Source organism: Nomascus leucogenys, chromosome 15 (genome assembly GCF_006542625.1).
Source record: "Nomascus leucogenys isolate Asia chromosome 15, Asia_NLE_v1, whole genome shotgun sequence".
Taxonomy (NCBI): domain Eukaryota; kingdom Metazoa; phylum Chordata; class Mammalia; order Primates; family Hylobatidae; genus Nomascus; species Nomascus leucogenys.
The window spans coordinates 45165466-45309644 of NC_044395.1; the positions used below are offsets into that span (position 1 = coordinate 45165466).

General features: G+C 44.6%; 3 pseudogenes; 2 read left to right on the forward strand and 1 right to left on the reverse strand.

Moving 5' to 3' along the window:
- Positions 1-9198: 9198 nt before the first annotated feature.
- On the reverse strand, positions 9199-10788 carry LOC100579637 (annotated as a pseudogene).
- Positions 10789-34581: 23793 nt separating this feature from the next.
- LOC100579294 lies at positions 34582-91968 on the forward strand (annotated as a pseudogene).
- A 3122-nt stretch (positions 91969-95090) lies between these two features.
- Positions 95091-105131, forward strand: LOC105739143 (annotated as a pseudogene).
- Positions 105132-144179: the final 39048 nt, after the last annotated feature.

Below are 144179 nucleotides of genomic sequence, written 5' to 3' on the forward strand. Positions count from 1 at the left end.
TTTTTTTTTTTTTTTTGAGATAGAGTCTTGCTCTGTCATCCAGGCTGGAGTGCAGTGGTGCAATCTTGGCTCACTGCAACCTCCACCCCCCGGGTTCAAGCGATTCTCCTGCCTCAGCCTCCTGAGTAGCTGGGATTACAGGTGTGCACCACGATACTCAGCTAATTTTTGTATTTTTAGTAGAGACGTGGTTTCACCACGTTGGCCAGGCTGTTCTCGAACTCCAGACATCAAGTGATCCACCCGCCTCAGCCTCCCAAAGTGCTGGGATTACAGGCGTGAGCCACTGCGCCCAGCCTGGTTCCTTAAGATTTTCATCACTTGGTGATTCTTAGTGAAGTTGTTTTGTGTGGTTGAAGGCAGACACCCCGCACGCAGCATCCCTCGGTACAGGGTGTTGATGGAAGGAACTCTGGTGACCTGCGGTTCATTCTCTTCACACTTTTTCTCTGTGTCTCAGGTTCCTTAGGATACAGCGACTGTTGCCGCCAGTTCCACAGATCAAAGACAAACTGAATGATAACCATGAGGTGGAAGACGAGGTAAGTAGAGATGGGTGGAGCGGTGACCTGGGATGGAAAGCGGGTAGTGGGGAGCGTGGGACACGGCCTCTGAGTGTCGACTGTCTTGCTTCTCCACCAGCTGCGACCGCAGTGTCGCCATGGATGTGGCTGGAATCTGTATCCCTCTCCTGGGTCTTCTCCCAGGTTGGGGTCAGGGTTGTCTCTGTGAGCTCCATCAGGAGAAATTGAGGCAGGGTAGTGGTCAAAAAAAGGAGGAGAAGATGGCAGAGAGGGCCAGGCACGGTGGCTCACGCCCGTCATCCCAGCACTTTGGGAGGTGGAGGCAGATGGATCACGTGAGGTCAGAAGTTCGAGACCAGCCTGGCCAACATGGTGAAACCCCATCTCTGCTAAAAATACAAAAAATTAGCCGGGTGTGGTGGTGTACGCCTGTAATCCCAGTTACTAGGGAGGCTGGGGTGGGAGAATGGCTTGAACCCAGGGGGCAGAGGTTGCAGTGAGCCGAGATCGCACCACTGCACTCCAGCCTGGGTGACAGAGTGAGACTCCATCTCAAAAGAAAAAAATGAAGGTAGAGAGGAGAGGCAGAAATAAGGAGACAAGAAACAGAGGCGGAGAAAGATGGAGGGAGAGAGATGGAGGAGAGAGCGAGGAACATAGGAGATAATGAGAAGGAGACACAAGAGAGAGGGAAACAGGCAGACAGACTGACAGAAACAAAGGCAGACACACAGACAGAAAGAAACAGAGAAAGGGAGGGAGAAAAGGGAGAAGGAAAGAGAGAGAAAGACAGACAGGAAGACAGACACATACGGAGAGAAAAAGACAGAGAGACAGAGATGGAGAAACAGAGACAGACAAACAACAAACATAAAGACCCAGGTGGAGGCTGGGCGCGGTGGCTCACACCTGTCATCCCAGCACTTTGGGAGGCTGAGGCGGGTGGATCACTTGAGGTTGGGAGTTCGAGACCAGCCTGACCAACATGGAGAAACCTTGTCTCTATTAAAATTACAAAAATTAGCCAGGTGTAGTGGCGCACGCATGTAATCCCACCTACTCTGGAGGCTGAGGCAGGAGAATCACTAGAACCCAGGAGGCAGAGGTTGCAGTGAGCCGAGACAGTGCCATTGCACTCTAACCTGGGCAACAAGAGCAAAACTCTCTATCAAAAACAAAACAAAACAAAACAAGACAAAAAACAACCGCAGCAGGGAGAGGAGAGAGACAAAGAACAGAAGCACAGAGAGGTGAGAGAGGCAAAGACAGAGAGACACAGAGACAGAAAGAGAGAGAGAGATGGAGAAGGAGAAATACAGACAGGGACAAAGAGAAAAAGACAGAGAGATAGAGGGAGAAACAGAGAGACATAGGTGGACACGGAGAGGGGAGAGAGAGAGAGAGAGACAGAAAGAGAAAGAGACCAAGGGATGGGAGTGGAAGAGAGAGACAGAAGGAGGAAAGAGACAGAGTGGGAGGCAGAGAAGAGACACAGAGACACCGAGAGAGACAGGGAAGACAGAGGAGTGAGACTTAGTGTCAGCAACAGCCCAGAGAAGGTGAACAAGGGCGAGGAACCATGTGACCTGCACCCTGAGACCCCATTGGTGCTCATCTCCCACCCACCTCTCTCCGGCTCTGGGATTGCATCTTATGTTGCAGTAGGCTGGCAGGCTGGAAAGTCAGGTCAGGGCTGATGCTGCATCCCAGAGGCAGAACCGTCCTGCGTTCTCAGAGTAGGAGATGAAATTTTTAAAAAGGAAATAAAACTCTTGTCTGGGGAACCTCAGCTTTTATCCTTTAGACCTTCGACTGATTAAATGAGGCCCACCCTTCTCCTTTAGACCTTCAACTGATTAGATGAGGCCCACCCTTCCCGTATATACCTTCAACTGATTAGATGAGGCCCATCCTTTCCCCTTTAGACCTTCAGCTTATTAATTAGATAAGGCCCACCCTTACCCTTTAGACTTTCAACTGATTAAATGAGGCCCACTCTCCTTGTTTAGACCTTTGACTGATTAGATGAAGCCCACCATTCTCCTTATACCTTTGACTGATTAGATGAGGCCCATGCTTGTCCTTTGGACCTTCAGCTGATTAGATGAGGCCCACCCTTCCCCTTCAGTCCTTCAACTGATTAGATGAGGCCTACCCTCCCCTTCATACCTTCGACTGATTGGGTGAGGCCCATCCTTCCCCTTTAGATCTTCAACTGATTAGACGAGGCCCACCTTTCCCCCTATATACCTTTGACTCATTAGATGAAGCCCACCTTTCCCTTTTTAGACCTTTGACTGATTAGATGAGACCCACCCTTCTCATTTAGACCTTCAACTCATTAGATGAAGCCCACCCTTCCCCCCTTCCCCTTTAGACCTTCAGCTTATTAATTAGACGAGGCCCACCCCCTTTAGACCTTCGACTGATTAGATGAGGCCCACCCCTCTTTAGACCTTCAACTGATTAGATGAGGCCCACCCCCTTTAGACTTTTGACTGATTAGATAAGGCCCACCCACATTCTCGAGTCCAGTCTCTTTTCCTGGAAATCATCTGATTGTGAACTTGACATCTACAAAGCACCTTCATAGCAGCCCCTGAGTCATGGCTTGATTCAATAACTGGGGATTGTAGCCTAGTCACAGGGACACATCATTGGTGCCAGGTATCCAAGGCATCATTGGTGCCAGGTATCCGAAACAGAGACCAAGAGATGAAAGAGAAACAGAGAGACTGAACCCGAAAGAGGTAGACACACAGGAAGACGGAGATAGAGAGAGACCCAGAGATGGAGGTGGAAGACAGTGAGAGGGGGAGGAAAGAGAGACAGAGAGAGAGAGAGACAGAGAAAAGAGGCAGAGAGACCGAGAGAGAGGCTCAACAGCAAGACCCCAGAGAGGGTGACTAAGGGTGAGGGATCTGTGTGATCCGCATCCTCCTGGCTGCCACTTGCACACCCCCATCCTAGACCTGGCCATCTGTCATTCCGTTACCTTCCACCCCCACGCCAGCCTCCTCCTTGGCCCCTGCTTTCCACTGGCCCCTGGGGTCCCCCACATCGAAGTGCCAGGATGACGGCTTCAGGCTTCAACCTTCCCTTCTCTGAGCTCCGTCAGCCCCAGGGGCTTAGTGTCTGCTGTACCCTGCCCAGGTTTCACACTCACAAGCTCTTCCAAAGGCCACCCTGTTCATCGTCAACTATGAGGCCACATGGGTGGATCTGTCTCAGATCTTTACCCCAGGAAAAACCCCTGGCCAGGTGCAGTGGCTCATGCCTGTCATCCCAGCACTTTGGAGGCCGAGGAGAGTGGATCACCTCGAGGTCAGGAGTTCGAGACGAGCCTGGCCAACATGGTGAAACCCCATCTCTACTGAAAATACAAAATTTAGCCAGTGGCAGCTAAAGGGGGAAGGGTGGGCCTCATCTAATCAGTTGAAGGTATATAGGGGGAAGGGTGGGCCTCATCTAATCAGTCAAAAGTCTAAAGGGGGAAGGGTGGGCCTCATCTAATCAGTCGAAGGTAAATAGGGGGAAGGGTGGGCCTCATCTAATCAGTCAAAGGTCTAAAGGGGGAAGAGTGGGTCTCCTCTAATCAGCTGGAGGTCTAAAGGAGAAGGGTGGGCCTCATCTAATCAGTCAAATTTGTGGTGGTGGGCACCTGTAATCCCAGCTACTCGGGAGGCTGAGGCAGGAGAATCGCTTCAACCCAGGAGGCCGAGGTTGCAGTGAGCTGAGATCACACCACTGCACTCCAGCCTGGGCAACAGGGTGAGACTCTGTTTCGAGGGAGGAAAATAAAATAAACACAGCCCACTAAGTCCCAGGCTGAGCTCGTGAAGATCTGACAGCCTGAATCCTCCTTTTTCTCAGATCATCTGGGAGGAATTCACCCCAGAGGAAGGGAAAGACTACTGCGAAGAGGTCTTGACCGTGAAGGAAATTACCTGAGACCCAGAGGGTGTAGGAATGGCGTGGACATCTCCGCCTCTGCGACATTGGGGAACTATTTTCTTGATGATGCTGTGAGCCTTTATATAATTTTCTATGTTTTTATTTAAAAACATGATATTTGGGGCCAGGCGCGGTGGCGCACGCCTGTAATCCCAGCACTTTGGGAGGCCAAGGCGGGCAGATCACCTGAGGTCAAAAATTCAAGACCAGCCTGCCCAACATGGTAAAACCCCATCTGGACTAAAAATGCAGGAACTTACCCAGGCGGACGCCCATCAACCCAGCTGCTCGGGAGGCTGAGGAAGGAAAATCGCTTGAACCCAGGAGGCAGAGGTTGCAGTGAGCCGAGATCATGCCATTGCACGCCAACCTGGGCAACAGAGCAAGATTGCATCTCAAAGCAAATAATAATAATAAATAATAAAAACCTGATATTTGGCTAGGTGCTGTGGCTCATTCCTGTAATCCTAACACTTTGGAGTATTGCTTGAGACAGGAGTTTAAGACCAGTCTGAGCAACATAGCAAGACCCTTTCTCTACAAAAAAATGCAAAAATTAGCTGCGCATGGTGGCTTGTGCCTGTAGTCCCAGGTATCTGGGAGGCTGAGGTGGGAGATCACTTGAGTTCAAGCTGACAGTAAGCTATGATTGCACCCCTGCACTCCAGCCTGGGTAACAAACTAAGACCCCATCTCTCTGTCTCAAAAAAAGTGATATTTCACAAAGATGCTTAGACTCCAAGAAACTTTTGCATCTTCTTCCAACCCAACCACTGAGGCACTGTCTAGCCTCCTCCTTAAATAACTGACCTGGTGAGCTGAGATTGCACAATTGCAATCCAGCCTGGGCCACAAGAGTGAAACTCCATCTCATTAAAAAAAAAAAAAAAATTCATAGCCAGGTGCGGTGGCTCACACCTGTAATCCCAGCACTTTGGGAGGCCGAGGCAGGTGGATCACGAGGTCAGGAGATTGAGAGCATCCTGACTAACATGGTGAAACCCCATCTCTACTAAAAATACAAAAAATTAGCCGAGCGTGGTAGCAGGCACCTGTAGTCCCAGCTACTCGGGAGGCTGAGGCAGGAGAATGGCGTGAACCCAGGAGGCGGAGGTTGCAGTGAGCCTAGATCACACCACCGCACTCCAGCCTGGGAGACATAGTGAGACTCCATCTCAAAAAAAAAAAAAAATTTAATTTATTATTGTACAGTGCCAGGCCTCCCTGGGTTGAAAATCCAGTTTTTAGTAGGTCTGGTTCCTTCTGGAGGACAAAGTGATGATATAGTTTGGTTGTTTGTCCCTTGCAAATCTCGCTTTGAAATTTGGTTCTCCGGGTTGGAGGTGGGATCTGGCAGGAGGTGTTTGAATCAAGGGGGGCAGACTCCTTATAAATGGCTTGGTGCCTTTCTTGTAGCAATGAGTGAGTTCTTTCTCTCTTTGTTCCTGAAAGAGCTGGTTATGAAAAAGAGGCTGGTGGCTGGGCACGGTGGCTCACACCTGTAATCCAAGCACTTTGGGAGGCTGAGGTGGGTGGATTGCCTGAGCTCGGGAGTTCGAGACCAGCCTGGGCAACACCGTGAAACCTGTCTGTACTAAAATACAAAAAATTAGCCGAGCGTGGTGGCATGCACCTGTAGTCCCAGGTACTCAGGAGGCTGAGGCAGCAGAATCGCTTGAACCTGGGAGGTGGAGGTTGCAGTGAGCCAAGATCATGCCATTGCGCTCCAGCCTGGGCAACAGAGTGAGACTCTGTCTCCAAAAAAAAAAAAAAAGTAGAAACAAAAAGAGGCTGGTACCTCCTTCCCTGCCTCTTGCCACCTCTCCCACCATGTAACACCAGATCCCCTTCCTCTCCCACCAGGAGTGGAAGTTGCTGAGGTTTTCACCTGCAGCAGATGCTGAAGGCATGATTCTTGTACAGTCTGCAGAATCATGAGCCAAATAAACCTTTTTTTTTTTTTTTTTGAGATGGAGTCTCGCTTTGTCACCAGGCTGGAGTGCAGTGGCACAATCTCGGCTCACTGCAACCTCCGCCTCCCCGGTTCAAGCAGTTCCCCTGCCTCAGCCTCCCAAGTGGCTGGGAATACAGGCGCCAGCCACCACACCCAGCTAATTTTGTATTTTGTTTTGTATTTTTAGTAGAGACAGTGTTTCACTATGTTGGTCAGGCTGGTCTCGAACTCCTGACCTCGTGATCTGACCCCCTTGGCCTCTCAAAGTGCTGGGATGACAGGCGTGAGCCACCACCTCTGACAAAATAAACCTCTTTTTAAAATACATTATCCAGCCTGGGGAATTCCTTTGTAGCAACACAAAACTGACTAAGACAAGATGGAAACTCATTTCCCTCCATTTCCCACATCTAGAAAAGGTTGACTTTCTTCATTGGTGGTTGCTGTCACTCAGGCCTGCTCTTGCCTCCTCATATCTCACTAGACTGTGACTCTCCTGCCTCCCTCTTATAAGGACAATTATTATTATTATTATTAATTATTATTATTATTTGAGATGGAGTCTCACTCTGTCACTCAGGCTGGAATGCAGTGGCATGATCTTAGCTCACTACAACCTCTGCCTCCCAGGTTCAGGCAATTCTCATGCCTCATCCTCTTCAGTAGCTGGGATGACAGGCGCCTGCCACCACACCTGGCTAATTTTTGTATTTTTAGTAGAGATGTGGTTTCACCATGTTGACCTGACCGCACGTGATCCACCTGCCTCAACCTCTCAAAGTGCTGGGATTACAGGCATGAACCACCGCACCTGGCCCTTATAAGGACAATTATAATTACATGTCAGGCCCACGTGGACAGTCCAGAATCATCTCTCCATGGCAATATCCCTGGAATAAAAGTCCTCCTTCCATAGAGAGTATTCTGTAACATGTCGACAGGATGCTTATCCAGGTAAGAACATGCTGGGGGCTGCTGTTCTGTGTAACACATGGGAATTAGGATGTGGACATCTTTGGGACCATTATTCATTCTGTCTACCACATGGGATTAAGATGTGGCCATATTTGGGGACAATATTCTGTCTCCCACATGGAATTAGGACGTGGCCATCTTTGGGGCCATTATTCTGTCTCCCACATGGGATTAGGACATGGACATCTTTGGGGCCATCATTCTGTCTCCCACATGAGGATTAGGATGTGGCCATCTTTGGGGCCATTATTCTGTCTGCCACATGGGATTAGGACATGGCCATATTTACGGGACATTATTTTGCCTCCCACTATCAGTGATTGATTCACTTGCCACAGATGTGAGATGGTGGCTGACAGGTGGTCTAGAGCCTATAGGGGACTTCAGGGCTTGGAGCCAAGAGAGAGCTGAGCTTGGGATGGATCTGATGATGAGATGGCAGCTCTTTCCTCCCTCATGGGCATTCCACTTCCCTCCTGCAAACCCCAGCCAGCCCCTTGCTTCCGAGTTTCAGGGGAGATTTGATGATGGAGCAGAGGCAGCCTTCCAGAACCTTCTACCCCTGACCTTTTGATTCACAAGTCAAAGCTTGGGGAGGAGATGGGGCCAGGCTTTTGTTGGGGAGAAGCGTCTAAAACACAGCACGGAAGAAAAAGTGTGGAATCGCCTGGGCCCGCTAGAAGTGAGAGGAGGAGACCCTCACGGAGTGCCCCAGGAAGCAGGTCCACCACCACATCCCTGGGAAGGAACCTGTGGGTTTCAGAGACCTCAGGCCCCATTTAGCTCAGAAGCATTAACTCATCATTTAGCATTAGGTATATCTCCTAATGCTATCCCTCCCCCCTCCCCCTGGTTGTTTAACATTTTTATTTGATCCTTTTATTATTTAATATTATTATTTAATATTTAAATTTTGATTGATGATTAAAATGAGAGCAAGAAATACCCAATTGAGTAGTAAATTGAAAACCGCCTAATCTAACCCCACTGCACCTGCCTAACCGCACTGCACCTGCTCAACGGCACTGCAGCTGTCCAACCGCACTGCACCTGCCCAACGGCACTGCAGGTGCCCAACCCCACTGCACCTGCCCAACCCCACTGTGCCTGCCAAACCCCACTGCATCTGCCCAATTCCACTGATTTTGACAAGTAGTTTTCAAACTCATTTTGGGGGTTTGATGGAATCCCAAATGGGAAAATAACAATTTTACTATTAAAAAGTGTTAACATTATTTTGGCTATAGACTCCAATTTTGGTTAACAAAATAATTGTCATAATTATTTCATTACAATTTTAATATAAGAAGAGATATAACTATCCTTTTACTCAGCATTTTTTTTTTTTTTTTGAGACAGGGTCTTGCTCTGTCACCCAGACTGGAGTGCAGTGGCAGGATCACGGCTCATTGCAGTCTCCACCTCCTGGGCTGAAGCTATCCTCCCACCTCAGCCCCCCAGGTAGCTGGGACTACAAGGTACATGCCACCACACCTGGCTAATTTTTTGATTTTTTTTTATGTTATTATACTCTAAGTTTTAGGGCACATGTGCACAATGTGCAGGTTTGTTACATATGTATCCATGTGCCATGTTGGTGTACTGCACCGATTAACTCATCATTTAGCATTAGGTGTATCTCCTAATGCTATCCCTCCCCCCTTCCCCTGGTTGTTTAGCATTTTTATTTGATCCTTTTATTATTTAATATTATTATTTAATATTTAAATTTTGATTGATGATTAAAATGAGAGCAAGAAATACCCAATTGAGTAGTAAAGTGAAAACCGCCTAATCTTCCAATGACTCTACGATTTCTTTGTACTTGTCAAGTATCATTGCATCTTGAGTAGGTGTCTTAACAGAGTCATAAGTCCATCCTTTCCTGGCAAACAGCCTTTCAAGGATTCCAGGCATTTCATAGCCCTTGCTTAAGAATGAAATCCTTAAAGGCAATTGGTCCATAAAGACCATCAAGAACGTCAGGTTCATCAGGTTTTTAAGTAAGAGCTTGGGGTCAATCAAAGGTTCATCACTTCTTTGCTTTTTCCACAACTTAGGCTTGAGGTACCATGCTCCATACTTCATCTTCATACGCTGTGCGGTATAAGAATTCGATGGCCTGTGGAATTTCCTGCCCCAGTATTTTTCCTGTGAGAAGAATTTGTCCTCACACTTTTCAACTAGCTCCATGCTGTACTTCAGCTCTGAGGAACACTCCTTTACTTTCTTAAATTTTGGTCCTCATGGGTTGCGCTGTACTTGGGAGTAAAGTCAAACAGATTCCAGATTGTTTCTTTATCAACTCCCAGGTCTGCAGCCCACTTGAAGAATTCACGGAGTTTTTCTGATGTGTATCTATATTGAAGAGGGTCAGATACGCACTCTTTTGTGCTTGGTGTATCTTCCTGAAGCAGTTCTTTCATGTAGGATGCTCGAATCTTGGGAGGCTCCGAGAATTGATGGGACTCTGGAGATTTGGGAGGCTCCAGGCGGAGACTGGACACGCGATGAGTCTTGGGAGGCTCTGGGTGGAGACTGGACCCCCGAGGAGTCTTGGGAGGCTCCAGGTGGAGATGGGACACTCCAGTCTCAGGAGATTCTGAGTGGAGACTGGACACCAGAGTCATGGGAGGCTCCGGGCTTAGATGGGACACTCCAGTCTAGGAAGCTCCGGGCGGAGACTGGACCCCCGAGGAGTCTTGGGAGGCTGCGGGTGGAGATGGGACACTCCAGTCTCAGAAGGCTCCAGGCTTAGATGGGACACTCCAGTCTCAGGAGGCTGCAGGCAGAATTCCCCACAAGGATGCTGACCAGGCTCGGTGGGTACCTCGGTTGTCTTCTCCCAGGCCTCACAACGAGCCCAAGCATCCTCCAGCTTCCTCTCCGCATCCAGCTGTTCGAGCACCTGCAGTAGGAGATCTGCAGGCAGATCTTCTCTCAGATTGGGGTACATGGTCAAGGGATGCTTGGCCATTAGCTGGGCTTCCACTTGCTCGACAAATGCCTTCTGTGCTAGCTGCACTGGAGAGAGCTTGGAAAATAGGGCCGCTTTCTTGAGCAGCTTTCTTGGAGTCCGCTTGGGGACCTCTGAGAGATATTTTGGGGAGTAAAAATTCATCACAGCGGCAAACGAGCCTATCTTTGGGAGATGGACAGCCGTAGCGGAAGTCTTCCAGGCCCTCCCTCACAAATATCCGGTTCTGGATGTCCATTGGTGGGAACCTCAGGCACCCGTGCTTGCCCTTCGCAAAGCACTTGGAAGGAGGTTGGTTACAGTACTGGGGCTTGGAGTCCATGCCCGGGGACCTCAGCCGGTCCTGCGGCCTCTGGTCCCCCATGGTGGCTCTCGCTGGGGTGCCAAGTCTCCAGCTTCTGTGGTTCCTGATCCCTGCCACTCTAGTCGCTAGAAGACCGCCAGCCAGGTGCAGCCCAGGTTCCTTCCTGGAGTCGGAGCAGCGCTGACGCCACAAGCACAGCCCAGGTTCTAACAGGTGCGTAGTGGAATCTCATTGTGGGTTTCATGTGCTTTTCCTAATGACTACTGCTATTGAACATCTCTATATTTGCTTATTTGCCATCCTTATCTCTCCTTGATTGAAGTTTCTGTGGATTTTTTCCCCACTTTTAAATTGTGTTGCTGGGTATCATATTTATTTTTGAGAATCCTTGCTGTGTTCTAGGTGTAAATGGGTTATCAGATATATGATTTGCGAATTTTTCACTTCATCCTTGGCTTTTCCCTTTCATTGTCTTAACAGTGTCAAAGAGAAGTTTTTTAATTCGATGAGGTCCAATTGATCAATTTGTTCTTTTATGGATTGTGCTTCTTTTGATGTATCTATGAAAACTTGTCCTATCCAAAGGGCAAGGTTTAATTTTTGTAAACAGCACAAGATATAGATCAAAGTTTTTATTTAAAACTGGACCTATTGCTTACATATATCTGATGATTTTAGAACTATTTTTGTAAAGACTAAATTTTCTCCATTGAATGACATTTGGAAATTGGTAGAATATGAGCTGTGTATATTTTTTGAAGGTCAATTTCTGGACACTCTTTTCTCTTCCATTGATTTTTCTCTCACACAAATTTCACACTCTGCTGGTTATTTTAGCTTTATAATAAATCTAGAGATTAGGCTGTATTAGTCCTTTAACAATGTTCTTTTACAAAGTTAGTTCTTCCTAGGTCCTTTGAATTTCTATAGAAATCTTAAAGTCAGTTTGTCAATGTCACAAAAAGAAAGTCCTGTTGGGAATTTGATTAGGATTCTGTTGAATCTATAGATCAATTTGAGGATAATTGGCATGTTAACAATAGGAACTCTGACCACTGAGAAATCTACAGCTTTCTATTTGTTTATGTGATTTTTCATTTTCTCAGGAATATTGTGTGTTTTTTAGTGTATGTGCCTTTCACATCTTTTTCTCTCCAGATTTTTCCTAAATATTGTTTTTCATACTATTATATGTAGCATTTTTTAGTCGCAATTTCCAGTTTTTTGTTGTTAGCAAATGTAAATATTGATGTTTGTATATCCATTGGTATCATACAATCTTGGAAAACTCACTCATTATGTTCAGAAGCATTTTTGTATATTTCATTGAATTTTCTACATATATGATAGTGTCATCTGTGAATAAAGACAGTTTCCCTTCTTCCTTTCCAATCTGAATATCGTTATACCCCCACCAGTCCAGTTGCATTCCTTCATTTTCCTTTAAATAATATCAATTAAATTTTTATCTCTCTTATAGTGCTTAAAACAACACTATGAAAAGCATTTTTATAAAAAATTTTAATTATAGACAAATTCAGCCTGCATTATTCCTTAAGCATATCATTTTCTCATCACATAATAATTTTTTCTGTATATTCTTACTCATTTTTTAAAAGAAAGTTTCTTACTTCCATTGTTAGGTGCAGCTGAACAATGAGCATTGGGCCATCATCAATTGCCTCTTATCCTCAGACAGCGATGTCTACCATTACCCATGTTTTCTACCATTACAAGCAGGTATACCTTAGTTCCTCCTTTCTTTTTAAATTTATTATTATTATATTATATTATTTTATTTAAAAGAGGCCTGAAAGTTCATTCTGGGCTGGGCGCCTGTAGTCCAAGCTACCAATCGTCTCAAGCCCAGAGGCACAGAGCTGGTGAAGATTGAGGCCTCTGGAGCTGGCCTGGGGGGCTGTGAACCCAGTTTCTGTCCTTGCTGACTCTTCCCAGGCCTCTGTGTCCTTGTCTGTAGCATGGGTGAATGATAGTACTGACTTCAAGGGCAGATCTGAGGCCTCATGAACTCACCTCCCAGCCACCAGCATCCCCAGGTGCACATAGATCAAGGGAATGAGCCTGCCACCACTCCTGGCTAATTTTTTGTATTTTTAGTAGAGAAGGGGTTTCACTGTGTTAGCCAGGATGGTGTCGATCTCCTGACCTCGTGATCTGCCCACCTCGGCCTCCCAAAGTGTTGGGATTACTGGCGTGAGTCACCGTGCCTGGCCCAGTGTTAAATTCTTTACACACATTAACTCAGAAGGCGCAGTTTCGGCTGGGTGCGGTGGCTCAGGCCTGTAACCTCAGCACTTGGGGAGGCAGAGACAGGCAGATCACTTGAGTTCAGCCTGGCCAACATGGTGAAACCCTGTCTCTACTAAAAATACAAAAATTAGCTGGGCGTGGTGGCGTACGTCTCTAATCTCAGCTGCTTGGGAGGCTGAGGCAGCAGAATTGTTTGAACCTGGGAGGCAGAGGTTGCAGTGAATGCCACTGCACTCCAGCCTGGGCGACAGAGTGACTCCATCTCAAAAACAAAACAAAACAAAACAAAACCAACAAGGGGCAGTTTTGTTAAAGTAGCATAACACTTTTGAAGGGGCAAAGCAAGCTGATAGCTAAGAGCCTGGTGTCTGTGGAATCAGATGGCCAAGAGTGAAATCCCATATCACTGTTTACTAGCAGTGTGATCCCAGGCAAGTCACTGTACCACTCTATGCCTCAGCGACCTCATCAGTAAAATGGGCATTATAGTGGTCCACCTCAAAAGGCTTTTATAAGGGATTAAATGAATAAAGGATTTAGCACAATGCCTAGTATGTAATAAACACTTGGTAAATATTGGCTGCTCTTACTGTTATTAATATGATCATTACTAGTAATTATTTAACACTGTTGAGCCTGGTACAGTATAGATCCAGGTTTACCCAGCTGAATGTTTCAGCCGATGGGCATGCTCAGATTGAAGGAGTTGTATCATTTCCATTGATAAACAATTTTTAGCTGCCATGATGGTGCTTCTCATTCATAGATTTGGTATTTGGTCTGGCTGGAAAGCTATTTTCTAGCTGCTTCAGTTATCTAACCACCCCAAAACTCAATGGCTTAAACCAACAGCATTTGATTTCCCACAAATCTCTGAGTAGACTGGGTGGTGCTTCTGCTTAATGTGGTTTCAGTTGGGGAAGTCCGAAATGATGTCACTTATGTGGGTGGCATAGGTCCTGGCTGTTGGCTAGGAGATCTGCCAGGACTATTGGCCAGGACTTCAGTTCTCCGCGAGGTGCCCTTTCCACTTGGCTAGGTCAGCCTTCTCACAGTATAGTGGCCACAGCGTAGTTGCACCTCTTTTCTGACGGCTACTCTCCTTCAGTCCTTTTTCGCCTATGTATGTACAAAAAAGGAAGTAAGGAATTATATAGGAAAAAATTATGATCTTACTTTGGACAAATATTTGAACAAATGTTAGGTGTTTGAGACTTGTGATTAAAAAGACTTAAGTACTCTTTAGCAGACAGCTGAAGACTTGCCCCAATGAGGAAGGAAACCACCATTATGGCTCTGAACGTAACCACACCTTGGGTAGGACAACTCTGGCAGCCTCTTGGGGGCTTCCTGTTTGGGCAAGGGTAGGAGCTGTGGAATGCTCTACCTTAGGAGTTTATAACATAATTGATCTGTTCTGGAGGGAATGCTCATTCGTGTCGCCCTGCTTCTACCCCTACACCTCCCCATGGTAGTATTAGGAGGTATTATCATACCATTATTGGCAGAAAGAACCCTGAAGTTTTCTCCTCTACATCCTGGCTCTCTCACACCTGTAACTGTGTTACGTTGGGTGGACCACTCACCCATTCTGTTGAATTCTTTGGAAAATGGCATAAGAAGGGGAGCTGCCTCATAAGACTGGTGTGAGGGTTAGATGGATAGCCAGAAAACATTCTAGTCTAGTGCTTTGTAAAGTATTCAGTGATTTTATCATCATCATCATCTTTGCTGGATTTTTATGTAAGAGCTTATGATTCAGTGCTAACAGCTGCTACTCTGTGAGGTAGGTGGGATTATTCCTCTTAACAGATAAGAAAACTGAGAATCAGGTTGAATAACTTATCCATTGTGGCACAGCTCCTGAATGGTGGAATTCACAGTCAAACGTGGTTCCTTATGCTTTTTTTTTGAGATGGTGTCTTGCTCTGTCGCCCAGGCTGGAGTGCAGTGGCGCGATCTCAGCTCACTGCAAGCTCCGCCTCCTGGGTTCACGCCATTCTCCTGCCTCAGCCTCCCGAGTAGCTGGGACTACAGGCACCCACTACCATGCCCGGCTAAATTTTTGTATTTTTAGTAGAGATGGGGTTTCACCGTGTTAGCCAGGATGGTCTCAATCTCCTGACCTCGTGATCCACCTGCCTCAGCCTGCCAAAGCACTGGGATTACAGGCGTGAGCCACCGTGCCTGGCCTGCTCTTTTCTTTTTATTCCACCACATGGATCAACCTCATAAATATTCTTAACCTAGGGGATAGGAGATGGATGTCAGTTTGGGTGGTACTGTGACTGTTGTCCTCCTTGAGCATTTGTGTCTAAATGATGCAATGCCTCTCTGTTTAGACTGTAGGTCCCTCAGGGTAGGGACACAGGCCATACTTTGTATAATCCAATGTCTCACATGATCTAGGTGCTCAATTAATGTTGTTAATGTTAACGCTAATGGAGTCCGAGGCTTTTATCTGATTTACTTTGTGATTCTTGATTATGTTTGGCTAATTTCAAAAGGGAGCCATAATGAATGGATGTCTTGTTTTTTAAATCATTCAGAGTCTTCAGGCCATTGCAGCATAGAAGAGATTTAATTTCAGAGAATTGGCTTGCTGAAGCAATCTAAATTTCTTCCCTTGAAAGAAGAATGTATGTGGGATGGCCTGGCATATTGGTTTTCATGTTGAATTGCACATGGAAGGTGGAGCTGTATGTCTATGCCTAAGCATCTACAGGCCTATGAATGTCTAGTTTTGCTTATAGCATATGGAGGCTGAAGAGACGTTATTGTTGATAAGGTTTGCTTGGCCAATTAGAACTTAATTGTGTGTCAGGGATGGGTGAGTAAAAAATGAGGGGAGCCTATTGCAGATATAAAGAGACCTAAGAGACCTATCAACATAAGACAACATATGGTCATATTTGGATCTTTAGTTGAACAAATCAACTATAAAAATACATTATTGAGACAGGGAAAATTGAGTTGGACTGGGTATTAGATAATATTAATAATTATTTTGTTGGATGTGGTAATAGTGTCATGGTTTTGTTCGAAGGAAAAGGGCCTCATCTAACAGAAACAAGCATTCGTGGGTGAAATCATTTGATGTGTGAAATCTGCTATCAAATACTGCAACAAACAGTAAATAAAAAGGCAGGAGAGGGATAGATGGAAAGATAAATGGCAGAATGTTGATACTTGTTGAAGTTCGTTGCTGGGGACTAGTCTCTCTATTTTTGTATATGTTTGAAAATTTCCATAGTAAAAGGTTTACAGGAGTGAGATGAAAGTGTCACATATGATCAAACATCTATAGGAAGAGTTGGAAGGCTGGATTCCAATTCTGAAGTCACTGCAGAGTTCTTGTAAGATACATTTAGCTTCAAAAGACTGACTCATAAAATATGTTAGTGTTTGGAGGGCAGTGTATTTCTTTTCAAATATTTAGTTTGCAAGAAGTATCTATGAAAGAGCTTGGAAGACGATATACTTCTATTTATGGGAAAAGCCAGGTTCTAACAAATGATATCTGGACCTTTGGTGAAAACAGGATTAGCTAAGCCAATGGAATATAGAGAGAATCTTGAAATCTTAATGCTAGAAGGAGCAATATATGTTCAACCTTGAATAAAAGACATTTTCCAGAGCAAAAAGCATTCCATGTCATCTGCCCACTTTGTTTTATATTTGTAAAAATCTCCTCAAGGACAACAACCAAGCCCCCAAAGCAGAGGAATGATATTAATCTGAGTCCTAAACCAAACCATTGAACTTTCTCTCTGAACTATGATATACACTTGAATCAATCGTAAACCTAACCATTGAACTTTTTCTCTGACCTATGATATACACTTGAACCAAAGATTTTCAGTTTTTTAAAATAAAAATCTCCCTGTCAACTGAAATAATTTGAACAGCAATATCTAATACTTGGAAAATAGAACAAAACCCAGAGATCAAACTATTCTCTAAATCAGAGATTGGCAATTTTTTCTGGAAAGGGTCAGATATTTTAGGGCTTGCTGGCTAGAAGGTCTCTGCTCTGCTATTGTAGCCTGAAAGCAGCCATAAATAGCACATAAATGAGTAGGCATGGGTGTGTCCTAATAAAAATTTATTTACAAATACAAGTGGTGGGCTGAATTTGGCCTAGGGAAGGTGGTTTGCTGACTCCTTCTCTAGCTCAGAGTTGATTTTATTCCATTAGAGCCCCTAGGTCTGTGGATTAGCTGAGCCAGCCAGATCAGTATCTTTCCTACTAGGTTTAGTTAGAAGAGCTGAGATTTGTTGAAAAACTTCTGTTGAATAACCCTTGACAAGTTGCTCAGAATTCATGTCTCATTTTTCCCATTTGTGTATGAGAATGGCAAGGAACAAGAGTCAGAGTGGTGGAAGCGGATCCACCTTGCTTCCCTTCCCATCGTTGTAATACATTCTACTTTAGTTGCTCTGTATTTTCTATTTCCTGTGAGGCAAACAGATGAACATCAGCAATTCCCACAAATTGTCTGTTTAAAAAGAAGAGTTTTAAATGGCTTTCTTCATCACAAAATAAGCTCTTGTAAACAAATTTTGCAACAAAACCTAGCTAACAAAAGGGAAAGTAGTTTTGACCTTGAAAATACCAAATAGTTTAACCCTGATGGGAAAAAAATAAGAGGTGAGGGCAGGTATTAGTTTCCATGCTTGGAAAGTCATTCATGCACATAATGTGTTTCTCTACATCTTCCAAGGTATCAGCCTTCCCAAAAGCATTGGGGATAGAGTTGTGGGGAAGCCTGGGGCTCAGCTCCAGACACACCCACAGCCTGGCAGGGAGGTGCCTGCAGTGTCTCAAGGGCCTAGGCAGAAGAGGGAACACAGATCTGGGCCAGTAAGAAGACAGGGCAATGCTGGGTGTGGTGGCTCAAGTCTGTAATCGCAGCACCTTGGGAGGCCAAGGTGGGCAGATAACATGGGGTCAAGAGTTTGAGACTAGCCTGGCCAACATGGTGAAACCCCGTCTCCACTAAAAATACAAAAACTAGCCAAGTGTGGTGGCATGCACTTGTAATCCCAGCTACTAGGGAGGCTGAGGTGGGAAGATTGCTTGAAACTGGGAGATGGAGGCTGCAGTGAGCCAAGATTGTGCCACTGCACTCCAGCCTGGGCAACAGAGCGAGACTCTGTCTCAAAAAAAAGAAGACAGGGCAGGGGTAGGAGGGGAAGGCTTCTGAGGGGAGGTGGCATTTAAGTTGGGGCAGGCGGAGGAAGGTGATGGGCATTTGGGCGGTGTGTACAAAGGCAGAGTGTTGCATGATCCTGGTCTACTGGGGACCCGGTAAGAAAGAAGGGTGGAGACTTGGGAACAAGGGCTGTGTGTGAGGGAGGAAGTGGGAGAGGCTGGGAGATAGCACTGGGGGCTGTCAGTGAAGAATCTGCTTTACCAGCCCAGGGTTTAGGCTTAACCTAGGAGGCAGTAGGGCATCCCTAAACATTGTGGTCAGGTTTCTGTCTTAGGAATGCAACCCAAGCGGTGGTACAAACACTGCTGCTTACTTAGGACTAAGAGCGTGTCAAGCTCTGCTGTGACACGTTATTGTTGTAACAAAAGCCCACAGGCCAGGTGTTTTTAATCCCATTTTATTATTGCAAGGCTCACAGCGGGCACAGAAAGGCTAAGTAACTTGCCCAAAGTAACACAGCTAGTAAGTGACAGGGGTGGAATTTAAACCAGGAGGTCAGGCTGCAGAATTTATCTTAACCACTATCCTTTGGAGGACTCATCATTCACTGTTATGTTCATTCATTCATTCATTCATTCAACTGATATTTATTAAGGGCCTATTAAGTCTCAGGCACTATGTTAGGCATTGTGGACATAGAAGTGAATAAAGCAAACCCAGTTTTTGCTCATATGAAACTTTCAGTCCAGCAGCAGAAACAAGACAGTGAAGAGGTAAACAGAAGGAAGTATAGCAGGTGAGTGTGACTGAAGGTGCCAGCACAGTGTGGTTGCATGCATACAGGTGCTGCTAACGTCAAGTGGCCAGAGAAGGCATCTCCAGAGCCGTGAGAGGTGCTTCTGAGTTGAGGTTTGAGTAACAAGCTGGAGACACTCGCATGAAGAGCCAGAGAAAGCCTCCTGCATATAGCTCTTCCTTGTCAAGGACTAGCAGGAAGGCCAGTGTGTCTGGAACAGTGAATATCAGACACAGGAGGTGAGAGGAGGAGGTGGGGGCTAGGCTGTGCATAGCCCTTAAGTCCATTGTAAGGTAAAGTGTTGGCCTTTTATCCATGGAGTCATGGGAGCCACTGGAGAATCTGAACCAGGGAGTGACTAGAGCTGCTCTGTGCTTTAAAGAAAGGAAAGACTGGTAGAGGAAAAGCTGGGGTGGGATGCCCAGTGTGTTCCTGTGGTTCAGGCAAAGGGAGTGGGGTCTCAATCAAGGAGATGAGCCTGGGAGTGGGGAATAGGGTTGACAGTTCCGGTGGTGAGGGAAGGGTCAACTCAGAGACAGGGTCTCATGGAGAAGTTTTCTGACATCTCCATTCCCTTCCACCCAGACTGGGCTAGGCGCTCCTTCTTTGTGTTTCCTGAGCCCTGTATTTTCCTGTGGCAGTATTTGCTAATTTACTAATAGCATTGACCATTAGAATGGGTCTTATCCTTCTTTGGGTCCCTGTGGTCTAACATAGTGAACGGCACTGGACAGCACATGAGAAGCAATGACACAGATCCTGGTGGCATTGTTGAGGACACCAGAAAGCCCCCTTGTAGGATTCTGTAGCAGAGTTAGGACTGGAGAGGAGATGTGAAAGTCATTAGTGGTGAGTGGTAGCTGGAGCAGGATGAGAGGTAATGTTGGAGAAGAAGGTGAAGGGGTACTCCCTGGGCAGCAGAGGCTTCTAGAAATTAGCCATGAAGGTAAGAAACCAGGAGACCCTTGGAGCCAGGGTTTTGATTGGATAATCATTTATTTATGTCACTTGCCCCAGAAGGGTCAGGTGAGATGAGGATTGAAGACAGGCCATGGAATTTGGCAGTTAGAGGGTCTTCACTCACCTCAGTGAGTAGTTCAGCACAGCCAAGAAGTGGAAGCCAGATTGGAGTTAATTGGGAAGGTTTTGGAAGTTGAGGCAGTGTGGTCTGGAATCCAGTAGCTCAGTGGTCAAAGTGTCCCATGCCTTGTAGCCAAGGCGAGGAATACAGCAGGCTATGGCTAGGCACTGGGCACTTTGAGGAGTGGTCACTGTGTTTGGGGCTTTTGGGGCTCACAGCCCAGCAGGAGAAAGCACAGCCTTTCAAGAAGCAGCTGGAGGGCTTCAAGGGGCTTTTCATCAGGGATGGAAGATTCCAGCACAGATTTGCATGATTTACATGTACTCTGAAAACCTTAAAAAAAGAATTTGAATAACCCACCAATTCTCCTGGTTATATGCCCAACAAAACATAGACATATATTCTCAAAAACATGTTCATAGTCGCACGATTCTCTCATTTTTTTTTGAGATGGAGTCTCGCTCTGTCACCAGGCTGGAGTGCAGTGGCGTGATCTTGGCTTACTGACCTCCTGGGTTTAAGCGATTCTCCTGCCTCAGCCTCCTAAGTAGCTGGGACTACAGGCACGTGCCACCAGGTCCAGCTAATTTTTGTACTTTTAGTACCATGGGGGTTTCACCATGTTGGCCAGGATGGTCTCGATCTCTTGACCTCATGATCTGCCTGCCTCGGCCTCCCAAAATGCTGGGATTTCAGGCATGAGCCACCATGCCCAGCCAGTTGCATGATTCTTAAGTCAGAAACTGCAATCTACTCAAATATTTATCATGAATACAAAGGATTAAAAATTCTGGTATGTTCACACAATGGAAAATCATGCAGCTGTAAGAATGAATGATCTATAGCTTTAATCAGTAATATGGATAATTTCACAAACATCTGAAAAGCCAGACACAAAAGGGTACACACTACATGGTTCTATTTGTACAAACTATAAAACCATGCAAAGCAAATCTAGGCTGTTAGAAGGCAGGAGAGTTGTTACCCATTGTGGAAGGTGGTAAGTGGAATGGAGCAAGAGGTGGTTTTGGAGATGCTGGTAAAGTTATCTTGCATGGTCTGAGTGCATCGCTTGATTGTTTTAACTATTTTGAACAGTACGAAAATAGAGGACCCTATACCCCAACACTCATCCCAAAGATTTTGACTGTCTTCTGTAACCATTTTATTTTGCATCTACCTCAAGTCTGACTAGAGAATTCATTGCATTTGTAAGTAATATTGTTCCATTCATTCATTCATTAATGCCATGTAGACTTTACCACCCTCATCTTCTCCAACTCCCTCCCTCAAGTGGGCGAGGTGGCAGGAGAATGGAGATGGGTAACATTAAAATGGAGCATATGAACTGCTTTGAGCTGCAGAGTTCTTTCCTATCAGGTAACCTGTTTCCCATTGACAGTCAACTTAAAAGTCAGAGTCGGCGGGGCATGGTGCCTCACGCCTGTAATTCCAGCACTTGGAGGCCAAGGCAGGTGGATCACCTGAGGTCAGGAGTTCGTGACCAGCCTGGCCAACATGGTTAAACCCTGTCTCTACTAAAATTACAAAAAAAAAAAAAATTAGCCGGGCATGCTGGTGCATGCCTGTAATTCCAGCTACTCAGGAGGCTGAGGCAGGGGAGTCGCTTGAACCTGGGAGGCGGAGGTTGCAGTGAGCCGAGATCACGCCATTGCACTCCAGCCTGGGCAACAAGAGCAAAACTCCATCTCAAAATAAAAGTGAATAAAGGAGTCATAAATAATGATGGGTTTTGTAAGCCATGATTAAAGCCACAAATCGAAGAGGAATATCCTTGTCTGCATGGCATAGAAAGGATGGCTGCTCACGAATTAGGCTGGTGTTTCCAGCTACCCCATTGCATAGTGCTAGTAATAACCATCAGTAGCCCTCAAAGATTTGCAACATAAAACATTATGCATTGGATGGAACTGCTCATATGAGAGCTAATAAATCAGTGTGGGTCTTGTTAGAGAATGACGTTTATATAGAGAAAGTTTGCTTGCACAACTTGCCATTTGAATTTAGTTAAGTTAACGAGGACCTGAGGTGTGCAGGGGTCACTTCTCACCAAAAGCTGGTGAAGAATCAAGAGTATTCTTTATTTGTTAGATGGATCAAGCTTGTCTAGTCTCGCTATTAGAAATAGTCCCAATTCAGGCATCTGCATTAGTACTTACATGCCTGTTAGTGAGAAGAGCAAAACTACTTTAAATAACACATTACGGGAGTGGTGTATTCTAGTTCCCCCCAAATCACCTAAGGCCTTGCAAAGATTTAGTTGTTAATTGAAGAGTGGCTAATGTGACCCTCTAAAAAATTAATTTTTATTTATATAAGTTCTACATGAATACATTCCACATTCTAAGTACAAATTTTGCAGATAAGGCTTAAACTCCTTGGCCACCATCAACCAATCTTCTAATATTTTGAGTCAAACATGGACATAGTGGACCACGTCTATCATGTTCCCTGTTCAGTGTCCCCTAGTGGTATGTCAGAAACAGAATATTGGATTGTACGGATAATTGGTCTGGCTCAGGGTGGCATATATCATGTGGAGTTATAATGATAGGGTGACATGTTGAATGGAGAATCATAAATATTGGGAATGGTTGGAGAGCAGACTCTGAGTGAAAATGCTTGCTGGGGTAGACGTGACATAACATTCTGCCTCCAGCTCCAGCTCTGCTTATGTCTGGGCAAATAAAGGGATCTCATTTGGTATGTTTTATTTTGTTTATTTTTTCCCCCTTTTCCACTTAAAGCTGATTATGGTGTGGCTACTCAGGGCTTGGTGGCTTTGTGTGAAATGGCTCAGTGTCCCTGAACCACTTGAAGGTGGCAGACAGTGTACCTTTCTGTGCTTGCCCCTTCATCTGGAATGTTCTTTTTCCCTTTCCTAGATTCTCACTCTCTTCCCATGTGGCACATTTCTGTTCAACCTTCAAGGCCCAAATCACATACCACCTGTGTTCTAGGGAAGCTGTCTCTCATCTCTTTACTCTCTTCCAAGTGGAGTTGTGTCCCTCCTGTTTGTCTGTGCTTATGTCCCATGGTGCTTGCCACCATAGCATTGTGGGTGGTGATGTACATGATATCTTTTTTCCTGTGGGGGCTTACGGTGTCCAGGGACCACTACTCTGTCGAATTAGGTTTGCTGTTGTTGCCTGCTGTGAACCATGAGGGAGGAGGGGATGTTCAAGGTCAGTCTGCTGTCAGCATGCTTTCTGTTTCTGTACTGATCTTCCAATCCTTTTTTTTTTTTTTTTGCTGTAAAATGACCTGTAAAGTTTCTTTTCTATTTATTAGATTATATCTGCTATAGTCGAACCTGCAATGCACATTCACCTAATGTTATGCTTAATGTATTAATTCATACATGGCCTGCTTTAGGACAGATTGCTGTCTGCTGAAAAACATTGACACACAGGTGAGGACTCAGGAGTCCGTGGTGTGCTTCACTACAGCATCCTCATCTGATTTCCTTTATGCCCCAACATATGTTAAGTGATAGAGATACTGACAGGGTTTGATAACCCTTGAGTAACTAGTTAACATAGAGGAGAGTAAATCCTTTTTTCTCAATGTTGTAGTTTCCAGAAATATTTTTCTCTGGTGGGCCTTTTAGTCAGAGAAGGGTTCCTTTTTTTTTTTTTTTTTTTTTTAAATGTAGTCACCTAACTTCGGGGCAAGGGATAATAAACCCTGTTATTCTTTGCAAAGTGTTCAGGACCTTCCTGAAGAGGAACTGATCTTGTTTTAGGTTGTGTGAGCTCAGATCCACCCTGGCCAACTTAGCAGTGGCTGGAAATGTAAATTCTAGACAATTATTATTATTATTCTTGAGACAGGGTCTCACTCTGTCTCCCAGGCTGGAGAGAAGTGGCACAATCAGCTCACTGCAGCTTCAACCTCCCAGGCTCAAGTGATCCTCCCACCTCAGCCTCCCTGATAGCTGAGGCTATCTGTAGAGGTGAGCTGTCTGTGTCTTAGCTATTGAAGTGGATGGTAGAGGTAAGCTATGTCCTAGCTTTTGAAGTGGTTTGGATGGTAGAGGTGAGCTGTCTATGTCTTAGCTATTAAAGTGGATTTTTAAACTGTACATCTCCCTGGAGGGCCAGGAGCAGCCACAGCTGCTGCCTGTGGTGTAACAGAGCTGCAGGTGTGTTGGGCACATGGTTCAAGGTGGCTTGTGTATGCAGAGCCAGGGGATGGGGGCTGAGCATATGGGATGGTAGGAGAGGCCACTGACCCCTGTGAATCACCATGGCCCTTCTCCAAGCCCTTTTCCTACTGTGCATTGCTAGCTTTAAATATTAATCATTTTTGTTAGAGTCAGTAGTGTCCTGTGTCAACTTGTCAGTAAACCTGGAAATTTAGAAAGTGGCAGAAACGTAGAAAGCAGCTGCTGCTTAAAAGCTTATTATAGTGTAGATGACAAATGAAGTCAAAACATGATCAACACTGGTTTATTTCATATTTTACACTGGGCCAAGACAACTTGAAGTTATTATTAGAAACTGTTTTGTTCAGAAAGCTTTGTTTTTCTGCATCATGTGAAGCTTTCATAAATGGAGTTAGTGGCTTTTTTGTTTTTCAAATGTAAAAAAATACAGTGAAAAAAATTTGAACTAGGAATTATTTATGTGCTACTTCATATTTCATTTCCAACTTGAATGCTTAAGATTCTTGATGTTTATGTGTGGTCTGGACTTGTTGGGTCCCAGAGTAATTGTTTGTAATATTGCCTTGTAGACCATAGCCCCTTGTTTCTATCAGCATTTGCCAGACAACATGCCAACTTAGCAATGGCTAGAAATGTGAAATTTTTTTTTTTTGAGAGAGTCTTGTTCTGTTGCCCAGGCTGGAGTGCAGTGGCATGATCTTGGTTCAGGTAATTCTCCTGCCTCATCCTCCTGAGTAGCTGGCATTACAAGCATGTACCACCATGCCGGGCTAATTTGTATTTTTAGTAGAGACGAGGTTTCACCATGTTGGCCAGGCGGGTCTCGAATTTCTGACCTCAAGTAATCCATCTGCCTCGGCCTACCAAAGTGCTGGGATTACAGGGGTGAGCCACTGCACCTGTCCTTAGAAATGTAAATTCTAGAAAATTATTATTTTTTTGAGACAGGGTCTTACCCTGTTTCCCAGGCTGGAGTGCAGTTGCACAGTCATAGCTCACTGCAGCCTTGACCTTCCAGGCTCAGGTGATCCTCCAATCTTAGCCTCCCCGCTAGCTGAGACTACAAGTGCTCACCAACATGCCCTGCTAATTTTTTATACCTTTTGTTGAGATGGGGTCTTCTTACGTTGTCCAGGCTGGTCTCAAACATCCTACCTTGGCCTTCTAAAGTGCTGAGATTATAGGCATGAGCCACCACACTGGCCTCTGGAACATTCTTTTTGAGAAAAAGGATCATTTTATGTGCTAATCCCATTGTTAAGGGACACAGCAAACTAGCTTGGTGGATCTTTACCATGCATGCATTCTTTCATTCAGAAACTTTTATTGAATGCTTGAGGTGGCCTAGACATATCAATGAGTCCATCAAAGATTCTTACCCTAAGGGTAGGAGTGGGAGGAGTGGACGCAGCTGACAAGCAGTAAACCCAGGAAGTAAATATTTTGTGTGTTCAAAGGCAGGGGGTTCTCTGGAAAAACAGGAAAGTAGATCAGGATAAGGGGGCTATAGATAGGGGACTTGGAATTTTAAAATAAGGTAGTCAGGGAAGACCTCATTGAGAGGATGATGAATGAGCAAAGATTTTTAAGAGGAGAAGAAATTCTTTGTAGAGGGATCAACCAGTGAAAAGGCCCTCTGCCAAGGGACTGAGCATCTGGGAAATAGCCACGAGGCCTGTGGCTGGAGGCAGAGAAGGAGAGAAGTGGGAGATGAAGCAAAGAAGTAAGGGTGGGCCAGATCTTTTCCACTGACCGGACAACCCGCCGGTAACACTGCCTGCCCTGTCTTTGTCTTTTACAGTGTTTCTTAACTGGGGTGATTTTGTCTTGCTTCCCCCCACCCCCAGGGGACATCTGACGATGGCTGGACATGGTTTTGATCATCACAACCTGGGGAGGGAGTGCTCTGGCACGTAGTGGGTAGAGGCCAGGCATGTTGCTAAAATTTCCACAGTACACAGCCCGCAGAACAAAGTATAATCTGGCCGGGAATGTCAATAGTGCTGAGGTTGAGGAATCCTGCTCTGTTATCTTTATATAGTTCATCAGTTGTTGATTGATTTAGTTTGTCTTTTAAGATTTAATAAAGAAAAAAACATAAAAACGTCATGGGAAAATGTTATTCATCATGTTACCTGGTTAGAATGCCTTCACAATTGACATTGAAGCGAATGCTGACTATTTTCATTCACTTTGAGGAAAGGAGAGCAAAATGTTACTTCCATGTATATTTTAGGAAGCCCTGGTGCATTGAAGGATTAGTTAAAAAAATACAGCATTCACAGGTAAATAGTAATAATCTTACATGATAATCTTATTAATTTGGACTCAAGTAGGATTTCCTAATTTTGAGGAAGTCCAGACTGTTGATTCACACCAGGGAAAATGTTTGCATATGTGGGGAAAGAAATGATTGTCAGTACTTGGAATGAAAAGTACTATTCTTTACATATGAATATGATGGCATTATTAGGAATATTTTCCTAATCCAGTATTTTTTAGACATCAGTCATTTGTGTGCCACTTTTTTCTATTTTTATTTTAATAATACCACCTGGATTTTTCTTCATATCAAATAACTTCTTTTATTTAAACACACTTTAGAAAACTTTCATCAGTTGCTCTAAATGAAACTTAACCAAAATATAAAACAGAAATAAAATAACATTAAATTCTATATATATAGACACTGCCTGCAAAAGATTCTGAGCTGAGACCTGCTTTGTATTAAAAGGAAGATTACCAGTCTTAGGGAAGTGTTCAAGACATGCCTGAACAGAAGGAATTTTCTTGATTTAATTGGAAAATGAAGAGGATAACTTTCCCACTGTGTGATTTAATGACATTCAGTGCATCACACTTGAAGATATGCTGTCTCAAGCTGTCTGCACTCTGTGGCCAGGTGACCAGGCTGTGCACTTGCAGCACGGCTGGCTGGGCTCAAAGCTGTGCCTGATAGTATAGAACCAACCAGTGACAGAATGGAGGCAGGATCTCGTTGGCTGTGATTGGCCACCAATGGCCTATTAATGAAGAACTCTCCCAGGGTGGTAGCAGCTAGATAGCCTGGTTCTTTGTTCTTTATAGGACTAGAATTGTAATTCCATTGCTTAAAACAGAAATCCCTGTTATTTAGACTTCTTATTATTTCTGATGAATTTTAAACATCTTTCCTCTCTCTGCCCTTCCTTATATACTTAACGTGAATTACCAAAATCTGTTCTACTAAATTCATTAATAAAGATGATTGAATACTTTTGATTAATTCGTGTACATTATATTGACTGTGCGAATTCATTAATTTTAGTTTAACAGTTACGTTTTTGACCTTTTTTTAATTTGAGACTGAGATACCTCATTTTGTAAGCAGAAGCAAATTAGTTAATGTCTTTGGCTGCCTTCTAACTCACATTGTGGGTACACCTACAGGTGGTTTTAGGCTAGGTGCTGCATTTCAGGTTTGGTTTTGTGAAAGCTGAATTTTCTCAGCTTTCTCAGGGGCTGATAGGCTTTCATGAATTGAATCCTGGTAATCAAAGTCTTGGGTGAGTGATATCTATAGAAACCAGTGTTTATTAAGTGTCTGTGCTATGTGCCAGGCATTATATGACATGGTCCCAGTGTTTAAAGGACCTCCAGGTCTAGCTCTAGAGATAGAAACAGTCTACTTAGAAGCCAGGTCTGGGCTGGGTGCGGTGGCTCATGCCTGTAATCCCAGCACTTTGGGAGGCCGAGGTGGGTGGATCACCTGAGGCTGAGAGTTTGAGACCAACCTGACCAACATGGAGAAACCCCGTCTCTACTAAAAATACAAAATTAGCCGGGCATGGTGGTGCATACCTGTAATCTCAGCTACTCAGGAGCCTGAGGCAGGAGAATCTCTTGAACCCATGAGGCGGAGATTGCAGTGAGCTGAGATCACACCATTGCACTCCAGTCTGAGCAACAAGAGCAAAACTCTGTCTCAAAAAAAAAAAAAAAAAAAGAGAAACCAGGTCTGGTGGTGTGTGCCTGTAGTCCTAGCTACTTGGGAGGGTGAAGCAGGAGGATCTCAGGAGTTCAAATGTAGCCTGGGCAACATAGTAAGATCCTGTCTCAACAAAAATAAACAAAAAACAGAAAGAAAGAGTCTACTTAGAGTTAATATCATACCTATCATACCACTTTATGTAAAATGTTGAAGCCTGACAACTGCATAGTTGCATTTACTGCTCCTGCTTTATGTTATAGTTTAAAATGTATAGAACCTCTATATATGTTATAAATTCCACAGCACAAGGTTTTAATTTTTGCTTTAAACTATCATATGCATTTTTAAGTTAAGAAGAAGAATAGTTTTTAAATATTTACCATTTCTAATGCTCTTGATTCCTTTTGAAGATGCAAGTTTCCAAATGGTATCATTCCACTTCAGCCTACAGAATATCTTTTAATATTTCTTATAGTCCACATTGGCTGGCTGTGTAAAAAGGGTGTGTTAGAAACAAATTTTTAGCATTTTTTTTTAAATCGGACAATGTCAGATTCCTGGAGGATATTTTCACTGGATGTCAAGTTCTAGATTGCTAGTTTTGTCTCTCAGTCCTTTAAAGATGTGGTTTCGTCTCTACTAAAAATACAAAAAAATTAGCCGGGTGTGGTGGCGGGCACCTGTAGTCCCAGCTACTCGGGAGGCTGAGGCAGGAGAATGGCGTGAACCCGGGAGGCGGAGTTTGCAGTGAGCCGAGATCGTGCCACTGCCCTCCAGCCTGGGCGAAAGAGCGAGACTCCGTCTCAAAAAAAAAAAAGATGTGGTTTCACTGTCTTCTGCCTCTACTATTTGTGGTCAAGAGTCAATGGTCATTCAGGCCATGACTCCATGTGTATGATACTTGTTTTCTCTGCTGCTGTCTGGATGATCATGTTTGGTTACTAGCAGTTTGACTCTAATGTACCTAGATGCAATTTTCTATGTATTTATCCTCTTGGGATTCACTAAGATCCTTGATTCTGGAAATTTATGTCTTCCACCAAATTTGCAGAATTTTTGGTCATTATTTTGTCATCTTCTTTCTTAAGTCCACTCACTCAGTGAATTTTTAAATTTCAGATAATTGTTTTAATTCTCGGATTTTTATCTGGTGCCTTTTTATATTAATGTTTCTTTGCTGTGGCTCCTTCTCATTCATGGCACATTTTCCTTTCCATCCATAAGCATTACTGCAATAGTTGCTTTAAAGTCCTTGTCTGTAATTCCAGCATTTGAGTCCTCTCAGAGTCACTCTGTTTTGATTTTTTTTTCTTTCAACTAGTTTAGGTTTTCTCATTTTCTTCATATGTTGAGTAATTTTGGAGTATAACCTGGATATTGTGAATGCTACATGTTGTAGAACCTCTGGATTCTGCTATATGCCTCCAAAGAGTATTGATTCTTTTTGTTTCTTTTGTTTTATTTTACTAGGCACTTAAATTGACTGGGGTCAGACTGTTAACTCATCACCCCTAGAGTGGATAATATTCCAAATCTTGGTTCAATTATTTTAGCCTTAGCTATACTGATTGGAATTAGTCACACAAATGCTTGGTTTAGGTCTCAAGCTAGGGTTTGGGCAGAGTTGAATACAGAGGCTTCCCCTGTTTGACTCTTTCCTTTCTGGAATTCCTCCTCTTTGGCCTTCCCCACACTCTCTAGTGTCTGTTGTTGCCCTGAACTCTGGAGATACAAACATAAGCAATATTAGTAATAGGATTGGCTAATGATTTAATGATAGTAATAATTCTGACTCTGCCACTCTATGAGTAGCAATTTTCTTAACTTCTCTGAGCTGCTTTTTTGTTTTCTGATTTTTTTTAGACAGGGTCTCACTCTGTCATCCAGGCTGGAATGCCATGTTGTGATCATAGTTCACTGCAGCCTCGACCTCCTGGGCTCAAATGATCCTCCCTCCTCAGCCTCCTGAGTAGTTGGGACCACGGGCACATACCATCACAACCACTAAGTTTTTATATTTTTCTTAGAGGCAAAGTCTCACTTTCTTCCCCAGGCTGATCCCCAACTTCTGGGCCTAAGCGATCATCCCACCTCAGCCTCCAAGAGTGCTGGGATTACAGGCATGAGCCACTTTACCTGGTCTGTTTTTTTTATTTTTTTAATGGGATTAATATGGTTTTTTATCAAGATTTAACAAAATACTGCTACTACACAGAAAGCTCTTAGCACAGTTTCTGGTTTATAGAGGTAACCAAGAAGAGTAAATTATTATTCATTATTTTATGGTTTATACATAGCTTTTATTCCCTTGTTGATAGTGTAGTTTTATATAGTTAATATGGTAGGATCATTAATATTCTCCAGTAACATCTATTCTTTGGTGGAGCTAATTGCTAAGTTCGTTAGTTGTCTGACTAAACACAGTTTTTTGAAGAGTGTCTGGGTATTTTCTGTTATTTTAAAACACCATGTTCTTAACCCATAAAGTACACAGTGGTCCTCAGAAGATCTTTTGAAACCCCTGATCCTGTATGAAAAGTATTGAATGTATATGACTGTAGATATCTTCAGGTTCCAAAACTGTCTGTTACCCCAAAGCTTGGGAACTACTGCTTTAAACTTAATGTTTTCAAGTTCATTCCAGCCTGGGCCTGCAGATGCTATATAACTATCTGTGGGATCGAGGCTGCCTATTCCTTCTGGACTCTGAAGTGCATTGAGAATAGCTCGTATGCAGTGACTCTGGTCATTGGGCTTGGCTGTGACCCAGTGTGGACCTGTTCATTCAAGGCAGCTATTGCGCAGAGAAATGGCGTATTTGATTATGTCATACTTATTTTTTCTGTAACTGTATAATTCTTTATTAAAATTCTCTGAGTAGCTGTTATACAGTGTAAATTTTTAATAGGCTCATATTATTAGCCTAAAAGAATTAGTTGAGGAAAAATGTGGTTCATGTTCAAAGAAAAGTAAGTACCTAGGCACAAACTTGTCATCTCTAGATTGAACTCTTTTCCATTACTGCCTGCATTGACTTTGGGTTTTCTACCTGCCTGGTAGGACTCCTCTACTTTTTCACATCAGTGCCATCACCAACTGTCTAGTTTTCAGGGTGAGGGGTAGGAGGGATGCATTTCCACCTCTAGAGCAGGTGCCGATTAATCTTTCTGGAACTAACTATTGAGGCTGTTATTTTGCCAAAATTAGCCTCAGGGAAGTCCTCAGCAGCCTGTTTCTTTATCTTTATTTTCCTGGGTTAGCAATGGAAAGGCTAGGTGGGGGAGTGGGAGAAGGGAGGGCTCTACCAGGTGTGTTTCTCTTTACTGGGCACAAACTCTGCCAGGCTGTCTTTGAAATAGCAAGAGTCCTCTTGATAATTAGCTCTCAACTCCAGGTAGTTCCCTGCCTGCCTTACCCTTTCAGTGATGGCCTCTTTTCTAGCAGGAATGGGAGGAGAAGATGACTGCTTAATAGAAAAAGTTAGTCATATCAGGGATTCTTAAAAAAAGATGGTTATAGGCCGGGCGCGGTGGCTCACGCTTGTAATCCCAGCACTTTGGGAGGCCGAGGCGGGCGGATCACGAGGTCAGGAGATCGAGACCACGGTGAAACCCTGTCTCTACTAAAAATACACAAAAAAATTAGCCGGACGTGGTGGCGGGCGCCTGTAGTCCCAGCTACTCGGAGAGGCTGAGTCAGGAGAATGGCGTGAACCTGGGAGGCGGAGCTTGCAGTGAGCCGAGATTGCGCCACTGCACTCCAGCCTGGACGACAGAGCGAGACTCCGTCTCAAAAAATGAATAAATAAATAAATTAAATAAAATAAAAAAGATGGTTATATTTCTTTTTTTTTTCTTTTTGAGACGAAGTCTTGCTCTGTCGCCCAGGCTGGAGTACAGTGGTGCGATCTCGCCTCACTGTAACCTTCACCTCCCAGGTTCAAGCTATTCTCTGCCTCAGCCTCCCGAGTAGCTGGGATTGCAGGCATGCACCACCACGCCTGGGTAATTTTTGTATTTTAGTAGAGATGGGGTTTCACCATGTTGGCCAGGCTGGTCTTGAACTCCTGGCCTTAAGTGATCCACCCACCTCAGCCTTCCAAAGTGCTGGGATTGCAGGCATGAGCCACTGCACCTGGCCAAGATGGCTACATTTCTAAAACTTCTAATTTTAATCAAAGAAGGGATATTCATAGGCTGACCGTGTGATCTGAGCCAAGGCCTTGCCTTGCTTGGCACGTGGACCCTTTCCCTTCATCCATAGATCACACCCATAAGGCCTCATCTACATTTCCAGGTTCAGTGTCTTATGTGGAGTGAGAAGACTTATATGTCAGGCAATGCAAATGTAAGCCCTTGTCATTTTTTACAGTGTGTTTACAGAATTTTCCACTTGTTTTATCTACTCCTAATTTGACAGCTATATTTTAATAACTCATTTTTATTGAATCTTTCTGAAGAATTCAAACTAACGTTCAGAAATAACAGCACGGGACCTGACTGTTAGTAAGCAGGTAACTCCTGTTGGGAATAGCTGCCCATGAGCCTCCTTCTGGTTAGGGCAAACTGGGTGAGTGACCGAGGGAAATGTGCCTAACTTCTTTAAGTATTGGTTTGCTTATCGGTAAAACAAGGATAAGAATCTTACTTGGTTGAGTTGCTGTGGGAATTGAATCATATGTGAAAGCTGCTTCCCTGTCCCTGGCCTATTATAAGAGCTCAAAAAGATGTAGCCATTATTTGTATTATTATCATCATCCCAACAACTCCCCTTACCACTGTTATTCCTAGAGAGTAGCCTCTTTGCTATGAGTGTTCATTGCCCTGGGATTAGTCAGTGTGTTTTATAGAGTGGATGGAAAGATTAAGTTAATTCAGTGGTGGGTGTTTTGTTGGAGACCATACTTCGTAAAATACATAGTCTTAAAGTAAATTTACTCATTTTGTGTTTAATAATGTTCCAGGGGCCCATAGTAGGTGCTCATTAAACACATAATGAGTAAATTCACTTTAAGACTATGCATTTTACCAAGCCTGTGTGCTAGGCTTGGAGAATCCAACAGTAACTGGACATAGTTCTGCCCTCAGGAGTGTTTACTGTGTAAGGACTTCTTGCAGATAAACGGTGAACTTCATGTTGCAGGAGGCTGGCACAGGTTGTCATTACCAGGGGTACTTGAGGTGTGAGGAGAGCAGGAAGGCAAGCCATTCTAAAGAGGCTGCACCCTAACTGAGACCTTAAGTCTAAATGGGAGAGAGTAGATAGGGAACAGCATCTTCTGAACGCTGTGGGGGATGTGAAACATGGGAGTAAGTAAAGGGAGGTGAACAATGTCAAGGACAGCCAGATCCTTCAGGTCTTCCCGTGCATGGTCCCACTTACTCCAACATCCTGATGGCACAAGGGAGGGGTCTCATCCCACCCTCAAGATGAGAACATGGAAGTGTGGACAGGTGACATGACGAACTCTGGCCACACAGCAGTGAGTAGTAGTTGTGGGATTCATCCCATTCCAGGTGTGTTTGGGTCCAGAGCCCATGAATTCAGCTACCCACTGCACAGGAGGGAAAAGAGCAGGTTTAAAGAGGAAGAGGGGCTGGGCATGGTGGCTCATGCCTGTAATCCCAGTACCTTGGGAGGCCAAGACAGGTGGATCACCTGAGGTCTGGAGTTCAAGACCAGCCTGGCCAACATGATGAAATCCTGTCTCTACTAAAAATACAAAAAATTAGCTGGGTGTGATGGTGCATGCCTGTAATCCCAGCTACTAGAGGAGGCTCAGGCAGGAGAATCACTTGAACCCGGGAGGCGGAGGTTGCAGTGAGCTGAGATAGGGCCACTGCACTCCAGCCTGTGCAGCAAAATGAGACTCCATCTCAGAAAAAAAAAAAAAAAAAAAAGAGGAAGAGGAAGGATGATAATTGGCTCATTTTTGGCCAGAATGAGTTGGAGGAACTTGTTAGATACCTGTGTGGAGAGGTGTGGTTGGGTGTTGTGGGACCACAGATATGGATGGATGGGAATGTATGTCATGGCGTCTATGAGGCTCCATGAGTACGTTTAGAACAGAACGAATGTGGGGTGGACTTTCTGTCAGAGTCTTGCTAACAAGTAAGGCCAAACTGATTTGTTTTTCTTTCAACTGCTTTAACCTGTTTGCACAGCCCTGCGTGGTGAGAAGAGCTTCTTAAACAGCAGGGCTTTCTTAGAGGTGAACATCTGCTCACTTGCTGAGTTCTCCAGTAGAGGATTGGTTCCTTTCACTCATGCATTAGACAGACTGCACAAAAAGAAAGGCGTCCGGCTCTTCTTTGTTACTCTGGTACCTATTACTTTTCTTTCGGGGTTCTTCAACTGACCATTTCATTTTGGGTGAATTCTCAATGTTGCAATTCTTCAGCTGTGAAGGTAGAACGCATGCCACAAGGCCATGTCTTTGTCCAAGTGTGACTTGTCACAGTTGATGCACACTTTTGAGTGTGGGTTCCCCCCAAACTCTTCCTCTTTAGATGGATTTGAAGACTATGCTACAGATTGCGACAACATGAGAGTAACGGACTTCTTGGACATTCCAGGCCAGGATAAGCTGCCTCCACTCACTCGCCTGGAGAAGTATGCTTTCAGGGAGAACACCTTCAACCGCTAAGCCCAACCAGGCCTGTGTATGTTAACCACTCTCTGTTGTGTGCTTTAAGCTGACACTTGGGGCCACTTCTCTGTGACAGCTTTGAGGAGACTTCATGGATGATGAGGTAGGTTGGATACAGATTGTCACCAGGATGCTGGGCTTCTGTCTGAATGGTACCATCTTATTAGGCTTTTTCATTATTTTTGTTATTGTTTTGCTGACCACCTGGTAAGCCAGGAAGGAAATGGTGATGAATTTCATGGTGTTTAAGTGATTAGGATTGCTAACTGGGTTTCTTTCACATATGCAATACTCAGAAAAGTCATGCATTCTTTAATTGAGAAGCACCAAGAAGCATCAGTTGGAAGCATTGTCTGCCTACTTTGTATTTTGACTGTGCTGTGCATCAGGGACCTTGGTGGCAATGTGTCATGCCATGCTCCACTGTCACTGTGTACGGTGCTGGCAGGGTACAACTCCAGGCCCACCTTGGCTCAGTAGATGACCTTGATTCTTAATATCCTGAAGAAAGCAGAAACTAAGACTTCCCTTTCCATTTATGCGCTACCCAAACTTCTGTGAATCTGAAAGCATTCTTCCCTCCTTTCTCAGCAGAAAGTCTCTCTCCTCCTGTTCTGCCCTTTGGTGGGCCCTCCGTCCCTGATCCCTTGCCCCCCTCAGGTTTGCCTTCTGTCGTCTATGTCTCCTCTCCTGTTACAGGTGCATTTTCACCTCACTTGCAACCCTGACTTGTCTTGTTCTAAACTATCCTCTGAGCTTCCCTACTTCCTTCCCATGTAGTCCCTAACTACACCACTTGCCAAGACTTGATGGTACTCACATAGCCTCTTTCCTTACCTTCCTTGGCTCTTACTTTTAAAAATTACATTCTGGCTGGGCATGGTGGTTCATGCCTGTAATCCCAGCACTTTGGGAGGCTGAGGCAGGCGGATCACGAAGTCAGGAGATCGAGACCATCCTGGCTAACACGGTGAAACCCCGTCTCTACTAAAAATACAAGAAATTAGCCGGGCGTCCTGGCGGGCGCCCGTAGTCCCAGCTACTCGGGAGGCTGAGGCAGGAGAATGGCTTGAACCCTGGAGGTGGAGCTTGAAGTGAGCCGAGATCGCACCACTGCACCCTAGCCTGGGTGACAGAGTGAGACTCCGTCTCAAAAAAAAAAAAAAAAAAAAATTACATTCTATTTAAAAAAAAAGAAAAAGATAAAATAAAAAGTACATTCTATGCCAAATATAGGCTAAGCCTTTTCATCTATTAAATCATAGAAAGCTCACAAGGATGTTATGGATAGATCCATTTAATGTTGCAGGATGAGTCCATTGTTATTCTCCTTTTATGCTAGGGAATGGTGATACCCTGAATGATGTCTTTTTTCGTTTTTGTCTTTCTAGTTTTGGCATCCAGCTACTGCCAAATAATGTAATTTAATTTTATTGTTTCTGGACTTTATATATGTGAAATCACAGGATACATTACTTTTATGGATTTTGCATATATTGATAGTTTGAATTTGTTCTTTTTGTAATAGTGTTCTTGAATATACTGATATTTATCCATTGTTAAAGAAGAGTTTTGCTATGAACAGTCTTGTAGATGTATCTGGGGATACACAAGTATGCGTTTCTGTAGGACATGTACCCAGGAAAGAAATACTACATGATGGTGTATGCTTATCTTCTGCTTTAGTAGATAATGCCAGTTTTCCAAAGTGATTGTATCAGTTTATACTCCCACCTTTGCCCTACTTTTTTTTTGAGATGGAGTCTCGCTCCATTGCTCAGGCTGGCGATCTTGGCTCACTGCAACCTGTGCCTCCTGGGTTCAATCAATTCTCCTGCCTCAGCCTCTCAAGTAGCTGGGACTACAGGTGTACACTACCACACCTGGCTAAGTTTTGTATTTTTACTAGAGACAGGGTTTCACCATATTGGCCAGGCTGGTCTCAAACTCCTGACTTCAGGTGATCCACCCACCTCGGCTTCCCAGAGTGCTGGGATTACAGGTGTGAGCCACTATGCCAGGCCTTACATTTGCCCTACATTTTATCTGCCAATTGGTATTGTCACATTTTTGTATTTTAGCCAGTCTGGTAGTTTGGTAGTGTATATAATGATATCACTTTGTGATTTGAATTTTTGTTTTCTTTACTGTGAGTTTAAACACTTTTTCATATGTTTGTTGAACATCTGTATTTCTTTTTTGTGAAGTGCCTGTTCAAATCTTTGGTCGAATTGGTAGGGAGAAGATGGATTGTTTGTCTTTTTATTATCAATTTGTAGGAGTTCTGTGTATATTCTAGATTTCAAACCTTTATTAATTATGTATGATAAACATCTTCTTTCAACTGGTGGCTTGTGTTTAAACTCTCTTTATGGTGTTCTTTTGGTGACCAGAAGCTATTCATTTTTATTTTCATTTTTTTTTTTTGAGACTTTGGGTAACAAGGTAACAAGTTCTGTTACCCAGCTAGAGTGCAGTGGTGCAATCATAGCTGGAGTCTCAAACTCCTGGGCTCAAAAGATCCTCCTGCTTCAGCCTCCTGAGTAGCTGCCACTACAGGAGCATGCCCAGCTACTTTATTTTGCATAGAGACAGGGTTTCACTATGTTGCCTAGGCTGGTTTCAAAGTCCTGGCCTCAACAGTGTGAGCACTGTGCCAGGCACACAAGTATTCACTTTAACGTAGTTAAATTTATTGACATTTTCCTTAATAGTGCATTCGGAAGCTTTTTTCTCTATTTCTTTATATTGCTTTAAAGCCTTTATTTTTTTTTTCTGTGAAATAGATATACTACAGTTCTGTAATCTGCCTGAACTTAATTTTTATCATAAGAAAAATGGCTCCAGCTTCATTTTCCTAATTGTCACAATGTCATTTATCAAAAGTATGTTCTCTTCCCACTGCTCTGGAGTGCCACCTCTGTTACAGTCCAGCCTCTGTTTGCAGTCTTTGGACTCTCCCCTCTTTTCCAGTGGTGCCCTCAGCCAATACTACACTGTTTTGGTTACTATAGATTTATAATGAGTCTTGATATTCGATAGAACAAGTCTTCCCATCTTGTTTTTCTTCTTTGGCATGACTTGTTATTCTTGGTACTTTGTATTCTCATGGAAATTTAAAATCCAGCTCACCAGATTCTAACAAAATGAAACAAAACAGAACATCTATTTGGATTTTGACTGGGTTTGCATTGAATCTATAGATCAATTTGGAGAGTATTGCCCTTTTTACAATGTGTAGACTTCCAATCTATAAACATGGTATATCTTTTCATTTATTTAGGTTTTCTTTAGTTTCTCAATGCAATCTGATCATTTTCTCTGCAGAGGTTTTGTGCTTTTTTTGGTTGTGTATTTTAAAAGAAATTTGAGACATCATATTTTATCCAGTTAAGGACTTAGAACAAATCTAACTGTAATATCCTTATCACATTTAACAAAATTAACAACAATGCTTTCTAGTTTATCACTCTATGTTGAGTTTTCCTGACTAAAAAATACCTTTTTATTGTTGATTTGTTTGAGTCATGATCCAAATAATGTCTGTAGATTTCATCAGGTAGATGTGTCTCTTAAGTCTTTTTTGTTTACAGGTTTTTTTCCTTTTGATCTTAAACTCTTTTTAATCTCGAATGGTTCTCTCTTTCATCTTTCTCCATATCATTTATTTGTTGAAGCAGTCATTAGCTTAGAGAATTTTCCACATTCTGTATTTGGTGGTCATTATTCTCATGGTATCATTTTCCCTGTCTTTTCTGTAAACTGAAAATTACATTTGGAGAATTTCTTATATTCTGCTTCAATTGTTTTTAAAGCAACACTTCATATGCTGTTCTGTGAAGTTCTTATTACAAGACACCAGGAAAGAATATCTAGTTGTCACACTTTTAGAGATTTCATATTGAGCAGTGGGCTCAGGTGTTTTATTCTTTCATTATAAAATTCGTCACCAGTCTTTCTTCTGATGATTTCAGGGTTCACGAATAATCATTGCTTAAATCTGTTATTTCATTCTGGGTTGGAAAATGACAATTTTTTTTTTATTGTCTGCGAGATCTGTTGTGTCCCCATTTCCATCCTAATATTTGTTATTTGTGCCTTCTCTCTCTTTTTTTATCCCCCTAGATAATTCTTACCAGAAGGTTATGAATTTCATTAGTTATTTCAAAGACTCAAGTTTTGGCTTTGTTTCTGTTGTATGTTTGTTTTCTATAATAGTTCAATAATATCTGCTCTAATCTGTATTATTTTTTCCTTGGGTTTTTTTTTTTTTTTTTTACTTTTGGGATTTAATTGCTCTTCTTTTTCTTACTTTAAGGATATTTAGCCCAGTTTTTTGTTTTTTTGGCTTTTCTTTTGTAACATCTGCATTTTATATTGTAGAATTTCCTCTTAAGCACTATGTTACCTCAAGTTTTGATATATAACGTTTTTGTTATTTCTCAGCACAAGTATTTTAATGTTAATATTGATTTCTCCTTTGATCATTTAGTTATTCAGAAGTGTGTTATTTCCAAATATTTGAGGAATTTGCAGATATCTTTCTGTTATTGATTCCTAGTTTAATTCGTTTGTGGTCAGAGAACATACTTTGTATTTTTTCTCTTTTAAATTTGTTGAGATTTATTTTATGGCTCCGAATGTGTTCTATCTTAGTAAACTATTACATGTCTGCTTGAAAAGAATGTGCATTGTAATGCACTGCAATGTTTTTTGGGTAGAGTATCTTACAAATATCTTATAAATTAGGTTAAGGGTAATACATGCTTATCTATTTTCTGTTTACTTGTTCTGTAAATTACTAAAAGAAATGTTGTTACCTGCATCCACAATTGTGGATTTATCTAAGTTTCCTTTTAATTTTAGTTTTACATATTTCACGTATTTTGAAGTTTAGATGTTGGGTGCATACACATTTAGTATTGTTCTGGTTTGTTAAATAAATAGATTTCTTTTTTTTTTTTTTTTTTTTTGAGACAGTATCTTGTTCTATTCCCCAGGCTGCAACCTCTGCCTCCTGGGTTCAAGCAATTCTCATGCCTCAGCCTTTCAAGTAGCTGGGATTACAGGCACCCACCACCATGCCTGGCTAATTTACATATTTTTAGTAGAGACAGGGTTTTGCCATGTTGGCCAGGCTGGTCTCGAATTCCTGACCTCAGGTGATCCACCCACCTTGGCCTCCCAAAGTGCTGGGATTACAGGTGTAAGCCACCGTGCCCAGCCTGATTTATTAACACTGTATAATGTCCCTTTTTTTTCCCTAGCAATATTCTCCTTTTCTGAAGCTTACCGTGTCTGATATTAATATATACACTCTAGCTTTCTTTTGATTAATATTTGTGTGGTATATTTTTGTCCATACTTTTATTTTTTACTTATCTGTCTTTAAAGTGTGTTTATTATAGAAGGCATATAATTAGGTCTTGCTTTTTTATCCAGTTGTACAATCTCTGCCTCTTAATTTGAATGTTTAAGTCATTTCCATTTGATGTTACTATTGATGTGGTTTGTTTAAATCTACCATCTTTGTATTTATTTTTTATTTGTCTGACTATTCTTGTTTTCTGTTTTTCCTGCCTTAAATATATCAGTTTTTTTCCAGTGTTGGCTTACTTGTTATACAGTACCCCTTCTTAAACATTTTTATGGATTTTTCTAGGGATTACAGTATACTTCTTTTATTCATCACGACATATGTTCAAAATGATACCACTTTGCATGTTGTAGAGTTGGAGATGTTGCATAAGAGCCTCACAACAGTGTTCTTCCACCTCTTCCCCTCCATCTTTCATGCTGTTATTTTCCTACACTTTACTTCTACACAATTCATACATTTCACAATACCTTTTTACTATGTTTGCTTTATATAGCAACTATCTTAAAGCAATTACAAATAAGAAAAAGATTTTTAAATATTTGCCATCTTTTTTTTCTTACCATTTTTGATGTTTTTTGTTTCTTTTTATAAAATACTCATTTCCATCAGGTATCCTTTTGCCTCAAGAACTTCCATTAACAATTTTTGTTTTGTACAAGACTGTTGTCAGTGAATTTTCTCAGCTTTTGTTTGTCTGAAAAAACGTTTCATTTCCATTCTTTCTTTAACTAATAGACTTTATTTTTGGCGGAATTTTAGATTTACAGAAAAGTCGACTGGGAAATACAGAAGTTCCTGCATTCCATAGCTGCCCAGTGCACCCCGGGTTTCCTCTAGACCTTTCCGTGCTGTTCACGCTTATCTTAAAGTCCTTGTCTCATCTTTCCAGCATCCAAGGTCTCTGCCAAACTTCTCATCCTCACACTCCTTATCTCTCTGGCTAGCCCCTCTGTGTTCTTCTGTATTTCTCTCATATCCTGTGGGCACTCTCTGTGTGTCCTGTCCCTACTGGTCATCATAATTTACTTGTTTACTTCCAGGTCTAGACGGTAAAGCTCCTAAAAGCAGGGCCTGGACCTTGCTTATCCTGGTACCCCAAGCTTCTTGCATTGAGTCTAGAGTTGGTTGGGCTTAACACATGATTATAACTGAGTGATTGAGTGAGGGAAAGAAGGAACAAAGACACGGAGCGCTACTTCCATGGCTGGATTTCCAGGGAACATTAGTTATATTGACATGTAAAATTAAGCCATCCTCTTTTTTTTTTTTTTTTTTTGAGATGGAGTCTCACTCCGTCACCCAGGCTGGAGTGCAGTGTTGCAATCTCAGCTCACTGCAACCTCTGCCTCACAGGTTCAAGTGATTCTCATGCCTCAGCCTCCCGAGTAGCTGAATACAGGCACACATCACCATGCACAGCTGATTTTCATATTTTTAGTAGAGATGGGGTTTTGCCATATTGGCCAGCCTGGTCTTGAACTCCTGACCTCAAGTGATCCGCCTGCCTTGGCCTCCCCAGCCATCCTCTTTATATTTAAAAAAAAATTCACAAATATAATACAGGCCCATTGAAATATTTAACAACTTGAGGAATTTAAACAGAGTTTCCCTCCGTCCCCCACTACAACCTTGGGAAGAGATGTGAAGTTTGGTGAGTACCCTTCTAGATTGTTTCCTAAATAAGTGTATGTATATATTAATGTGTTTATGTGTACATGTATTGCACATGTATACCTAAATGTAACTTGTATTAAGAAATGGGCTTGGCTGGGCGTGATGGCTCACGCCTGTAATCCCAGCACTTTGGGAGGCCGAGGCAGGCAGATCACGAGGTTCAGAGATTAAGACTATCCTGGCCAACATGGTGAAACCCCATCTCTACTAAAAGCACAAAAATTAGCTGAGCATGGTGGCATGCGCCTGTAGTCCCAGCTACTCAGGAGGCTGAGGCAGGAGACTCGCTTGAACCTGGGAGGCAGAGGTTGCAGTGAGCTGAGATTGCGCCACTGCACTCCAGCCTGGGGACAGAGGGAGACTCTGTCTCAAAAAAAAAAAAAAAAAAATGGGATCATACCATATGCAAAATTTTTCACCTTTTTTTATTTAATGTATCATGGATATCTTTCTAACTTAGTACATATCTAGAGATACTAAGACCATACAAATAGTTGCATGGTATGCCAGGGTATAGATAGATCATAATTTATTTAAGCTTGTCTCTATTCATTTGTTGTTGGCAGCTGCATGTCTTGTAATCTAGTGGCTGGCACTATAGAGGACTTACAGTGTGCCAATCCCCAGCTTTGTGCTTGCTACACATCATGTCGCTGAGTCTCCCTGCACTCTTCTGAGTCAGGCAGGGTTTGTCTGTCCAGAGGGCCACTTTCTTCTTTCATCTTACTAACAAAGCTAACAAACAAGTGAGAAGTATTGAGGCCAATGCTTCGGGAGTCTGCTCATCCACTGTGGGCTCTCCAGGTCATTGCAAAGCAGCCAGGTTTTCCAAAATGGTGGTTCCAAATCACCAGTTTGTTTGAGTCTTTACCTCTCTCCTGTTCTGTTGTGGAGTTGTCTCTGCCTCACGGGTCCTGTCTTATCCCTTTCCTCAGTTTCTTTAAGAGGGCAGTTCCCTTGTGACCACTTGAGGCTGGATGTAGATTTGCCTCTCTGTTCTATGGCCCTAGAAGCAGATTGGGGATCTTAGTTGCTTGATTTCCCTAGGGAAGCTGAATGAATGTGGTCTAGTGAAATGTAATTAGCGACTTTCTCTGCAGTGTCTATTCTGACTTTCCAAAACCTCTTGGCTGCCAGATCTTGATCTTTCATCCGAAGGGTGGTATAAATCTATCTGGATACAGGCTTGAGTTGATGGATTTCTTCCTGTAGTATACTGGGCCAAAGGACTGCCCCTTTGAATTCCATATTTCTAGTCTTTTTTTCCTGCAAGTCAGGGTGGGTTTTCAACTTCAGTGAATTCTTCTGATGCATGCATGGCCAGAAATGACATGCATTGTTCCTGGATGGTGGGTTGCTCAGAGGAGTAGAGAGAAGCAGTCAGGGGCCCCTTTTTACTTGATCAGAGAAAGGCTTCAGGAGCTCCAGTTCCTCTACTTGCATGGGAGGCCTCCAGATCACCCCAGGCCGCTGCTGATGCCCTCATTTTATGCCTCAACAGTGTCTTTGTTTAAAGAGCGTTTACTGAGGCATAGTTTATATGCAATAAACTTCACCCACTTTAATCGTTCACTTGGATGAATTTGGTAAATGTATACAGTAATCCAACCATTGTTACAGTGGAGTTCAAAAGTTTCAGTCACCTGACAAGTACCCTTATTTGCCCCTTGGCTGTCTGGCACTCCCTCCCTCCCTGACCACCATAGGGCCAGGCAACCACTGACCCTGTTTCTGATATTTTCCAAAGATTTTGCCTTTTCTAGAATTTCATATAAATTCAGTCATATGGGATGTACTCTTACATGTCTGGCTTCTCTTCCTTAGCAAAATGCATTAGAAATTCATCCCTGTTGTTATCAATTGCTCATTCCTTTTTATTGCTGAGTATGTACAGATACTCTGTGTTTTGTATCACATTCACCCGTTCAGGGAACACTGGGAGTTTTCCATTTTGTGGCTGTTAGGAATAATGCTTATATGAACATTTGCATTCAACTTTGTGTGGACATAGATTTTCATTTCATATGGGTAAATGCCTAAGAGTGAAATTGCTGGGTTGACTGGTAAGTGTATGTTTAGCTTTTAGAGGAATTGCCACACTGTTTTCCAAATTACCTGTACAATTTTGCATTTCTACCAATGTCTGTGGATTCCTATTTCATATCTTTGCCAGCACTTGGTATTGTCATTGTAATTTTTGTAATTTTAGTTCTTCTAGTAGTTGTAGTGTTACCTCATTGTAGCTTTTGCATTTTTGGCCTTGTGTTTTGTTTTGTCTTTAAGATTTTTATTTTGAAATAATTTTAGGTTTATAGGAGTGTTGCAGAGATAGTACTGAGAGTTCCCTTATACCTTTTGCCCAACTTCTAATGCAGTGGCTTTCTATTACGGGTAATTTTGTCCCCAAAGGATCTTATACAATGTCTAGATATATTTTTGGTTGTCACATCTTGGGGCACAGAGGGTGCTACTGGTGGGTAGAAGCCAGGGATGCTACTAAACATCCTGCAGTGCACCAGACAGCCCCTCCCCCCACCAACAAAGACTTACCTGCTGCAAAATATCAGTAATGCTGAGGTCAGGAAACTGCTCTAATGTTTATGGCTTAAATAAGCATGTTACACTGATCAAAACTAAGAAAATAACATTGGCATTGGTATACTGTTAACTAAATTATGGATTTGACTTGGACTCTGCATTTTTCCATTAATGTTCTTTTTCTGCTCCAGGATCCCATCAGGGTACTACATTACAGTTACAGTTGCCATGTCTCCTGAGGCTCCTCCGTCTGTGATGGTTTCTTGTTCTATCCTTGTCTTTCATGATCTTGACAGGTGTTTTTTTTTTTTTTTTTTTTTTTTTTTTTTGTGATAGGGTCTCGCTCTGTCACCCAGGCTGGAGTGCAGTGGTGCGATCTCAGCTCCCTGCAACCTCTGCCATCTGGGTTCAAGTGATCCTCCCGCCTCACCCTCCTGAGTAGCTGGGACTACTGGTGCGTGCCACCATGCCTGGCTAAGTTTTGTATTTTTTGTAGAGATGGGGTTTCACCATGTTGCCTAGGCTGGTCTCAAACTCATGGGTTCAAGCAATCTGCCTGCCTTGGCCTCCCAAAGTGCTGGGATCATAGGTGTTAGCCACTGTGCCTGGGTGATTTGTAGTTTTCTGAAGACTTGTGATGTTGATAATTTTTTCTTGTATTTCTTGGCTGTTTGTACATTTTCTTTTGTGAAGTTGTTAAAATCTTTTGCTTTTAAAAAGAATAAAACAACTTTATTGAGATTTAGTTTACATGTCATAAGTTTCACCACTTTAAAGTGTACAAGTTGATGGTTTGTAGTGTATTCACAGAGTTGTGCAACATTGCCACAATGAATTTTAAAACATTTTTATCACCTCAATAAGAAACCTGGTTCCCATTAGCAACCACTACCCATTCCTCTCTCATCTCCCAGCCCTAGGCAACCACTCTTCTACTTTTTGTCTTTATTGATTTGCCTATTCCAGGCATTTTATAGAAATGTAATCATACAGTATGTCATCTTTTGTGACTGACTTCATTCACTTAGCATGCTGTTTTCACTATTCATCCATGTTTCACTTGAGCCTAGGAGTTCAAGGCTGCAGCGAGCTATGATCGTGCCCCTGCATTGTAGCCTGGGTGACAGAGTGAGACCCTGTGTTTATTTATTTATTTTTTTAAAAGCTATATCATGTTGTAGTAGTACGCATCAGTACCTCATTCCTTTAATAATGCTCCATTGAATGGATACATAGTATTTTGATTATTCACTCCTCAGTTGACAGATATTTGGGTTGTTTCCATCTTTCTGTTATTAGTATTAATAATGTGCTGGGCTCATTTATGAACACTTATTCTTTTAACTGGGCTGTTTGTCTGCTTATGATTGAGTTATAAGAGGACAAGGGTTATTTATATATTCTGGATACCAGTTTTGGTCAGATATTTTCTCCAGTCTGTGGCTCATGATTTTTATTTTCTCAGTGGTGTGGTTTAGGGAGCAAAGTTTTAAATTTTGATGAAGTCAAATTTATCAATTTTTTTCTTTTATGGTTTGTATACTTTGGCTCCTCAGAAATCTTTGTCTAACCTAAGGTCACAAAGATTCTTTCTTCTCTTCAAGAAATTTTATGTTTTAGTTCTTACATTTGATCTATGGGTCCATTTTGAATTAATTTTGGTTTATGGTATGAAATAAGAGTCAATGTTCTTTTTCCCCCCTATATGGCTATTTATTCTAGCACCACTTTTTGAAGACTTTCCCTGTTCACCTTTGTAAAAAAAAAAAAATCACTTGATATATGTGTGGGTTTGTTTCTGGACTTCGACATTGACTTTTGTCTATTTCTTCTTGCAGTTGTATTGGTTTTTGCTGCATGTATTTTGAAACTCTGTTATTAGGCATATAAACATTTGAGATAATTATGTGTTCTTAATGAGTTTACCCCTTTATCATTATGAAATGACCTCTTTTTCCTTGGTGATGTTCTTTGCTCCAAAATCTGTTTTGTCAGATATTAATATAGCTACTCCAGCTTTCTTTGGACTACTGTTAGCGTAATATATTCATCTTTTGTTATTTATTTGCATATGTATATTTAACATGTGTTTCTTATAAGTAATATGTACTTGGGTCTTGTTTTTTTTTATGCATTCTGTTAATCTTTTTCTAATTGCAATGTTTAGACTATTTACAGTTAATGCAATTATTGATGCAGTTAGGTTTAAGTATATCATCTTGCTGTTTGTTTTCTATTTGTCACATCTGTTTTGTTCCCTTTTTGTTCTTTATCTGCTTTCTCTTGTGTTAATTGAACTTCTTTGTGATTTTAGTTTGCTTTTTAAATAGTTTATTAGCTATACTTCATTTTTTTTATTTTAGTGGTTGCCTTAGCATTTATAGTATGTATATTTAACTTATCATGGCCTACCTTCCAGTGGTATTTTACCACTTCATGTATAGTGTAAGGACCTTATCATAGTATGCCTTCGTTTCCCCTCTCCTGGTCTTTATGTGATTTTTGTCATGCATTTTATTATATACGTGTTATAAATCCACAATAATAATAAAGTGTTGTTTTTAACTTACATAGTCAATTATTTCTGAAAGAGATTTAAATAATAACATAAAAGTTTGTATATCTATGCATGTAGTTATCACTTCTGGTGTTCTTTATTCCTTTCTGCAGATTCACATTTCCATCGGATTTTCTTTATCATTTCTCATAGTTCAGATCTGCTGGTGATAGATTTTTCGAATGTCTAAAAGAGTCTTTATTCTTTTTCAATTTCCTGTCTTTGGATGGTCCACAGTTCACAGTGGCCTCCTGGGCTTGTGGGTCCACTCTTTGGGAAGGCCCCACACCTTAGGGTACCCCCGCCCCCGCCTGCTCCATTGATCAGTATACTGATGGAATTAGCTGTTGCAGAGATCTTGACATTTCTCCTCAGTAGTCCTTTTGTAGCTCTAGCTCAGATCGTGCTTATGATGGGACAACGTCAATTGGTCCTGCAATGACAATCACATTGTCTCCCCCCATGGCCAGAGCTTCCTCTGTGTAGAATGCCGTAGTGCACGTCATTCCTCTGTTGCTTGCCATCTTGTGGCGAGACTTTTCTGAATTGAGTCTCGGCCTGTTCCTCAGTCTCGGGCTGACTTCACTGTTCTCCTGTACATTGCTTAGGCCGGTGGACTGCAATGATTTCTCTTTCCTTTTGGTAGTTGCCACTTCTGACTCTATCTTGGTTCTCTTGACCAGTTCTGCATTTAGTGGGATGCAGTCTCCCCATCTCCTCCTTCCCTTGCTCCCCTCAAAATAAACATCTGTAGGTCCTTCTCATTTTACAGGTTTTATGGTTAATCAGCACAGGGAGATAGGAAAGTAAAAATAATAAATGTGGAGAAATATCTGAATTTTAAAAATTCTCTCAAGGCTTTGCGAGAGACTTTCTGCAGAATTTCTAGTCAACACTTACTCATTCAGTCATTAAGAGGCCATCAGATGCCTCTTCGGGCCTTTCTCTTCTGCATTTATTGGTCCCTTAGTTCCCTTCAACTGTTTTGAGCTTTTCTTCCAAGTCTATGTAGGCCTGAGGAACCAGTCAAAAAACGAGAAAAAGGTTTTGCCTTATTCTCAAGTGGACATTTTCAAACTCTGATGACTACCAGACTAGAAGATGCAGGCCTCCTTTCCTGTAGGACTGTGGCCCACGCTGGAATGGTCATCGCTGGGTATTCCTGGGTAGCCTCCGTCCTCCTTCTGGACACAGGTTGCTCATTTTGTCTTGTGCCCAGGTGCACTTACCTGCTCTTAGTGCAATGCCTGGAACATTGTGATCCTTCGGTCAGTGTGGCCCCAATAACCATATGCATTGTTTTTGTCTCCACAGGCAGATTATTGCCAGGGGGCTGCTTGATAGCTTCTGGGACTTCAGTAACAATGAAGACGACTTCCTAACGGTAATGGAGATTGTAGTCAGATTGTCAGAAGATGCAGGTTTGTATAAGTATTGTATAATTTTATTTTTTACTTATGAATTTCTAAGAAATTATGTATAACCAATAATAGCTATTAAAAAAACCTGTTTATTAATCAATAACCTTTAAGCAATTTCTAACCGTGGATGGATTTTGTCTTGAAGAATGTAGGTCTTATTTGAATTTTGACTGAAATTTTCTTATATTTAGAAAATTAAAATGATTAATGGCTATGAATGCTGTTTGCCTTGGCAGTTAGGCCTTTGGTATTTCTTGAGTTTTGCCAGACTACTGGTTGCTAAGAAATGCCAAATCAAAAGAAGCCTCTTGGGTTCAAAAATCTCAGTCATTAGTTTCCCTCAAGGCGAATCTTGATTTTTCTTTCTCATTTTACCTCTCCATGATTGGTATCGTGGAAGAAAAGCATGTTGCTTTACAGCAGACATGATGATGTTGTCTTCCCCCCCGCCCCAGTAACGATGAGTTAGATGAATGAGTGGTGGGGCTGGCCGGTACTGACAGCTGTGCCATTGCCCCCTCCTTCCTGCATTCAGAATGAATGATGAGAAGTTTCAGAAAGTTTCAGGGCTCTCTGCCTTTTGAATTTAATCATTTTAACTGAAAATAGAAAAGTAAGCCTTCCGTATAGCTCCCACATTAGTTTAAAATATTCATATGAATATAACACAATGCTTTTAAAAAGGCCCAAGTGGATGTTTTGTGTCTTTAAATGGATTCTCTTTATCAATGAGTCACCATTTACAGTGCTGTAGCAATTATACATTTGTGTTAAATTTAATGTGGTATATTGGAGCTAGAGCTGCTCTTTTGTTTAATGCTTTGCCTTAGAAATAATTGGGATGCATGGATTGTGGTGGAGTGCATTTATGAAAGAATTATTTATAATGTATACATTCTGGCTAGAATTTAAATAAGCACAACCCATAGGTCTGTCATATAAGCCATTAGTTGTAATGGCTTTTGGATGCTGGCCCAGCATGCAGACTTCTTGCTCCCTCCTCAATTTATATATGGCTTGTTATAATAGAGATGTTATTCTCTCTACTTTTTATGTTTTTATATTGCTGTATAGCTCATTAGCTTTTTAAGCCTGTCTGTAGCATAAATACTCTAAATGGGAAGTGATTTTTAAACTGCATTTGTCTAATTTCCTTGATGAAGTACTCTAGTAAGAAAAGCTAGAAACTATCAGTATATACTATCTAAGATGCTTGGCTTATTCTTAATATAATTTTTTTAAAATTTTTTATTGCTGCACAGCCCACAGTGTGGACTGAGCTGATGGAACAGATTCTTCCTATTGCCATTTTTTACAAGAAAACAGATCCAATTTTCCAGTGGTGCTCTCTGAATATCTCATACCTGTTGTAGTGAGGTACCTCACAGATCCAAACAATCAGGTTTGAAAAATTATAACCTTAAGATCTCTTTAGCAAATTCTCTTTAGTCTTGTTTTAGCTGATATTCATGTTTCAAAAAACAACTTCTTAGAGTTAAGTGATTCTAGAACAAAAGGTCTATTTGTGTCCAGTTCCTCTAGTCATGTAGGAAGATAGACAGCACTCATTCTTATCATGAAATATTTCTTTTTTTTCTTTAGCATTTTACTATGGAAATTTTCAAACACACATAACAGTAGAGAGAATATGAAAATGAATGCCCACATGCCCTACATCTGGCATCAACCATTGTTAACATTTGACCTGGCCAGGCGTGGTGGCTCACGCCTGTAATCCTAGCACTTTGGGAGTCTGAAGCAGGTGAATCACCTGAGGTCAGGAGTTTAAGATCAGCCTGGCCAACTTGGTGAAACCCCATTTCTACTGAAAATACAAAAATTAGCCAGGCATAGTGGTGAGTGCTTGTAGTCCCAGCTACTCAGGAGGCTGAGGCAGCAGAATTGCTTGAACCCGGGAGGTGGAGATTGCAGTGAGCCGAGATCGTGCCACTGCACTCCAGCCTGGGTGACACAGTGAGACTCTGTCTCAAAAAAAAAATAAAAACAAAAAAAATTTGATTAATTTTTTCATTTATCTTACCGAGATAAAATCCAATCCAGACAAAAGAATTCGCAGAAACCATCTTATTTCAGCTGTAAATACTTTTCAGTATTGTCCTCTAAGAAATAGACTTTTTTTAAAAAAAGTTAATAACATTAATGCAAATATAAAAATTATCAGTAGTTATCTGACGTCATCTAATATCTAGTCATTGGTCAAATTTCCCAGTTTTCTCATAAGTGTGTGTTTTTGGGCAGAGGCCATTCAAACCAGAATACAAACAATGTCCACACATTGAATCTAAGTGATATACGTCTCTTAGATCTTTTAAAATTTATAATGTTGCTCCTCTCCACTTTTTTCCCTTGCTATTTATTTGTTAAGGAAGCCAGGTCATTAGTTTTATAGAATTTCCCACATTTGGGATATGGTTTATTGCATCTCTGTAGTGTTAAGATGTTGCTCTACTCTGGGCATTTCTTATAAACTAGTAGCTAAGTTGGAAGCTCAGCCAGACTCAGATTTTTTATTTTAGTGAGAATACTTTGTAGATGGTTTGTGTTTTCCTGCTATATCAAATCAGGGGGCAGAAAACTCTGGATGGTTATCTTTTCCTAATGCTGAATTTGGCCACCTTTTCTATAAAGGTGGCCAAACTTCTATAAAGTTCTCCATCATCCTATGAGCAACCATTGATGATGGTTCCCCTGATCCAGTATCTCATTAGAGGTTGTAAATTCTGACACACTAATTCCAACATTTCTTTTTAGTTTAATAGCTAGAGTTCTTCTGTAAAGGCTTCCTCTATCAACTATTTGATAGCCCTGGAAACCTGTTTGAATAAGAAAGATAGAATAAATGCTTTATTTTATCCCTTTATTTACCAGGTTCCAGAATCATCATTGGCATTTTAATAATCTACAAAGGTTACCAGTTAGGTTTTAAAATTTTTTTTGAGTATTATTAGGAACTTCTGCATTTAACATAGTAGATATGTTTCAAACTGTTATAGCACTTATTCTTTTTTTTTTTAATTATACTTTAAGTTCCAGGGTACATCTGCACAATGTGCAGGTTTGCTACATAGGTATACATGTGCCATGTTGGTTTGCTACACCCATCAACTCATCATTTGCATTAAGTATTTCTCCTAATGCTATCCAGTATTTATTCTTTTTTTAAAATTTTATTATTATTATACTTTAAGTTTTAGGGTACATGTGCACAACGTGCAGGTTGGTTACATATGTATACATGTGCCATGTTGGTGTGCTGCACCCATTAACTCATCATTTAGCATTAGGTATATCTCCTAATGCTATCCCTCCCCCCTCCCCCTACCCCACAACAGTCCCCGGTGTGTGATGTTCCCCTTCCTGTGTCCATGTGTTCTCATTGTTCAATTCCCACCTATGAGTGAGAACATGCAGTGTTTGGTTTTTTGTCCTTGCGATAGTTTGCTGAGAATGATGGTTTCCAGTTTCATCCATGTCCCTACAAAGGACATGAACTCATCATTTTTTATGGCTGCATAGTATTCCATGGTGTATATGTGCCACATTTTTTGGATGATCAAGTTTTTCCAGCTTTGACCAGTTGCAGCCCTTCAAGTTGGCTCCAGAATCTTTCTTAACATGACCCAGTAGACTGTGATAGTGCACCTCGACCTGGGATCAACCATTTCTCCAAGAGCCCAGGTTCCTTTATGAGGCAAATAATAAGAAAATGGAATGTGGGTACTGGGGGGGGGGCACTTGTTGCTTCTAGTGACACAACGATTTTTTTAAATATAAAAATTCTTCAAATTTATCTTGATATTTCCAACTCAAATTTAGCATTATAGGGCTTTTACTTCTTTGATTTTATTTGTGTCTTTTTTCACTTGCATGATATAAATCCTACTTCTTGATGATATTAGCATACATGTGTATGTCTGTGTATCCCAAATAAAAATCCCAGTATTAGTAACAATATGGCGGGGTTACTGAACATAGTTTAAGATTTCTTTGTAATTCCTTGTGTTTTTAGGCCACGTCCTACTAGAGGTACCCAGTCATATTCATGTTATTATGTTTTAAAGTCACTTGCATTAATCTTTCTCTTTGTGGTTAAGCCACCAACTTGATATATAGTTATTCTCATTTGTTTTTTATTTTTAGGAATTGTTTTAGCTTGTACATTTTGATTTATAATTATTTAAAATGTTTACTTGATTCCAAAATCAAAACTATAAAACAAAGCATGTTCAGAGAAGTCTGACTTCTATTCCTGGCCCCCACCTCTTCTCTCCCTCTCCTGTAGGTAGCTATTTCTTTTACTTTTTGGTTGATTTTGTTTCTGAAAACACACACACACGCACACGCACATGCACATACATGTAAACAACTGAGATGACGTCCTTGCATTCTGCACACCCGTGCCCCTTTCTCGGGTGCGGGGAGCTCCCTCTTCCTGCTGCCCCATGCTGTATGCTCTGTGAGCACCCCAAGTGCAGGCCCCAGCATCTGTGGCATCCTCACTCCTTCCTTTGCAGTGTAGTACCCCAGTGGGGGAACAGAGCAGAGCTTATTGATGTACATTTGGGCTATTTCCAGTCTTTTGCCACTTTAAAATTGCTGCAGTGAATAGACTTGCATCATTTCTATTTGTGCTAGTGTATTTGGGGATGGTTTTCCACAGAGTAAATTTATTTGATTTTTAATGATACACCATGTTTTCATTATCATTATTTTCAAGAGATTGTAAAGTTTTGGCTTGTATTTCTCCCTTGATCCAAGCATTTTAAAAAGAGCCATTTCTCATTTTGAACTGGTAAGCAGTGTGACAGCTTCAAGTGGAGTTTTCAAATAAGGAAAAAAGTCCTCCTCTTTCTACTGTCCTAGCATTTGGTGTTTTGATTATTTTTGCATTTTCCTCTCTAGGTGCTAACATTCTTTTCCACATAGGTCTAATCATAATGTGATACAATTTCCCCACTCATTCATTTATTTGGACAGTTTCTTAGTGTCCATTATGAGCCAAGCACAGTGCTTCATGCCTGGGGATGGGGATCTGAGCAGGACAGATTTTCTGCCCTCAGAAAGCCCCATCATAGACGCGGTAAAACACTTTCCTCATGATCGTCATATTTTTAATTTTGTTGAATACTTGGATTTCGTTCAGGTTTTGTGTGTTTGTGTGTGGGTGTGTGTGTGTGTGTGTGTGTGTGCTGTAGATGCAGTGAGCATCGGAAAGGATGTGGTTTTGTTCTTTCATTGACTTTTCTTTTTCCTTTGGATTCATTCTTGAAAATGAGATTACACTGAGTCAGGGGATTTGACATTTCTTGACCTTTGTCCAGTACCATTGCCGTATCTTCTGTTCCAGAAGAGCCGAGGCAGGAAGCGTGGTTTCGACTCCAGAATCTAGTATGGTGCCTGACACTCAGTCTGTGTTTGCTGAAGAGTCGTATTCATGGCCGAGAGCAGGCACTCCCATGGTCAGCCCCAGCAGTGTCTGCACCCAGCTTCCCAGTGTGTCCAGATCTGCCGCACCTCTGCACTCCCGCTTCCACTACAAACACAGCTTGCCCTCCTTTTTTTGCTCCCCTGCTGTGGGCCTTCCTGCCCCCGCAGGCCTCTGGCTCCACAGCCCCTATTTCCTGCCTGCATTTACTTCCTGTTGTTCCTCAGCGGCTCCCTCTCTTGTCCCACCCTTTCAGGCCTGTCCCTGCCATCACCCTCTATTTACTTGTCCTTTTGATGGTGCTTCTGCCACACTGGCTCTGCCTGTCCTCCCCAGCCCTGTCCTCCACTGCTGGTTGCTGAGCTTGGTGGAGGGAGTCCTGTCGTGCATTGATTGATGCCGTCGCAAATTGATGGGTTCCAGTAGTGGCTGGGTTTGCAGCGTTGCTTGGCAGTCCTTTCCCTTGTCCCTCATCAGCTGCACTTCCCATTATCCTTGGCAGCTCTCTTAGACCTTCGCCATTTCATCAGGCCTCCTCCCCTCTCCCTGCCTCGCGCCAAGCAGGTGACCTTGCCTTTTACATCACAGAGCAAACAGAGGCCTTCAATCTTCATCCCCTATCTCCATGCAGGGAACCACCACCTACTTCACACACTCCCCAGAGCCGCCACCCAGGAACTGATGAAATCCTCTCCCCTCAGCTCCTCCATCCAGCTAGGGCCAAGCCCTGTCTCCTTTGTTTCCATCAAAAGTACCTAACCCCTTGAGGGCACCCACTCTTCTTCATTCCCACCCTTAGTAAACACAGAAAAGTGCTGAAGTACTTTCTCACTGACCTCTTGTTCCCTGAGGCACAGCCCAGACTCCTTCCTGGGCACCTGTCCCTTTCTGCCCTTGACTCTGCTGGCATCTGCCTGTCCCCTCTGTCCTTATGATTCTGACCTTCTTGCCCTTCCCAAATGCCCCCTCCTCTCTTCTGTCAGTCTGTCTTCCTTTAACAGATGCTGACTCTTTCTGACATCCACAGGGGGGCCCCTGAAAACACCCAAAGGTCCCCGATTAGGATTCTTAATTCGGCAAAGAAGAAGATTCTTGTGCATGTGGGGATGGGATGGGTGTGCTAGGTTCTAGCTAGCATCTGCATCTCAGGCCAGCTGGCCCTTCTCTGTTCATCAGCAGGTACTTTTCATGGTCACTGAACATGTGAGGCATGAAATTCACAATGTTGGGGGTAATATCAGTGCTATTGCAAGGACTACTCCTGCCGCTCACAGCACCCCTTTTTTGAGTTGTCGCTGTGCTCCAGGGCTGTGCTTCAGGCTAGCTGGCTTATCTCCTTTCCTCTTGTTCACCCCCGCTGTGAAGTATGGGTGAATTGCTAGTTAAGCAAAGAGGTGTGGTTGTGGGTACTGAGTAGTGGCTGGGCTGGAGAAGGCAGAAGGCTGGATGTCTGGTTTCGTGAGGCTGCCTGTTGTATGCTATGGGGCTGTGGAGGCTCTTCTAAATGTTGTAAGCCAAAATGTCTCTCCCCTTCTTGAGTGAGAGCCGAGGATTTTATTTTGTCGGCTTCCGTGACCTACCACAGGGTCTGGCACCTGGTAGTTTCAGTAAAGATTTGTAGAACTGAATCAGCTGCACGTGCCGTTTGATAATGTAGGCAGATTTCTTCAGTGGTCCTGAGCTCCTCCCCTCTGTCTCACAGGAAGTGATGTCCCAACCCCCTTTTAAGTCCCATGTTTAGTTTCTCTCTGTGGTCCCATCCAGTTGTCTCAGAGCTTGCTTATTTTTCCAGCTCTCTCATTGCTTTCTGGTTTGATTATAATCAGTCCTCAGTCTCCCTGCTCTCTCCGTTCCCTGGCCTTGACTCAGAGCTTGTGGCCTACTCCTTCTTCTACCACCAAGCTTTTTCAAAGAGGAACCTCCACCGCCTCTACCTCTGGGCTCTTCTGGCACCAGCTCCTTGTGCGGCAGCTGATGCTTTCTGGAAGCTGGTGGACAGGTATCTTGCCACGGACTCAGTGAATCTGCTCATTGTAAAATCTAGTGCTTTTTTTTTATAGTTCAATGTTTAAAATGTTATGAGATTTTTAATCACACAAGACAGAATTGTGTAATAAACACCCATATACCTACCATTCATATTCAACAAATGTTAACGTTTTGCAATTTTCTGCATATCCTTTTATTTTTTATTTAGAGGTTACAGATACGGTGGCAACTTCTCTGTACCCCTCCTCCATCCCGTTCTTCTCCTTCCCTCCCCCTTCTGAGCCTGGCATGAGACCTTCTCACCAGGTTTTCACAGTCACACCACTTGTGCAGGTGGCCCCTGAATAAGAGAGTGTCTTGTTTGGGAGCTTGAAAGCTTGCATAGACGGCATCATTGGACTGTGTATTCTATTCTGACGATTGCGTGACTCCTTTGTGTCTTAGACCCCTCCACATTGATCGGAATAGCTGCTGGTCATTCATTTTAGCTGCTTTATAGTATTTATATTTCATTTTAGCTGCTATATAGTATTTATATTTCTTCCACAATTTCTTTATCTACCCACTGATTTCTCTTCTTTTTTTCTTTGTTTTACCCATTTGAACCATTTGTCACTGTTGACCAGTTTTGAGTGTTTGCACAGACCTTTACTGGATCCCACTAGGCATTTAATGTTGCTTCACCCCAGACAGTGGGATGCAAAGGTAACTGGACACACACCTTGCTGGGATCTTCTAAATATTTCTCTCCTTTGGCTTCCAATAATCATGGTTGTACTGAGTACCAGCCAGTATTCATTTAGCGCATGCCATGTCCCAGACACCATTGGAAGCCTGTCGCTCCTTTCATCCCCACAACAAGCTTATGAGATAGATACTATGATGATCTGTGATTATCCAGTTTTATGGATGGGAAACTGAGGCTGAGAGAGGCCAAGTCACTTGGCCAAGATGACTCAGCTAGTCACTTGGAGGATCCAGATGGGGGCTCAGCATTCAGACCCCACAGCCGGAGCCTGTACCCACTGCCGTGTTAGCTCTTGAGCTCCAGGCCTCCTCCCTGCCTCTGCCCGCACTTCTTGTCTGTGTCTTCCTCAGTCTCCATCATTAGCCCAATCCTCTCCTGCCCCTAAGAGTTGCTGTTTCTTCTCTAGGGTATTGTCTTTGGTCTTCCTTTTCTTATGATATTAGGGTTCTCTCTGTGGTCTCGTCCGCTGCTGTGGCCCTAGGGAGACTCTACACATAACTGAACACTAGACTGCTGTCTCTCACCCAGGTCTCTGGAGTCTGTGAGTCACCACCCTCCATTGCCACAGCCCACTGGGTGGCTCTGTCTAGATGTCCAGCGAATCCCACAGAGTTCAGAGACTCTAGCGTCCCGCCCTAGTCTCTCTATCCTCCATCTTGCTCTGACTTCTGTGATTATCCTGGGTAGTCATTCTCAGCTCTCTGTAGCAGTGTCTCTCAAACCTGTGCTCTTCTTTCTGTCCCCTGCCCCAACATCATGCCTCATGAAAGCCTGTAGTGGCCCAGAAGCCCCTCACCTGCTCTCTCTTGTCAGAACCACTTTAGGTTTCCAGACTGTCACCCTCACTGAAGCCAGGTGTGATTGTGTTGCTCCTTTGCTGTTAAACTCTCGGGGGCTCCCATTGCACCTGGAGTGGTCACCAGAAGTCCTAGTGGGATCTGGCATGCTTTTCCCAGCCTGACCTCAGCTTGCCCATCATCCTCCCATTCTGCCATCTGGAACTTGTCCTACTTCTTCAGAGTATTTGGCCCCAGAGTTCATCACCTTGCATCTTAGAACGTGCTTTGTTCTCTGGCCCTGGAAGGCCTTCTCCCCTGCTACCCTTGCTCAGTGGATTCATTACCTAGAGCTGCTGTAACAACATACCACAGACTGCACAGCTTAAAACAATAGATGTTTCTTCCCTCTCAGTTCCACAGGTGGGAAGTGCAGCATCAGGGGGTCGTCAGGGTGGGTTCCCTCTGGGTGCTCTAGGGGGGAATCTTTCTTTCTGCTTCCAGTCTCTGGCGGTTGCCAGCTTCTTGGGCTTGTGGCCACATCACTTGAATCTCTGCTGCTAACTTCACATGGCCTCTCTCCTCTCCCTTCAGTGTTTTCTTCTCGTCTTTCTCTTGTAAGGACACTTGTGATTGTATTTAGGGCCCGTCCAGGTAACTCTGCGTGATCTCAAGCTCCATAATCACATCAGCAGAGAGCCAAAGAAGGTCACATTCACAGATTCAGAGATGTGATGCGGCCAGATCTTTTTTGGGGCCACCAATGAGCCCACTACCCTTTGCAGACTCCTAGGTGTCTTTTGGCATCTGGTACTGAGTGGCTGCTCAGGGCCTTCCCCCGCCTTGCCTGACATGCCCTCCCATCCTTGCTGTCCTCCATGCATCTCAGTATGTCAGCTAGGGTAGCATCGTGCAGCAAAGTGGCATGTGGGCTTGTCTGTCCTTGTCTGTAGTCCCTTCATGCTCTCAACTCCTGACACGTGCTGGACACGCAATCCGAGTGTGACACTTTAGAGGTAGCATGGGCCTTTGCTTCTCCTAGTGACACCCTGGGTCCTGTCACTGTGCCCGGGTGGTGCTGCTGGGGCATCAGCTTTCCTCACTCCTGGCAGCCAGCCCCGGTCTCTTTCCTCTGCCTGGATGTTTGCAGTAGCTACCTTGCTGACCTCGCTGCTCTTGGTCTTTTCATTGTCTCCAGTTGACTCAGAACACTACTGCCGGGATGATCTTTCTGAAATACTGTTTTCATCTGTCACCTGGTCAGAAGTATTATTGTCGCATTTCCTCTGTGGCTTGTGTCTCACAGGCTCACCCTCTTTTACAACCTTTTATAACCTGCTGATGACTGATCATCTGTGACTCATCTACACACTTCTGGCTCCTGTTATTATTTTCCTGCCTTTTCATCACTGCAGTGAATTGCATATTTCATTATTTTGTCTATAACTTGGAGTTTTATGTGCTTTCATTTCCCCCAAAATGTCTCTTCAGCTTCTTTGGACCCCTCTGAGTTCTAGTGCTTGCTCATTCCATGCAGACTGCAAAGAACAAGTGCTCCTCCACCTTCTTCTTCTGTGGACTGGAGGAGTCTTTGTTTTCTATGGGAGCATATCCCCCTTTGTCAATGTCTCTTTCTTGGGCCCCTTCCCTGTGCGTTCTGTTGTACCAGACAAAATTCCCATCTCAGGTGTGGCATGCCAGGGTTTACAAAGTCACAGGAGGATGCTGCAGTGTTTTCCAGTCTCTTTGCCTACAAAGGAGAAAAGGCATGAAGTCATCCATTGATTCAGCAGATCCTTACAGAACACAAAATTTTGTGCCACAGGCTGCCAGGTCCTGAGGGTGTACTGGAAGACAAAGGATAAATCAGATGTGGTACCTGCCTTCTGAATTCACTCTCTGCAGCAGGAGAGATAGATGGCAATTATGAAATCATACAGAAAAAAACCCTCTATATGTTTGTATGTATATAAATGCAGAAACGTGGAACAAGAGCTGTGGAGGAAAAAGTGCAGGGCACTAGTCGAGTATTGTTTGGGGACCTGTTAGAACAGGGTCCAGGAGCAGAGGGGCTTTGGGCTGGAGCGGAGGAGTGGTAGCCAGTCAGGTACAGGGAGTGGCCTATTCAAAGGCTTCAGGCAGGAGGGGCAACAGAAGGCAGGAAGACCCAGTGGTCTTCAGGGTGTTTAGGGTATGAGGGTGGGGGTAGTTAGGGGCCGGCTCAGCCACCCCTGCTCAGTGGGGTTGGTCTTGATCCTGGGGGCACTTCTGCTCACTTGTGCTTCACCTTCTGCCTTTTTTTCCCTTCTAGGTGAGAAAATCAAGTCAGGAAGTGCTCTTGATTCTTCTGGAACAAGACCTAATTTTCCAGCATGATATTGAAAACAAGTGTGTCCCATTCTGCTGCCGCTCTCTGCCCCAGACAGTGATGACGAATATAAAGCAGAAGCTGTGAGCGTAAGTCTGTCCAGGGAATGACTGCCCAGCACCTGTGGGCACTGTCCCATAAGTTGACTTATACCTGACTTGAAGTATTACACGTGTTTGATTTTGGTCAGCACTGTTCTCATGAACAAGGTAACCACTTACTCGACCTAGGTTGGAGAAAGCTCACAGTTCAGCCATGAGCATGTTTTGGAAGTAAGCATCCTTATAGCACCAATTATGTTTTTTATATATATATATATATACTTTAAGTTCTAGGGTACATGTGCACAACATGTAGGTTTGTTATGTATGTATACATGTGCGTTTATGTATGTATACATGTGCCATGTTGGTGTGCTGCACCCAGTAACTGGTCATTTACATTAGGTATATACCCTAATGCTAACCCTCCCACCTCCCCCCACCCCACAACAGGCCCTGGTGTGTAATGTTCCCCTTCCCATGGAATACTATGCAGCCATAAAAAAGGATGAGTTCATGTCCTTTGTAGGGACATGGATGAAGCTGGAAACTCATCATTCTCAGCAAACTATCACAAGGACAAAAAAACAAACACCAATTGTTTGAAGAAGAAAAGGCTTGAGAAATCAGAGTGATTTGGGCTTAGCAGCAGTAGCTGGCTTAGATTTCTGTTGGACAAGATGCTGAGATTTATAGGTAAATCCTTGAACCTACTTGGAACATGGGCCTTCCTTCTCAAAGAAAGAACCCTAGTATGGTATGTGAGATAATTTTAGGTGGTACTCAGACAATTAAGAAGAAAATTTAGTAGACTTGTGTGTCTATAGATTAGGAGAAGACTAAGATAGGTATGTAAGCAAATAAGAAGAGTCACTGTGAAGAATGCAGATGTGGCCAAACATTTACAGACATTTGGGAGATGCTGCTGTGTTAAAGTATTTGTGCTTCTATCAGTCGAAGATGTGCAGTGAAAGGAATAGTATAAATGCTCAGTGTCTTCTAGTTAATAGTCTGGTATCCTTGGGTTTGCAAGATTCTTTGCCCATTGTTAAATGATTATACAGGTGGGATTTTCTACCCACTTCTGGAGCCCTTGTTCACAAACCAGCAGTTGATGATCCAGTGCTGGCTTTTCCTGCCTTCAGATCAAGATGCCTCCATTTGTCCTTGCATCTTTTCCTTTGTGGCTCAAGGGGAGGTCACAATGGGCCATCTTGTTTTCTTTAGCTGCTGCTCCTCCACTGATCCATGCAAATGATGCTGTATGGCATGACCCTTTCTGTTTGCCTTATAGAAACAAATAGCTCCAGGATTACTCCGGCATTTTAGGAAAAATTTGTCCATAAAGGATGTAAAAAATCATAAGCATTAATTATGAGTATAATAAAATATACAGAAGATAGTTGTTTTCCTGTTTGGGAAACAATGACATTAGAGAAAGGAATTATTTTCTTTTTTAAAGTGCAGAAACATTATATGCCGTGGAGTTAAAAAATTGTATTACAGCATCAGAACATTTGGCAATTACTCTTCATTTATGTAAAAGTTTTCTTCAACTATGCTTTAAAGGTCTGGCTTTTTAAACTAATTTAATTTTTGCATATTCTGTATGTTTATAAGATGAATCAGGCTGAAGAATAATTTATTATTAAAATTCAAATTCTCCAGGGTTCTTTTATAAATTTCAAGTTTCTCCATAAGAAATTAAATTTGTTTTGCAAAATGAACCTGGATAATATCATTTAGTTGGGGTATTTGGCAGTTGAGCAGTGAACTTTGCCAACTAGATCTTCTTTTTCATTTGGAAGTTGGTTAGGCGAGTTTCCAAGGTTACGACTGACAACCAAATATCTTATCCCTAAAGACTGATAATACCATGAAAAATAATGCTAAAGGCATTTTTGCCTGATTTTTATTTTGTTTTCTTTCCAAATATCTTGTCAACAATATTCTTCTTCTACATTTTTTTGGTAGAAATATTTGGAAAATATTACAAGCCTTCAAAAAGCTATCTGCACAAATCACTTGCAGAACAAATTAGTTCACATAAATTTTATTTTTCATTCCAAGTGAGATGCTGGTCTCATTACTCGAAGGGATAGGATTTGAATCGTGGCTGCAAGAACAGAAGTGATCTTGAACCTCCCACCCACCATGGCCCAGACTGTGCTTGTCTCTTTCTCCCAGGTGTTCCTGCAGGACCTCTGCTCTTCCTCCCATGGAGATCTGATGGGAGTGGAATGTGGGGTGTCTGGTCTGGCCCATGTGTGCTTAGCTGCAGTTATTTCCTCAGACCCTGGAGGCCAAGGGGCCTTGGAGGGGACTTGCCCCTTGAGTACCAGAGAGCTGTGGAACACAGACAGAATCTCTTCTTTTTAATTAGGAAATGACAATGTGGGTGGAGTAAATGACAGTGTGAGTGTCATTATCCAAGGAAGGGAAGGCCACATGTGTGCTTTGTAGAGCTCCCCTAGGAAGGCAGGCTTCTGATTTAGCTAGTCTGTGGGTGATACCCCAAACATTGCAGGTGCCAGTGTGTATCTATTAGGAGGTGATTCAGGGAGCTGTTAGCTGAAAGGGTGATGAGGAAAGAAGCAAACTGGGCTGGTCAGATGCCCTCTGTGTTTGGGGGCTCTCTTTGCATCCAGATGGTGTGAATATTGCTACATCTGTACTGTACATAAACACACGCCTACTCAGAGCAGTACCATTTTGGAGGAAGTGCCTCAACTCCCAAGGAGACTGCACGTCTTCATGGATAAAATACATCTGTTCATTTGACTTTTCACTCTCATTAGAACTTACAATTAGTTGATTCTGATGCTAACAACTCTAGTGCATGTATGATTGGGAAAATCAGAGATAACCAACTGCATGTGTCCTGGGTGTTTTAGATGGAGTTATGCAGGACAGCTTCCATGTTGGGACATGGGTACATGGAATCCTGGGAAGGGAAATGTATGTGCATTTTCCTTTGTGAAGTCCTTCTAGAAACCCTACGCAATGTTAGTGACTCTGTCCTTGATGCAGTCAGAAGGGTTGACTCTGTCTGTCTTCTGTCACTTAGCAGTTGAGTTGTGAAATTCTGTTTTGTTTATTTCTCCCTCAAGATGGTGAGCTTCTTAAACACTGGGCTGCAGTATCTTTGCACCATCAGCACCCAGCAGAGTGCCAGGCCCAGATTCAGTACTAAATAAATGTTAGTTGTTGGATGAATGAATCAGTAAAAACTGCAATAGTTGTATCTTGTAATTATATCTAGACAGGATAAACAGGCCACCGGAGACCAATTATAATTCCTCTTGCTTGCAGGGATGCCATTAGCATTCTGAGATTATAACTCATTGTCAGAAGCCTATTTTTCTCTCTCAACACTTTTTCACGTTAAGGCTTCCTCATTTTTTGACATCATTTCTATTTTTAAGCTAATTTTTATTTGTGCACTTATTTAAGAAGAATCTTGTGGCTATGTGCTATAAAGAACAGTTGGCTCCAAGCAACTAAGTGAAGATCGTCATTCCATACAAGTGGTTCCCAGGGCCACGGGAATATAATTTCTTTTCACTGGCGTGCTGACTTTTAATGACTCTGGATTTGTTTTATACTGTATAGTAATAAGGTCATGCGGGTGTGGAGATGGAGAGAGGTGGATGGAGATACTGGGAGTGCTTTAGTTGCCCATCACCCTGGATACGGAAGCCTCACATCCTCATTTATTGTGGCTGTCACTTTGTACAACTCTGCTAAGCATCACATCAGAAATATGTGTCCTCTCTGTTCTGAGGACACAAACCTTTTCCTTATTTGTGTTATGGGCTAGTTTCCCCTTTCGCTCCACCCCCATTGGTTTTCTTTCCCCTCTTCCTGTATGCAAATTCCAAATAGAATGATGGGTAGATTACTAACCCAGAACTTTTTTCTACTGTAAATAGGCAGTGCTGTGTATCTAGTGAGAATAACAGACTTTAGAGACAGGAAGTCCTTCTTCCCCCCAGTCCCTGACTTTCTCCATCCCTTCCTTTCTTCTCTCCCTACTTCAGTCCTTCACTCCCCTGCCTTACCTTCTTCCTTCCTTCTTTTGTTCTTTCCTCCTTTTCTTTTTACTTTGTTGGGGGAATGGAAGAATTCTTTCACAATTTTGTTTTTGGCAACTTTTCATCTTGTTTCAATTTCAAACTTGCAAGAAAGTTACAAGAATAGTAATATGAATTCCCCTATACCTCTCTCTGGCTTCTTTAGTAATTTATATTTAGCTTCATTTGTTTTATCATTTTTTTCTCTTCTCCTCCATTTCTCCTTCTCTCTCCACACATACAGACAGATGCATATTTACTGTATTTATTATTTTCTGAGACATTTGAGACTCAGTTGGAGACATTGTCCCTCTTTACATCTAAATACTTCATTTTTTAATTTAATTTTTTATTTATTGAGGCCAAACAGCAGCATTCATCTAAATACTTCAATGTATATATCCTAAAAGGAAGGAAATTCTCTTATATAACCATAGTACGATGATCAAAATAGGAAATTTAACACCGATACAGTGCTAATGTCATAACCACAATTCATATGCAAACATCATCATTTGCCTAGGACCCAGTCCAGGGTCACTTGCTGCAATGAGCTGTCCTATCTCTCTGGTTTCCATTAATCTGGAACAGTTCCCGAGTCTGTCTTTGAATTTTGTAACACTTAAATATTGGAAGAGTGCTGGCCACATTTTTTTGCAGAGTGTCTCCCTGTTTGGCTTTGCCTGACGTTTCCTTCTGATTGGATTCAGACTGTCTTTCTGGCAGGAGTATCACAGGAGTGATGTATTCCCAGTGTGTCATGGCAGGAGGCACAAGACTTCAGCTTGTCCTAATAATGGTGATGTTAACTTTGATGATCTAATAGATAAATGTGGTATCTGCCAGGTTTCTCCAGTGTGCTCTTTTTTCCCTCTGGAAGTAATAAGAATTACCTTGTATTTAAGTATGCTCTTCTCCATCAGACCTTCACCCACTAGCATTGCTGTCTGTTGATGATTCTGGCTGACATTCTACTATGCTCCCTTCTCCATAATTTGCCACCATTTTGTTGAGGATTTTCATATCTATATTCAAGAGAACAATTTTCTTTTCCTATTATGTCTTTGTAGGGCTTTAGAATCAGAAGTATTCCGGCTTAAAAAAATAAGTTGGGAAGTATTCCCTCCTTTTCTATTTTCTGAAAGGTTTTGTTTAAGATTGGAGTTATTGTTTTCCTAAAACATTTGTTAGAATTCTCCAGTAAAACCTCTGGTCGTCGAGTTTTCTTTGTGAGATGGTTTTTCATAACAGATTTAATTCAGATACAGTGCTGTTCAGATTTCTTCATCTGTGTCACTGGGTAAGTTGTACATTTCGGGGAATTTACTAATCTCATGTAAGTTGTCCGATTTATTGGGTTAGACTTGTTCATGATATTCTATTTTTTTTAATGTCTATAAGATCTGTAGTGTTATCCCCTTTCAATTATGATCTTGGTAATTTGTGTTTTTTTCTCTCTTGATCAGTCTTGCTAGGGGCTTATCAAATTTATTTATGTTTTCAAGTCAGTTTTTGGCTTTGTTGGTTTTTTTCACTTATTTCTTTTTCATTGATTTCTACTGTTTATTATTTCCACTCTTCTCCTTTCTTGAGTTGTTTGCTTGTCCTTTTTTTAGCTTTTTAAAGAGGAAACAATATTTTTAAGCCTGCCTTCTTTTCCATTTTAAGCATTTTAAGCTATACATTTAATGTTAATGTCTATGTGATATATTAACCCTTTCATCATTAAGAAATGACTTTGACAGTAATCCATATTTTATAATCAATTATGATAGTAATATAACCACTAGCATTTTTATACTTATTGCTTATTATAGTATATTTGTTTATTTTTTTTACTCTCAACTTATATGTCTTTACATTTAATGTGTTTGTTCTTTTGTTAGCATCTAGTTGGGTCCTACTTTTATATCCAGTCTGATAGTTTCTACTCTTTAATTAGTGTGTTTAGTTCATTTATATTTAATGTAATTATTGGTATGTTGGGTTTTCTGCCATTTCTGCCATTTCTCTGTCTGTTTTCATTTGTCTCATCTGTTTTTTTGTTAATTTTCTGTTTTCTTTTGGACTAATGAATGTTTTTTAGCATTGCATTTTAATTCCTCTATTGAGGATTTTCAAAAAATATATCACCTTTTGCAACAGCGTGGTTCCATTCACTTGCTTTCATCCTTTGTGCTGTTGCTTTCATGTATATTACATTATGAGTCTGAGAATACACTGTGTAGGCCATTCTTGCATTGCTATGCAGAAATACCTGAGACTGGGTAATTTATAAGACAAGAGGTTTAATTGAATCATGGTGCTGCAGACTACACAGCAAGCATAGTGCCAGCATCTGCTTCTGAGGAGGTCTCAGGAAGCTTTTACTCATGGCGGAAGGCAAAGTGGGAGCAGGAACGTCACATGATGAAAACAGGAGCAAGAGAGGAAGTGGTGGGGAGGGAGGTGCCACACTTTACAACAACCAGATATGCAAGAACTCACTATTGTGAGGACAATACCAAGCAATGAGGGATCCACCCCCATGACCCAAATACCTCCCACCAGGCCCCACCTCTAATATTGGGGATTACAATTCAACTTGAGATTTGGTGGGGACATATATTTAAACCATATGGTACAGTATTTTAATTTTTGATTTAAAGAGTTACATCTTTTGAAGAGATTAGTAAAAAAGAAAAAAATACAGCCTTTTATATGCTTTTTTTTTTTTTTTTACCATTTTCGGTGATTATCATTCTTTCCTTTCCTAGATATGAGTTATCATCTGGTATCCTTTCCCTTAATGCCAGAAGAACTTCCTTTAGTACCTTTTGTAGTTCAGGTTGGCTGATGATGAAATTTATTAATTTTTGTTTATCTGAAAATGTCTTTATTTTGCATTTATTTTTGAATGGTAGTTTTGCTGGATGTAGAATTGTGAGTTGAAAAGTTTTTTTGTTTCTTTTCTTTTAGCATTTTAAAGATGCCATTCTGTTGTCTTCTGGCCTCCTTTGTTTCTCATGAGAAGTCATCTGTCATTTATATTGTACTCGTATATATAAAATATCCCTTTTTCTCTGGCTGCTCATGAGATTTTTCTCTTTATCTTTGGATTTGGCATAGTTAGTATACTGTTTTGTCTCCATCGAACTTCTTGGAGTGGTGTGTTAAGCCTTTCAACTAATTTGGGAAGTTTGGGCTATTGTTGTTTTAAATACCTTTTTCTGTATTCTTTTTCTCCTTTCAGTTTGTGACTTAGATAACACAAAATTGGGACCCTTGATATTGTCCCACAGGTCTTTGAGGCATCGTTCACTTTTCTTTAATCATTCCTTCTCTCTGATGTTTAGATTTGATAATTTTTATTAATTTAAAAAGTTCATTGATTCTTTTTTTTTACCTCTCTCCAATCTGCTGTTAGGCCTAGCCAGCAAATTTTTAATTTCAGTTATTGTACTTTTTTGCTCTGGAATTTCCATTTTGATCTTTTATAGACCTTTACAGTTTCTATATCTCTATCATATAGAAAGTCCCTGTCTATTCTTTATGCATTTTTTCCTTGTAATTCTTGAGTATATTTATAACAGCTCCTTTAAAGTCCTTGTCTGGCCCTTGCAACATTTGTATCATCTTGCTGTTGGTTTTCATTGACTACTTATATTATGGATCACTTTTTTCTTATTAATGCATGAGTAGTGATTTTTGATTGGACACTGGACGTTATAAATTATACATTGCAGAGTCCCTGGATTCTGTTATATTTTTCTAAAATGATTTTTGTCCTAGAAGGCAGTTAATCTCTCCAGCTCCAAATTATCTGCCTTGTGAGCAGAAGCTGAAATCTCTGCTGAGTTTGTTTAATTTTTTTTTTTTTTTTGAGACGGAGTCTTGCTCTGTCGCCCAGGCTTGAGTGCAGTGGCGCAATCTCAGCTCACTGCAAGCTCCGCCTCCCGGGTTCACGCCATTCTCCTGCCTCAGCCTCTCCGAGTAGCTGGGACTACAGGCGCCCGCCACCACGCCCGGCTAATTTTTTTTTGTATTTTTAGTAGAGACGGGGTTTCACAGTGGTCTCGATCTCCTGACCTCGTGATCTGCCCGCCTCGGCCTCCCAAAGTGCTGGGATTACAAGCGTGAGCCACCGCGCCCAGCCGTTTGTTTAATTTCTGACTCTGCTGTTTTTTTTCTGGGTCCTCTGGGATCCCCCCCCCCCACGTATATATAGTTTAGCAGTTAGCCAAAGATTTAAGCACATTTTATGCACAGATTTTGGACCTTACTTGCAAATCTCTCCTGTTGCAGTGTATCTTTTAAGAGTAGCCCCTCCTCCAGTTTCTGCTTTTGGTTGCTTTCCACTGCTTTCAAATGGTGTTTTTTATGTTTTGTCAAGATTCTATAATTTTTAGCTATAGGAGGGTTAGTCTTAGACTTTGCTATTACCAGAAGTCTTGGTTCTTTTTTATAGTTTCCATTTCTTTGATAAGATTCCTAATCTGTTCATTCATTGTGGCCCTATTTTCCTCTTTGTGCTTGAGCATATTTGTAATAGCTGCTTTAAATTCCTTTTAAAGTCTTCTAATTCTAATATCTGGATTTTCTGTGGGTGTTTTTTCTGCTGACTGATATTTTTCTTGACTATGGGTCACATTTTCTTATTCTCATGTCTATAGATTTTTCATTTTCTATTGTATTTTGTTGAAACATTGCAGAAACTCTGGATTTTGTTATTTACCTCTAGAGAGTATTGACTTTGTTCTAGAAAGCAGTTCAGATTCTGTTTTTCCTGTAGTAGGCAGCAGCTGAAACAGCTCACTTCTTTCATCCTTAAGTTACTGTTTCTCTATGAACCTCATCATCTCCCCTGTGCATGAACAGTTCAGAGATCAGCTAAGGATTAGGGTAGGATTTAACCACAGATTTTGGAGCTTTCCTTTCTTTGGCTTCCTCCTTCCTTCACAGTAAAACTGTAGCTTTAAAAAATTTATGTATGTATATATGTATTTATTTCACTAGCTTTAGGGATACAAGTGATTTTTGGCAACATGGATGAATTGTATAGTGGTGAAGTCTAGGATATTAGGGTACACATCACTTGAGGAGTGTACGCTGAACACCAATAGGTGGTTTTTCATCCATCACCGCATTCTGACCCTCTCCCCTTCTGAGTCTTCAGTTTCCATTATATGACTGTATTTGCCTTTGCATACCCATAGCTTAGCTTCCGCTTATAAGTGAGAACATGGGGCATTTAGTTTTCCATTCCTGAGTTACTTCACTTAGAATCATGTACTGCAGTTCCATCCAAGTTACTGCAAAAGACATTATTTTGTTCTTTTTTATGGCTGAATAGTATTCCATGGTATATATACATACCACATTAAAGTGTATATGTATGTGTATATATATATTTTTTTCTTCCTTTTTTTGAGATAGCATCTTGCTCTGTTGCCCAGGCTGGAGTGCAGTGGTGCAACCTTGGGTTACTGCAGCCTCAACCTTCCTGGCTCAAGTGATCCTCCTACCTCAGTCTCTCAGGTAGCTGGGACTACAGGCGTGTACCACTACACTCAGCTAATTTTATTTAGTTTTTGTAGAGACAGGTCTCACTACCCAGACTACCACATTTTCTTTGTCTTCTCATTGGCTGATGGGCACTTAGATTGATTCTGTGTCTTTGCATTTGTGAATTGTGTTACAATAAACATATGCATACAGGTGTCTTTTTGATATAATGATTTCCTTCCCTTTGGGTAGATACCCAGTAGTGGGATTGCTGGATTGAATGGTAGACCTACTTTTAGTTCTTTGAGAATTCTCCATAATGTTTTCCATAGAAGTTGTACTAATTTACATCCCCACCAGCAGTATATAAGCCTTCCCTTTTCACCACATTCATGCCAACATCTATGTTTTTTGACTTTTTAATAATGGCCATTCTGGCTAGGGTAACATGGTATATCATTGTGTTTTTAGCTTGCATTTGTCTGATAATTAGTTGAATTTATTATATGCTTGTTGGCCATTTGTATATCTTCTTTTGAGAAATGTCCTATTCATATCATTGGCTCACTTTTTAGTGGGATTATTTGTTTTTTTCTTCTGATTTGTTTGAGTTCCTTGTAGATTCTGGGTATCAGTTCTTTGTTGGATGCATAGTTTGCAAATATTTTCTCCCATTCTGTGGGTTGTCTCTTTGATGATTATTTCTTTTGCTGTGCAGAAGCTTTTTAGTTTAATTAGATCCCATTTATTTATATTTGTTTTTGTTAAATTTGCTTTTGGGGTCTTAGTCATAAATTCTTTCTGGACCAGTGTCCAGAAAGAGTGTTTCCTAGATTTTCTTCTATAATTTTTATGGTTTCAGGTCTTACATTTAAAATCTTGAGTAGATTTTTGTATGAAGGGAGAGATAAGGATTCAGTTTCATTCTTCTCCATGTAGCTAGCCAGTTTTCCCAGCACCATTTATTGAATAGAATATCCTTTCCCCAGTGTATGTTTTGTACGCATTGTCAAAAATCAGTTGGTTGTAAGTATTTGGCTTTATTTCTGGGTTCTCTATTCTGTTGCAGTGGTTTGCTTTTATACTATTACCGTGCTGTTTTGGTTACTATAGCCTTGTACTATAATTTGAAGTTGGGTAATGTGATGCCTCCAGATTTGTTCTTTTAGCTTAGTGTTGCTGTGGCTATTCTGAATTTTTTAATTCTATATGAATCTTAGGATTTTTTTCCTAATTCTGTGAATAATGAATTGATATTTTGATAAGAATTACATTAAATCTGTAGATTATTTTGGGCAATGTGGTCATTTTTATGATATTGATTCTTCTAATCCATGAACATGGGATGTATTTACATTTGTTTGTGTCATCTATGATTTCTTTCGGCAGGGTTTTGTAGTTCTGTTTGTAGAGATCTTTTACCTCCTTGGTTAAGTATTTTATTTTTATTTTTCATAGCTATTGAGTTCTTGATTTGATTCTCATCTTGCTCATTGTTCGTATAAAGCAGTGCTACTAATTTGTATACATTGGTTTTATAGCCCAAGACTTTACTGAATTCATTTATCAAATCTAGGAGTCTTTTGGAGGAGTCTTTAGGGTTTTCTAGGTATGAGATCATATCATCAGCAAACACAGCTAGTTCCTTTTTTCTGGTTGGGATGCCCTGTTTTCTTTCTCTTGTCTGATTGCTCTGGCTAGGACTTCTACCTGTTGCTTTTGCTTGAGGTCTAGCTACCCTGCATAGCCATGTAGAACGGGAAGTACCCTCAGGCAAAAAGCAGCATAAATGCAAAATTTAATCTTTTTTTTTTTTTTCCTTGTAAGGGTCTACCCTTTAGTTTCTCCAGACTGTGATCATTTTCCAGTGCTTACCATGTCCTGCTGTCACTGGATGTCTCACCTCCCCACTGTTTGTGTTTAGTCATGCTATTTAACCTCCTGCAGCATTTCCCCAACTGGAAACATGAGGATAAATAATGCCCATGTCATAGGATTCTTGGGAAGGTAAAATGAGCCAATGCACACATATTTTTGTTTGTTTGTGTATTGGGCACAAGGTGGGGACCTGGCAGATGGTAACTCTTGAGCTTCAGACAAACAGTTATCTGAGTCAAACTGGAGAAATGTTGGGCCTTCTGTTGATCTTATAACTTGACAAAACTCAAAAGAAGGTGTTTTTTATTTTTCCTTCTTAGGTATGTTGGGAATATTTTGAATATTGGCTTTTGGAATATATCTTTAGTGCTACATGTGACTTACATGCTTGGCATTTTAAATGATTCCATTTTTTTTAAGTTTATAGATAATCTGCAAAATGGCATCAATGCTGAGTGAGAGTACATTTGAACGCCTGCCACTCCCCCGATTCTGTGAACTGTGTGGTGATGGGAAGCTCTTTCAAGTTCGGGAGGTAGGAATGTAAGAACTGCAAAACTCTTAAAGTTAAAAGTTCAAAATTGGCCGGGCACGGTGGCTCACGCTTGTAATCCCAGCACTTTGGGAGGCCGAGGCGGGCGGATCACGAGGTCAGGAGATGGAGACCACGGTGAAACCCCGTCTCCACTAAAAATACAAAAAAATTAGCCGAGCGTGGTGGCGGGTGCCTGTAGTCCCAGCTACTCAGAGAGGCTGAGGCAGGAGAATGGCGTGAACCCGGGAGGCGGAGCTTGCAGTGAGCCGAGATTGCGCCACTGCACTCCAGCCTGGGCGACAGAGCGAGACTCCATCTCAAAAAAAAAAAAAAAAAAAAAAAAAAGTTCAAAATTGATTTCTCTAAAGTTTTTGGAGTTCTTCAGTAGACACAGTCTGGGGGAAAAAATGTGTCCAGTGTGAACTATGTAAGGAAAATATCTGAACAGCGTTGCCAGTTTTTCCTGCAGTTAGGAAATGTGTAGAGACCTGGAGATAAGAGTCTGTGTGACTAGACCTGTTGCTCTCAGGCACAGGGTGAGAGTTAGGGGACCTTGCTGGTTTATGGTTAGATGCCCAGGCTTGCAAGGTCTTTGATTATCTGTGGTGATTTGATCCAGAACCTTCTTATCTTTGCTATACCTTCCAACCCCAAATTCCCTTTTAGTTACTTGTCACTTGGTTGTCAAATTCTTCCTTTTGAAGTCTGTTACCATCCCTCCCTAAACAGCCTCATCCTGCACCTTGCTGTGTAACTGGCCATCACCCCTCTGGTCTCTGTTATGATACACAGGCAGGACAGCAGGTCTTCTTTACTATGCAGGGAATGTTAAAGGGCCTCTTTTGCCTTATTGCCAACATGCATTCTGTATCAAGATCAATTAGGAGCCAGAAAATCTTAGAATTTGGCACCTTATTATAAATCTCCTGTTTTTGATGCAATGGAGGCATCTGGCATTGTGCTGTATGGGCGATGGGCTTGGGAAAGGCTTGTTAGCTGCTTGACTAGAAGGGTAATTGCTCTCAAAGTTCCTGCTTGTTAGTTTTTACAATTTGTTAAGACAAAAAGAAAGATAAGAATAATGGATATGCCTTTTGACGTTTTAAGGTTTGTGCTGCAAATTTTGGTGATATTTGTCATGCTGTTGGACAAGAAGCCACTGAGAAATTTTTGGTATGCGACATTTTGGCCAATTGTAATTGTTGATTTGCTTCTTAATGCACTTTCAAAATCACTTAAGTTTTGTATTTATGAATGGCAGCTCAATTTTGCATTTGTTAATTTCAAATTTCATATCTTCTGAAGCTAACATTTTCCTAAGCATTAGGTAGCTGGTCTGTGGAATGGGATGGAATCAACCCCCATCTTTTTTCCTGTGGGCTTGGCTGTGTCCTCCTTACAAGTCACTTTTCCCTGCTTTCTTCTCACTGTCCAAGTTGCTCTCTCTCTTCTCTCTCTGCTGCTGTTTCTAGACCACCACTCTACCACCTCACTCCAGGGCCTCAAAACCGTTGGGATTTTTTTTCTTGGTTTACAGGTTAAAATCTAGAGCCTTCTGGGCCTTCCAGGTCCCTTTGTAGATGCCTTTTCTGCCTCACCTCCAGTCCCCTTTCTCAGTTCTGAACACTACCCTGACCTTGGTGGGTCTCACCTCTGGCCATATATCTGAAGCCTGGGGAGGGCCCAGGCATCTGCATTTCTGATAAAGTCCCACATGATTCTGATGCATAGCAGAGTAGAGATCCACTTCCCTAAGCAACCAGGTGACTTCAGCATCCTTGAGACTTCTTGCTCTTTCATACCTCTGGGCCTGTGCTCACTAAGAGCATCTTCCCTGCCTGGTGGGACCCTCCTCACACTTCCAACCCAGCTTGAATTGCCTCTGTGAAGTTCTTTCCTTGTCTAGGCTGACCTACATGCAATGACAGAGAGAATCAGCTTCTCCCTTCTCAGCATCCTGGTAGGATTTGTTCAGAGGAGCTGAGGAGCTTCTTGAGGGCAGGGACTGCTTTGTGTTCATCCTTGTTTCCCCAGTGTCTACTCTGTCAGTCTCTGGCCCCTAGAGAACCTTGCTCCATAAGCATTTGTCACTTTTATTTGACAGAATATACTCCTTGTATGGGTGAGATTTTGACTTCAAAAACTTAATCTTTAAATTGATTTTTAAATTTAAGTTCAGAAGCTCATTTTATTTTGTTTAAAGTATAAGCCACGTCAACACAGTTCTAACCCAAGAATAATTTTTAATAGGCTGTTGCTTTGAATATATAGTGAATTTTTTTTTTTTTTTTTTTTTTTTTGTGACAGAGTCTTGCTCTGTTGCCCAGGCTAGAGTGCAGTGGTGCGATCTTGGCTCACTGAAACCTCTGCCTCCTGGGTTCAAGCTAAGGCTGGATCCTGCCTTAGTCTCCTGAGTAGCTGGGATTATAGGCATGCACCACCGTGCCTGGCTAATTTTTGTATTTTTAGTAGAGACAGGGTTTCACCATGTTGGCCAGGCTGGTCGCAAACTCCTGACCTCGTGATCCACCCACCTTGGCCTCCCAAAGTGCTGGGATTACAGGTGTGAGCCACCACGCCCATCTACAGTGAATGTTATCTTCTACTTAATATATCTGAATGAAGAATGGCAGTGAGTAACATGCTAATCATTTGTAGGTAGATATTGGCATGATTATATCATATTCCCATTTGTGAAGCATTTTAGGCTATTTTACATTAGGATATTAAAATCAAAGCCCTTTTAAAGGATACACTTTAAAAGGGGGTGTAATCATGACCTTTATAGAGATATGAAATGAACATATTTCAGAGATTTTATTTAACTTATTTATTAGTGAGGAAAACCAGTAAGATATTACAGCCAGTTTAATAGAGAACTCAGAGTACTCATTTATAGTCAGAGCAAGGAATATCGAAGTGAACTTACAAATGAATTCAAAACTGGTCAATATCCAGGGTGATAATTGATTGCATTTCACTGGACACAATTTGCATTTCTGTTATCGGGAATTATTTGCATTACTATCAGGTTTTAGCAACCTACCTTCTATCACTTCAGAGTTGTAAAATAGCTAGGTAAAGACAGTGATACCTGGGTGGGTAAGTTAGTTGGGACATCTACTGTTTCAGAGTCTTTCACAATCTTCTCTACAATTCATATAACAAATATCAGTCATTCTGCCCTTTTTGGGGTTTTCTCTATTATCTGTTAAAGGTAACCAAGTCATTTACTAAAATTAGGAGGTAAAAGAAATGTTTATTTCTTCCACTTCTCATAATATCTGTTTGTTTCAAATGATTCCTTTTAGACCAGTATGTATTTTCCTTTTCCTTGTCATTAATTTCTGCATATGTCTTCACTACTTCATTAAAATAGGTTCCAGCACTTTGGGAGGCCGAGGTGGGCAGGTCACTTGAGGCCAGGAGTTCGAGACCAGCCTGGCCAACGTGGAGAAACCCTATGTCTATTAAATGTACAAAAAAATTAGCCAGATGTGGTGGCACATGCCAGTAATCCCAGCTACTTGGGAGGCTGAAGCACAAGAATCGCTTGAACCTGGGGGGTGGAGGTTGCAGTGAGCTGAGATTGCACCACTGCACTCCAGCCTGGGTGACAGTGAGACTCTGTCTCACAAAAATAAATAAATAAATAAATAAATAAATAAATAAATAACAGGTTCGGCTTTTCCTCAGGGTCTCCAATTGGAGTAGCACTCTTTTGTTTGTTTTGGCAGATCCCAAAGTTCTTTGAGCTCTGCTCTGATGCTGTTTGGGGCATGTGGAAAGCCTGTGCGGAATGCTTCAGGGCTGTGTTGCACAGCTCCTCCCCTGGGGTCTGCAGAACCCAGCTCTCCCCGCTCTTCATCAGACTTGTCAGCGACCCCTGCTGATGGGTGAGTGCCAGCAGCCCTGTCCAGACACTGGCCTCTGTTGACCAACTGAACAGCTATGTCTGGCTTCCAGGCTGGGATTCACTTCTGGGCTCATAACTTTGTATTTTGTCCCTTCAGTTACTGATTGCCATAATCACATTTAGACCTTGTGAGGTCTCAGGGAAACTAAAATCTCAAAAGCTTGGGGTGAATTAAGAAGGTGAGGTACACCATACCATTTATAGTGAATGAATATCATGAAAATCACAAGAAAGAAAAAACTATGTAACTGAACTGTTACCTTTTCTGTTGCTATCATAAACATGGCTGTAATGATTAATAAGGCCTGTTCAAATACTTGATATAAAATGTATTATTCATATAAAATTAATATTCTGAAAGAATGAAAACAGTATAATGTGGCTAAATTTTTCTTTACTTTCTGTTGAATAATAGTATTGGGAATTTAGGGAATGATTTAGAAAGCAATAAATCTCCATAGATGTAATGTGGTGGAGAGTAGCTTGTGTGGTGTCCAACCATCTGTTTCAGCCTGGGCTCAGGCCTGGCCACCACCGCTGGCCAATGCTGTGTTCATTCACTGCACTGTTCTCTCTGGTTCCAGGTGCACCAGGCTGCCTTCCAGTCCCTCAGCCCCTTCATTTCCACCTTTGCAAACCCCTCCAGAGCTGGCCTTTATCTTCGAGAGGATGGTGTCCTGAGCATCTGGCCACTCACCCAGGATTTGGACTCTGGTTTTGCCTCTGGTTCACCTGCTCCCAGCAGTGGTGGTAACACTTCTCCTGCCACGTATGCTCTGGCTAGGGTCACCACCAGGACCCTCGATGTACCTTAAGCACCCACCTAAAATTTCAGCAATTATCATGTCTCGAGTTTTAGTAGTGACCTTCTGGGCAAGATGGAATATTAGAGCTTTAATTATGTAAAGAAGCAAAAAGTAATTGCAATAATGATTTTGAAACATGACTACTGGGTTATAAATAATGAAGCTACTGTGTCTCCTAAATTTAGATAAATATTCATTGAGATTAGTGATTAAATAACCTATAAAGAAAATTTTCTCTTACTTTTTGATGAATGAAGTTCTCTGGGTAATTTACTTAGGGAAAAATGTGAAGTCTCCCAAATGTACTTTTTTGGAGGTTGGGTTACATGTACATAAAGGCGACACTCCTGACCAACAGTGGTAGACCCTCCAGTGTTTGCTAGTATGGCGCTGGATCTTGGCTTTGTCATGTCTTTCCTTTGAGGCTGATGTGTATACACCAACTATCCTATTTGAGGTTGTTTGTAAACATCTCTCCGTTGTTGCTAGCATGCAGGCGTGTGAGAGTGGGTAACTGATGCCTCACAGAATATAAATCCTTCCAAGGTTGGCCCATCCTCCCTGCATCTCTCTTCCATCAGAGTTCATTGAGATCCTGCTGTATGGCAGGCCCATGGGCAGTGTCTTCCTCAAGACGTCAAGGTGGTTAACAAATAGCCAGCTCTTACCAGTTTCAGCGCCTTTTGTTTTCTAATGCCTGCCCCCTGGGAGGTACTCATGAGCAGGAAATGGGTGAAATGTACCAAAGGTGCTCCAGCAGAAGTCCCGGCCTGCTCAGCCCTGGAGTATAGTGGAGAGAACAGCTGAACTTTCAAGTAGTGTTTTCAGTGCCCATCATACTCCCGGTGGGGCAGTGGGGGTTGACAAACCTCTTATCCTCTCGTGAGATTTTAGTCAGCTGACACCAGGAGACAGAAAGAGAGGCCAGTGGTCAGCTAGGAAGTAAAGGACTGGGTAAGGATGTGATTCTCATGTTTTTCCGTGTGACTTTCAGTCTGTTACACAGTATTAAAATTTGCTTCCCTCAGTTTAACTAGTTCAGCAAAGCCTGTGCAGAGGGAGCCAGAGCTACCCGTGGAAGGGACCTCAGCGAAAACCGGTAATTTCCCACACATCAGTAGCTCCTCTGATGGCCCAACAGAAAACTCTGTGGAAAGCTCTGTGTCGGCTGGAGCTGAGTTGACCAGGCTTTCCCCAGAGACCAGCGCCTTCTCAAAGCTTTCTGACATTAACGACCTCCCCATCAGCAGCTACCCTGGATCAGATTCCTGGGCCTGCCCAGGGAATACTGAGGATGTGTTCAATCATTTTCTTTATTGGTGAACTCCTCTCCCTGACATAAGCAAGGACTTAGAGCTGCTTCTGAGCGAGGCTGGGCCTCAGGAGGATGACTGTAGCAGACCTGGGGTTCTGCACAACAGCTGTGTGGCCCGGAGTGAGATTCAGAAAGTCCTTGATACTTTGCAGGAGCATCTGATGAATGATCCAGATGTTCAAGGTAAATGTTGCTCATTGTCATTAAAGAGAAGATGGGATGTTTCTGTGTCGTGTGTTGCATTTCTTCCCCAGGCATGTGTACTGACGCAAGTGCATATGGACCTGTATTCATTTACACTGTATACACATTGAGAGGAGAGACTTGTTCAGTCTCAGTACAGCTCGAAAAGTCAGAAATACCTCTATGAAGGTACCTATGCAATGATTTTGCTTTCTAATTTTGCAGATGGACGTGCACAGAGTCTGAAGTCAGTTCTAATAGGAAAGTGGATAGTTTGTGGGCATATCTGTAGCAGGGGAAATTTTATTAGCTCCTTAGACACACTCTTACATCATCTCCCACATAGAATGCCCTTTCTAGTTATGAACAGCCAAGGATGGCCTCCTTTTGGAGCCTATTAACGCAGCCCTTAGCTAAACTTTAAGGTTCTTGTCTTTGCACAGGAAGGAAAAGCACAACTACTTCTTTGGGGTATTTTTCATTTTATGACGCGTGCTCCCACTGAGCATCTGATCAGGGATCTGTACCTTGCAATCCATATCCCATTAACGTGATCTTCCTTCTCTGCACAGTGCTATATTTGTATTCTTCCTGGCATTGGAGAAACTGGAAAAAAACATCACTTGCTGCTGTTGCTGGGCAGAGATTTGTGAAGCTTTCGGGAAGGGAACTGTGAAAATTCAGTTAGCCCTGTGATTATTCTTTATCCTTAAATTTATGAAGGAAATTAAATCGATGTTTGCTGAAGGAATGGGCACACGTAACATATCACTTCTAATAGCTAGAGACAAAGGTCTGCTTTTGGAAAACACGTGTAAGACCTGGACTAGGGGCTGGGCAGTGATGACTATGGCCCCTGAGGCCTTTGTGATGTGGTTAAGGGGATTGTGCAGGCAGGCACCCTGTGGGGCATGGCGAGGGCTGGGAACGGAGGGGATGCTTATTAATATATCCCAGCAGAGATGATAAATGGCAAATTTCATTTTATTCTTAAGGTCATGTTTTGGATGTGTAGAGGAAATGTCTGGTAGAGACCTTACATAGCAGGTGACATTTGGCCTGGGCTTTAGAGATTGGCTGAGAACCCACCATTCAGAGAAGTCAGGGGATGAGTTTCAGGGGTTCTTTCAGTTCCCTGAAATCATTATTTGTAAAATCTTTCATGTTTGTGCATACTTAATTTCTTTGTAAGACAAGGCCCATAGCTTTCTTCAAAGCTCAAAGGGATCTATGATCCCAGAAGATCTAGAAATAAGTGATGCATTTTATTTGTGAACTGGCCATGGCAGGCAGGAGATGTCACTCAGGCCATTGGGAAGGGCCTGGTGTGTAGCACTGGAGCAGTGGGACCTGACCTGGGCACAGCGCAAAGCCAGCTACAAGCTCTCAGTGTTTTGATGAATGTTGGAGTCCACCAAATTTAACTAATAGAAGCAGGATGCAGGAAGTAATGTGTGTGTGTGTGTGTGTGTGTGTGTGTGTTTGTGTGTATGTCTTTTGGGAGGTTGGGGACACTAAAACATTCAGTTTGTTTTTACAGAAAGGTATGTGAAATATGTGATCTTTACTGTTCAGATGATCTCTAACTCTCATACTCTGGACAGAAAGAATGGGCAGTCTTTGGGGCTTGGTGAGTGACAGCATTACTCATCTGTGTGTAAATAGATGTATTCATGCATGGGTGTGTGTGTGCACATGCATGTATGTGTATGTGAGCAAGTAGCCATCCTGATTTATAAATTGGGGAGCAGGATACCCTTCGCAGAGTTGTTGGGCCTCCCAGCCGTCCTTGCTCAGTGATACCATGCTGTCTTTCTGTGAAACATGGTGGAGTCACTTGGGTTTTTCTGAATTGAGACTTTTCAAGTTCAGGTTTGATGTTCTGTGCGTGGCTGGCATTTAGTTGAAGTAGTTATTGTTAGTGGCCGGAAATATCACCACCTTGCTGAGAGCTTGTCTTGAGACTCCAGAGCATTGTCACTTCAGAACAGATATGTGTCACTGTAGTACACCCACACCATGTAGCTTAGTGCAGACTATGTTGTTTTGAAGACTTCTCTGAAGTAAACCCCCACAAACCGAATAAAGTTGTTAAATTTCTTGAAACTTCTCTTCCTACAGCTCAAGTTCAGGTATTATTCACTGCACTGAGAGCTGCACAGCTTGACTCCATGAATGAACCCGAGAGCAAGCCAACAGCAGGCCTAAATGAAGTGTCCATTTCTGCCTCTGACAATCAGATCACTCTGGCGGCCTCATCATCTCAGAATGAGCTCTTTGTGGCCAGGATATTACAAAGCCCAGTAAGTATTTGCCCTATCCCTCAGCCACCGAGGATGTGACAGAAATCACAAAGCGGCATTTTCTCTTATTAATATATCCCAGCAGAGATGATAAATGGCAAATTTCATTTTATTCTTAAGGTCATGTTTTGGATAGCTAGACAACCAATCAATCAGGTGATTCATAGTGCCGATGCGCTCCCACGAAGATGGGTGGGAACCAGAAAGTACCTTCCCTCTTCTCCAGAGATGACAAGAACTTCTTGTTTGGGGAGATTAACCATGTGAATGCTCTGTGTCACTGTTAACAGACATCGACAGCTTTTAATAATAGTGGAGGGTGAATTCAGGCAGTTCCTGGAATTTCAAGTGGACGAGGCCTCCGAGAGCAGCCGTCACACTGGCCCCCCATTTGGTAGGCGCTCTGGCATACGTGGATGCTCCAGTGCTGGTCCTGGCATGCTGTTTCTCAGAGGAGAGCTTTTGAAAAAGCACCAGCGACCCCCTTCCTCCTGTGGGTGGAACCAGCCCCTTGTGAGACCACGGCCCCAAAGCTGGAGTGAGGAGGGGCCCATGATTTATTTTTTCAGGTTTCTCCAGAAGCTTGGGTCAACCCCTTGTAGCTGGAGGTTCTTGAGATGTCCTAGTTTCTACTAAGCTTCCACTTGAACCACTTTAAGTTGGGGTCTTCCACAGGTAGGGGGGCAGAATGGAGGATTAAAATGAGGGAGGGGTCTGTGGTCATACAGTCATTGGGATAGCACTGTGTCGTTATCATGTGCCATGATGGATAATCTCTTCAATCTCATGGTCTCCAGGGCCTAAATACCAATTGTTTCTCTATTCATACAGTTTATAATTTGATTTCAGTGATTAAGTTATCACCTCCCTTACCCCTTAGACCTGCTGTAATAAAGCAAAATAAAACATTTTAAAACTCAAACATAAAATGTGTAGGGGTTGGTTATCTGTGATTAATAAGAAATGTGGTGATATCCTCTTCTGCTGGTTTGGTGCTAAAAAAATTAGCAAGAAAGCTCATCATTGTCAACCTTGTTACCTAGAGTGCAAAAGTTGCAAGTGTTAAGTAGAAGGGTGTGACCACATTTACCTTGGTGGGGATGTGATAGTATTTGGACTTCTTTATCATAGAGGTGAAAAAAACAAAGAACAGATTCCTCCAGTCTGGGGCTTTTGAGTTGCGGCTTTAAAAGGGTTTGTGTAATGGGGCCTTTGTTTTATGGTATGGGAGGGCAGAGCCCTTGAATTTGCAGCTTGACTCCAAGGTCCTAGTGGGATTAATTAGGATGCTTCCTGTCACCAAAGAAGGGGAAGGAAATAAAAAACTCCAAGAACCATGAGGAAAATGTTCTCTTGCACAAGACAAGAGGAAGAAGTGCTGTGGTTGGGCAGCTTCTGGGCTGCCAGACTCCATACCTTTGGTGCTGATCTGTCCACCCTTCCCCACTGCTGCAGTGGCTCTTGTCAGCATGAAATGCCCGGTGGAAGGTGGGGCCTGTGTCTTCCCACTTGTCTCTTTTGAAGAACAAGGACACCCCAGGTGGGAAACCACCTCCCTGCCCTCTCCTTCTGCCTCCCTCTTCCTGGCCACAGTCACAGCATGCATTCATGGGTTGAGCATGGTGAACTGGGCAGAAACATGGGAGCCCCCTGAACGGAGTCGGAATCCTGCTAGAAAGGAGGCTGCTGGATGCTGAGTGGTGGGTGCACAGGTAGCCAGCCAGCATGGTGTCCCACTGGGGTTTGGGGAACTCACAATACCTTCTGGGGGTGCCATGACTTGTGGTGATTTGCTTAAGCCTTGATTTGGCTCCTGGATTAAGTGCTGCACATATGCTTGCACTGAAGACTTTGGAATAAAATTAATTTCTAAAGGGATAATAGTGATTCTAATGACACATCTTGTTACTATATGTGAATTTATTAACTTGGAGAAATTGAGGTCTTAGGTTTTTATACCAAAATATTTCTGTTTTATCATGTCCTCTGTTAAACAGTACATATCAGTGAAAACCTTGGGAATTGAAGGTTCTGGTGGTGTGCCTCAGAGCAAACGAAGCATCTATTGGTGTGTTAATCGACTTTCCTGGATCATATATTGAGCTGATTTGTCAGAATCCATTAAGCTGGCAGACAGTATGACATTTCAAGTGCAAGTTGGAAATCCATGTTATGGTTGAAGGAGAAGGTCAGGTCCATCTCAGTTAATGTTAATCAATGATCAGAGACCAAAATGTCACCACTGAATGTTCTTGTTCATTTTAATTGTTTACCTAATGTAAAGGTTTATAAGCAAACATTAGGAGTGTTTGTACATGTGAAAATCTAGGACAATTTTCTGAGTAAATACTCCTGTATCAACCACATCTTTTCTCTCAGATTCTCTTTGGGTTCCCCAGCCCCCATTCTCTTTCAGGGACCCACCATTGCTGCAATCCCTGATTACCAAGAAATGCTGGCGGTGCTGGCTCTACCATTTCTTGCAAACCTCACCCTTCTGGAGTAGTCTGTGCCTTAAACATGTGAATATTACTTAAAGGTGTTGGTTAGCCATACCAGGGAGTCCCTAGGGCATAAGGAATAGTGGATGCAAACTCAAAGGGTTGCTCCTCACTGCTTTCACTTTAGCCTTTGTATTTCTGTAAGGACCTCCAGCAGTCTTGAAATTAAAATGTATGAAATCAATTTTCCTTAGCACTTAAAAGAACTGGTTTATACAGTATCATATGTAACTGTGCAAATGTAATTTTTAACATCTGGAAAGATACCATTGACTTCAAGGAGAGTTTTTGCCTTGGCTTACAGAAGTAATTTCTGGCATTGAAAAAGGACTCTTTGAAGGGGAAGTGAGAGGACAGCTGCTTCCTTTGGAGCAAATTGGTAACATGTCCAATCAACTCTGTAGGATCCAGGTGAACCCAGAAATGGAACCAGTGACCATCTGGAGACTGACCAGAGGCAGGATCCCACCCCACTTGAAGAGAATAAATCTAAATTACAGGTTCGTTTCTTGGTGGGGGGGGGGGGGGGGGGGGGGGAGACAACTCAAAACTCTATATTTTCTTAAAGTTAACTTTAAGAATTGGAACCAAATATTTTTCTTCCATCAATATTGATTACATACTTTAATTCATATTTCATGTTGCTAATATAATTGTAAAAAATTAATTGTAAGGTAGTGTTTAAGCTTCTGAACAATCTATAATAGTGTTTTTAATAAAGCAAACTAATATGAGAAAAAATAGGACATCTAACCCTGATATGATTGAGTTCTATCTCAATCAAACACAGTCAAACGTACGTGGGATTATCAGAGTATAAGGTCTGAGGTGCTAGGTTCTTGGGGCAGTTCTAAGAAAAAAGAAGCCGGTCTCCATTCTCAAGAGCTGGATGTACCAGCCTAAGCAGACATTGCTGTCTAAGCTGTCCTCTGTGATATCAAATATTGTGTCAATCTTAAAAAGATGAGTTCTGGGTGTTGCTTTCACTTCAAGCAAAATTGAAAACCCACTCTCTGGAGAAAACAGAGTTGGCAATCCGAAGCCCTTTGGCTTTAGGAAGGCCTCCTGTTCCTCTCACATTTCTGCTTTATTGTTTTCACCTCTAAACTCCAAACTCCTTGTTTTTCGTGAGTATTTTCCTGCACTCACGATGGCCTCCTTTCTCTCTCATTTCCCAGGATGTAATACCTCAGCCGCTGCTAGATCAATATGTGTCCATGACTGACCCAGCTTGAGCCCAGACTGTCGATACTGACATAGCCAAACACTGTGCCTACAGCCTCCCAGGGGTGGCACTGACCCTGGACAGGCAAAATTGGCACTGCCTGAAAGATACATACAAAACACTGGTTTCTGACATACAGGTAAAAGCATTTTCAGAGGCATGTGCAGAAAGAGGGTGGGTCATTCATTAGGGAGAAAAGGGAAGCTGCAGCAAGGCTTATAGACCTGAATTTTCTGTGGATGCAAATTGGCATGTTTACTGGTCTCTGATGAAATAAAGCTTTAAGTGGCCAACACCTGGCAGTATTCATTTTGCTCCAAAAATGCCACGTAAGATACGGAAGAGGTTGAATTGTACTTGCTTGTCATGATTCCTGTGTCTGCTATGCACCCCAGTGGAAGGTACGGTGAACCCTAGCCTTCTCCATTCACGAGCTGGCTGTGATTCTTGGGGATCAGTTAACAGCAGCTGACCTGGTGCCTATCTTCAATGGATTTTTAAAGGATCTAGATGAAGTGCGAATAGGAGTTGTTAAACACCTGTATGATTTTCTAAAGGTAGGAAGAAGGGTTAAAAGCAAAAAACAAGCCTCCTCTCTCTGAATCAAATTTGTGAAGCCCTGGATGTCTATGGTGTCAGTGAAAAAACAATGCCATTGTTTAGCTTTCTTTGGCTGAAATGTACCATCCATAATCTTAAAGTGGATGTTCTTTCAGTGATGGGTAAGTATTTTAAACTTTTTTCTCCTAATTTTCCTGTCCGTTAGAGTTTTAATTCTGTGGAAAGTGGTAGACACAAAGCCTAGCACACTCTTTGCCAAAGAAGAAACCAAGGCCCCCAGGTAGTGACCTGACCTGTCCAGAAGTTACCCAGGGGAAGAGCCTGGGCTGAAGTCCAACCTCTGTTCTGCATGAAGCACTTTTTCTGCAAGTCGCTGCTGCTTCCCTTCTGGCTCCTCCCCCCCACCCCACCCCCCCAAAGGAATGATGAATATAAAAATAAGAGTTTAAAAATGACCTAGAGAAACTAATTACTCTCATCCACATGACCAAGAGCTGCCCTTCACGGACTCTGGTGTGCGCTGCTCCAGCTGAGTCTCTCCTCTCCTGGTGCCGAGCAGCAGCCTCGCTCCCTGGGAAGTGGCACTGGCACACTGTCTTCCAAACACACACAGACTGGGCTTTTGTTAGTTTGTTTTTTTGTTTTTAGGTAGGAAATTACTAAAGCAGGAAGACCTCAGGGGCATTCAGAAATATATAATAAGCACATGTCCTAGCCAGGGGAAAAGATTGGAGGCGTTCAGTACACTGCATTTGATGTCAGTGTACAGCAATGTTCATTCACAGCCATGCTGGGTGATAGACTACGAGGTGTAGGGGAAATGCAAAAGTTCTTGCCAGTGACAAATGGATAATCGGAAGTGGAATAAAAGGGGGCATTTGGGGTCATTGTGAAGAATTATACATGTTTGTTTATATATACATTTTTAAAAAATAGTTGCTTCATGAAGACAAGAGGAGAGACTATCTTTATCAGCTTCAAGAATTTGTAGTGACTGATAACAGCAGGAATTGGAGGTTTCGATATGAACTAGCAGAGTAAGTAAAAACATATTTGGGGATATGAGAAAGCAAACTAGATGGAATAAATCTTAATTTTCTTATCATATAATTGATTTCTAAAGCAGCAGTAATAGTGTTCTTTTAGATAAAGAGATTATGTTTTTATTAAAGTATAAACAAGATTCCAAAAACCCTAAGTTACAAATACCACAGTCTCCAGGGAGACATTCATTTTCAGATGAAGACAGGGCTTGAGTCACTTTTGAATTACAGTGTTCTGCTGTTCTAGAAGGCAATTTATTTGAACCAAATAAAAGATGAATCACCCACTCTTCAGTATTTTCCTATTAATCAGAGCAGTTTTTGCCAGAGCTTTCCTGAACATGCTGAGTGGTCCTCTCCATAGGGTACAGCATGCCTAATGCCCTTTAGCTACTGTGGGAGACATGGAGGGGTCTAACCCAGATGAGATGATTACGAAACAAAAAGGTCCCCCAAGGTGGCTCCTATCTGCACATCATTTTGTGCCTGAAGGAGTTATTTAATTCTGTCTTGATCTGGCAAAAGGAATGTTCCAGGCTTTAGTGATGATGAAAGGGTGGAAGCATGAGTTTAAATAACTCCCCTTCCTAAGGTATATAATGTGCCTTTCATGGTGTGGAGGGAATTTGTTTGTAGCAGTTGTTTGGGTTTTAGTTTTTACATTGTTTTCATTTCGGTGTCTTTAGTTTTCATTTTTCTCATCCACAACTAGAAATCTCTCAAATAATTGTCTTCCCTGAACAAATTCATCAGGCTTTTGCAGCTATTCAGGATATGATTTGGCTGACGCCAGGGGCAAACCAAAAGCCTTTCTCTTTGCTGTGGTCTTTAATCATTCCGCTTAATTTGAGAGATTGAGGTTTCAGTCATTTTACCATGTTCCCAGCATCCTGTTCTGAGTCGAGAAAAACAGGCCCACATTTTCCATGAAAGCAGTGCGACCTCTAGCGGCGGCGCGCGGGAAGTAGGCGCGCTCGATGCCCGGCGGGGCTTCCCTGGGTGGTTGCGCGGACCCAGTGCCCGACCACATAATCTAGCCCCCTACGCGCCCTATCTCCCATCTCCCGGCTTATTGAAGCCACAGCGACTGATATGAATTCTGTGCTCCGGTGCCCATGATATTGGTATCATGTTTTTGAAAACGGTGCTTTTTGATATGAAAGTATTCACCAGCACTCCGGGCTTCTGGTTCTAACTTCCTCCCCATCTCTTTTTCATTTCCTTTCGTTGCCTGGGTGAAAGCAATGTCATTTATTTTCGTGCCCTTCTCCCCATCCCCATTTAGAAAGTAGTGAAAGCTTTGGTAGTGGGTTTTCACAGCCAGCCATCTCCTGCATGCTTTTGTCTTTCGGAGTAAGGAGCACGCGCTCCCAGTTCTCTCCAAGCGGACCTCGCAGCAGTGAAAACACCTCGTGCTGCCAAGAGCCACGAGCAGGAGCATCCGGTTCGGTTTGCAGTGGGAGAAAAGCCGGGGCGGTCTTGCAGTCTCAGAGTGTTCGCTCGATCTGTTGACCTTTGTGAACTTCAACATTCTGGCTATTTTTATGTTATCTGATTTTTAAAGTTTTATGTGCTTTTCAACTGATAACGTAAAATTGAAATATTAAATCTGTATTCATAAATTTCTCAGCCTCTGTTTTACAGAGTTTATTTCCTTTTTGTTTGATTTGCATGTGTGTGAGATGAAGAATTAAAATTTTGTGCACATTTTTTTGCATGGTCATTTTGCTCAGCTTTCTGCTGTTGACATTTTACTGAAGACCGAAATCTTGCTGGGTCTTTTGCTGTTCATTTCCCAGCATGGCTATTTTTATCTGTAAGATGAAATGATAGTAAAAAGAAATCAATAAGTTTTTTTTCTTTTTGCCCCAAAATAATGTTTTTTGTTGTTGTCGTTGTTTTTGTTTTTTGTTTTTTTTTTTCCTCTTAATTTCAGACAGCTGATACTGATTCTGGAACTCTATAGTCCCAATGATGTTTATGATTACCTAATGCACATTGCCTTAAAGTTGTGTGCAGATCAAGTTTCTGAAGTTCAGTGGATTTCTTTCAAACTAGTAAGGAATCAGGGCATTTGCTCTGTGATTTTTACAAATAGGAATGTTGATGTGTCTTCCATTTTAACTCTTTTAATTTTTCTGGGCTTAATTTGTCAGCTAACCTATGAAACTAGCTTTTAAAATTTGAAATTAGGAACTATATTATAGTTTTATCAATTTGTAGGATAGCTTTTTTTGTTAAGTTATATGTTTCAGTGACAGAAATTGTGGAGTAATCCTTTTATATATGAAACCCTTTAAGCAATAGGTTAGTGTTTTTAAAATACAGGTTGATTTACAGCTTGGTTTTGTAGAAAAATATTTAGTGAGCAAAGACTCTGCTATAGAAAAGCTGATCCTGTTTTTTATGTGGGCTTTATACCAGCTGAATACTGATGAAAAAAATCACATTTGACAATATTGATTTTAAGATACTCTGATGGTATTAAAATTTTATAAAAATGACATGTTCCGAAAGGTAATGACTTAGTTTTTAAGCAAGGGGACATGCTCTAAAATTTGGAACCTTAAGATTAAGAATGTATTTTTCTAATGTCAGTCTCCTTTTAAATTTCATTTTTATGAAGGGTTTTATGTGTGTGTGTGTGTGTGTGTATTGCCATATATTTAAACATCTTTTTTCTCTGTGTTCTAATGATGACCACGACAAAAATTACTTTCTCCTGTGCTTATAAATTCATTTTAAAGGTGGAAGAGTGCATAAAAATGTCTAGTTTCCGTGTAGAGTAGTATTCATAATTCAAACAGATGGCAGCATTTTAAATGTGCTCTTCTGATATTTTTCACAGGTCGTGGCAATTCTGCAGAAGTTCTATTCCAACAGTGAAAGTGCATTGGGGTTAAATTTCATCAATGAACTCATCATAAGGTTCCGGCACTGTTCTAAGTGGGTTGGAAGGCAAGCTTTCACTTTCATTTGTCAGGTTAGCAAGACCCGGGGAGGGATCTACCCTGGTTAACATCTGCCATGTGATGAAATCAAGTTCGCCAGACAGAGAATCTCAGCCCTGGAGCACTAGCCAGGAACTGAGGAATTAGTTCACCTAGCCCTGTTATCTCACAGGACATTGAGACCAACCCAGTGTGGTGAAGGGACTTGCCCAGGGTTATCCCACTGGCATACTCATTCGCCACGTAGCTATTGATTGAGTACCTACCATGGCCTAGACAGATTCTAGATGCTAAAGACAGAGTAAACAAGCCTCTGCTCTCCCACACTTCCATCCAGTAAGGTAAGGGCCAGACCCACAGTCCACTCCTGCCCTATCCTGTTCTGTGTCCACCACTACACCTCACCTCAGCCAGTGGCTTCGGAAGGAAGGCAGGATGAAGAATTGGGCAGCGGGTTAGGGCAGAGACTTTAACCTCTTTAGAGTAAATGTGTAGAGTTCGTATCATCCTGTCCAGCTCCTCAGATCGCCCTCTCTACTCAGCCTCTTGGAAATGAGAGTGTGATTTATGATTGCCTAGAGGCAATGGCAATGATAATGGCTGCCATTTCTTGAATACTTCTTGTGTGCCAGGCATCACATCACACATTTAATTCTCTAATAAAAGGTAATGTGTCATGGCGGGCACTTTTAATCCCAGCTACTTGGGAGGCTGAGGCAGGAGAATCGCTTGAACTCAGGAGGTGGAGGTTGCAGTGAGCTGAGATTGCATCACTGCACTTTAGCCTGGGAAACAGAGTGAGACTCCATCTGAGGGAAGAAAAAAAAAAAAAAACAAGAAGTAATGTGTATTGAGCATCGCATACCCATTTACCTTTAGACCAGCTCTTTCAGGTGAAACATTTGAAGCCCAGAGAGGTTAGGTCACTTGTTCAAGATTACACAGGAAGTGTAAGCCCATGATTTTTTTTCTGCTAAAGTATTGTTTTAAACATTTTAACTTTGATTACACACGTTTTCAAGCATATACAAAGGTAGAGGGATTGCTGTAATGAACCTCTGTAACCCCGCCACCCAGCTTTGTTGATAGTCCAGTGAAGCCGTGGCTGGGACGGTACCTGACCCCAGACCACAAAGCCCCCTTTCTCTCCCTGATGACCACGGGCACCAAAGGACTCACCAGCGCCCCTTGTTGGACCAGTGGGCTATTACAGGAGTGCTTTGGCAGCCCACTCTGAGAAGGGCAGTGGATGGCGGAGTGAACAACAAACAGACTCTCAAACTCACAGACGGCACAGACTTTTGTGAAGGAAGAGTCAATGTTCCAAATCCATTTGCGGAGAAAGCTTAAAGGAAATATTTTTTGATTTTATTTTTAAATTCTTTATCTGAGATTTAGAAAGTCTGAAATAAACAAAAGGACTCCTGGGACTTGGGGGAAGGGTGGGAGGGGGTGAGGGGTAAAAGACTACATATTGGGTGCTGTGTACACTGCTTAAAGGAGCCCAGGAATATGTGCCTGCCTTCTAGTGTTGTCATGGGCTTCCGTCGGCTGATAGAGCTGAGCTACCCAGCATGGCGCCTGGCACCTAGGAAACACCGGCAGCCACCGCCACAGCGCCTATCCACCACGACACGAATTACCCTGGCGTAGAAGAGCCACAGGAGTTAGAACCCACAATTGGGCTCGCAGTCCCCCCCCCCCCGCTGCCACTGGTGGTTATGAGACCTGTGGGTGTCACCACCACATTGGAAATGAATTTTTTTTGCCTGTAAAACTAGGCTGATTTTGAATTCCAGGGCTAGTCCTGAGAATTAAGTGAGAGAATACATGTGAAGTCTTGTAAGTGGAGAAGTTATATGCACATGCTGGGTATGACTACAGGACTGGCGTTTACTGATTGTTTACAGAGGTCTGGGCATTGGGTTATGGTTTGGAATTTGACTGTCACTTGACAGCCACGGCCGCTGTGAATGACAGAGGTGAGGTTCTTGACCCTTCCTTACTGGTCAGCTGTATGCAGTGTGGTGGTATTGTCCTAGATGTTTTGCATAAGAGACCTGTCATCATACAGCTGAGGAAACTGAGGCTCAGAAAGGCTAAGCCATTTAACCGGAAGTCACATAGCTACTAAGACCGAGTTAGGTTTTGAATCTAGACTTTTCTGACTCCTAAGCTCACCAGATCTTAACCTACTTGGAACCCACTGCTTGGTAGTGGATTATAATAAAATATTAACTGTGTTTCTAACCAACTGCAGTGCTTGAGATTTAAAAATTCACACACATGCCTCAAACCTACAGATTCTGAAATGACTTCTTTGGGATTAAAGAAGCATATGTTTCTAGAAGACTGCTGGAAAACATCACTTCTTTGGCTGTGACTTTGTTGGAGCAGGCAGTGGTGAGCAAGGAGTGTGTCCCCGTGGACCAGTTCATGGAGCACCTGCTTCCCAGCCTCCTGAGCCTCGTGTCAGATCCTGTGCCCAACGTGAGGGTTCTGCTAGCCAAGGCCCTATGGCAGATGCTGTTGGAAAAGGATAGGTGGAGCACTTTTCAGAACTTACACATTTCGGGTCAACTCCACCAGTTGTTAAAGGCCACAACTAGATTTCCTGTAGGAAACTGAGGCAGGTTGTGTGACAGCACGCTTAAGGTTTATTATGTAAATGAATATATTAACTTTTATGCATTATTTTATGTTATTTATAAAATGACTAAGGAAATGAATGTAATTTGGTCTTCATACTTAATAAACATATGGTAAAATGCAAAATATTACATAGCTTTCCAGAAATGAGGGAAATTGATAAATTTTGAGTTATAACATGAAAGATTATGAAAGGTAGCAAACGTAAGCCTTAACTGCTATTACGTTTTAATGGTATTATTTTGTGGTCAGTTAGAAAACATTTGTAACCCAAGTAGTGGGTTATTTACACCTGGACAGGACTTAATAAAAGCTTTGTGTTTCTTGGATAGTTTATTTCTACACCACACATATAAGAAGGTATCTTGAACTCTGCCCTACATGTACATTTCTTGCCACTTCACCCCCGCCCCACCCTACCTACAACCTGCTCCTGCTCTGCACATTGCCATTTCTTTTGTATTGCAGGAAAAAATGATAGTTACTATAATTTTTAAAATATGCATAACTGTTGGGAGTCCACCTTTAACATTTTAGAAATACTCTTTGATTTATCGTCCTGATATGTGGCTAACAAAAAACAAAACCGAGTGTGTTTTGAACATTGTTCATGGCTTACCTGATTCAGACTCATGGTTTCTGTCTTTAGCGTATTTTAGAAATGCCAGTAACCCTCATCTTGAAGGCATTGAAGAGACCATCTTAGCATTGCAGTCAGACCAGGACCAAGATGTTTCCTTTTTTGCAGCCCTAGAACCAAAGCGGCAGAATATCATAGACAATGCTGTACTAGAAAAACAGAATTAACTACTCCGTGATAAGTTGCAATCTGATTATTTCAGGCTTGGCACATATGGCTTACCATAACTTGAAGGGGAACTGATTGTATTATACCAGCTGGGGGAGATTTTGGAACTTTTCATACTGTGCACTCAGTGACTGATGCCTTTTCCATCTGTACCCCGAAGGGACTGAACCTGATGGGGGCTTTTTCTGGATGGCTGGGCCATCCTGATCAAGCCTGATCAGTAAGTCTGTGGAAAGATTGCAGACCAGGTGGCTAACTGGGCACCGGAGCCTCTGAACCATCAGGCTGCCTGCCAGCAACTTCTTTTCTCCATGGCAGACTGTATGATATGAAGTCCCCCCAACCCTCGCCAAGTAAAGTAGTTTATTAGAAGGTCTTAAGTCTTTAATAGACCTGCATATTTCCTTCCCTTATGATTTCCTATAAAATATAGTTTATGGTGTTATATTTTATTTTTAACTGAAATACTGTACCTATGTAAATAACTCTCGACAGGAAGAAAATATATTAATGTAGTATTTGCACCCTATCAGTGAGCTGAACAAATACATCATTTAAATCTATGCTCCACTTTGAGTTGCTACAAATATAGTTCAATTTGTTTATTTTTGAAAAATGTGATAAAGAAATCTAAAGAATGATTGATGACAGTCTTTCTAATATTGTGCCTTTGTTATAAACTACTTGGAACTTTTCCTCAGGCACTCACTCCTCCCCGCCTGACAGAAACTGTTTCCATGAAGATATGTGTTGGCCTTTGATAGAGGCATAAAGCTGAAAGATTTTTCATTTTTATATGGATATGCTGTCATATGTTTAAGAACTTGAGAGGGAAATGGATAACTGAGGTTTTTCCATTTTTACATGAATATGCTATATGTTTAAAAACTTGGGAGGGAAATTGATAACTGAGATGCTGGATATTGACTTTATATCTAATGCTTTAAAATCTTAACCAAAAAAAAGGAAAACCCAGTTCTGATCAGAACCTGCCCACAAGTTCTACGCACCTGTGACTTTGGGGGTCAAATTATATACTCTTCAAATTGACTTAAGTACACATCACTTAGATTTCCTGTGTTTCAAATTTAGACTAAGAAAGATGCTCTAGAATTTAACCAGGTTTTTAAAATCAGTAATTTAAGATTTTCTAACCATTTGAACAAATTTTACATACATGTATGCACATGTCATTTTTCTTATTTCTATTTTTACGTTCTTAAAGGTAGGATAAGGGAAGGAAGGAGGAAACAGCCCATTTGGGGTTCAAGAGCTAGCTCTGCTAAGGGTTTGTAAGCTATTTCTATTCTGCCCTTTGGTCTTTTTCTTGTTTGTCTTGTCTTTATTTTTTAATGAAATTTTTGAAGCTATGTATTGAATTTTCTAGTATACAGGATGTTACTCCCACCTCCAAATTCCATTTAACTGATTCTTTTAAAAGAAAGATAGGAGTATATACACCATGCCAAAATAATAATAAGGTACATATGTGAGAATTGCAAATTATACCCCAGGGTAGCATTTAGGCAACATCGGCAAAAAGTGAGTTAATAAATCAGAAGCTACATATTAAAAAAAAAATCGGTCAACCCGTCGTGTGTTTAATTCTTGCCTAAAGTAAATGGAGATATTGTTTTGCTTTGGTAACTAGCGATTTTTAATTTTTTTATTGCCTGCAAATTGAGATTGTTTTGTGAAAATCTGTTGATCTAGCAGCAAGTAGAATTATTCAACTGGAATCTTGTATTCTATGCAGAGCTTAATTTTCCATTAAGGAAAAAAATGGGCTTCAGTTTGTGTTGTGATGTGTATAATTTGCATGCTGAATCACAACATGCTTGGAGAGATTGTAGAGACTCTTTGGTAAATAATCTAACCTTTACAATTTCCGTTTATATGTTAACATTTTTCTATAATATGAGTGCCTTTCCAATGCAAAGATGTTTTTTATGGCTGTAATTTCTTTGTAAAAATAATTTTTAAGTGTACATTTTATTCTTTTTTTGCAACAACCGAGATTTTTCCAAGATTGTTCTGTTTCCCCTTGCCCTCCTAGCTCCCGCCCCCATCACTTCAGCGCTTGTATTTTCTAATTATTCATGGGTGCCATGTTGAGTGTTTCTAATTTGACCACCACAGGTAAGCTTCCTGTTTACTTGAACACTCAGCCTCACATCCGGTGAATGAATGGAAAAGCACAGATGGGTTTCTCCCAGGCAGAGCTCACTCCAAAGGTGTCTTCATAGAGCCAGCCCAGCCTTTCTCAAGGGGGCATTTCCCCACTTAAGTGTGTTTATCGGCATGTTTCTCCAGCCAAGAATTCAAGAGCATTTTCATAATTGATAGATTTTGGTGCAGTTTTGCAAGTTTCCATGGAAAGCTGTCTCCCACTTCTGGGATCCACCCCCAAGTCGAGACCAGATCTGCTGCAGGGAGTCATGTTTATGAAATGTTTTTTTTTTTTATTATTATTATTCATTCGTACTAGAAGTGTTTTTATAACGAAAGTCTGCACTTTACAAATCTGCAGGCCATGCATGCAATGGTGATTTACAGCCTTGTTCACGTGTAATTCCTCCAGGTGATTTATCCCAATTTATGCAAAGATCCTATTTTAAACAGACACGGAGAAGTGGTAACCGTTTCCTAACAGCAGCAAGAATGCCCCTTCCGTTTGCCTGGTGAAAAGAACTGACATTAACAGCAGCTTGGAGGCTTCGAGGAGGTGGGGACGTGGCCTGAGCTCGGGACGGGGGCCCAGTGCCGGTCGTCGGAGCGTGGCCGCCCGGCGATGTCTCTGTATTTATCAATAAATCTCCCGGTTGCTCTGGGAAGCACCTATGTCCTGTTCCATTATTTAAGAACCGTCTCCCGCGGCCACGTGAAACTGCGTCTTTGTTCATCGTGGATTGGGAAAGGACTGCGGGACCTTGGGGGGCCGCCCGCCCGTCGGTCTCCCTGGGGGCTCGGGCGGCAGGCAGGGAGGGGCCTCGCCTTGCGTCTGGAGGGGGCGGTCCCAGAGGGGTCTGGGCAGCACAGTGGGGCGGGGGGCGCATGGGCCCGCCGTGGGGCTTCAGGGCGGGGGCGGCGATGACGCGTGGTCACCTCACTCGAGTCGCTGATGAGGCGCGGCCGCGGCTGGGCTATGAGGCGGGCGGCTGCCGGGGCGGGCGGAGCGCGGGCGGCGAGGCCAACGCGGGGCGCCTCTCGCCTGCACCCCAATGCGGGACGCAGGAGCGGTGCGCGGGCAGGGGCGCAGGGGTGCGGCGGGCCCAGGGCGGGCTCACGGGCTCTTCCCGCGCAGCCCTCGGCCTGTGCCCGTGGCCGGAGCCAGCGGCTCGTCGGTGACCCGAAGGCCGCCAGCGCGTTACCCGACTTGGCCCTTGACGTCTTCGTCCTGCGGGTGTGGCTGGAGGAGATGGGGGAGATGTTCCGAGTGGCAAACTGCCGCGGCGACATGACCCTACGGGAGCTCAAAGAGGAGCTGGACCTGATGGTCGGCATCCCCTTCAAACTCCAGCGGCTCCAGTACCTCGACGAAGGTGGCTCCTGCCCTGACTCCTTCCCTGGACACATGCAAGGGCACCCTGTCCACTTCTGAAGTGGATTCCCAAAGGGAAGCCTGCTTAACGTTAGAAACCCCAGATGTCAAAGCAAACCCCTGAAACCCAGCCGTCCTGAAACCCAGATGGAAGGGCCACTTAGGGTCCTGGCCCCAGAGGGACTTTCCAATCTCAAACACACGGTGTTCAAATTGGACTCCCAATCAAGGCAAACCTTGTCCACAGCAGGACCCTAATCCACAAGCAGGTCCTGCCTGGATCGGGCTGCATCTGCCAACCCTGAGCAAATCCTGTCCAAGCCGGGAACCCCCCAGAAGCCAGACCCTCAGGCTCCCCATGTCTTCATAAGGAGCCCAAGTCCCAAAGCCAACTCTGTTCATGTAAGACTTGTCTGAAACAAAGCCTGTCCTCAGCAGAACCCCCAAACACAGGGCAAGCCTGCCATGTCAGTACCCCAAACTCAAAGCAAACCCCAAGTCCTTCTCCATGCTGGTCTTGAGAAAATTAGAACCGCAAATCCTCTAGCCAACCATGTCCACGCAAGCATGCCAAACCTGAAACAAACCCTGCTGACCTCAAGACCCACAAATCCAGAACAAAACTGCCCAACACCAAACCCCAAATCTCTAGGCTAACCAAATCCTCCAGCTACCACATCCCCCCCAGGATGTCAGGGCTTGAACAAACCACCTCAGGACCCCAAAATCCAGAGCAAATATGCCCAACTGAACCCCAAATCTCCAGGCTACCCATGACTACCTCAGAACACCAGATTTTCCATCCACTTTTGTCTTGCAAGGATGCCAAATCAAAACAAACCCTGTCCATCTCAGGACCCCAAAATCAACAAACCAGCCCAAGACAACCACTAATCTCTAGGCTAACCATGACTACAACCTCAGAACCCCAGATCCTCCAACAACTGTGTCCACGCAAAGAGGTCAAAGCTGAAACAAACTCTGTCCCGTTTAGGACCCCAAAACCAAGAACAAACCTGGCTAAATCTGAAATCCTAAATTGCCAGACAAATTATGTGACTATTAGAACCCCGAATCCTCCACAACCATGTCCACACAAGGATGCCAAAATCTGGAACAAACGCTACCCGCCTCAAGACCCCATATATCTCTATGCAAATTCTGCCCATGTTTGAGCCTCAAACCCTGAAGCTATGCCTGGCCATAACAGAACCCTAAATCCCAGAGCAGACTCTACCCATGTCATGACCCTCAATTGCCCAATTCTGGACCCCCCAGTCTCCAATTAACCATTTGTGCATCTGAACCCCAGTCCATTAGCCACTTCTGTCTACATAAGGATGACAGAGCCCCAAATGAACCCTGCCCACATATGGACCCCAAATTCAAAGCCAACTCTGCTCACATCTGAAAGGCAGTTACCGAGCTCACCATGATCATACCAGAACCCAAATCCCCTCACAGTGTCTTCATAAGGGCTCCAAAGAATGAAACAAACTCTGTCCACAACAGGACCCCAAAGCTCAAGTCAAACCCACCCATATCTGAACCCCCAGATATGAAACCGTGTCTACATCAGCACTCCAAGGTTGAAGCCGGCCGTGTCCATGTCAAGAAGTCAAGGTTCAAACCAAACCTTGCCTCCATGAGTACCCCAAATCTCAAAGCAAACTTTTCTTGTATATGTAACCCAAATCCTTCAGCCAACCTTATTTATACCAGAACCCCAAATTCCAGACCAAACCCTGCATATAGCAGGAGCCCAAATTTTGGAGCAGATTTTATCATCGTGAAGACCCCCAAATCTCAGGGCAGATGTGCTGGATTCCTACCCTCCAAATGCCACACTGCTCGGGGCTACATCAGATCCCCACATCCCAAAACGAGTCCTGCCCATACGAGGACTCCAAATCCCAGAACAGACCTTTTCACATCAGGACCCCCAAACAGACAGTGAACCTTACTTTAATCAGAACCCCAAATCCAGAGTAAACTGCCCTCAAAAGAACCCGAGTCTCAAAGCAAATGCTGCTATCTACGTTTGAACCCCAAATACTGGCACTAACCCAGTACATATCAGAACCCCAAATTCCAAGCTGTGTCCTTGTTCACATTGGGAGCTCAAAGCTAGCCCAGCCGGAATCAGAACCCAGAACCAAAAGTTCCCTGTGACTGAATTAGGACCCCAAGGGCCCCACTCCAGACAAGTCCCATGTGGCAGATACCCAGTGGAGGCCAGGCACCCTAGAGCTCATCTCTCCTTCCATCAGTCTCCTTCCCTGACATGAGGGCGTGGTTTCCCTATCCCGATTCCCTACAATATTTAGGATATGAGAACAGAATCAAAGTCCCTCGGCTCCATCATCTCCCCATCTGCTTGAAATCAATGCAACACACTTCAAGAAAATGAGGATATAGAAAAAATCTCTGAGCTGCTGCACAGAGAATGTGAACAGCTGATATTGCAGAGAGACTGCAGCTGTACTGCAGGGGCTGGGGAGCGACGGAGACAGATCTGAAAGCAGCCTGCCTCCATGGGCTTGGTGCTGCCAGACACTGCCCTTCTGGGCTCAGTTTCCTAATCCGTAACACAGAGAAACCAGCTCTAGAATTCTCAGAGCCGTTTCCGCCTCTGGACAGAAATGATGCAGGAAACTCAAAACGCACAGTGAAGGCCAAAATACCTTCTTTGCACTCTTTAAAATAGGTTAAGCATTTTTCCTGACATATTTATTTTCCTATAGGAGTGTTTGGAAGATGCTCTTGGGCATTTTTGAGGCTTTATTTGGAAAGAAATGTGTTTTGAGCCTAGTCTGTATTTAACATATTAAAAGTGAGGAGAGTTGTTGAAGGACTTAGTAATGAGTTCCCAAACAAGTAATTGGAAAATTGTGTATCCTCAACTACAAGTGCCTGGCACCCCTTCTGTTCATTTATTTTCGCTGATGAGCTACGCAGGGCTATTAATCCAAGAGAGCTAAGAGAGAGCATGAGAGAGGGGGTGACTTAACACTGATGTCACAGTGCTATCACTCAACAGGCACTTAGCAACTGTTAGAAGCTCGACCTCTCTCTGCTGTTGTAGTCCTTGCTGTGGGTGGCAAACAAGAAAGACAGAAAGTGCTACTCATTATTAGAAGAAATTTGGGCTACTGCCTATAAATAATCCTCTGAGGCCTCTCCTACACACCTCAAAATTTGGGGCGGGGGGAGATCAAATGAGATCATGTGTGAAAACCTTGAGATACACAGATCTAAAAGGGGTGAGCAAATCCGTGTGCCAGGGTTGCCCTTACACGTCTATTGTCAACTTTGATAATTTATTTAGCTGGTGATAATTAGTATTTGTCTAAGTCCAAGGCAGTGGCTGCCTGTCTATAAAGAGAGGATGTACTCCGATTTCTATAGGGGCTGTTCAGCATGTGGGAGTTGTACTCTTGCATGTCTCAGCAAAACACAGCTTACTCAATATTTTCAAAGTTGTAGGGAGTCAAGTTGTCTTACTTAGACTAATTACCGATTATTCTCTGTGTCTGAACCACAAATAGGACACTAATTAACAGATTTGCTGATCACTATTCCCTCTTGACATCTACCATCCTGAGCTTCTGGTAGCAAATTGGTGCTCATAGAGCCAAGAGTGAGAAGCCAGTGGCCCTGGAGGGAGGCAGGTCTGGTGCCAGCACTGGGGTGGCTGTTTACAGGCTATGTGAGCCTCCGTTTGCTCATCAGCAGATGGAGATAACAAACCTACCTTGGAGGGCTGTCTTGAGGATGAAAGAATATAGGTACTGGGTCTGGGCACCAAGTAATCACTAAGTACCTAGTACATAAGCACAAAGCAGTCAATCATGAAACCAGAAAACTCATGAATCCCACTCAGTTGGAATATAGACTGTGTCACCTGGGCGGAACTGAGACTCGATGTTGGTGGCATTGCTCATAAAGAAAGCATGAGGCCTAAGGAGCTCTGGTACTCCAAGTCCAAACTGGGGTGGATGTCAGCATTAGCTCCTTACATCACATCGGCTCTCAGCTAGGGAGATTTTCTCCCCCAGAGCCCATTTGGCAGTGTCTGGAGACTTTTTTTTTTTTTTTTTTTGAGACAGGGTTTCACTCTATTGCCCAGGCTGGAATGCAGTGGTGCAATCTTGGCTTACTGCAACCTCTGCCTCCTAGGCTCAGGTGATCCTCCCACCTCAGCCTCCTGAGTAGCTGGGACCACAGGTGCGAGCCATCAGGCCCAGATAATTTTTGTATTTTTTGTAGAGACGGGTTTTTGCCATGTTGCCCAGGGCAACTCCTGGGCGCAGTCTGCCCACCTCAGCCTCCCAAAGTGCTGAGATGACAGGTATAAGCCACCGTGCTGGGCCTGGAAGAATTTTTGATTGTCTTGATTTGGTGAACGTGCTGCTAGCGTCTAGTGGGTAGAGGCCGGGAAGCTGTGAACACCGGATGAGGAGGCGCCCCTGCCACAAGGAGTTACCCAGTTTAAACTGTCAGCAGTGCCAAGGTGGAAAAATCCCTCCCAGGCTTCAATTAGAAAGATCCAACAATTTTTTGTCATTGTCACCTCTTTAGCCAGGTAATGACATTATCCAAGAGTATTTTGGTTTACCCTATATGACTTGTATAACCACATTGTGCTGTGTGTCTAATGACTGGTTACTTCAGGTTTAAGTTATTCTATTTGTAGAGTTTGCCTCATAAAATGACTTTACTGACTCATGTGCCTTTTCACAATAGGACAAGTTATAATTACAGAATTTTATAAATCGTTGGCATTGTGATTTTGTTCAGCTTCCATTTGAGCTGAACCAAATTTATTTTCTAAAAAGCATTACCGACAACAGACAGACCCACGTGGCACCATCAAATGAGATTCGTATTCGATATTTCTAAAATTATCTTTGTGGCACTCAAGGTCAGGTAATGTCTTAACCAATGTAGTAGTTTATCTTTAATACCCAATTTTTTAAAAGAAAAAAAATTATTCCCTGCAGGAGTTTTGATGGATGACACTACCCTGAAGCTCCATGATGTTGTTCCTGGAGGGATTATTTCATTATGTATCTGGCATCATGACGGTTGGACAGAACTTGGTCTGGCGGCTGTGGAAGCGGATCCCAGCAAGGTGTTTTCATGCTTCTTTAAATGGATATTATACGTTCCAAAGCAACCGTAAATTGTAGGGGGGAAAAGTCTTTAATACTGATATCTGAGTAACAGTTTCAGAGCAGGGAAGAGAGAACGATGAGCCGTGCCATAATTATGAAATACCGCACCGAGGGTTTGCCTTCAGTCCTTGGGTTTACCATTTTGCTGGGTTTATCGATTTGTGATTTATAACCCACTTACCGCCCCACCCCACCCCCGCAAAGGAGTCGAGGCAGCACGTTTCTATTCATAAGTGATAAGGTTGGAAATCTAATTTAATACTGAGAGGAGAACTCCAGATAACTGAGAAACATACAGCTGAGAGCTCGGGGCTGTGGTACATGCCTCCGTCAGGTGCTGCCTGGTTCCGGGGGGAGAGACCCTTTGTTCCTGAGGTGAGCGGCTGGCGCTCTGTCCTCCAGGGCTCCTGCTGGCCTCTCAGCTGGGCTCTAGGGGTGGGCAGTGGGGAGCAGGAGGATAGAAACCAGATGTGTACCCAACAGGGAAGATGAATCACTGTGACACGAGGGGCAATGCTATATTCTTCCTAGAAAAGAAATTCAGATGGAAAGCTGTGTGCTCCTGGAGAAGATGAGACGGAGTTTCTTTGCTGAGAAAGGGGTCAGGGAAGGCTAGGTGTAGCAGGGGCTGGGATTGGCGCTCTTGGAAGAGTGGGTGGGCTCGGGGCAAGTGTGGCAGGAGGCAGCCTTGGCAGGGAGGGTGGGCAGGATGGGGCCCTGTCCCAGCCCTGACACATCTCCTCCCAGTCCCTCCCGCTTCTTCTCCTCTGCACTCTCCTCTGCCCCTTCTATCTCCCTCCCCTTTGTCACCAGCAGTGTGGTCCATTCTTGGTTTTCTGGCTCTTGCTCTGGCTGCAGGGGTCACCTCCCTGCTGTCTGAGGTTGTCAGAATTGCCGTCATCCTCGCCTTGATTCTGCTCCTCCCGCTGCCCCAGTCCTGACTCCCATGTCAGGGCAGAGTATCCTCCCTGGGGGAACCCATAGCCTTCCTCCCAGGCTCAAAGACTTAATTCACTACGAGGTGGTTACATGACCGGGCTGTTCACCTGTGCGTGTTCGGCTTGCTCTGAAACCTAATGGAGACAATGGGCACACAAATAGATGGGAAGGCCAGAGTAGGTCTCCAAGAGATGCCTGTCACCCTCTGGGAGGCCATTTGTATTGGCTGGTGTCTTCCTCAGTGGCTTCAACCTCCTTCCTGTGGACACCCGGCAAAGCTATTTTCTCTCTTCAAAACATCGACAGGAAGATCTTCCTGCGTTCTGAGCCTGACTGATGGCGAATTCGTATTTCCTGAACATGTATAAAGTGTTAAATCATGGCCTCCCCATCCTGTCCTGAGTGTTTCTCAGCTTTTCAGTGAGGGTTTGCACCTCTCTTTTCCCATCATGAGCCTTAATGTGACATTCAAGCAAGCCTTCCCCTGAGCATGCCTCATCAGCTGTCCAGCAAAATGTAGCCACGCTTTTGAGAATAACTCAAACTCCTCTTATCTTGCCCGGCTATCTTGTCTCGGGCTTACTGAAGATTCCTTCTACTGAACTGCAAATTCAGAACATTTTGAGGGTGAGAAGTGGAAGCAGTGGATGTCTCAGAGGGCGTTTGTGGCGTTGTATGTGGCCTCACACAGAGGCCACTTTGATGCTGTGCAGTACCTTCTAGAACACGGTAATTCTGGTAGAAATCTTGCTACATTCATGAGTTGGGATTTTTTGCAGGTAGAAAGAACAGAGTGCCTTGTGTTCCCGGTCCTTCCAGCAGTGGTTTCCTGGACCTGTGTCTTGTCCGCTACCAATCAGGGTCCCCATGGGGCCACTCACTCCCTGTCTAGGCAAGTATCTTAGGGCACGCTAGTCAGAGGCTGCCCTCCTTCTCTTCACCAGGTCTCGAGAAGATTCTTTCTGCTTCAGTGAGGCAGAAATTTCAGGACCCAACACACAGGGGGCAGCTACAAAGGATTCCTGATTCATTTCTCACCAGATACATTGCTGGGAATATTCCCATGCTGTCTGCGTGATTTCCAGCCTCGCATGAAATTAGGATGCTGCAATGGTCCAAAATGGTCTAGCCCCTGGCCAGGCACGGTGGCTCACACCTGTAATCTCAGCACTTTGGAAGGCTGAGGCGGGCAGATCACATGAGGTCAGGAGTTCACAACCAGCCTGGCCAACCAGCCTGGTGAAACCCCGTCTCTACTAAAAATAAAAAAAATAGCTGGGTGTGGTGGCGTGTACCTGTAGTCCCAGCTACTCAGGAGGCTGAGACAGGAGACTACAAAACACACACACACACACACACACACACACACACTAGAAAAACCCCAAAATAGTCCACCCTCCAGCCAGCATAGCTCTGTGGTGGATGGCAGGCTCACTATTCTCCCTTCTCCAAGCCTCATTATTATTTTCTCATAAGACATTCATGCTGAACTCTCTTTTCACCCCACCTCCACTTAAGGGCCTCCTTCCTCTCTCTCTCTCTCTCTCTCTCTGGCTCTCTTGATAGATAGAAACAGAAGCCTTAGCCAACATTGTCTCCAAATTAAAGAGCTTTCCATAATATTCCATAGGTGTACACTCTATCCTCCCTGGATGTGAGATCTTTTTGGGAAAAGATGCCCACTGATGGAGATGCAGACCACTCAGTGTGAAGTGGAAGACCATAGAGAACAGCTGTAACAGCCCAGACCACCAGCTTCCTTGGAAAAAGGGAGAACATGTTACATGGTGTTTGTTCAATGGTTTGGGCCCAGGAGGGGCCTTTCCCAAGGGTCTCCTGTATCAACTTGCCTCCAAATTAGACCCCTTTCTTTCCTACTCACAGCCTTGGCTCTAGACTCTCTCAGCTCAGTCATTGCTATATTTCCCACTTACACCGAGCAAGGTGGAAAACATCTCGGACTTCTGGGCCGGATGATCAGGCCGCGCATCGGGTGTGTAAACCTCTGTGATGGGTAAAGCTTACCTCAACAATATTCTCCTTCCTTCCTTCACTGCCTGTCTGCTCTTTTCTTGTTGTAAAATGAAATATGGGCTTTGCACAGCCCAGCAGTCCTTTAAGCTCATAAAAAGTCATTTTCACGCTGATGGAACTGTGATGTACTTGAAGGCACCAGTTAAAAAATTACAGCCAGCTTTGCAAAGTTTTCTGTCCTCTGCAGACAGCTGCTGGGGGGAGGTGTCATGGTCGACACTAGTGTTCTAAGAGCCTATTTAAAATTTTACCTCACCAACCAGCTGGAGCTCATAAAAACTGGCTACCGAAATGTCAGCTGAATTTAATTGAATTGCCTTGTTCTCTGTGTCATATTTGTTATCCAGAATTTGATTCAATTCAACAACTCCATATTGGACACCTGTCATTAGCCCATCCATCTGCAGGAGGCGGTGGGGAATTTAACTGAAGTGAAATCTGTCTGTGAGTCAGGCTGCCCATTGTGTCATTTCCCAAGTGCCTGTCTTCTGCAGGCACTGAGCTACGTGCTCGGGATGAGAACAGCAACAAGCCAGATGTGTGTGTTTTCTGCCTTCCTGGAGTTTATGAGGGGAAGTCAGTAGATTATTATAAATAATTCCATAGTCAATGGTGTACACGGTGTTGTGAAGATGTAGAGTGTCTATTGAGCTTATACAGGAGGTTTCATGGGGTGGGAGAACTAAGGAAGATTTTCCCAAGGAAAGAAATGAAGCCTAAAGAAAGGTCAGATTTAGCCCAGAATAAAATGGGTGAGAATGTTGTGAATGGGCCTGGGGCACGATGCAGAGCAGGGTGTGTTTTTGGGGTGAAGGTGGAAGGTAGGTATAATTGGTGCCTTGGTGGTGGGGTTGGGGAGGAGAGTATGGCAGGAAGGAATGCTGGAACAGTAATGGGAAGGTAGGGTGAGAGTGAGTGGGAAAGACCTAGAACATCACCCCACAGGCAGTGGGATGGCAGTGATGGATCTGAGCAGGAGTTTGATATGGGCATTCTGAAAAGATCACTGGCTGCTGCCAGAGGAATGGACTGGAGGCAGGGCAGTACAGGAGCTGGGCCAGGCAGCAGGACTTCCCTGAGGAGCACTCCCGTCACAGCCCTGGACCCCTCCTGTGCTCCCCCTCCACATGTCTTCCTTCCGGCCAATGTTCTTATTTTACAGGAGCCAGCTGCCTCAGTAGATTCCCCCTGGGCAGGACACCACTGCATGTGGCTGCAGCTATGGGCCGGCCAGACTGTATAAACCTCCTGCTCCAGTATGGGGCCCTATCCACAACAGAGATGCCAAGGGGGAGACCCCATCTCCATTGCGCACCCCCTAAACCATACACTGAGTGAGCGGCAGATGTTCCTCCTCCACCGGATAGCAAAGTCAGGGATAAGGGATCTGAATGACTTGGTCATGAAGAATGCTTTGCAGATGGTCAAGTCTGGGTTTAGGTCCGAGAAGATGATGATGACCCCTCATTAGCTCCCAGTAGGAACGTTTGCCCGCTGAAGTTGATTTGGGAAACTTTGCAGAGTTCAATCCCATGGGGGCCCTTTGTGAGCAGGGAGGCAGGAAAATAGGGCAATTAACCTGAATCAGATACGAAATTATCTGTCCTGTTTGCAAATGATTTCCGGAAGGTGTTGATGGCAGTAGGTAAGTCTGTGCTCATTTAGTAATCCATTACAGACTGAACAGGCTCTGATGCCAGCCTTTAATTTTAAGCTATTTGTACATTGTACCCAATAGTGCTGCTTAGGGTGATGGGAGCCAATTACCTTCTCTCCCTTCTGGGGACCGTCTAATGCACTGGCATAATAGGAGTAATAACAATAATGATAATAGCACTATTGTTATTGTACAAAACAAGTGCCAGCAAATGTCAGGAGGTCGTGTGTAGTGTGGGCTGTGAATTTCAGTCTGTAAAGCCATGGAACTAAATGCTCCCACTCCAGGTTTCCTGAGCCATCTTTGAGGGATCTGCTTCTTGAGTCAGGGGCAGAAGGGAAGTTGGGTGAGCTTAGCTCTCCACACACACTCTCCAGAAGGGATGCCTTATTACTCTTGTTGAAAGGTAACACGTTGGTCCTAGATGGGGAGGAAACAGTGTAAAAGAAGATGAGAATCGGGCGGGCCACGTCTTCTCTTTTGTCCCATCTCCAGTGGTCCATGCAGTCTCCTCTTGCCAGCATTCTCCTTTTCCTGCCAGCACTGGGATAGCCCTTCCTTCTTTCCTTTGAGCAAACCACCTTGGAGTGTCTATGCTCAACTCTCAGGTCTTTGCATTACAAAATCTTATACCACATTGCAGGATGTGCCTGGTGTTCCTACAGGGTCCCAGCCTGCCGAGTGCACAAGTGAGCTGGGCGTGGGAAATAAGAAGGAAAGACAAGGATGGGGCCAGCTGTCTGAAGAGGGCGCTGAGACTCGACTTCTGCAGAAATGAAAGGCAGAGGCCGCTAGATCTTTCTAGAGCTCTCCAGACCTGGAAATCTGGCTTTTGAAAGGATTTCCTTTGATTTTTTTTTTTTTTTTTTTGAGACAGATTCTTGCTCTATTGCCCAGGCTGGAGTGCAGTGGCGCCATCTCGGCTCACTGCAACCTCTGCCTCCTGGGTTGAAGCGATTCTCCTGCCTCAGCCTCTTCAGTAGCTAAGATTACAGGCACCTGCCACCGTGCCTGGCTAATTTTTGTATTTTTAGTAGACATGGGTTTTCACCACATTGGCCAGGTTGGTCTCGAACTCCTGACCTCATGATCTGCCCACCTCTGCCTCCCAAAGTGCTGGATTTACAGGCGTGAGCCACCACATCCGGCCAGATCTCTCGATTTTTAAAATTCTGCTTGAATTTTTGAAGAACGTGATCTGCTACAAAAGGAGTGAGATGTGGGGCACACCCATGTGACTGCCTTTCATTGTCAAACTCTAATTCATTTCATGGAGAAACATGATAGAAACAACCAAAGTCTCTCTGGAACAATCCAAGACTCTGATGCCACAGTGAGGAAGTAGCCACGGGTCTTGCTGGGTGGCATGTGGGGTCCACTCTCCCACCTCCCACAGAACATTTACGTTTCTCTAAAGCTCTACCTTCTAAGCAACTTTTGGAATCAAAATTTGTGGCAATGGTCTTGTGACCATCACAGTTTTCCTGGGAATGGGAAATGGCACTATATCCTGGCCGCCCTTTCCCACTTCCATCCCAAGAACTGGAGTCAGCTTTTAAATTAACTGGCTGCATTTCCTGCTGTCATAGCAAGTAAGACCTGTGTTGATGATGTGGTTTTACACTCAGTGTATGTGGCTGTACCCAGCTTAGCACTCTGTTAGACAAATAATAGTCAAGGAAACTGAGGTCTTGTTCTTGGCAGATGTTCTGCAAAGTCAGTAGGCAGATATTAAGCAACTCCAACCCAATGGAGCAATCCATTTAGCTAATGAGGTGTTGGGGGGTGATGCGGGCACTCTTTTAACTTAACAAGTGAAATTACTCAAAGTCGTGCATTTGCCAGGAGCTCTGCCCAGCTGCCTTCATTGTTTGGAGAGCCAACTGCTTGACTCCTATATGTAAAATTCTGGGGGCAAGCACTCTATCTTCATCTACCCCCAATTCAATTAAGCACTTGGCCAGACATTGGGCAGGTCCCAAACTCTTCATGGTGACATTTTGCTCAGTCTGTGGTAGGGTCATCTGAACACTCGTAGGTCCTGGGGAGCGCCTCATTTTAGACAATCCTGACATCCTATTTATATTCAACAAGTCTGTATCACTTACGAAATAAAATATATCCAGAGCCATAGAAGGATTGAGTTGCCATTGGGTGATATGTTACATTTTGTAGATATTTCATTAAACATTTATTTTGAAGGTTTTTTTCCCCACATTTTGGGAGCCAACAAAGTTTTTTTTGAGTGGGTGTTGGGGGTCAATCTCAAGCATTTTTGTTGGACCCTGGAAGTGGTCTGGCATGGTGGTCAGGCACATCTCTGCTCTGCGTAGGGCAGACACGAGCTTCCTCTCATCTTCCAGGCCAATGACATCCAGTTCCTTTGCCTGGTCTGGCATCTCCAGGTGGGGCTGGGCTTGTAGCCACCAGAGGGGAAGAGCTGCCTGTGCCAAGGTGGGGATACAGGCTTTGGGGTCAGCACAGATATTGGCTTGCCTCTTACTGGCTCTGCCATGGGCCTTGGGTGAATTCCCCACTGCGCTGGGCCAAGAGTCCTCTGTAGAGGAGGAAGGAGGGTAATCCTGGTCACTGAGCTTGCTGGGAAGGCCTGGGAGGTGGGAAGAACTCAGTATATGCTAACTATTATTGTCTCAGAGCTCAACTGGAAAATCTTGCTGAAGTCATGGGTGAAATTATTGACATTGGTGAGAGGGGAGATAGGAGACCCCCATTTGGTGCCTTTCCTGGGCTCCCAAGTTTTGATCACCAAAAAATTGATGATCTGACCCTTTGAGCTTAGTGGCCCCATGGAAATGCCATTGTGTATCCTTGGATTTCTTGGAGGCCACATAAAGGCAGAGTCTTCTTCCTCCCCTCATTGCTGTCAGGGACATTGCTCACCCGTGAGCCTTACACCAGCCTGTCAGGCCAGAGCCCACTGGAGAGATGGACACACTTGCCATGAGCAGATGATGATGGCAGCTGAGTCAGCCATCATGTTTCCACTTGCCTTGGCTGCCGGAAGGCTCAGAGCCAAGGTTAATGCCCACCTGGGGCAAATATCCAATGTCCCCGCCATCTTGCCTTTTATCTTTCCTTGAATGAGTTATCTCCCTTTTTAAAAATGTAACTGCTGGCCAGGCACGGTGGCTCACACCTGTAATCCCAGCACTTTGGGAGGCCGAGGCCTGTGGACCACAAGGTCAGGAGATTGAGAACAACCTGGCTAACACGGTGAAACCCCATCTCTACTAAAAATACAAAACATTAGCCAGGCATGGTGGCAGATGCCTGTAGTCCCAGCGACTCGGGAGGCTGAGGCAGGAGAATGGCATGAACTTGGGAGGCAGAGCTTGCAGTGAGCCAAGATAGCACCACTGCACTCCAGCCTGGGTGACAGAGCAAGACTCCATCTCAAAAACGAAAAAAAAAAAAGAAAAAAAAAGTAACTGCCTCATACAGGTGTTGAATCATAAGTTGCCTCCTTTCTGGAAGTCAATGCAGTAGAAATTTTAAAAGAGATGCCACTAACTGTGGTGTTGGAGGGTGACTTGAACTTCTCGCCCAGGACTGGCTTAGCAGACCCTGCTACCTGGTCATCCAGCCTTCCAGGTGGTGAAACAAAGATGCTGAGCTTTTCTTCTGCACTCCAGTTTATTGGTGGAGTCTCCAGCAGCCTCTGCAGCCGGGAGGTGGGTGTTGGGGCTGCCCCTCTGGGCTTCTGTACATCCTGGGTCTCTGGGGCTCTGCCCTAGTCCTCAGCACTTTGCTTTCTCCCTCGGAAGATGATCCGCGGGGCCTTCAGCTGCATGCTGGGCTCTTGCCACCGTCTCCTCACTCCATCTCAGACCTGGGGCACTCCCTTGCCTGAAGCATATTCACTAACCCAGAGGTTCCCAGAGAGCAGGGAGGGCATCTCACTGGTGGCACCTCAGGGGACTTCAGGTGGTCCCTGACACTGTATTAAGTGACACTGAAACACTGGGTGGGAAAGGCAATCCCTTTTGACATTGCTCTCGATCCTTTCAATATCCACAAGGAGATGGGGTTGTTTGTTTCTTTCTTGTAAATTTGTTTGAGTTCATTGTAGATTCTGGATATTAGCCCTTTGTCAGATGAGTAGGTTGCAAAAATTTTCTCCCATTCTGTAGGTTGCCTGTTTACTCTGATGGTAGTTTCTTTTGCTGTGCAGAAGCTCTTTAGTTTAATTAGATCCCATTTGTCAATTTTGGCTTTTGTTGCCATTGCTTTTGGTGTTTTAGACATGAAGTCCTTGCCCATGCCTATGTCCTGAATGGTATTGCCTAGGTTTTCTTGTAGGATTTTAATGGTTTTAGGTCTAACATTTAAGTCTTTAATCCATCTTGAATTAATTTTTGTATAAGGTGTAAGGAAGGGATCCAGTTTCAGCTTTCTACATATGGCTAGCCAGTTTTCCCAGCACCATTTATTAAATAGGGAATCCTTTCCCCATTTCTTGTGTTTGTCAGGTTTGTCAAAGATCAGATAGTTGTAGATATGCGGCATCATTTCTGAGGGCTTTGTTCTGTTCCATTGATCTATGTCTCTGTTGTGGTACCAGTACCATGCTGTTTTGGTTACTGTAGCCTTGTAGTATAGTTTGAAGTCAGGTAGCGTGATGCCTCCAGCTTTGTTCTTCTGGCTTAGGATTGACTTGTTGATGCAGGCTCTTTTTTGGTTCCATATGAACTTTAAAGTAGTTTTTTCCAATTCTGTGAAGAAAGTCATTGGTAGCTTGATGGGGATGGCATTGAATCTATAAATTACCTTGGGCAGTATGGCCATTTTCACGATATTGATTCTTCCAACCCATGAGCATGGAATGTTCTTCCATTTGTTTGTATCCTCTTTTATTTCATTGAGCAGTGGTTTGTAGGGCAAAGGACATGAACAGACACTTCTCAAAAGAAGACATTTATGCAGCGAAAAAACACATGAAGAAATGCTCATCATCACTGGCCATCAGAGAAATGCAAATCAAAACCACAGTGAGATATCATCTCACACCAGTTAGAATGGCCATCATTAAAAAGTCAGGAAACAACAGGTGCTGGAGAGGATGTGGAGAAATAGGAACACTTTTACACTGTTGGTGGGATTGTAAACTAGTTCAACCATTGTGGAAGTCAGTGTGGCGATTCCTCAGGGATCTAGAACTAGAAATACCATTTGACCCAGCCATCCCATTACTGGGTATATACCCAAAGGACTATAAATCATGCTGTTATAAAGACACATGCACACGTATGTTTATTGCGGCACTATTCACAATAGCAAAGACTTGGAACCAACCCAAATGTCCAACAACGATAGACTGGATTAAGAAAATGTGGCACATATACACCATGGAATACTATGCAGCCATAAAAAATGATGAGTTCATGTCCTTTGTAGGGACATGGATGAAACTGGAAAACATGATTCTCAGTAAACTATCGCAAGGACAGAAAAACAAACACCGCATGTTCTCACTCATAGGTGGGAATTGAACAATGAGAACTCATGGACACAGGAAGGGGAACATCACACTCCGGGGTCATTAGGCCAGTCAGGGGCTAATGCTGCTGTCCAGGTGAGAGTAGCTGGTGGCCAGGCCAGAGAGACTATCAGGGGAGATGGAGCCGAGGGGGCAGACCCCAGAAAAATGGGTATGGGGTTGGAGCAAAGTTGGGATCCCAGCAGGCACCCCGCTCTGTGGATGGAATGACTGAGAGAATGGTGGTTCGTTTACCCAGAAGGAGACCCTGGGGATGGGGAAGACCTATGGTGGAGTTCAAGGGCTCTGTGTAAGTCACTGTATGAGCTTCTTGTGGCTGCTGTCACAAATTACTGCAAGCTCAATGACTTAAAACCAGTTTTGGAGTTTAGAAGTCTGATATCCGGGTGTCGGCAGAGGTTGAATGGACTCAAAGTTCCACATGGCTGGGGAGGCCTCACAGTCATGGCTGAAGGCTAATTAGGAGCAAAGTCACATTTTACATGGTGGCAGGCAAGGGAGCATGTACGTGGGAACTCCCCCTTATAAAACCATCAGATCTTGTGAGACTTACTCACTACCACGAGAGCAGCACGGGAAAGATCCACCCCCACGATTCAATCACCTCCCACTGGGTCCCTCCCACAACACGTGGGAATTATGGGAGCTACAATTCAAGGTGAGATTTGGGTGGGGACACAGCAAAACCATATCACCTGCATCTTCTCAGATCAGGGCCTTCTCCCACTAAACGCACTCTATCAAGTTAATAGGAACTCCCGTAGAACACCCATATTGGTGTCTTATGGCCGCTGTCCCAAATCACCAGAGATTTAGTGGCTTAAAACAGCATGAATGTGTCATCTGACAGTTTTGAGGGTCAGAAGCTCGAAATGAATCTCCCTGAGCTAAATCCTGCAGAGCTAGTTCCTGGGAGGCTCTAGGGGGAACCTATTTCCTGGCCTTTGCTGGTGGTGTCTAGAAGCAGCCCCGTTTCTGGGCTCGGTCCAGCCCCTTCTTCCACAGTCAAAGTCAGCAGCCTCATACCAATCTGACTTTGTTTCTGGTACCACCTCTTCTCACCTCCATGAATTTCCCTTGATCAGATTGGGCAAGGATCATCTCTCCAGCTCCAGGTCCTTCGTCACTCCTGCAAAGTCACCTATGCAGCACCAGGTGGAGTGTTCGCACATTCCAGGGGTTAGGACGCAGGCTTCTTTGAGGGGCCATTTTCAGCCTTCCACAGCATCCACTAACTGGTCTGGAGTCAATTCTCCCCAGGTCTCTTCAAATGCCTGGGAAGCCAGCTGTTTCAAACCGGCTTCCTTTCATTAAGCTGTTGCATTTGGTTGTATTGGCTCTTGAGCCTTTTTCAACCCAGAACAGTGATTTGCCTCATGACATGGCCTGTTGAGAAGGCCAGCTGGGTGTCCGGTGGCAGACCCTGTGTCCTGAGTGCATCTGATTTGCATGGGGCCCTTCCACTTATCCCCCTCTCCCCCGATTTCCTAGGAAGTGGAATCTCCAGGTGGAATCTGATTCAGGTGGACCATCCCTCACCAGACCACTCTGTGGGTGATGACATGCACGTTATAGGGTTTCCCCACAGGGCACAGACAACAGGGGTTTTGCTGCCAGCCTGCCAACCCTGAGGCTCTGAGAGCTGCCCCTCCATGGGGAAGACCCTCCTTTGGGTGTAGCAAGTAATTCTGGATGATTCTTTCTTACCCTATATCTTGTTTCTCACCTACCTTTTTTGCTATGATGGTAAACATATAACATAGCATTTACTATTTTAACTATTTTAACAGTACAGTTCCATGGAATTAAGTACATTCACCTGGCTGGGCGCAGTGGCTCACGCCTGTCATCCCAGCATTTTGGGAGGCCAAGGCAGGCGGGTCACCTGAGGTAAGGAGTTCAAGACCAGCCTGGACAAATTGGTGAAACACTGTCTCTACTAAAAATAAAAAAAAATTAGCCGGGCGTGGTGGCACATGCTCATAATCCCAGCTACTTGGGAAGCTGAGGCAGGAGAATCGCTTGAACCCAGGAGGCAGAGGTTACAGTGAACTGAGATCATGCCATTACATTCCAGCCTGGGCGACACAGCAAGACTCTGTCTCAAAAAAAAAAAAAAAAAAAAGGTATATTCACACTCTTGAGCAACCATCATTGTCATCCATCCACAAAACTTCATCTTCTCAAACTGAAACTCTACAACTGTTAAACACCAGCTCCCCAGCCCCTCCTCCTGGTCCCTGCAGCCACCATTTTGTCTGTTTCTACAAATCTGACTATTCTAGGGACCTCCTATAAGTGCAGTAATCCAATGTTCATCCTCCTGGCTGCCTTTAAAAAAACAGCTTTATTGAGGACAGGTGTGCTGGCTCATGCCTGTAATCCCAGCACTTTGGGAGGCTGAGGCAGGTGGATCACTTGAGGTAGTTCGAGACCAGCCTGGCCAACATGGTGAGACCCCGTCTCTACCAAAAATACAAAAAAAATCAGCTGGACATGGTGGTATGTGCCTATAATCCCAGCTACTTGGGAGGCTGAAGCAGGAGAATCGCTTGAACCTGGTAGGTGGAGGTTGCAGTGAGCTGAGATCATACCACTGCACTCCATCCTGGGAGAAAAGAGCAAAACTCCGTCTCAAACAAAACAAAACAAAAACTCTATTGAAATGTAATTCACATACTACACAATTTACCCATTAAAAGTATGCAATTCAATAGTTTCCAGAATGTTGTACAACCATCAATTCTCTCTGTATTTCCAACAGGCTTGCATCATTCCCAAAAGACTCCCTGCCTCTGCCTCCCTCTACCTCCTGGCCGCCACCCATTCACTTCCTGTCACCATGGAATGATCTATTTGGGACATTTCATATAAATGGGATTATAGAGGGAGTCACTCACTCTTTGTCTCTGGCTTCTTTCACTCAGCATCATGGTTTCCAAGTTGTCCAGGCCGTAGCAGAGATCAGCACTTCATGTCTTTTTATGGCTTATTAATAACCCGTCATATGACTGGACCACTCCATCTGTTCATCAGTTGATGGTCATTTGTCTCCCTGTCCCCACTTTTTGGCTACATAAACAATGCTGCTGTGAACATGTATGTACAGGTTTTTGTGGGAACATGTGTTTTCAATTCCCTTGGGTAACACGTAGGAGTAGAAATACTGGGTCACATGAAAGCTCTTTGAAGGCCTTTGAGGAACTGCTGGACTGCTTTCCAAAGCAGCTGCACCTTTTTGCATTCCCACCCGCAGTGCACGAGGTTCAGATTCCTCCACATCCTCATCAGTCCCTGTCATTGTCTGTCTTCGGTTAGAGCACCCCAGTGAGTGGGAGTTGGTGTCTCATTGTGGTCTGTCTCCATGTACCCTTGATCAAATTGATTCTCCTGACTGAGCCAATTAGTTCATGGATGTTGCAAAGTGGCGATTTTATAATTCTGTCCCTTCTTCTGCATTTCTTTAGCTGGCATTCTTTGTCAAAAACAGCTTTACTTCATCCTCTGGAGCTATTTGGTTTCCCTGAAAGACAGTTCCCACTGAAGGGGCAGGAAAATACTTAGTTCTTTATCATTACAGGTGCTTGGGTACTTATGCATTTAGTGTGTTTCCACCATAACAGTCATTGTTATTATTATTATTATTATTTTTGATGCTTAGGTAATTCCAAATTTGGCCAATGGGATGTGACATATTTTAAATGCACATAAACTTACAGACTTGTGCAATCATCACCACAATCCCACTTGAGAATACGGGACTTATATTTTAAAATGGTAATTTTGTGTTTTTTCAGTTAACTTTAATCTCAAGGTAGAGAATGAACCAGAAGCCCCCACTGGGCTGGTGTTTACTCTCTGGCCTGCACTCATCCCAGCTGGGCGATCTGCTGGGATTCTGCTGATGCATTCCGGATCCTCCTTCAGGGTCCTTCTTTTGCAGCTTCTAGCGCCTCAGTTCTCAAAGTGAGTCCCCAGACCAGAAGCCTTGCTTTACCCAGGAGCCTGGTAGAACATACCTCCCAGAACTTTGGGAGGCTGAGTCGGGTGGATCACTTGAGGTCAGGAGTTTGAGACCAGCCTGGCCAACATGGTGAAACTCCATCTCTACTAAAACAAAAATTAGTGAGGCATGGTGGCAGGCACCTGTAATCCCAGCTACTCAGGAGGCTGAGGCAGGAGAATGGTTTGGACCCAGGAGGTGGAGGCTGCAGTGAGCCGAGATTGTGCCATTGCACTCCAGCCTGGGCGACGGAGTGAGACTCTGTTTCAAAAAAAAAAAAAAGAATGCACCTCCTAGTGGGAGGGCAAGATTTCTAGGAAGCTCCACCCCCTTATCAGTTCTTCCCCAGCTCTGTGCTTCCTGAGTTCTCACCTCTTCTCTAAGAAGGAGGCTTTTGAAGCCCAAAAGCCAAGAACCAACTTAGGTTTTCCTCTGCTTCCTGGAGCCCCCCTCCTTCCCAGAGCAGTGATACCATGGCTTGACTCCCACACGAGGAGAGGGGTCAGAAGGGAAAAAGAAGATGGGGAAATATGACTTTGATGCAAATGCAAATATTGACTCAGAGCTCGTGCCTCTGGGCTGGCAGTAAACTGAGCTTTGGTGAGTCTTGGGAAGGGTGGGATTATCATTGTGGATCAGCTATCAGTGGTCCCAGCACACTTGGTACGTGGCCTGATGGCACTGGATCTAGGTACCCGTTCTGTGGTCACAAGTCTTTGGCTGGGCCAAGAACCCTGGTATCTGGAGTTCCCCTTCCCTGCAATGATTGCCAGGGATGAAGGAGCAGCTGTCCCTTCCTGAGTTTGCCCCAGGCCCCTCTCCTCCTTTTTGGCCTCTTCTGCTCAGCCTTGTACCCTTTTACAGAACTTGCCTGGCCCCTGAGGCATTGGCCAATACATCAGGGTTTAGGCTTTTCCTTGTGACTACAAAGAGAAGGGGAAGTCAAGAACATGGAGACACCAAATAATTTCATATTTTAATAACTCCTGTTGCCATGAGCTGCTGGTGATTTATTTTGAGAACAGCTGTAGATGGAGTGGGCCCTCTGCTGTGCCCCCTAGGGAGGTTTAGAATTAGAACCAGGGGATGTCGTTCTATTGAACTTTTGCCAGAACAAGTTCAAGAGGAAAGAATTTGACCTCTTATATTCGATTTCAGACCCCATGATCCTCCTTTGGGACGGAAAAAAAATCTTGTCTGGAATCTTTTGTGCTATGTACATATACATATATATGGTTTTTCTTAGTAGAAATTTGCTAAATCCTTGGGGATAAGAAACCTCAACATCCTGTTTTTATGGGTCCAGAATGAAAGATAAGGATCTGATTTAGACCCTGCCCTTAGTGCAATAAGACATAGTTCATACAAGGCATGCATGCCTTCCCTCTCCCCAGAGCCTAAAGCCTAGATTAACCCTGAGCATTCATGGTTTCTGGAACTTTCCTTTCCCAGGGAGCCCTGAGGTCAGGGCCGGCCCAGGGCACTCCAGAGCAACGGCTGCAGGACCCTTGGGGCAGAGAGGGGGAGCCTGAGGCCTCCAGGTGGGCCTGTGGGTGGGTCATTTGGATGCTGATGGAAGTTCTCCCTGGAGCAAGGCAGACACATCAATTTCGACACCCTGGGGGCTCTGTGGTGGAGGAGAGGACTCTCAAATCACCCCAGGAGTGTCTCATGCATAAATCAGATGCCTCTGCGGGTGGAATCCCAGCCAGTATTGATTGAATCGAGCCCTGGTAATAAATCAGGTAGATAAATCAGTTGGGAATTAAGGCAGGCACAGAGTGCACTGGTTATAGAAAATATTTAAGTTTAATGCATTGACCGGGAGCAGAGCATAATTTCACGATGGCACCAGTTTGCTGATGACATAAAATAGCAAAAAGGTGGCAGACGCCCGTGGGAGCAGCCAGATGCATTCTAAGTGATCCAGGCAATGTGGATGGGGCTGATAAGGGGCCTGTGCAAGCTCATTGCGGAGCTGCCTTAAGTAATGAGGTTGGGGCCTGAAAGTCACCAGCTGCTCTGGCCCCAAATTGTGCAGAATACTGATCAGAGGGTGTCCACGCCCCCCGGCCAGCTCCTGGGTTGCTGTGGCTCTGTCCCACCCCATCTCAGAATGGTGCCACCCACTCCTTCCTCTCTTTCTCTCTCATCCCTACAGCCCAAGATGGACACACAGTTCCCAGCCATCTTCCCTTCTCCACCCCACCACCAGGGGGATCTTTCCAAAAACATTTACGATCACATCACCCCTCTGTTTCAGAATTTCCATGGCTCCCATTGCTGTTCAGATAACGTCAAAACCCCTGATGGTTTTGACAGGTCAAGGCTCCCCCTGTCCCGCGGGCTTCTTGGCAGATCTCGTTCCAGGCCATGCCCCTTTCCTCTGAGTCTCTGGCATGTGGCTTCCTTTCATTTCCTTCCCATATTAGACCTTTTGCTCAGGCTGTTTCCCAACCCAGTGCTCTTCCTGACTCTCCCTACTGTCCCCAACACCACCCCCCCATCCTGCAGCCCTGCTGCTTTCCCAGCCCACTCCCGTCATTCACCCTGACCCATTCCTCAGAGCCCCCAGACGTCTCCGGTGGACTCTGCGATGACTTGTGTGGTGTCTGAGTTGGTCCCTGGCTGGGTGAGAGCAGGGCCAGCTCTTGCCCTGTTTTCCCTTTCACAGGTGGGATCTAACAGGCAGACCCCTCAAGCACAGCATCAGAACTAGAAGAAGCCATCACAAAGGAATGCATCTTGCACGACTCCATTTACACAAAGCGTCCAGCAAAGGCAAATCCATCCATGCAGACAGAAAATCTCTGTTTGTGGTTGCTTAGGGCTAGGGGGAATGGGGAGTGTCTTTTTGGGGTGATGAAAATAGTCTAAAATGAGATAATGGTGATGGTTGCATAATTCTGTAAAAATACTAAAACTCATTTTCTTTTTTTTTCTTTTCTTTCTTTTTTTTCTTTTTTTTTGAGACAGGATCTGGCTTCATCACCCAGGCTGGAATGCAGTGGTGCCATCTTGGCTCACTGCCTTCTGGGTTCAAGTGGTTCTCTCACCTCAGCCTCCTGAGTAGCTGGGACTACAGGCATATGCCATAATGCCATGGCTGATTTTTGTATTTTTGGTAGAGATGGAGTTTCGCCATGTTGCCCAGGCTGGTCTTGAACTCCTGAGCTCAAGTGATCCACCAGCCTTGGCCTCCCAAAGTGCTGGGATTATAGATGTGAGCCACCACGCCCGGCCAAACCCAGTGAATTTTTACATTGGATTTTACACCCATTGAAATTTTCACTTTAAATGGGTGATCTTCATGATATGTGAGCGTTTTTTTTTTAAAAGCCACCTACAGGTATTGAACAGATGAAAGGTTGTAGAGTTCAAGAGAAAGGAGGATTCTCCTTTGCTGAAAAGCAGCCTCATGAATCTTGAATGCTTACGACAGTGTGCTGCTGGAACAGCATCTGTGCCACAGAAGTGAGAGCCTGGCTCTGTCCCCGAAGATCTACTGACCTAGCAAGGAGAAAGGAAGTGAGGGAGAGGCGGAGGGCCAGAAGAGGTGGCCCTGGTGATAGGGCAGAGTGGGAGAGCCCGAGGGCCAGAAGAGGTGGCCTGGGTGATGAGGCGGTGGTAAGATGGATGGGCCGGCAGGGCTAGAGGTGAAGGTGATCAGCTCAGCATGGCTGTGCTAAGCTTCAGGCCAGTGGGACACTCCGGAGGCAGCACAAAGGGTCAGGGATAGAAACCTAGGTTTGGGAAAAAAGGGTTGTGTGTGTGTGTGTGTGTGTGTGTGTGCGCGCGTGCATGCTTGCATGCATCAGATGCGGATGTGGATGAGGAGTCACAGGGAAAGCTGGTGGCATGAGAAGAGGAGGGTCAAGGAGAGAACCCAAGGGGATGCGCTGGAGAGCCAGGTGGGGGAGAGATGCTGGGTGTCTGGATCCTCGGAGAAGTAGACATCTATGCAAGAGATGGAGAAATGGGGAGGAGGCAGGGACGCTGGGAGAACTTTGTAAGGAGAGAGCGAAGGAAGGGGACGCATGTGTTTTTGAATGCACTGCAAGGCAGCATCTTGCAGAAGGGATCCGTCTTTGCATCCTAGACATGCCCATGATGGGCAGAGTGTGCCTTAGGCATGAAGGCCAGGATGTTTTCAAAGGGAGGCAGCTGGGGCCACCCAAGTCCAGTTCCACCCCCTGCAGGCAGTGAGAGGTCTTCGGGGACATTTCCACGGCTGCCGCCATGATGCCCAAGACTGAGAAGTGGCAGTCTAAGCAGAGGGGCCACAGGATTTCTGCTGTCCACTTGTTCATTCGCCCACTCATCAAACATCCTTGAGCACCTACTACGTGCCAGGTGCTGTTCTGGGCAGACAAAGCAGCAGTGAGCAAAATAGACAACGTCCCTTCCTTTGTGTGGCTTACACAAGAGCATGGCATGCCAAATTCCAGAGGGAGAGAATAGGAAGGATTTCAAGACGGAGGTGGTAACCAAGATGGGTGACGTAGGATGAGGAGGATTGGAAGGTGGGTTGGGTTAGGCTACAGGGCAGCCACAGCAGGTCTCTCCAGGGGGATTCTGAGGAGTTGAGAGGAGGTGGAGGCACAGGGGATGGAGAAATGGGTGGGTGGGCACAGAGAAGCTGAGGCAGGAAGTGGAGACTCATTTTTTAAAAATTATTTATTTATTTATTTATTTATTTATTTAGAGATGGAGTCTCATTCTGTCACTCAGGCTGGAATGGAGTGGCTTGATCTCGGCTCACTGCAAGCTCCAGCCCAGGTTCAAGTGATTCTCCTTTTTCAGCCTCCTGAGTAGCTGGGATTACAGGCATCTGCCACCATGCCTGGCTGACTTTTGTATTTTTAATGGGGGCAGAGTTTCACCATGTTGGCCAGGCTGGTCTCAAGCTCCTGACCTTAAGTGATCCTCCCACCTCAGCCTTCCAAAGTGCTTGGATTACCAAACATGAGGTAACCCAATCATACAAGGTATGAGCCACCGTGCCCAGCCCAAGACTCATTATTATTATTTTTTTATCTCAGGAGCTTGGCTGGGAAGAGGACTGTAAAAGTAATAATATTAATTCTTATTGAACTTCAAGTGGTACAGACGTGGACAACATAAAAAGTGGAGATTTTCTTCATTTGTCCCACTGAAGATAATCAACACAAACAGTCTGGGTTTGGGGCAGACCTGGCAGATCGGCTGGCCTCCAACCAGCTCCCAGCTTCCTCCTCCATCACCTGATTCCACTGTACATGTGGAAATAACCCTGTTCCCCAGCCTCTCTTGCAGCTGGTGGTGGCCATGTGACAAGTTCTGGTCAATGAGAAGTGTGCCAGTGTTGCTGAGAAAGCTTTTGCTTACTTAATAAAAGAATGGCATGGCTAGATATGCCTTTTGTTTCTTCCTCCTGGCCTTGAATTCAGATGTGATGACTAGAGATGATGCAGCCATTTTGTCATCATTAAGACCAAGAAAATTGGAGAGACTGCAGCTGTTATCCATGGAGCTGCTGTGCCAGGGTTCACAGCTGCCACTCACCTTTTTCTGATGTGAGAAGACAAACTCTTAAATTTTAAATCACATTAGTGGATTCTTTGTTATTTCTAGCCAAAAGCTTCCTAACCGGTACTGTCTATGCCTTTCCAGGCTGTTATCTATCTATCTATCTATCTATCATCTATCTATCTATCTATCTAGCTAGCTAGCTATCATCTATCATCTATCTATTTATCTAAATGAGATTATACTATACGTTCTATGCCACAATTTTTATGATGCACATCTTTTTACATGAATATTCTTTAAAAAACAATTGTTTTTGACAATTTTATTGTGCACACAAACTATAATTTATTTAACCAGCTGCTTACTAATTATTTGGTCATTTCCAAATTGTTTGTTATTGGGATGAACAGAGTGTTGCACTGCTGTGTCCTGTAGGGAATCAGCCAGATGAACGTGAGGCTCTGGAGAGAGGCCTGGGCTAGAGGCACAGCTGGGGAGTCACCATCATGGGTCTGGAGGAGATGGCTGGCTCCAGCAATTCATCTTCTCCCTGTGTCCACACCCTTTGATAACTCTGCCATTTTCTCCCATGGACGGAGTGGTGTATATTTTCCAGCTTCTTGACTTTAGGTTTTGCCTTGTGACTTGCTTTGGCCCCTAGACCAAGGCAGAAAAGATAATGTGCCTGTTCCAAACCTACACCTTAAGGAGTCATGTGACTTGGGTTTTGACATGTGACATGCTTTGGCCTCTAGAACAAGGCAGGAAAGATAATCTCCTGTTCCAAGCCTAGGCCTTAAGGAGCCTCCCACATTTCCACTCCTCCTGTTGTGGTTTTGCCATTACCATGAGAAGAACTCACCCCAGCTCTTCTGCTAGTCCAAGGAGGAGGTTGAGAGGCACATGGAGCTGACTGCCCTAGCCAGACCTCACTGTGAGCAGCTGACCCTTAGTGACCCGTAAGTGCACAAACTACAGATGTGCTTGCAGTTGTGTGCCACCAAGACCTTGCAGTTTGTTATGCACATGAGATGGCAGTAGCTGACTGATACAATGATCCAAGGAAGGGAGCACAGCAAGGAGAGAAAAAGGCCTGCGATGGAGTCCAGAGAACTCCAGGATTTTAAGCAAAAGCAATCGAGAATTGGACATTTTCAAGCCTAACTTAGGAAGCAGTTCAGCAGTACACAAAGAAGGAGTCCAGGAGGGTTCCTTGGAGGAAGGGGCCATTACTGGATGGGAAGAATCTGACCAGGTAGAGACGGGAAGGGAGGGGCTCCAGGTATGTGTGTACCATGCCTGGAGCGTGGAGACAGGCTGGCTGTGCACACTGCGCTGGGACTAAGTTCTTCCCCCTCCGGACTTGTCCCCGAGGCGGGGCAGCACCTCTGCTTCTGCTCTGCTCAGAGGACAGGGTGCTCACAGACTCAGTTAGGGTGCTCTAGGGCCCCCAGGCCAGCAAAGGAATCTAATTCCTGGCTTTGTGTCTGACTGTAACTGAGCAGAGGCCGGTGGCCTGGTGGTGGGAGGCCCAGTCTCTGAAATCCAGAGCCTGGCTGGGAACCCCGTCCCACGTCTCACAGGAGCAGGGTGTGTCCGCAGACAGTGACTGGGCTAGGATATGCCTTGCTTTTCCTTGCCATACTCGCTTTCTCTGGGGACATCTTGGGCAGACTCCGGGGTCTCCAGTCACACTCAGTTGTGAAGATATCTATGTGACTGGAACTCAAAACGTAAAGCTCACGTCCAGCTTACAGCTTCTGGGAGAGGGTCCCCAGACCAGGCCAAATGGATGCCAGGTCCTGCCATTGGGATGATGGCTTGTCTTCCACCCTCCTTGCTCTGCTACCTTCTCCGCCTGTGCTCCTGGTCTGGCAGGGTCAGGGCTGGACAGTGGTGAGAAGGAGTGGGGCCAAGGTCTTTTCATGTGGCTGGCGGCATGTATGGCTCTCCTTCAGCTGTTGAGCGCCTTCTGCACCCTAGGGCATGGAATGCTGTTCCTGCATGGGGCACACTCATGGGGTTTCTTTGAACCCCCATTCCCAGCCTCATTCCTTTCTAGGTCCAGTTTTATTCCTCCTCTGTGAGGAAGAATTATGAATATCACTGATGGGACCAGCACTTTGCACTTTTTGCACCAACCTGTGGTACAAATAGGGCCACATTGATAGTCCAGATGTCACGCAGTCTTGTCCTGGTCATTTACTTTCCCGGGGTCCCAGAAAAGCCCCCATGTCCTCTCCACCCCACACATTTCTAGGGGGGGTCACACAAATGCTCATAAATGGGTCTGTTGGCCACCACTGCCCTCTGCTGGTGTCCCTGGGCACTGCTGCAGTGGCCCCATCCCTGGGCTGCAGGTGAGGGGTGAGCAAGACCCCAACTTCCCCGTGACGCTCTCAGGGTCTCCAGCAGGGCCGACTGCTGACTCTTATGGATCGCTTAGGAAGGGTGCCATTTCCCACGTGACCTGCTCTCTCGGATTCAGACAGGACTTTTTCCTCATTATTAATGATGAGGGTGACTTCTAGCGCCATGACCAGCTTGCAGCTAAAACCTTCACTGACATCCATCTTCACTGAGTGCTTGCACACCTGTGAGGGGGACTGCCATCTCCACACTTTACAGGAAGAGGCCCTGAGGCTCAGGGGAGCCAGAATTTGAATCCGATTTGTCCAATGCATCCAGATATGACTGAATCATGGTTGGGTGCCGGGGTGTGTTTCTGCATGTGTCTCTGTGCATATCTCCATGTTTTCATGCATGCATACATGTGAGTCTGGGTGCATGCATGTCTGTGTGTGCCGGGATGTGCTTCCGGACATGTGTGCGGGTTTATGTGTGCATGTGTCTGCGTGCACGTGTGCATATCCTCTTTCACCCACAAAGTGGTATCAGTGAAGACTTCTGAACTCAAACAAGAAAATCATACAAAGCAAAACTGAGGAATTAAGGAGCTGCTGTTGGATCTCATGGTCACTTTCTGGGTGAAGGTTCCCTGAGTTCTGCAGTTGGGGTTGGGATCCCCTTTGCACACTCCCCTGAAGACCCTGGTTTCTCCTTTGTGGCACCCATCACTCCTGTCTCTGACTGACACTCTGTGCAATTATTTGTCTAATGGCTGTGACCTCTGCTCGGTTCTGCTGGTTGTGGATCAGGGACCGTGTCTTTCTTGTCTGAGTGAGTGAATGACTGACAGAAATCCTCTGTATCACTCAGGACATTTCTGGGTGTAACTGACAGAAAATCAGCTCAAACTGGCTTAAGTGCAAAGAGGGCACTGCTGGCTCAAGACACTGAAAACTTCATGGGTCTCCTGGGTTTAGGGGCTCCAGGGAGTCAGATGACAGAATCAGGTTGTTCTCTCTCTTTCTCTCTTATCTCCACTGTCTCTGCATTTATCTGTCTCTTCCTCTTTTACTGCAGACAGGTCCCTCCATGTGTCAGGGAGCAATGGAGGCAGGAGCTCTAGCTTATGTGGTCTTCATAGCTTAAGACCCCAGAGAGAAGGAGAAACTCTCTCTGCTGGCATCAAATCTCAGCGAAGTCCCCGATTAGCCAGTTTGGGTCACATGCACATCTTGGAACCAATCCCTGTGGCTCTGTAGGATGGAGGATTCTAACTGACCAGCCTGGTTCTTGGCACGTGCATGTGTTGGGGGTGGAGTACTGTGACTGACACATGATTGCAGGAGTGGGGCTGACTGGAGTTGGAAAGGTGGTTTTCTGAAGGAAAGTATTGAGCAGAAAGCATGTGTATTTCTTCTCATTACATTATTTTATAATTAAAAAGGCAACAACATCTTTTTCTTTTCCTAGATTGATCTAGTTGGGAAACCCAACTTAATGTGTAGCTTTTATCTAACTTTGAGAACTTTTGGTAGTATATGGAACTTAAAACAAAACAAAATAAAACAAAAAGGTAGAATTTGACAGTAATTTTGTAGTCACTGCATTTTAGCTTTTAGCTGTCCATGCACTAAATGGGTATATATCATTAACTCAAAGTGTGGCCCCCAGATGAGCTTTCTCTGCCATTAAGACCTGAGAGTTAGGTTCCTGGGACACATTATCCCAGATATCGTTTTTGGGAGAGTAAATGGACAAGATCCTTTTCCCAGTGGGCTGGGGGATGAGAAAGGTATGGCTGGTCATTAAAAGCCTTAGTCCAAGGATTTTTTTTCTATTAACACAACTGAAATTGTCCTGAAAGCCAAGTTATTATCTCTGGGAGGTGAGGAGTTTCAAGTAGGTGTTGGTGAAGAGGTGTGAGTTTTAGCACCTAAGGTGGGAAGTTTGCTAGAAGTCTAGGGGGACAGGGACTTGCTGCCCGTGGACACCTGTGATTCCAGTGGAGGGTCTTGGCTAACTCCTAGGGCTCCACAATGCCCCAGGGCTACCTTGACTTCCCTGTCATCTGCTGGTTCTCTAGGCCTGGAAAATTTCTTCTCTACCTGTTTGCCTAATGTAGTCTTGAAAGGATGTCTCTGAGTTGGAGGTGATTGCTCTGTGTCCTGGCTCCCCTGCTTGCAAGCTCAGTGACTCTACCCCCTATCTGGGAAACAGATGCCCCTGAATCCATTTATAGCAAATAGCATTTGAATGTATGGGGGGACCTGGAACAGACTCTCCCCGATTTTCTAAAAAGATCTAAAAACAAAGAGAGATGTAGATGCCAAATGCCTTTACAATGTTTATTTAACTAGTTATATACATACGTTTTGTGAAAGGAAAATAAATCTTGGGGCCCCCAAATCACTAAGCTAAAGGGAAAAGTCAAGCTGGGAGCTGCTTAGGGCAAACCTGCCTCCCATTCTATCCCAAGTCACCTCTGCTCACTGAGATAAATGCATATCCCATCGCCTCCTTTGGAGAGGCTCATCAGAAACTCAAAACAATGCAGCCATGTGTCTCTTATCTACCTATGACCTGGAAGCTTCCTCCCCCCTTCGAGTTGTCCCGCCTTCATCTGGTGTTGTCCCACTTTCCTGGACTGAACCAGTGTACATCTCACACATATTTATTGAAGTCTCCCGTCTCCCTAAAATTTATAGAACCAAGCTGTGCCCTAACCACCTTGGGAACATGTCGTCAGGACCTCCTGAGGCTGTGTCATGGGTGCGCATCCTCAACCTTGGCAAAAGAAACTTCTAAATTAACTGAGACCTGTCTCAGATTTTTGGGGTTCACAATTTAAAAATCACATGCTAGGCTGGGCATGGTGGCTCATGCCTGTAATCCAGCACTTTCGGAGGCCTAGGTTGGCAGATTACGAGGTCAAGAGACAATCCTGGCCAACATGGTGAAACCCCATCTCTACCAAACATACAAAAATTAGCTGGCTGTGGTGGCACAGGCCTGTAGTCCCAGCTACTCAGGAGGCTAAGGCAGGAGAATGGCTTGAACCTGGGAGAAGGAGGTTGCAGTGAGCCAAGATCGTGCCACTGCACTCCAACCTGGCGACAGAGTGAGATTCCGTCTCAAAAAAAAAAAAAAAAATCACATACTACATGACACGAGGTGTGAATCAAAAATATGGCCAGTTCCTTCTGGTGCATCTCATGAGTAAGTTTCATGTCAACTCTTCACCTGAGCCTCCTCCAGCCTCTTGGTCTTCACCAGTCCCTCGATGTCTGAGTGATGCTTTCCTCAGCTCAGCATCTTCACTCCCACCCAAGTTGTGGGACACAGAGCACTTTCCACATTCCCTCCATAAGGCTGTCACTCCCCATTTCATCGTAAGGCACATTTGCAGTGTATTAGGATGGCTCTCCCCATTTGTCCTGTAGGTGAAGCCAGTGATCTTGCAGTGTAATCACTTGCTTTATTGCATTTTAAAGAGATTTTAATAGACTCATTACATTAGTTTTCTATTGCAGTGTAACAAATTAGCACAAAATTAGTGGCTTAACACAATAATTGTTTATTCTCTCCCAGTTCTTAGGTAAGAAGTCTGGGCACCGCTTATCTGGGTTTTCCTCCAGGGTCTCACAAAGTGTCAGTAGAGCTGTGTTCTCATCTGGAGGGAAGACTTTGCTCCCAAGCTCCCTCAAGCTGTTGACAGAATCCATTTCCCTGTGGCTGTAGAATTCACTGCAGGGCAGCTTGCTTCTTCTATGAGGCCAGCAGGAGAGAGACAGAGAGAGGGGCAAGAGAGAGGCTGTCACTTCTCATCTTCTTTTAGAGAACTCACCAGAGTGGGTCAGGCCCACAAGGGATAATCTCCCTTTCAAGTAACTTTAAGTCAACCGATTAGGGACCCTAAAGATATCTGCAAAATTCCTTCACCTTTGCCTATAATTTAACATAATCACGAGTGTGATAGCCCTCACCTCAGCCTCTGTCCATCAGGTAGAAGCAATTCACAGATTCCATTCACATTCCAGCGAAAGGGCCATACAAAGGTACAGACATCAGAGGCAGGAATCATGGGCTCACCTTAGCCTTCTGCCTAACACACCTGTTTACAATGAGAAGCAATAATTGCTATGCAAAGATACTTTCCAGATAATGACAAAATCAATGGGCTTCTTTCTCCTTTCTTGTTGATGACATCAAGGCAAGCCTCCCAAAGTAGCATTTATTGAAACACCCTTCTCCTTTTTAAGATAATATGCCTTCCTTAAACACAACTTTGTTGTCAACATATTTTATTTTTTGGGACAGAATCTCGCTTTATCAGTCAGGCTGGAGTGCAGTGCTGCAGTCTCAGCTCACTACAACTTCTGCCTCCTGGGTTCAAGCAATTCTCCTGCCTCAGCCTCCTGAGTAGCTGGCACTACAGACGTGAGCCACCATGCCTGGCTAATTATTGTGTTTTCAGTAGAGACGGGGTTTCACCATGTTGGCCAGGCTGGTCTCGAGCTCCTGACCTCAGGTGATCTGCCCGCCTCGGTCTCCCAAAGGGTTGGGATTACAGGCATGAACCACTACGCCCAGCCATGTTGTTAAAATATTTTTGAGGACATCTGATTTTATGAGAAACTTTGTAATGTAAAGGGCTTCAATACCATTTTTTTCAACTGGGGAATTCAATTTCAGTAGGTTCTCCTCCTCCTACAGAAAAAAGACCAACTCAGGAGAAGCCCAGGAAGGTTGGGGATGTCTGAAAAAAATGGGAGGCTGACTTCTTTTTCCTCAGTTGGATGTTTATCCAGCTCTCTTCCCTTGTGGAGGTGAGAGTGCTGGGGAGAAATGTCCTGGTATGACCAATATCACTACCCCTCAATGCTCATGGTCCTGAGAATGGGGAATGGAGCTCACTCATCTTGCATGCCCCCAGAGCTGGGTCATGAAAAGTCAATGGGATCGGGGATTTCACCCTACCAGGAATCCTTGTATTGCGGCACAGAAGCATGTGTGTCAGGGGGGTGTGGCAAGATGCCACTAGCCGGAATGACTGAAAAGCTTTGGGGCTGACCACCACCACCAACATGAGGATGGGCTGCTCTGGCCTTCCCTCACCAATGACACCTGGCTTCAGCGTGGGAAGGATGAGAGAGCGTGGATGAGAGGGGCTGGCCCAAGTGTGGCTGTGCCCCCTTCCACTCTCCCAGAGCCCAGGTTGCCCTTTGCTTGGGAGGAGGGATTTGGATGGAATATTCATTAATTTATTCTGTGCTTAACATGTGCTGGCACGGTTTAAATGAAATATCATTTAGAACCAAATGGGACTCTTATTTTCAAATGTATGTTTTAATCAAAGTAATTACTATGCTTAGAGCCAAATATTTCCATAAAGGTTGTCAAGGAAAAAAAGGTGGTATCCATTGCACCTGCCTGACCAGGGAGATCCCACGCTTTAACTTGATTATCTCAGCCGTTTTTTTCTTTGCACCTAAATTACATGCTCGGCTGCTCTGGATGGATCAGCTGCAGGCATTTCCTTCCTCGGAAACAAGGGCTTCCCTCTCTTTCCTTACACACGTGCTTTCCACACAGGTCCGCCCTCCTGTCTGAGCCACATGACATAAGATAAAGTTGCCTAGATCAATATTCCATGTTTCCAATATTAGTACTTTGTAAATGTCCTGGACCATGTAATAAACTATGAAATTCTTGCTTTTCTATCCAGCTTTATTTTCCCTGGCGTTAATAACTACAATATTACTTGCTTGTTTAGGTTTTTTTTTTAAGTGTCATTCTGATTAATTCAACTTCAACTTTTCACCAGTTACCCAGAGACCTCCACGCTATCCAACACATCAGTGACTCAATAGATCTTTGGATTCATGAAGAAGTTCCATAACTTTCTGAACTGGTTGCCATCTGCTGTCCAGCCACCTTCTTTTATTTTTATTTTTGTAGAGATGGGGTCTTGCTCTGTTGCCCAGGCTGGTCTTGAACTCCTGGCCTCAAATGATTCTTTCATCTTGGCCTCCCAAAGTGCTGGGATTCCAGGCATGAGCCACCATGTCCAGCCCTCAGCTATCTTCTTAGTTCTCCCTTCGCCACCTCTTGGATCCCACCCTGCCTGGATGAGGAGCCTCATTTTTAGGGCTTTCTTGGGAGATGGGTGGTGAGGGGAGCTGTTGCCCCTGAGGCTACCCCTTGACACTGACCTTCTCCCTCCTCCACGGCCCCTCTAGACACCCTGCCTCTGGCCCGCACTTCTGCTGGTCTGGGTAGCGTGCCTGGTGGGGTGGCCCAGACCCTCCTCTTGGGGCTCTGAGCTCCTGACACCATGTCCTTAGCAAGCCCTGGCTGCTGTCCTTGTCATTTATAGTGATGACTGGGGATGGGAGCACTGAAGGCTGCCTCGGCAGATACCCTGTATACCAGACACATTCCTCTCTGCCACCACCTGGGGAACAGCATCCCCACCTCCTATGCACTGGCTCAGTGGTGATGGGTGACCTGGGTCTGGGACACCTGCTCACCCACTCATGCACACTGTGTGTGCCCTCTGACCTGGCATGTGCCCAATTCTGGAGGTATCTCTCCCACCCTACAATGGGATGCTGCTCTCCCACCTGCCCCTACAACTTGGCAGGTCTGGGTTACCAGCTGGCAACAGGCATTTGTGGCTGCATGGTTTCCTCATGTCCCCTGGTCAAATGTTCAGGTCCCCCCAGAGGGGTCAGCTTACCAGAGGCGGTTCTCTAAAGGCTCTTCCTGCTGCGGAGGTCAGGACCTTGCCCTGGAAGCTGGGTCAGGACCTTGCCCTGGAAGCTGGACGTCTGCCTTGCCACTCTCCTGCTGGTGCCTGCCACAGACGTCACACAGCACTTTCTCTGCTTGTAGTCATCATGGAGCCTTCTAGGTCCTATAGCTGAGCAGCGGAGCTGCCTGAACTCCAGCCTTTCTGGGTCTGGGCCCCCCTGTGTCACCTAAGCGAGTGGTACCAGCATTCGCAGGTACAGAATGTGTTGCTTCCAAAACCCGGAGGGATCTTCCTAGCTCATGCTTCTTTCTTAGAGGTAGAAGGTGTGAGGCGCAGCCACTTGTCCTGTATGATAATCTGCCTTCCACTTTTCAGCACATGACCATGTATGGCCCAGATCACTGGGCCTCAACACCTTCACCGTTGTGGCAGGCACTGAGTCCTTGTTGTGCTTACCTGCTCTCCTCAGTGGCCTACAGGTGTGGGCTGCCGCCCAAGGCATCCACATCTGTGCCATGTCTTGCTCCTCAGGGCTAGTCAATGTGACATCCTCCCTCTGATGGGCCAGGGTAGCTACTTTTTGGCAGTCCTCTGCCTTCCTCCACAATTCAGCTGTTTGGCAGGGCCAGATGGAAGCATTTTGTCCTTGAGTTATTATCTTGGTGGTGGAGGGTGGCAGTTGGAGGGTCCTTGGCCTCTACCACTACGGTTACTCTTTCTCTACAGGCCAAGGAACCTGTGTGAGGCTCTGCTGATTACAGAAGGTACATCCATACAACCACACATTCAGGGACTAGCGGATTGAGCCCAAAGACCCACCGTAAGATGGATGTGGGCCAAGGCTCTGTTTATCACTTACTCCCAGATGCCCATCAAGGGGGCCATGGTGGGATCAGCAACAACTCACTTTGAGCAAAGTGCACGGGGACTTGATTACATGGTCACAAGTCCCCCGGGGAAGGAAGGAGGGAACCGTGATGGTGCACTGGCCGCGCTATGGGGTCCTTCCCCGTGGGGTCCAGGTTCTTCTTCAGTTAGTGAGTTCTGGGTCTAATAACTGGTTCACATTGGGATCCTGGACCAGGAATCCAAGAACCTTCTTCTGAGGTCCTTGCCAGGGATCAAATCCCGTGCCATGGGGGAGTGACCCCTGATACCCCCGGCTTTCTCCTTCTCCCCCTTCTCCTATTCCCAGACACTTCCCCAAGCGCTGCTAAAGCAAGAGGGGGGCCATGTCTCCCAAGAAGAGGGGGTGCACCTCCCCAGAGGGTCTAGGGGAGTCTGGGTGTCACGACTGTCAAGGGCTTTGCCCCAGGTAGTTGCTTCCCACGTCTCTGAATTACTGAAAGCTGTGGGACTGACCACCACCACCAAGATGAGGAGGGGGCTGCTCCGGCCTCCCCCTCACCAATGACACCTGGCTCCAACATGGGAAGGGAAGCAGTCCCCAGGCAGGGCACCAGTGGAAGGACTGGACTGGAAGGACCAGCTGGTGCAAAGTCCCTAGGTGGAAATGGGGCATTTCTCAGGAACAGTGAGGAGGGGCTACGAACTGAACGTGTACCTAGAAACTCACTTGTTGAAATCCTAAGCCCCAGTGTGATGGTGTCAGGAGGCAGGGCCACTGGGAGGTGATGACATGAGTAGAGCCTTCATGAATGGGATTAGTGCCTTATAAGAGGAACCTAAGAGAGAAGCCTTCCGCCTTTCCACCATGTGAGGACACAGCTAGCAGGTGCCACTATCCAGCAGGAAGCAGATCCTCACTGGAATCCACCTGAACCTGGTGGCACCTTGATCTTGGACCTCCCAGCTGCCAGGACTGTGAATGATATATTTCTGTTGCTCATAAGCTGCCCAGCTGAGGGTATTCTGTTATAGTGGCCTGAAGGAACTATGGCAGAAGGTCAGCGAGGCTGGAACAGTGTGTGGGGAAGAGCAGGTGCAGAGGAGTGTAAGAGTTAAAGAAAGAGGAAAGAAACACAAAAAGTGGCTCAACAGTCAAAGACAGGCTTATCTGGGGGCATAAACCTGAGAGAGGCTTCTGGCTGGTTTTGGTCAGGAGCCTTCTCTCTTAAAGACTAAGAGTATTTAAGGGTTCAGAGAGAGGGCTTATCACAGGCTTGGAATGTTTCTCTGTGGGGGAGAAGTTTATTGCAGGGTTGGAATGTCTCTGGTCAGAGGGAATGTTATCTTGGAGCTGACATCTCTCTGGTTGGAAGGGAGGTTTTCTGGGGGCTGGCACATCTCTTGTTGGGGAGGGGTTTATCTTTTGGTTGGAATGTTTCTGGTTGGAGATGTCATTTGTGGTTTATGGTCATGCTGACCTTAGCCATTAGGCTGATGCCCTTTGGATTTAGGCAGTTTTTGATGAAAGAGAACTTTAAAATGATGGTGCTTGTCTAAGATGGCAATGCTACTGCTCTGTCATGGAGGTCAGAGAGAATGCTGGGGGCCAGGTGAGGTAGAGTCTTTTGGCTGAGTGGACTTCAGATGTAATTAAAGTAGGAAAGGGAACCATTGGAGGGTGTAAGCAGAAGAAGGACACGATTGGATTTTCTTCTTTAAAATCTCCCTCTGAAGCCAGGTGTGGCAGTGTGTGCCTGTAATTCTACCTACTTAGGAGGCTGAAGTGGGAGGATCACTTGAGCCCAAGAGGCAGAGGTTGCAGTGAGCTGAGACCATGCCACTGTGCTCCAGCCTGGGCAACAGAGCCAGACCCTGCCTCAAAAAAAAAAAAAGAATTCCCTTTTTTTCTTGTGGCTGAATACTAATTCCACTGTACAGATGTACCACATTTTGTTTATCTATTCAACTGTCAATGGACACTGAGACTGTTTCCTCCTTCTGGCTACTGTGATCAATGCTGCCATAAACATGCATGTACATATACCTGTTTGAGTCCCTGCTTCCAATTCTTTGGCGTATCTACCCAGGAGTGGACTTATGGGCCATGTGGTGAGTCTATGTTCCACTATTCATGGAAATGGCAGCCTGGTTTCCACAGCAGCCACACCATTTTACATCCCACCATCAATGCACCAATGTTCCCATTTCTCTACACTCTCAACATAACTTGTTCTTTTTCTTTTTTTTTTTTTTTTTTAACAGGTGTACGCCACTACACCTGGCTAGTTTTTGTATTTTTTGTAGAGACAGGGTTTCTCCATGTTACCCAGGCTGGCCTTGAACTCCAGAGCTCAAGCGATCCACCTGCCTTGGCTTCCCAGAGTGCTGGGATGACAGGCACGAGCCACTGTGTCCGGCCGAAAAAGGAAGGAAATTCTGATACAGGCTATAGCAGTGATGAACCTTGAGGAGGTCATGCTAAGTGAAATAAGTCAGTCACAAAAGGAAAAACACTGCATGACTCCACTTACAGGAGGACCCTAGAGTAGTCAAACTGATAAAGACAGAAAGTAGAAGGGTGGTCGCCAGGGGCTGTGGGGAGGGGCAATGGGGAGTTAGTGTTTGAAGGGTATAAGGTTTCAGTTTGGGAAAATGAAAAAGCTCTGTGGCTGGATGGTGGTGAAATTTATACAACATCATGAGTCTACTCAGTATCACTGAACTGCACATTTGAAATGGTTAACATGGGAAAGTGTATGTTTTGTGTATTTTTACACACTCAGAGGGAAAGTTCACTCTGGCTGCAGGATAGAGATGGGGCTGCTGTAGGCCCATGGTGATCCAAAAGGCAAGGGGAGCAGGTGAGAAGCTTGTGGATTCTGAAGAGATTTGAGACAGAACTGATGAAGATTTGCTTGCCAGAAGGGTGTGGGGTGTGAGATAACTTCTAGTTTCCCAGCCTTAGCAAACTTCTACGTGCTGAGCTTGGGAAGAGTGTGGGAAGAGCTGGCTTTAGAGGCGGAGGTCAGAGGAGCTGCTATTGATGTACCACACCTGAGATGCCCACTGCACAGCCGTGCACCAGTTGCTCACCACACCTCATCTGGTTTAATACTCCCCAGCCCAAATACACACACACATATACACACAGGTGCAAACACACACACAGGCATAAATGCACACACGCACAGGCATACATGCACACACGCACACATAGGTATGCACACATACATGGATGCACATGCAGACACATGGGAAGTACAAGGGGGGGTGGTCACCTTCGGGATGGCAAACTGAGGCTTGAGAAATCCAGCCTCTCACTCATGCTCACACAACAAGCACATCTCAGAGGCAGGATTCCATCCGAGGCCTGTGCTACTCCAAAGCTTCTGCTTTTTGTTGGTTGGAGAAACATGGGTTCCTTAGAATGAGGTGGAATCAGATGGGAAGTGAGAGGTCTTGTCCCTCTCCAGGGAGAGGCAAGACTTGGAGGTGAGGAAGCCTGGGGCTTTGCTTGCCCCAGGGATGAATGGAGAGGCCTGGGTCCAGGGAGGTTGGGAGGAGGAGGTGGGGAGGAAGAGGTGGAGGAGGCCTGGCCCAAGAGATGGATAGGTGGATGTGTCCCTTCTGAGGGGAGGGTTTGGGTGGCAGAGAACTCCAGGCAGCTGGCCTTCTGTGTTTGAGCCTGATGGGGAGGAGAGAGAGCCCTGGGGGGTGTGAAGCTGGCTATCCCCAACCCACATAAGTATTGAGCACCCTGTGTCAGGCATTGAGGGCACTGTGGTCAAGGAGGTCGAAACTCCCCATGGTGATTGCAGAGATGGCAGCTGCATTCACCTCCTGCAGCTATTGTAACAAATGGCCACAGTTCAGTGGCTTAAAGCAGCACACATTTTATTTTCTTCCTGTTCTAGAGGCCAGAAGGCCTAAATGGTTTCACTGAATGAAATGAAGGTGGCCGCAGGGCTGCATCCCTTCTGGAGGCTCTGGGGAGAATCAATTCTTTGTCTTTTCTAGCTTCCAAAGGCTGCCTGCACTCCTTGGCTCGTGGCCCCTTCTTCCATCTTCCAGGCCAGCAGTGCAGCGTCCTCCAGCCTCTCTCTGCTTCCATTGTCACATTGCCTTCTTCCTTCTGCAGTGAGATCTCCCTCTGCTTCCCTCTTGTTAAGACCCTTGAACATTCAGGGCCCAGCTGGATAACCCGGATCATCTCTCCATCTCAAGGTTCTTAAGCACATCTGTGAAGTTCCTTTTGCTACATAAGGTGACATATTCACAGGGAACAGGGATCTGGACCTAGACATTTTGGGGGACATTATGTAGCCTCCCACAGCTACCAAAAATTCCTCCTGTCCCTATGTGTACATGTTGCTCTTCCCATGGGAAGTGGAGTCTATTTCCTCTCCCCTTAAATCTGGGCTGGTGTGGGATTTGTCTGACACTATTCCAGTCTTGGGCTAGGCAGTGAGAGGCCTGGTAGCTTCTGCCTTTACTCTTTTGGGTTCCTAGAGGTGGCATGTAAAGAGATCTGAAAACTCTGATGGAAAGAGGAATAGTTGGCAGGTCATTGTGGGACAGGGAGAGAGAGAGGGGTGCCTAGCCAGCCCCCACTTTTCCAGCCCCACCAGCCATGACACCAAGCATGAGAATAAGCCATCTCGGATCCTTTAGCCCTCGCTGAGTCACCCCAGCTAACACCATGTGGAGCAGAGATGAGCCATCTCAGTTGAGCCCTGCCGAGGTTTCTGACACACAAAGCATGAGGCTATTGTTTCAAGTCACTAACAGTATAATTACCAGTTAGGGAGAGTGCATTGAGAGCAAGAAACAGGCTGCCTGCTTTGGAGCAGTCACTGGGGAATGGGAGCTGCTACAGGCAGCCTGCATGTCCCTGGGTGGTCTCAAGGTGGTAACGTACCCTTTCTGAGCCTTGTTTCCCCCGGAGAGGGTGGACTAAAGTCTCCTGAGGGCATTTCAGTATGCTGCCGGCCTCTGGAGTCTCTCTGTGGCTGCCCTGGACACCCAGGATGTATGGGTCCCAAGGAATCCAACAATTCCGTTTAAGGTGTTTTGTGCCAGCTCTTAGAGCATTAGCATCTTGGCCAGGTTTTGTGAGGAGTAATCCTCTGTGGTCCTTGTATCAGTCAGGATTCAACCACAGAATAAACAAGTAGGAGGAGGATGTTGAGGGATTTATTGGGAGGAGTTGGTTTAGGTGACTGTGGGGCCCGGCCAGGCAAGTCCGGAATCCCTGGAGAGACCGTGAGGACAGGTCGGGTCTCTCAAGTCCCTCTCAGGCTGCTGTCACAGGAGGAATTTCTTCTTCTGCAGGGAGCCTCAGCCCAGTTCTAAGTCTTTTCCACTGATGGACTGGACCAGGTCCACCTGGGACATCCCGGATAGTCTCCTTTACTTGACATCATGGGCTTTAATCACATCTACCAAACACCATTACAGCAATACCTAGATGAGTGTTCAGGTGAATAAGAGTACCGTGGCTTCACCAGGTTAACAGTTCAAATTGCCTTCAAGTTGTCCTTCACAGTCTTCCTTTGAAAATATGACCCCCAAATCCTGGGAGACTGAAGGTGGTGGGAAAAAAATAAATATAATACATATCTGACATGTATGGATATGTTTGAGGTGCGTCTATGTAAATATATATTTATATGTAAAACATATATATACATAACATCGCCCTCCAGCCCAGATGGGCCTGTTGACTCTCTTTTCTTTGGAAATCAACTCTGCATGAATGATTTAGAGATAATTTTTGTGTTGCCCTAAGTCACAAGGGTTTGCTCATATAATTAGCAATAATGATATCTAAAAATAAAATAAGGGATTATATGTGGCCATTTATCCATAATAAAGCTGTAATTCTATCTGTGGGGATCATAAACCACTGAGCATGAGTGGGGTGTCCTGGGAGGTTAGCTCATGTCACCAGAAATGACACGAAATGACAGCTGACCATGTAAAAATGTGACACACCTCGTGTCGGAACAATACAGCGGCACCTGAGGTTGCAGGGAGCTGGGGCAGCCAAGCCCTCCGAGAAGGAAAGGAGGTGCAGGTACCAGCACTCCTGCCACTTCTCCTGGCTTCCTCCTGCAGGCAGTGGGCACAGGCAGGTGGAGACAGCCACTCCAAGGAGCCAAGCTTTCTACATGCACCATCTCATCTAATCCTTCCAATGAACAAGTCAGATGGGCACGGCCATTCCCCCATTTCACAGACCAGGCAACTGAGGCTCAGAGATGTAAGGCCATTTGTTCAAGGCCACAGAGCTCACTATGGGCAGCACAAAGAGTGGGCAGGGCAGTCTGACTCAATGCTCTCAACAAACACGAGTCAGGATTCCCCAGATAGAGATCGTGTCATCAGCACTAGCATTGACACAGTGTCTCCCTGGTGCCAAGGACTCTTCATGAGACATGACTAGCTCTCCACTGTAGAAGGGAGGAAATTAAGGCTCAAAGAGTAGATGTCACTTGTCTCAAGGGTCCCAGTAAGTGAGGGTAGAGCTGGCGGGGGCACTCAGGTCTGTCTGGCAGCTGAGCTCTTAACCATATTGATAAATGGCTGTCCCTTGTCTGTCCCAGAGAGCAGCTGGCATGTCACAGGGCCCTTGGGAAGCTGAGAAATGGGCCCCAAAGATATCAGGTCCCAATCCCTGGAAACTGTAAATGTGATCTTATTTGGGAAAAAAAGGTATTTTCATTAACGATTAAATCAAGGCTCTTGGGATGGGAAATTGATCCAGCATCATCTGGGTGAGGGCGGATAATCCCCCCTTTTTATTTTCTATATTTTGACCCTAGCAAGCAGTTTAGATGGGCAGTGGAACGCTGCATTCCTGATTCCAGCTAAAGAGGAAAAGATCTCACAAGGAGAAGGGAGTGCCAAGAGACAGCAAGACCCTACACCCTTCCAAAGATCCCCTATGGTCCAAAGTCCTTTGGCTGGCTCAGTCAGTTCCTTTTGTTTTCCGTTGGCAGAGGAAGGACAGGTGAGAGTTGCTGGGAGTAGTCATGAACACCAGGGTTCTGCCCTCGGCAGCTCCCCAGCTTCTTTGAGAGAGCACTGCCTCTGAACTCCAGCAGTCTCAGCTGGTAAGACCCAGGGGTCCTGTTCTTTTCTGTAGTCCCTTGAAGATGAGGTCCAGCTAAGGTAGAGTAAGCAGTCATGCCATCTCAAGTGTCAGAACAGGGAGGCAGAGGGAGATTGGAGTCGGAGGAGGAGAGTTTGATGTGACTGCAGAGGCAGGTTTGGGAGTGATGTAGCCACAAGCCACTGCAGGAAAGCCTGGAGCCACCAGAAACTGAAGAGGCAGAAAGGATCCTACCCTGGAGGCTTTGGAAGGAGCATGGTGCTGCTGACACCTTGACTTCTGACTTCTGCCTCCAGACTGTGAGAGTCAGTCTGTGCTGTTTTAAGCCCCCTAGTCTCTGATCATTTGTTATGGCAGCCCCAGGAGACTGATCCAGGGTCAGTGGTGTGTAAGTGAGACCAACTTGCTCCCCTGCCCCACTTTCTCTCCTGTGTCATCTCCAGCGGTCCCAGGACTCCTTAAAGCATGCTGGTGCCAGACACAGTGGCTCATGCCTGTAATCCCAGCACTTTGGGAGGCCGAGGCTGGTGGATCACCTGAGCTCAGGAGTTTGAGAACAGCCTGGCCAACATGCTGAAACCCGTCTCTACTAAAAATACAAAAATTAGCCGGGTGTGGTAGTGGGTGCCCGTAATCCCAGCTACTTGGGAGGCTGAGGTGGGAGAATCACTTGAACCCTGTAGGTGGAGGTTGTAGTGAGCTGAGATCACGCCACTGCACTCCAGCCTGGGCAACAGAGCGAGACTCCATTTCAGGAAAAAAAAATGCTGGAGGGCACTGTGACTGCTGTCACAAATTGTTACAAATCAAATTTCGGAGTGTAAGGCAAGACAATTGTGCCACCCTACAGCTCTGGAGGTCAGCATCCGTCACAGTCTCCTGGGCTAAACTCCAGGTGCCGGCCAGCTGTGTTCTCCTCTGGAGGCTCTAGGGTAGAATCCATTTCCTTGCCTGTTCCACCTTCTAGAGGCTGCTGGAAGGAGGGGTGGCGAATCTTGCCTGGTAAGGAGGCCTGAGGAGTTAAGAGATCCAGAGCCCCTGGAGAGAGCCACAGAAAGAAGCAGGAGGGAGGGGCCACGGCTAGGGTGAGGCAGGTGATGCCATCGCCTTGGGTGCAAAATTTAAGGAAATGCTAAAAAAAGCACAACTCCCAAAACCCTGTAATGAAGATAGAGGATATTTTAGTGTGACTTGGAAAAAATCAAAATCAATGCAAAAAATTCATGATACACAAAATATTAAAGCTTTTTTTTCTTTTTTTTTTTTGAGACACTGTGTTGCTCAGACTGGAGGGCAGTGGCAGCGTGATCACGGCTCACTGCAGCCTTGACCTCTCTGGACTCAGGTGATCCTCCTGCCTCAGCCTTCTGAGTAGCTGGGACCACAACTGTGGGCACCACACCTGGCTAATTTTTGTATTTTTTGTAGCGATGGGGTCTCACCATGTTGCCCAGGCTGGTCTCCAACTCCTGGCCTCAAGTGATCCTCCCTGCTCAGCCTCCCAAAGTGCTGGGACTACAGGTGTGGTCCACTTCGCCTGGCATAATATCAAAGCTTTAAATAATGACAGATAAATAACAGCGCTGGGCCCAGCCGTATTGCAGCCCTAGGCAAAAGTCAAATCCGTACTGCTGATCCTGACTTCATTTACAATTTTGATATTTTGTTCTTGGATATGCTTGCATAGATTTTGAATTTTCAAAATACGATTTATCTTGAAGAACGACTTTTTGGGCTCCCCCTTGAATTTCCCACCCCATGTCATCCCCGCTCCTGGCTGTGGCGGTGGAGGTGGGGCATCTGGCAGTGACTGGCTGACCCGAGAGCCACGGGTGTGGGCAGTTCCGGGGGCCACCGGAGCGCGGGGGTGTAGACGCTGCTCCCTCCCGCTTCCCCGAGCCCTGTCGTCTGGGGACAAGCCTTTGCAGGAGGTCGTTCATCAGTGTTCCTCAGCCTGCGCGAGGCCGGCCTCCCGCCTTTAAGGCGTGCATTGCTCTTCAGCCTGGCCTCTGTGAGACCCCAGTGGCCTGGGAGGGCGCTTTTCCCACGCGGCGCGGGAGCAGCGCGGAGCCCGCAACTGAGGTCCCGCCCGGCGCCCGGTTCCTGCAACTCCAGGCGTGGCCAGCAGGGGGCGGCGTGGGCACGCTCGAGGCCCCGCCTGGGACCCGGAGCATTTCCTTCCCTCTTCCAGGGCTTTGCCTTCCTGCAAAGGACCCTGACGGGGGACAGCCCAGGTACTCAGGTACTGCTCTTTAACCCCCTGCTGTTCAGGTCCGTCTCCTGGGGAGGGAGGGGCTCTGTGTTCTGGTCTTGCGGGGCAGCAGCGTGCTTTTCTTGGATCTGAATTGGGAAACCATGAGCAGACCCAGGCACTCAGAGTGTTTTGAATGTTCTCTGTATTTTCAGACTCTTCAAGCGGCCTAAAGAGTCGGTCATGCCTGTAAGTCTCACTTTGCAGATGTAGACGCAGAGGCTCAGCAAGGTAGATCTCCTCCCGAGGTCCCGAGACCATCAGGTAAAATGGTGAGTCATGTTCAAGTCTCCCTGCTTCACATCTGAATGCATGGCCTCTGTCACCTTGTCTTGTGAACAAGGCTGGTGTGGACCCAGGATGCAGGGTCTCCACTGAACTCCGGGGCTTGCTAAGGTGGGAGCGTGACCAGGAGCCAGGCTGGAGTGCATGACCCTACCCTTGGGGCCCCTGTCCTGTTTGTGGCAATGAAGAGTGAGGGAGAAATACAGAGAGAAGAGGAAGCATTTTGTGAATGGCTGTAGCAATATGAGTCTCCACTCCTAGGTCCACTTTCCAGTCTCCAGGGGGAGTCCCTGGAGAGCCTAGAACATGAATTGTCTGTGTCCCCACCTCGAAGCACAGATCCAGCACTGGACAGCATCTGCCCTGGTTCTGCCTAGTTCCCTGTACTCACCATTCCAGTCCAGACCCACATGCCAGGAAGCTAAGTTCCCCCAAGAGCAGCCCCCAGCCAATGACGGTAGGAACGGAGGATAAATACCCCAGCTCCCTTGCCCCACAGGTGAGATAACCCTGAGGGTGTCCAGCACCTCTCCTCTGGGGCCTGTGTGGCAGCTGGCCTTGATGACACCTTGATTAGCCTCCTCAGTCTCACCTGCCTACTCCTTGGACTTCCTGGGACCACCTCCCCTATAAACTACCTGCCCTCAAATCCTCACTTCAGGTCATGCCTCTGTTAAGCAGAGACCCTTGATACCACTGTGATGGTGGTGGTGTTAACATTCGTTGGTGCTGTTTCTTGAGCACTTACTGTATGCAGACATTGTGGAAAGGGCTTTGTGGGGTGAACTTCATCGAATCCTTGCAACAGCCCCATATTGTGATGAGGACGCTTGTGAAGTGGTCACGGGCCTGCTAGGATTCGAACCCAGGTCTGGAATGAGGGAGTGAATAAGTGATGGGGGCCTAGATTCCTCCCAGAACAGTGGCTTAAGATGGAAACTAGACATTATGGAATGCGGGCATGTTTAGGGAAGCCAGGAGCATATCCCAAGGCTTTCAAGAGTCACTCCCACAGACGGCAGGTCACTTTCTCAGTCCTGGCCAATTCTGGCAGGGGAACCCTACTTTCCTCTTTGTGTGTTTTATATCTCACTCATTTTCTATGGTAGGTAAATGTGCATTACTTTTCATAATTTGAAAAGAAAACCATAAAAAAGTAAGACTTTCAGATAAAAGCACACTTGGACACGTTAGTTGGGAAAATGTAGCTAAAGGAAGCTCCTGGCAGGATGCTTGGTCAAGGGTGGTTTCTGGGATGAAGATGCAGCCGATGACTGAAAGGCTGACTCGAGCTGATCTGTGGAGAAGCCACACCTCCCAGCCTGCACCCTGTGTGTGGCGCCACATGGTAGTGGTGGCTGAGGCTCGGCGGACTGCCTTGGTGAAGGAGATGAGACCTGTGAGAGCTGCTTAGCAATTTTTGTTGCAAACTGAGGAAGTATCTGGGGTGGATTAGGGCCCAGCACTAGGGAGGGAGCTGGGATTGCTGCACTTTCACAGAGGGTTTTCTTTCCCAGGGCATGGGGCCAACACTTGGTCACGGGGCTTTGGTTTCTCCAGGTGTAGAGAAGGACCCTTGGCCCCTCTGCTTCAAGGCAAGCCCGTTGTGCCTGACGCCAGGCAGCAGGGGAGGGTTCGGGCCCACTACCCTGGTGGTCCTCCCCAGGGTGAGGACAGAGGCATGAGAGTCCCCCACTTGGTGAGGGAGAAGGAGGGAGTTCTGGGAGTCAGGAGGGTGACAGGCCCTGGCAGGTGGGGGTCTTGGCTAGTGCCTTCCTGCCAGAACAGGATTCCACAAGCCAGACAGGTGGGGGAGAAGGTGGGGGTGGGGGAAGACTGATGGCAGGTGATGGCAATGGCTGGGTTTTTTGTTGGCATCTGGCTGGTGACCTTTTGGGGGAATGGATTCAGAAATGACTGCTATTTGTCAAGGCCCAGTTCAGAGATGCCAGAGGAGGTCACCTCCTCAGGATTAAATGTCAGGACGCTACTGTTGCTGGAAGTGGGATATACATCCCGGTAGGACACAGGCTGATTGGGGCTTGGCAGGCTCCTGAGCCCAAGCGTGTCTGCAGAAATGCAGGTGTGCCTACCTGATGTGCTGTGATGTTAATTTGTGACTTGCTCTTGTGTGTGTGTGTGTGTGTGTTTTTCCTTTGTCCTCTTCCCAGAAGGCAGTGGAACTCCTTCATCAGGGTTTTGTGGTATGGAGTGGGAGACTGAAATTGCCCACTCCTGTTTTTTTTATTTTCAAAAGGAGGATGCCTGGTAGGGGGCATGGCTGAGATAGTGAGAAAAAGAGCCACCAAGCTGGGAGGGGGTCCTAGGGCTGGGGGACCACAGCCCAGCCTCATGGCTTCCTGGGCAGATGGCAGAGTCTGCATTGGTAGGGCTGCCAGGAAATTCCTGCCAGGCTAGACCCCGGATGCCCGGGCTCCTGCTTCTCCAAAGCCCCTCTGCCTCCACCTTTTGGCCTCTGCCCTCAAGAGACCCTTAGGGTCTATGTATATCAAGGGCCTAGGGACCAGAGCCACACCTCAGGGTTTGAAGTAGGCTCAATCACTTTGCTGGTGGCCTTAGGTGAGCCTCATCTGCAATAGGAATGGTACCCGTCTGTAATCTGCAGTCAGGATTATTTAAACACATAAAGCACTTAGAGCAACGCCTGGCATACAGAAAGTGCTCAATAAATAGTTGCCCTTGCTGTTCTTGTAAGCAATGACTGACCATTGTGAACTGAGAGTTCGGGGCTTCCCCAAGAGTTTGGCTCCATGCTAGGCCTCTGGGGCTTTGAGAAGGTGCGGGCATAACAGCAGCCTCCATTTGGCTGGAACTGAATTTCTCATCAGCCCAGTGGCGTGGGGGCTGGAGGCGCTTCTAGGGGGTTTGAAGAAAGTGGGGAATGAGTATCTCGAGAGCCCCAGTAATCCTCAGACTCATGACCCCCTCTCATAGGAGGCTCCTCAGATTGGGCCTGTGGTCTCCAAGGGTAATGGTGGGGACAGCTGGCATCCACTGTGAGAACCCACCCTGTGAGTCATCTGAGTGGGTCTCCCCAGGGTCTTTTGAAGTCAGCTATGAGACCCCCATTTTATAGGTCAGGGCCCCATCAAGGGCTGCCCAACACTCATGGCTGGAGAGTGGGGGACCAGGGATAGAAGTACGATCACCTCCTTCAGGGCCTCCACACGTTGGACTCAACTGCCCTTATGGGGACACTAACTTCCCAGGGGGCACTCGGGCACTGGGTCTTCACTGTCAGGACCAGCTCTACTCAGGGCACGAGCCAAGCCAAGACCTGGTGCCCCAGCCCAGCCTAAGTAATTGATGGAAGTGAGACCTGAACCCAAGCCAGCTCCCAACTGGTGACTAACATGGGGACTATCACCACCATCCCCCTTGTCCATCCCGTCACCCAGGGACAGAACAAGTGACCACACCAGGACGCTTCTCTCTGGGACAGATGCTAACCTGGAGTATGGGCATCATCTGGGCCTCTGCTGGGTAGATGGGGCTGTGGCCCCTTCTCGAGTGATGGCTGCTGTTGGAGGAATAGGGACAAGGCACAGCTCCTATGGTGTGTGCCTGCTGGGGCATAAACGCAGAGTCCATCCATGTCCTCTCCACACTACAGGGAGGACACAGATGAGGCCCTGATCACTCAAGAGGAAACCGTTCACCTGGGATAATGGGATGGAGTGGCTATGGGTGGCCAGTGGGGACTTGAACCCATGCAGTCCGGTTCTGCCCAGTTGCCCAGCGCACACTAGGGCTGCTGGGGGAGGTGCTCTTGTCCTGGGAATGCAGATTCTCCCTGTGCTGAAGTTCAGAGAAAGAAAAGGAAGGAAAAAGGAAAATCTTCTTCCCCCTATCCCCTCCTGTTCCCCCTTTCTTGCTTGCTCTCTCTTCCTGTTCTTTCAATGTCTTCCTCCCTTTCTTTTCTTTTTCTGCTTGCCTGTCTTTCTGTCTCTCTCTCTCCCTCGTTTTTGCCTCTACTTGTCTGTTTTTCTTTCCCTTCTCCTCTCTTTCTGTCTCTGTCCCTTCCTCCCTCCTTCTTTTCCTTCTCCCCTCTCTCCTCCCACACCATGGGGTGGGGGATGGAGGTGGGGGCTGTACTTGTGCTCTGAGCCTGCCCGCTGTGGGGACCTGACCTTTTCTGCACTGAGGGGAAGGAATGGGGTAATTAGCTTATATAATCTCCAGCTTGCCTGCTGTTTGCTGTGGATGT